Here is a 144,179-nt window from a genome sequence, read left to right on the forward strand (position 1 = left end):
CCCAAATGAGTTCAGGGCTGGCGGGCCTTGGCAGAAAACGACCCTTCCTCTCCCCCGCCATCAGGGGAGTTACTGTTTGCCAGTGCTGGAGTGGGAAGCCCTCCATCAATCAATCAATCAGTGGTATTTATTGAGCGCTTACTGTGTGCAGAGCAGTGGGCTAAGTGTTTGGAAGGGTACAGTAGGGTTAAAGGGCAGGATATCAGGATATAGACTTATTCAGTGCTGCAAGGCTGAGGGAAGGGTAAAATGTCAAAGTTCCAGCAGGGCTTAGTGGATAGAGCTCGGGCCTGGAAGTCAGAAGGAGCTGGGTTCTAATCCTGACTCTGGCACTGAATGCTGTATGACCTTAGGCAAGTCACTTAACCACTCTGGCCCTCAGTTTTCTCATTTGGCAAATGGGAATAAAATACCTGTACTCTCTCCGTCTTAGGCTGTGAGCTCCCCACGGGACAGAGAGGGTATCTGAAAAAGATGATTCATTCATTCAGTGACATTTATTAAGCGCTTACTGTGTGCAGAGCACTGTCCTAAGCACTTGAGAAAATACAATGCAACAATAAACAATGTGACAATCCCTACCCACAGTGAGCTCACAATCGAGATTCTGGCCCCGCCACTTGTCTGCTGTGTGGTCTTGGGCAAGTCACTTTACTTTTCTGGGTCTCAGTTTCCTCAATGGTAAAATGGGGACTGAGATTGGGAGCCCCAGGTGGGACAAGGACTGTGTCCCACCTGATCTACTTCCAGGGCTTAGTACAGTGACTGGCACATAGCTAAGTGCTTAACAAATAGCATAATTATTATTATTATTATTATTAGATCTTGTATCTCAGGGCCTGGCACATATATGTCCTAAATGTCATTATTATGGTAACTGACACAATTCCTGTCCACAAAGAGCAATGGGGCCTAGTAGGAGAAGCAGCGTGGCCTAGTAGAAAGACATGGGCCTGGGAGTCAGTGGGTGTGGGTTCTAATTCCGGCTCCATCATGTACCTGCTGTGCATCCTTGGACAAATCACTTTACTTCCCTGGGCCTCAGAGACCTGCTCTGTAAAATGGGGCTTAAAGCTGTGAGCCCCATCTAAGACAGGAACTGTGTCCAACCTGATTAGCTTGTATCTACCAGCGCCTAGTACAGTGCCTGACAAACAGTAATCACTCAACAAAGTCCATGTGAAAAAAAGAGCTTGCACTCTAAAGGGGAGACTGATAGAATGTCTTTAGTTGTGGATTTCTTTGGAAAAGTCCAAAATGCACCAATTCGCCAATAGAAATGCCAAGCATTAAAGCCTTCCTATCCCCTTTAATAACTGCAGCATTTGTTAAGCACTCACTATGTGCCAGGCACTGTACTAAGTGCTGAGGTGGAAACGAGCAAATTGGGTTGGACACAGACCCTGTCCCACATGGGACTCACACTCTTAACTGCTAACTCTGCTGTAACGTAATGCAGTCCCTGTCCTACATGGAGCTCACAGTCTCAATCTCCATTTTACAGATGAGAGAACTGAGGCCTAGGTAAGTGAAGTGACTTGCCCAGGGTCACACAGGAGACAAGTGGTGGAGGCAGGATTAAAACCCAAGACCTTCTGACTCCCAGGCTAGTGCTCTATCCACTACACCATGCTCTTCTCTTTACTAGAGTGAATGGTCATAAAATGCCCAGCCCCGACTAATGAAATGTTTCTGAGAGTACTGCATCGAGCTGCCCTCTCTTGAAAATGGCCCCGCTAAAGATCATCTGAACCTCCATCGGAAACCTGACAGGTTGGACTCCAGATCCGATGAAGAATATTAATCATGAATATTAATCGGGTTCCATCTGCCAGAGATGAGAAATGCATTTTATTTACCATCGAGAGAGACCATTGATCCGTAACCGTGGTCCGATTTTGGATTTGGATTTGTGACCCGGCTGAAAGATGTGTAAAACCTCTCAAGTAGCCAGACAGTTCTCTATCGACTGAGAAGGCTCTACATTACTGTTTATCCAAGCAACTGTCTGGAATAAATTATGCTCAAGAAACCGACTCCTTGGTTCTCCTGCTTCAAGGAGAGAATACAAAGTATGTGTTTATCGGCTAGGATCCCGCCTGTTTTCATCCTAGTGCTACACAGTTGGCCTTTGTCTTCCAATAAATCAGTGATGTTCACTGAGTGCTTAATACGTGCAGAGCACTGAAGTAAGCGCTTGGAAGAGTACGATACAGCAGAGTTAGCAACCAGCTTACAAGACTGTTGGCGAGGTTTGATCATGGTTGTGTAGTAATAATGGTAATAACAATAGTAATAATAATAGCAGTTATAGTCGTAGAAATAGCACCTAAGCCCCTTGGAGGAGATGTGCCTTCAATTAAAAAGGAGAAGCTCCAGGCCAGAGACAGGATCTGGGCGAGAGGTCGGCGGTGAGGTAGAGGAGATCGAGGTACAGTGAGTTAGGTTGGCATTAGAGGAGCAAAGCGTGCGGGCTGGGTTGTAGTTAGACCGTGAGCCCGTTGTGGGGCAGGGATTGTCTCGGTTTGTTGCCACATTTTCCTTTCCAAACGCTTAATCCGGTGCTCTGCACACTGTAAGCGCTTAATAAATACTATTGAATGAATGAATGAAGACATCAGTGAGATAAGGGTAGACGGGGACTAGCAGATTGAGTGATTTAAAGCCAAAGGTAAGGAGTTTCTGTCTGATGCGGAGTGGGATGGGCAACGACCGGAGGTTCTTGAGGTGCTGGAAAACATGGACTGAACGTTTTTTTTTAGAAATCCGATCCGGGCAGCATTGCGAAGTGGATGGCCCGGAGTGGGGAGAGAAAGGAAGCTGGGAGGTCAGCAAGGAGGCTGATACAGCAATCAAGGCAAGCTAGAATAAATGCTCGGATTAACGTGGAAACAGTTTTGGTGGAGAGGATGGGATTAGAACCCAGGACCTTCTGATTCTCAGGCCTGGGCTTTATCTACTATGCCATAAAATTCTGGGGGGCAATATAACAATATAATTGACACATTCCCTACCTCTAAAGAGCCTACAGTCTAGACGTGACCATGCATTATAAGCACCATCATGTTTTCATTGATGACACCTGTGCAGGGTTTGGTGCGTCTCATACTCACACTCTGCATTCTAATAGACTACACCTGTGTGGGCCACTACACCTGTGTGGGCCACGGTCTGCACATCTGCAAACGATCAGTGGTATTGATTGAGTGTGCAGAACACTGGACTAAGTGCTTGGGAGAGGATAATACAACCGTCGGTAGACACTTCCCTGGCCACGAGGAACTTTCGGTCTAGAAGGGGAGAGAGACAAATATAAAGAAATTACAGGTATGGACTTAGGTGCTGTGGGGCAGAGGGGAGGGTGAATAAGGGTGCAAATCCAAGTGCAAGGGTGACACAGAAGGGCGTGGGAGAAGTGGAAATGTGGGCCTAGTCAGGGAAGGCCTCTTGGAGGAGATGGGCCTACGATAAGGCTTTGAAGGAGAGGAGAGCGCATGTCTGTTGGATAGGAAGTGGGAGGGCGGTCCAGGCCAGAGGCTGGACTTCAGCCCTCTTTGGCCAGAGCGGACCCCTGGACCCCCAGACCCTCGGCCTGCACCCCCTGCCCATGCTCTCCCTCCCCTTCTTCACTCCTCTTCCTCCTCCCCCTTGTCCCCCTCCTTCTTCCCTCCCCCTCTTCCCTTCCCCCTCCTCTCCCCTCCTCCTCTTCCCCTCTTCCCTCCCCCCTCCTCCTCTTCCCCTCTTCCCTCCCCCCTCCTCCTCTTCCCCTCTTTCCTCCCCCCCTCCTCCTCTTCCCCTCTTACCTCCCCCCTCCCTCTTCCCTTCCCTTATTCCCCTTCCCCTCTTCCCTTTCCCTTCCTCCCCATCCCCCTCTTCCCTCCTCCTCTTCCCCTTCTTCCCCCTCCTCCTTCTTCCCTCTCCTCATCTTCCCTTCCCCTCCTCCCCTCTTCTCTTCCAGCGCTTAGAACAGTGCTTTGCACATAGTAAGCACTTAAGAAATACCATTATTATTATTATTCCCCTCCCCTTCTTCCCCCTCTCCTTCTCCTCCTCCCCCTTTTTCCTCCTCCCCCTCTTCCCTCCTCACCCCCAGGGCTTAGCCGGTTTCGGGTCAGCCTGTCCCATCTGTGCAGGGGGGAGCGACCACCCCGGACCCGGGACCCCTGCCCCAGGAGGCGTTCAGCCTTGCAGAAAAACTGGGACGAGCTGGACGCCCCCGGCCGGGGCTCCCGGGGGTCCGCAGGGAAGGGGCAACTGTCCAGCTCGGCCACTACGATTCCATCCACCGCACACCTAAGAAGCGCCTCTCCCTTCTCGGGTACAGTAGCATTACCATTCTTCTTCTTTTTCCTATTACTATTATTATTACTGTCATTATCATTATTACTGTTACGGAACTTGTTAAGCTCTTACCATGTGCCAAGCACTGTTGGAAGCACTGGGGGAGGTGCAAGGTAATCAGGCTGGACACAACATGGATCATAAGAATTATTACTATGGATTTTGTTAAGGACTTACTATGTGCCAAGCACTGTTAGAAGTGCTGGGGGAGGTGCAAGGTAATCAGGTTGGACACAATAATAATAATGATAAGAAGAATTATTATTATGGAACTTGTTAAGCGCTTACTATGTGCCAAGCATTGTTGGAAGCACTGGGGTAGGTGCAAGTAATCAGGTTGGACACAACAATGATAATAAGAATGATTGTTAAGAATTATTACTATGGAACTTGTTAAATGCTTACTATGTGCCAAGCACTGGGGTAGATGCAAGGTAATCAGGTTGGACACACAATGATAATAAGAATTATTATTATTATTATGGAACTTGTTAAGCACTTATTATGTGCCAAGCACTGTTGGAAGAATTGGGGGAGGTGCAAGTAATCAAGTTGGACACAACAATGATAATAATAATAATTATTATTATTATGGAACTTGTTAAGCGCTTACTTTGTGCCAAGCACTGTTGGAAGCACTGGGGGGAGATGCAAGGTAATCAGGTTGGACACAATAATGATAATGATAATAAGAATTATTATTATGGAACTTAAGTGCTTACTATGTGCCAAGCACTGTTGGAAGCACTGGGGTAGGTGCAAGTAATCCGGTTGGGCACAACAATGATAATAAGAATTATTATTAACAATTATTACTATGGAACTTGTTAAGCGCTTACTATGTGCCAAGCACTGGCGTAGATGCAAGGTAATCAGGCTGGACACACAATGATAATAATTATTATTATTATGGAACTTGTTAAGCACTTACTATGTGCCAAGCACTGTTGGAAGCACTGGGGGAGATGCAAGGTAATCAGGCTGGACACAATAATTATAATGATAATAAGAATTATTATTATGGAACTTGTTAAGCTCTTATTATATGCCAACCCCTGTTTGAAGCACTAGACTAGATGCAAGGTAATCAGTGGTAATGATAATGATAAAAAAATTATTATTATGGAACTTGTCAAACACTTACTATGTGCCAAGCACTGTTCTAAGCACTGGGGTAGATGCTTTGTGTCAAGCACTGTTTGAAGCACTGGGGTAGGTACAAGGTAATCAGGTTGGACACAATAATAGTAGTAATAATTATGATGATTATAAAAATTATTTTTATGGAACTTAAGTGCTTACTATGTTCCTAGCACTGTTCTAATCACTGGGGTAGATTCAAGGTAATCGGGTTGCACCCAATAATACTAATAATGATAATAAGAATTTTTAGGGAACTTAAGCCAGCGATTAGAACAGTGCTTGGCACATAGTAAGCACATAAATACCGTCATTATTATTAAGCCCTTACTATGAGCCAAGTACTGTTCTTAGCACTGGGGTACATACAAGGTAATCAGTTGGACTTAAAATAATATTTATGGAACTTGTTAAGCACTTAATATGTGCCAAGTATTATTCTAAGCACTGGTGTAGGTAATCAGGTCGGACACAGTAGTAATAATGATAATAAAAATAATTGTGGAACTTGTTAGGTGCTTACTACATGCCAAACACTGTTCTAAGGACTGGGATAGATACAAGTTAATCAGGTTGGACACGGTCCCTCTCTCACATGGAGCCCTCAGTCTCAACCCCCATTTTACAGATGAGGGAACTGAGACACAGAGAAGTGAAGTGACTTGCCCACCCAGTAGAATCAATCAATTCATCGTATGTATTGAGCACTTAATTTGTGCAGAGCACTGTACTAAGCATCTGGAAGAGTACAATATAACAATAAACAGTTCCATATTGTGCCCACACTGAGCTTACAAGTCTAGAGGGGGAGACAGACACTAATATATTCATTCATTCATTCAATCGTATTTATTGAGAACTTACTGTATGCAGAGCACTGTTCTAAGCACTTGGAATGTACAATTTGGCAATCTCTTCCCTACAATGGGCTCACAATCTAGAAGGGGGAAATAAATGAATAAATTACAGATGTGTACATAAGTGCTATGGAGCTAGAGGGGGTGGTGAATCTAGGGAATAAGTCAGGGTGACAAAGAAGGGAGTGGGAGAAGAGGAAACGAGGGGCTTATACTGGGAAGGCCTCTTGGAGGAGGTGGGCTTTTAAGGAGGTTTTGAAGGTGGGGAGAGTCACTGTCGGATATGAGGAGGGATGGCGTTCCGGGCTAGAGGCAGGACGCGGGTGAGAGGTCGGTGGACAGTGAGTAGGTTGGCAATACGTAGGATGAGGAAAGTCATGCTTTCAGAACATTTAGAATTGAACCTCTCCAGTAGGTCAGAAGGCTAATACTCTCCCCCACTTCAAAGCCCTACCAAAGGCCCACCTCCTCCGAGAGGCCTTCCCAGACTAAGCCCCACTTTTCCTCAGCTCCCCCTCCCGTCCGCATCACCCTGAATTGCTCCCTTTGCTCTTCCCCCCATCCCCGCTCCACAGCACTTATGTATATATAATCTATATACATCTATAATTCTATTTATTTATATTGATGCCTGTTTACTTATACTGATGCCTGTCTCCCCCCCTCAAGACTGGGAGCCCGTTGTGGGCAGGGATTGTCTCTCTTTATTGCTATATTGTACCTTCCAAGCGCTTATTATGGTGCTCTGCACACAGTAAGCGTTCAGTAAATCTGATTGAAAGAATGAATTAATTAATCTTGACTGCACCAAGCCCCAAAACATTGCACAAGTCCATAATACTGGATGGCATTGTGTAACCTAAAAAGAACCATGTTTGTCTTTTTAAGAGCACACAAACACAAGCATGTGCTTTTTAATGACCCACAATCTGGGAATGAGAAATTATAGACTCTGCTCCTCTGAGCCTTCCAAAGGCAGCAAATCCTGAGGGATTTGCTTTTTATTATTCTTATTATTACAAATAATCACTTCCCCTGCCTCAAAGACTTACTGAAGGCCCAGCTCCTCTAAGAGGCCTTCCCAGACTAAGCCCCGCTATTCCTCATCTCCCCCTCCCTTCTTCGTCACCCCGACTTTCTTCCCTTGATCTTCTCCCCTCCCAACCCCACACCACTTACGTCCACATCCGTCATTTTATTATTTGTGTCGATGTCTGTCTCCCCCCTCCAGACTGTAAGCTCGTTGTGGCCAGGGAATGTCACAGTTTATTGTTGTATTGTACTTTCCCAAGCGCACAGTACAATGCTCCGCACACAATGAGTGCTCAATAAATACAATTGAATGAATGAATGAGTGAATAATAAGGATAAAAATAATTGGTGTATTTATGAAGCACTGTGCCAGCACTGTATTATGTGCTGGGGTAGTCAGGTTGGACACAGTCCCTGTACCATATGGAGCTCACAGTCTCAATCCCCATTTTACAGATGAAGTAACTGAGGCCCAGAGAAGTGAAGTGACTCACCCAAGGTCACCCAGAAGGCAAGTGGCAGAGTGAGGATTAGAACTCAGGACAATCTGAGTCTCAGACCCGGGCTCTGTCCACTAGACCACAATGTTGTGACGGTAGAACTGACAGAATTTGTTGGCAGACGGAATCTGTGGGTTGAATGAGAGAGGTGAGTCGGGGATAACGTCAAGATTACGAGCTTGGGAGACAGGGAGGATGATAGTGTTGTCTACAGTGATGGGAAATCAATCTATCAGAGGTGTTTAAGGACTTACTGAGTACAGAGCACTGTATTAAGTGCTTGGGAGAGTACAGTGCAAAATAATTGGTAGACACATCCCGCACCCATAACAAGCTTACAATCTACCTCGAGAAGCAGCGTGGCCTAGTGGATAGAGCCTGGGCCTGGGAGTCGGAAGGTCATGGGTTCTAATCCCGGCTCCGTCACTTGTCTGCTGTGTGACCTTGGGCAAGTCACTTCACTTCCTCTCTGCTTCAGTTCCCTTATCTGAAAACAGAGATTGAGACTGTGAGCCCCTTGTGGGACAGGGACTGTGTCCAACTCAATTATCTTGTATCTACCCCAGCGCTTAGAACAGTGCCTAGCACATCTTAAGGGCTTAACAAATACCATAATAATCTAGAGGAAAGTCAGAGGAAGGGCAGGATTTGAGTGGGAAGATGGGGAATTCTGATTTGGACATGCAAAGTTAGAAGTGTCGGCGGGACATGAAGGTGATGTCCTGAAAGGAGGAAGAAATGGGGATAGATAGAGGCTGGAGAGGGAAATATAGGATTCATCCATTGGGACACTGGGCTTCTCAGGAGGTGTCCTTCCTGACAGATCACAGATAAATAAATATTTATTTCTATTAACATCTGTCTTCCCCACCCTCCAGACTTTAAGCTCGTTGCTGTCAGGGAATATGTCTGTTTATTGTTGACTCTCCCAAGCACTTAGTACAGTATTCTGCACAAAATAAGCACTCAGTAAATATGATTGAATAAATTGAATGAATGAGTGAACCCCATCGAGACGTCAGCCTCAGCAGGGCAAAAAAGGGCCTGTTTTATAGAATTATTTTCAAGGGAGCTGGTCGGAGTCCCTGAAAAAAACAACCTCCGTATTTTCCCTCATAACGATGGCAAATGGCATGTTCTTTTGGAGTATGTGCCCGTGAAATATTCATGAACGAAAATGGGGTGATTTTTTTAAGTTTTCCATTTTATGTGTTTGACCCTTTGTTTTTCGTCCAGCTTGATCCTCTCCTCTGTGGCAGAGGGGGGCCGGGCTGGTGCCAGGAGATGCTGAATCAATGGGTTCGGGGTGGTAGCCAAGATTGGGTGGGTCGGGGGGGGGGGGTGTCTTGAGAGCTTGGTTTTGGTGTTCCCTAAAGGAGACCAAGCTCCCCTGCAGGTTCAAGGCATTCTCCCTCCCACTTTTGGCCCCTTTCCCCCCACCTCCCTTTTTAATGGTTTTTGTTAAGCTGTTATGATGGGCCAGGCACTGTACTAAGCACTGGGTAGATACAAGAGAATCAGGTTGGTCACCGACTGTGTCCCACATGAGGGGCTCAGTCTTGATCTCCATTTTACAGACAAGGGAACTGAGGTACAGAAAAGTTAAGTGACTAGCCTGAGATCACCCAGCAGACAAGTGGTGGAATTAGAACCCAGATCCTCTGACTCCCAGGCCTGGGCTTTTTCCATTCAATCATTCAGTTGTATTTATTAATAATAATAATAATAATAATAATGATGTTGGTATTTGTTAAGCGCTTAAGCACTTACTGTATGCAGAACACTGTACTAGGTGCTTGGAAGAGGACAATATAATAATAGACACATTCCCTGTCCACAACGAGCTTAGAGTCTAGAGGCCACAATCAGGCCTCTAGACCATACTGCTTCCAAGGGTTCTAAACCCATATCCGCCACTTGTCTGCTGTGTGACCTTAGGCAAGTCTTTTCATTCCTCTGTGCCTCAGTTCCCTCATCTGTAAAATGGGGATGAAGGCTGTAAGCCCTATGAGGGACAGGGACTGTGTCCAATCTGAGCACTTAGAACACGGCCTGGGACATAGTAAGCGCTTAACAAATACCATAATTATTATTATAATTGTGCCATATTCCTTCCTTATCTCTACCCTTCCTCCTATATATTCCGTGTGTGTGTGTGTGTGTGTTGGGGGGGGATCTCGCCCCAGGTCCAGTGATCGAGCTTAGTGCCCCAGCTCCTCTCATCCCTCTGCCACAATTCCCCTTTGGGTGGCAATTGTGGTCTGTGTTAAGCCCTTAAGATGCCAACCACTGTCCTAAATGTAGGGATAGACACAATTTATGCAGGTTGATCACCATCCCTGGAGGAAGGAGAACAGATATCTCGTCCCCCATTTACAGATGAGGAGACTGAGGTCCGAAGAAGTGATTAGCCCAAGATCACACAGCAGAAAAGTAGAAGAGTCAGGATTAGAACCCAGGTCCTCTGACTCCCAGCCTTCCTCCCTTACCAATAGTCCACACTGCTCCTCTTGGCATTAGGGTGTGACCGACAGTGATGGATGGCTCTGCCACATCTGCTGTGAGTGACCTCGGGCAAGTCACTTCACTTCTCTGTGCCTCAGTTCCCTCATCTGTAAAATGGGGTTTGAGACCGTAAACCCCATGTGGGACAGGGACTGTGTCCAACCCGATTAACTTGTATCTACCACAGCGCTCAGTACAATGCTTGGCAAATAGTAAGTGCTTAACAAATACCACAATTATTATTATTATTATTAGAGCTTGGTGGTCTGGAAGGCATCCATGGGCTACTGGCAGAAAATGAGCCCGGGCCCTCAGAGTGGCCACCTACTGCTCAAGCCACCTCTGGTTTCCCACTCCGGCCTCCTGTGGATTTTGGGGGGGACGGAGTGGGCGAGTCTGCACCTCCATCTTTGAAAGTGAACCAAATTCAACTCCCCAGAAATGAGTGACCCTAACGTGTTTGGACACACCAGCTTCTCGGAGTAGCAGGGATGCCCATCCTCCTTTAATTTTGTGCCAGACGGTTGTTCTAGCCGGGTGTGTGTGTGTCTTCTTCACAGGTACGAGGCACAGGAGCCTTTTGAAGGTGGCCCTGGCTCCCAGCTCCTCCGGGACAAGGCTGAAGACCCCGTCAACCGAAGAACTCCAGGAGAGAAGTGGCCATCCAGTAAGTAACCCGACTGTCGGTATTATGGAAGACCTCCGGCCCTATAAATTGTAATGCCGTTCTTGTCTCGTTGTCCTCCCGAGCCCCTGGAAACACCTCAGGCAAATTCTCCTTTCGTTTCCTTTCCTGAGGCGTTATAAATGGTCTTTGTCGAGTTTTCCGATATCCCAATGGTGTTGGGTCGATGGCCGTGAGCCTCATTTGGTGACTGTGATAACTGGATCCCGTGTGAGTTGATCTCCGTCATGCAAATGAAACCTTTTCAGGAAAATAATGATGACAGTAATAAAGTATTAAGTGCTTACTATGTGCCAGGCACTGTACTGAGCGCTGGAAAGGGATGGTTAAGATCCCGGTCATTGTGGAGCAGAGCGGTTGATGTCCAGGGTAGGATGCTTTGCCAGTCATCTCTTTCCAGGACCATAGCTAATTGTGTTTTAGGTTCAGCCAGGGTGGATCAAGGGAGCGGGTATGTATTATCACCACACAAAAAAAAAAATAGCTGGGAAAAAAGTAAATTCCAGTAGAGAATGAGAGAGAAGAGGTAGACAAAGTGGTGGAAAAAGATCTGGGGCTCATGGCTGCCCACAAGCTGAATGAGTTAGCAATGCAATCCCAGCATTGTACTGGGTTGGGCTAAGAAAGTCATAAAATGCTTTTTGCCGTCTTCCACTGTAGCCAGACCTTTATAACCCTGCATCCTGTTGGATTATCTGACTGGGATAATAGAATAGTAATAATAATAGCAATAACGGTGGGATTTGTGCCACTAACTTTGTGCCAGGCACTCTACTAAGCGCTGGGGTGAATACAAGCAAATGGGGGTGGATGCAGTCCCTGTCCCACATGGGGCTCACGGTTTAGTAATTAATTCCCAAGTGCTGAGTCCAGTGCTCTGAGCAATGTCAGGCCCCAGTAAATACCCCTGATCGATCGATTGGGATCGGATTGCCGTAATGGCAGGCCGAGAGCCCCGCTGGTAGCCCGGAAGGGAGAGTCCTACTCTGGAAAGCGGGCCAAGATCGCACGAGCACTGAGGGGAGGACGAGAGAGCGCGTGCGCCTCGGCTAAATGCACCACGGTCACTGCTCACGTCCCCTCCCGAGACTGGCCGGCTCGCCGGTCAGCATTTGTCCGTACTAAAGCGATCCAGAGAGCCGGACCACTCGTGACGATGCTGTGTTTCCAGCATGTTGTGGAATGTACGTGGCGCTGATGGGGAAAGATTTTCGTACCGGATGGACACAGGTGATTCTGAAATCACTTCGCCCGTCGTGTACTTTATGGATTTCTTAACTCGCTGTGGCCCGGTGAGTCACGCTAGGAAGCAGAGTGGTCTAGTGGATAGAACCCGGGCCTGGGAGTCCACAAAGACCTGGGTTCTAATCCCGGCTCTGCCACTTGTCTGCTGTGAGACCTTGAGCAAGTCACTTCACTTCTCTGCGCCTCAGTATGCTCATCTGTAAAGTGGGGATGAAGACCGTGAGCCCAGTGTGGAACAGGGACTGGGTCCAACCCGATTATCTTGTACCCACCCCAATGCTTAGAACAGTGCCTGTCACATAATAAGTACTTACAAATACCACTGTTATTATTATTATTTTCAAAGATGTGGGTGGTGTTATCTTTACCACGGAATGCTCCAGCACTCCCCTAAAGCGGATTGAGCCTGGCAAGACACAAGACGATCAATTTTTTTCCTTTTCTTTCTTGTTTTCGTTTTTATTTCCCCCCGCCCTCACATAAACCCTCAGGCAGCTGTGCGGATGGAGAACGTGTGAAACCTCTTCCCTCTCGGAAAAAAAAAAAAGAAAAAAAATCTCGATAGAGTTGTAGCGGAGCTCTTAACAGTCCCAAAACAAACTGCCAATGAAGTTTATTTTCCTTTTCACTGGGTTTTCTGGATCCATTGTTCCTCCTCGGGAACAGTGTTTGTTAGTTTTGGCTTACGACCTCCTCTTCCTTGAGGATCGGCTCTCCTAGGCCCCGGACAAGCATGCATCAAGACAGCAGGCCATTTATTCACAACTTCGGGCCAGGCAGAAATCAACTCGGAGGGGCGGAGGGGGGAGAGACAGCCCCGAACTTAATGTAAATCGCACCCCATGCATTTCTGCGTCGTCTTCGTTGAAAACCGGGACGTTTTCTGGGCCTTCTCAGAAACGACTCCCGTCGAAGGATTTGACTTATTTAAATGAGCCTGTGGCCTCTTCCGCTGTGACTTAGATGCTGATGTGATTTTCTGCTTTCAAAGGCCTGGGTTTTTTTTTTCTTTTCCCCTTTGACCAAAAAAGAAAAAAAGAAAAAAGTAATTCGACATTAACTCCGCTTACAAGGTCCACAGCAGAGCGAAATCACATTACGAACATTGCAGTATTAGATTTTATCGCCATTTATTTCTCCTTGTCTGCCCGGGGATTTCGACATGTTCGGTAGAACTAATTTGCAGGCAGACGCTAGGGTCTTCCAGGAGGCTAGCAGGCTCCACAAATTAATTTATCCAAATAACCAATCCCTCGCTGGCCGGCCGTGGAGAAGCAGGAAAATGGCCTAAGCAGGCAAAGCCCCCTTTTGAAGTCTGGAATGTTTTGACTCACTTGAAACAGGCGGCTTGAATGAAAGGGTAATTTTCAGTGGCCCTAGGGATTTTGGGGGAACGTTTTCAGATATTGGGTCAAACAAAGAGAAATTGCCTGGCCTAATTTAGACAGAGAAACAATCTTGGAGTCAGCACGCGGACAAAAGATCGAGCCTCGAGGAGCGGAGGTGTGTTTACTGGATCAGGCTGTTTCCTACTTTAAAGTGTTAACTTTTGCTTAGTCAAACGTATTTTGGTCGGTGTGGAGGGTGGGGAGGTGGGAGATTCTGTTTGAAAGGTAAATTTTGGTTTGTGGACAGGGTGGTGAGCTTTAGGAATCGCAGAGGGGTGGCGTCTTAGCAACGCAGAAGTGCGTCGTGGGTGTGCAATCCATAGTAGTGATAGGATTTATTGAACGCTTACTGCGTGGAGGGTATTCTTTTTTTAATTTAATGATACTTGTTAAGCACTGCGTAGGTGCCAGGAACTCTACTAAGCGCTGGAGTAGATACGAGCTCATCGGCCTGGACAAAGTCCATTGCCCGCATGGGAGTTCACAGTCTTAATCCCCATTGTAAAGATGACGGAACTGAGGCACAGAGAAGTGAACTGACTTGCCCAAGATCACACAGCAGACAAGTAGTAGAACTGGGATTAGAACCCAGGTCCTTGCGGCTCCGAAGCCCGGGCTCAATCCACTAAGCCATGCTGCTTCTCAAATTTTATTAATATATATGGTATTGGTTAAGCGCTTCCTATGTGCCAGGCACTGTATTAAGCACTGGGGTGGACACAAGCTACAGTTCAATAGATAATCAAATATATATTCCTGAATACTCTACTTGAAGGTGTTTTTCTGACCGTCTTCAGTGTCAGAGCGGAAGGTACTTAAGGCCTAGGGATGTATTGCTTTTTAGGGTTGTACTTACTAAAACTGGTAGCACAATTCACCGGTTGGATTCTCGGCAAATGCTACGACTATTACAGTTCTCTTACTCTCCCCCTCTAGAGTATTTGTTATGGGCAGGGAACGTGTCTGCTTATCAGAGAAGCGGCGTGGCTCAGTGGAAGGAGCCCGGGCTGGGGAGTCAGAGGACATGGGTTCCAATTCCGCATCCTCAGCTCGTCTGCTGTGTGACTTTGGTCAAGCATTTCACTTCTTTAGGAATCAGTTCCCTCATCTGTAAAATGGGGATAAAGACTGTGAGCCCTACCTCGTATCTACCTCAGTGCTTAGAACAGTGCTTGGCACATAGCGCTTCACAAATACCGTCATCATTATCATTATTATCGTATTGTACTCTCCCAAGCTCTTAGTGCTCTGCAAATGTAAGTGCTCAAAACTACCTTTGATTAATTGATTCATTCATTCAACATTCTTACTATGTGCAGAGCACTGTACTAAGCGCTTGGAATGTACAATTCGGCAACAGATAGAGACAATCCCTGCCCAATGACGGGCTTACAGTCTTATTGGGGGAGACAGACGGACAAAAACAAGACAACATTCATTCATTCAATAGTATTTATTGAGCGCTTACTATGTGCAGAGCACTGTACTAAGCGCTTGGAATGAACAAGTCGGCAACAGATAGAGACAGTCTCTGCCGTTTGACGGGCTTACAGTCTAATCGGGGCAGACGGACAGACAAGAACAATGGCAATAAAACATAATCACGATAAATAGAATCAAGGGGATGGACACTCATTAACAAAATAAATAGGGTAATAAAAATATATACAAATGAGCATTGATGGATAGATTGCCTCAGTTTCCTGAAAATCCACCGAGCATTTGTGACTTGACCTCTGCTGCTCTCTTGAAAGGTTCCAGTTGTGGCGAAGGGAGTGGGCGATGGTAAAAGCGGGGTGGCCTAGTGGATAGATGCTGGACCCGGGAGTCAGAAGGTCATGTGTTCTAATCCTGGCTCCCCCACTTGTCTGCTGTGTGACCTTAGGCAAGTCACTTCACTTCTTTGGGCCTCAGTCATCTCATCAGCAAAATGGGGATTAAGACTGTGAGCCTCATGTGGGACAGGGACTGTGACCAACCTGAATAGTTTATATCTACCCCAGTGCTTAGAAAAGTGCCTAGCACAGAGTAGAATTAGTATATTAGTATATATTAGTATTGGTATCCAATATATTAGTATATATTAGAATATAGTAAATTCGAATATATTAGTATTCATAATGCAATATACTAATATGCAGCACTTATGGACATGTCTTAAAATTATCTATTAAAATTATTTATTTTATTCATATTAATCCCTTTCTCCCCCTCTAGACTGTAAGCTCGTTTTGGGCAGGGAACGTTTCTGCTAATTCTATTCTACTGTACTTTCCCTGGTGTTTACTATTGTACACTGTATATAGTAAATGATCAATAAATATGAGTGAGTGATTAGTATATAGAAAATTAGTATATATTAGTATTAATACATTAGCATACAATATCAATCAATCATATTGAGCACTTACTATGTGTAAAGCACTGTACTAAGCACTTGGGAGGGTAATAATAATAATAATAATGATGATGTTGGTATTTGTTAAGCACTTACTATGTGCCAAGCACTGTTAGCGTGGCTCAGTGGAAAGAGCACGGGCTGGGGAGTCAGAGGTCATGGGTTCAAATCCTGGCTCTGCCGCTTGTCAGCTGTGTGACTTTGGGCAAGTCACTTAATAATAATAATGTTGGTATTTGTTAAGCGCTTACTAGGTGCCGAGCACCGTTCTAAGCACTGGAGCACTTAACTTCTCTGTGCCTCAATTACCTCAAATGTAAAATGGGGATTAAGACTGTGAGCCTCACATGGGACAACCTGATTACCCTGTCCCTTCCCCAGCACTTAGAACAGTGCTCTGCACATAGTAAGTGCTTAACAAATGCCATCATTATTATTATTATTACAGAGCTAGATTCAAGGTAATCAGGTTGTCCCATGTGGGGCTAACAAACAGTCTTAATCCCCATTTTACAGATGAGGTAGCTGAGGCACAGAGAATTTAAGTGACTTGCCCAAAGTCACACAGCTGATAGGTGGTGGAGCAGGATTAAAACTCTCGACCTCTGACTCCCAAACCCGTGCTCTTTCCACTAAGCCACGCTGCTTCTCTAGTACAAAATAGAGTAGGTAGACACATTCCCTGCCCACAATAAGCTTACAGTCTAATATAAATATGTACATATATACTATACTGTATAATATATATGTACATAATATACTAATGTGCATAATATACATTTGTATGTAGTGTAACTGTGTATTAGAATTAATGTATAGTATATCAGTATGCAACAGAATTAACAGGTCTGATCCTGGCCTCAAGAAGTTCTTCTCAGGCATTTAATAGAGGACATTGTGCTCAATAAATACCAGTGGATTACCATGATTACTACTGTGAGACCAGCATGGCCTAGTGGATAGACCGGGCCTGGGATTCAGAGGCCCTGAGTTCTAATCCCGGCTCCGCCACTGGTCTGCTGTGTGACCTGAGGCAAGTCACTTCACTTCTCCGGGCCTCAGTTCCCTCCTCTGTAAAATGGGGATTAAAACTGTGAGTCCTATGTGGGAGAGGGACAGTGTCCAACCTGATTAGCTGGGATCTACCCCAGCGCTTAGAACAGTGCTCGACACATAGTAAGCGCTGAACAAATACCATCATCATCATCATTATGAGTACTAACACCATCCCACAGATGGACTTAATGTCCAGTGAACCCCGGTTTTCTTGATGGGGCAGGGAAGAGCACTTCTCAGCCCATGATAAAAAAAAAAGTATTTAACGTCATTCCCTGTGCACAGCCAGGGAGAAAGGGGATGAACCCGGACCACCGGGGTAACGAATCGACCGAGGTGTAGTCCAGCTCGAGCCGAAACGACGACTCTTTGAAATCATTAAATAATTCAGACAATCCTTCCCGCGTCAGGCTTGGGAGGCTGATCCGGGAGAATTAAGCGCTAAGCATCCTAACGCGGTGATTTGCATAGGGTTTGCCAAGAAATATAATTCCAGCCTGACAGCGGGATGAGACTGGCGTGGGAAAACCGGGCCAACACGCGGCAGTTAGAATTCTAAACCCAAGTCTCGGGGCGGGGGGGGGGGGGGGCAGTTCTTGGAGGCAGAAGGTCCTGGGTTCTAATTCCGCTCCGCCACTTGTCTGCTGTGTGAATTTAGGCAACACATGTCACTTCTCTGGGCCTCACTTACCTCATCTGTAAAATGAGGATTGAGGTAGTGAGCCCTAGGTGGGACAGGGACTCTGTCCAACCCGATTACCTTGTATCTACCCTAGCACTTAGTACAGTGCCTGGCACGTAAGCGCTTACCAAATACCATTGGCATTATTATTATTATTATATAGTCTGTACTCATTCATTCTAAGCACTTACTATGTGCGAAGCACTTGAGAGAGTACAACAGAACAATAACAGACACATTCCCTGCCCACAACGAGCTTACAGTCTAGGGGGGGGGAGTGACATTATTATAAATAAATTGATTAATAAATAAATTACAGATATGTACGTAAGTGCTGTGGGACTGGGAGGGGGGATTCAACCTGATTAGTTGGAATCTCTCCCCCGCTTAATACAGTACCCGGCACGTAGTAAGCGCTTAATAAATCCCCGGGTGGACAGGGGGATGGAGTAGGTGTCAGAGGCGAGGGTACCCCTCACCCCTTCAACATACCCAGTGTCATTGTAGTGCACTGGGAAGTAGCAGAACGGCCTAGTAGATAGAGCCTGGGCCTGGGACTCAGAAAGTCATGTGTTCTAATCCCACCTCCACCACTTGTCTGCCGTGCGGGACAGGGACTTTATCCAACCCGATTTGCTTTGTATCCACCCCAGCGCTTATACAGTGCTTGGCATGTAGTAAGCGCTTAATAAATACAACAGTTATTATTATTAACTACTGGTCCGGAAATGATTTCAACCATGAGAAGGATTTCATGCCTGGGGCCAGAGGAGGAGGAAGCAGAAGTCTCATCACTCCCAGTTCCACTGCAGTTATGTCCATATCTGTAATTTATTTATTTCCCCCTCTAGACGGTAAGCTCACTATAGCCAGGGAGGGACTCTAGAAGTGGAGAAGCAGTGTGGCCTAGTGGTTAGAGCCTGGGCCTGGTAGTCAGAAGGAACTGGATTCTAGTCCTGGCTCTACCACTTGTCTTCTATGTGACCTTGAGCAAGTCACTCCACTTCTCTGGGCCTCAGTTCCTTCATCTGTAAAATGGTGATTATGATTTGAGCCCCATGGGGGACATGGATTGCATCCAACCTGAATGTCTTGTATATACCCCAGCTCTTAGAACGATGCCTGGGACATAGTAAAGGCTTAACAAAAACCATTAAAAAAAAATAGACTCGGCCTTGTTCGGAAACCAGCCATTTCCAGTTGTCTCCGTTCTTAGGCAATCAATCGGCCGCAAGAGTTCCTTCCGGAAGGTCGTTGATTTTTACAAGCTTTCAGGGACCGGAGAGCACAGCCATTTCGAAAGCCATCCTCCTCGGACTCTAAAATCGCTCTCAGCTGCCTGCCCCGGTTGCATAACTGGGTCCACCGGAGACCCCGAACTCTGTCTTTGGGGTCTCCTGGGGTCATTGGCTGGGAAGATGTAACAGATCCTCAGACTCCGTGGGGGTCATTGGGAAGACGAGGTCGCTGCCGGTTTATATCGGCGGGGGCCGGCGGGACGAGGATGCTTGAGTGACCGAAACCTTTAGAGAATTGCCTGTTGCTGGGGGGAGAAAGATAATAATAACAATAATGTTGGCATTTGTTACATAGCGCTTACTATGTGCAGTGCACTGTTCTTTGCCCTGGGTTAGATACAGGGTCATCAGGTTGTCCCAGGTGAGGCTCACAGTCTTCATCCCCATTTTATGGGAGGTAACTGAGGCACAGAGAAGTTAAGCGACTTGCCCACAGTCACACAGCTGACAAGTGGTAGAGCCGGAAGGTGGTAAGCAATCGATCGATACTATTTTCTGAAAGGCAGCATGGCTTAACTCAGAAGGACCTGGGTTCTAATCCTGCCTCGCCCACTTGACTGCTGCTTGACCTTGGGCCAGTCACTTCACTTCTCTGGGCCTCAGTTCCCTCATCTGTAAAACAGGGATAGGAGCGTCAGCCCCATATGGGGCAGGGACTATGTCCAACCTGATTAACTTGTATTTACCCCAGGGCTTAGAGCAGTGCTTGGCACATAGTAAATGCTTAGCAAGTACCATAATTATAATTATTATTATTTTCTGAATGCTTGCTCAGAGCACTGGTCTGAGCGCTTGGGAGTGCCCTATTACCCTATTTATTTTGTTAATGAAATGTACATCGCCTTGATTCTATTTAGTTGCCATTGTTTTTACGAGATGTTCTTCCCCTCGACTCTATTTATTGCCATCGTTCTCGTCTGTCTGTCTCCCCCGATTAGACCGTAAGCCCGTCAAACGGCAGGGACTGTCTCTATCTGTTGCCGACTTGTTCATTCCAAGCGCTTAGTACAGTGCTCTGCACATAGTAAGCGCTCAATAAATGCTATTGAATGAATGAATGAATGAGTGGACTGTAGTTAGACATGATCCCTGCCCTCCAGAAGCTTACAGTTTGCTGTGTTCTGAGAGCTTGGGGGAGGATAATAATAATAATACTAATAATGGTATTTGTTAAGTGCTTACTATGTGCTTATTTGTCACCAAGCAGACAAATGGAGCCGGGATTAGAACCCAGTCCCTTCTGACTCCCACACCCAGCTCTAGCCACTAGGCCCTGTTGCTTCCCCTGTGGAAACCTACCTGCTCTCCTGTCCACAAATTCCATGGCCTACCCACTTCCAGTTGGCTCTGAATGCAGTTGGAGTCAGGTGAAAGTTTGAGACCCTAATTTGGTCAATTTGTTATGAGCGGCAGGCAGCTTGGCCTAGTGGAGAGAACACAGGCGGGAGTGTCGGGGGGCCTGGGTTCTAGTCCTGGTTCTCTCACCGGCCTGCTGGGTGACCTTGGACAAATCACTTACCTTCACGTGCCTCCGTTTCCTCATCTGTAAAATGGAGATTAGCTACCTGTCATCCCTCCTTCTTAGCTTGTGAATCATGCGGGCAAGGACTGTGTCTGACAATAATAATAACAACTGTGGAATTTGTTAAGCGTTGCGGTGGATATAGGCAAATCGGGCCTGTCTCACGTAGGGCTCACAGCCTCAATACCTGACTACATTGCACCTTTCCCAGCGCTTAGCGCAGTGCTCGGTACGTAGTAAGGACTTACTACGACCACTCTCTCAAAGGGATACAAGGACACCGAGCGGTAGTGATTGCCTTTCTTTTTCAACTTTAGCCCAGACTCTCAGAGATGGTTCCTCGGGAAATGAAATAAACGACGAGGGGAAGAATTTCCTCAGCCAGTGGGACTCTGTGGGAAAACAAAAAGGTTCATTTGTTTTTACCGGGAAGAAATTCGACTGAATCCGTGGAAACAAAAGACAACGTGAAGGAAAAATCATGTCGTTTCGTGCCGTCCAGATAATGGCGTGTGGTGTGGTTGTGGTGTGTCGGAAGAGTTGTCTCAACTGTAGCTCCCGTGACGTTTCTCGGGGCTTTTTTCTTTCTGCACCAGGCTTAGCCGTCTGTTCTAACTCTCCTAACCAGTTGGTGACCATCATTTTCGATCAGACAGTCTGTGGTATTTGCTGAACGCTCACTGTGGATAGAGCACAGTACTAAGCACTTGGGGGAGTGCGGCTGAGTTGGTAGACACGCTCCCTGCCTTCTAGGAGCTCACGATCTAACGGGGGAGACATGCATTAAAATAAATTCCGGGATAATAAAACCGTGATGATTGTGGTTTCGGTTAAGAACTTACTTTGTGTCAAGCACTGGGAGAGACATGAGGTAATCAGATTGGACGGGGTTCCTTTGGACGGGGTTCCTGTCCCATGTGGGGCTCACAGTTGGATGGGGAGGGAGAAGAGGAATTGATTCTCCATTTGACGGATGAAGAAACCGAGGCCCAGAGAAGTGAAATGGCTTGCCCAAAGTCCCACAGCAGGGAAGTAAAAGTGAAAGAGCTGTGATTAGAACCCAGGTCCTCTGTCTGCTAAATCCAAGCTCTTTCCACTAGTCCATGCTGCTTTTTTGCCTCACAGATTACTGTACCTCAGTCGCATCTATCTCACCGCCGAACCCTCGCCCACATCCTGCCTCAGGCCTGGAACTCTCTCCCGCTTCGTATCCGACAGATGATCCCTCTCCCCACATTCAAAGCCTTATTAAAAACACACCTCCTCCAAGAGGCCTTCCCTGATTAATCCCTCATTTTCTCTTCTCCCACTCCCTTGTGCATCACCTTGTCCTTGGATTTGCACCCTATATTCACCTCCCCCTCATCCCCACGGCTCTTACCTACGGATCCATAACTTATTTTAATGTCTGTCTCCCCCCCGCAGTCGGTGAGTTCCTTGTGGGCAGAGAACATGTCTACCAATTGAGTTTTATTGTACTGTTCCAAGCGCTTAGTACAGTGCTCTGCACACAGTAAACGCTCAACAAATACCATTGATTTATTGACCCAGAGATGTCCTTACTCTTGCTGAAGGCAGTGAGACGATCCAGTTTTAGAAAGGCTCCCCTTCCACCTTTTTTTTTTCTGGGAAATCAGCAGACTTGGATAATCCATCAGGCAATCATGATATTTATTAAGCTCTCACCATGTGCAGAGCACTGTATTAAGCACTTGGGAAAGTACAGTACAGTGAGCATGTTCTCTGCCCACAAGGAGCTTACAGTCTGGAGTGGGGGGACAGATGATAATAGAAATAAATGACAGATATAGACATTAGTGCTGTGGGGCTGAAGGCGGGGGGAATAAAGAATGCAAATCCAAAGTCAAGGGAGATGCAGAGGGAGAGGGAAGGGATGTGATTTTGAATAAGGCTGTATCCAACATGATTACCTCGATCTAACCCAGCGCTTAGAACAGTGTGCTGTCCATCAGTCAGCCCTGCTTCTCACTAGCACATGAGCCTGGGGGTCAGAAGGACCTGGGTTCTAATCCCAGCTCCGCTACATGCCTGCTTGTGTGTCCTTGGATAAGTCGCTTCACTTCTCTATGCCCTGGTTACCTCGTCTGTAAAATGGGGATTAAGACCCAGAGCCCCAGGTGGGGCAGGGACTGTGTCCAACCAGGTTTGCACGTATCCACCCCAGCGCGTAGTACAGTGCCTGGAACATAATAAACACTTAAATTTGAGAAGCAGCATGGCTCAGTGGAAAGAGCACGGGCTTAGGAGTCAGAGGTCATGGGCTCTAATCCCAGCTCTGCCACCTGTCAGCTGTGTGAGTTTGGGCAAGTCACTTAACTTCTCGGTCCCTCAGTTACCTCATCTGTACAATGGGGATGAAGACTGTGAGCCTCACGTGAGACAAACTGATTACCCTGTATCTACCCCAGCGCTTAGAACAGTGCTCAGCACATAGTAAGTGCTTAACAAATACCAACATTATTGTTAACAAATACCCACACATTATTATTTTGTGTCGAGGGGCGATTGGCCAGTTGTCAGAAACTCCGGCCCGACCACGGGGCCGGGGGGAAGAAGAGAGATGATAGGGGAGATTCCTTTTTTAACCAGCAGCCCATCCCTTCCCAGCTGATGGTCTTCTGATTCGGTTCAAACGTTGCCGTAATTTCATCCCGTGAGCCTTCCCTTTCCCAGACCTCGTGGCCAGGGGAGGAAAAAAAGGAGCGGGAGAGGTTAGGGCAGCGCATGCATTCGGGCCACGGATTAGCCGGGAAAATGAATACCCAGTTGCAGTTGGCCATAAATATCTGTACGGGTGAACCAGCCGATAAATATTCAGCTTTGGTTGACCTTTTTCCCCAGGGATTCTCCAGATGTAAACAAGGCTGGGCTCTGTCAAGCCCCAAGGAACCTATAAGGGGGTTTAGAAGCCTTAGAATCATGGAAATCCATGGCAGAATCAAAATCAATCTATAGTATTTATGGAGCACCTAATGTGTGCAGAGCACTGTTAATAATAATAATGTTATTTGTTAAGCACTTACTATGTGCAGAGCACTGTTCTAAGCGCTGGGGGAGGTACGGGATAATCAGGTTGTCCCACGTGAGGCTCACAGTCTTAATCCCCATTTTACAGATGAGGTAACAGGCACAGAGAAGTTAAGTGACTTGCCCACAGTCACACAGCGGACAAGTGGCAGAGCCTGGATTCAAACCCATGACCTCGGACTCCCAAGCCCGGGCTCTTTCCTCTGAGCCACGCTGCTTCTCTTGAAGCCCAAATCGGTACCTAATGTAAGCTCTTCGTGAGCAGGGAACGGGTCTTCTGTTCTGTTATACTGGACCCTGTTATATTGGACTCTCCCTAGAGCTCAGTACAGTGCTCTGCACATAATAAACACTCAATAAATACCATGGGTTGATTGAGTGATAATAATGGTGGCATTTAAATGCTTTCTGTGATGCCAGGCACTGTGCTAAGGGCTGAGAGAGATGCAAGGCAATCAATTTGACCATTTCAATGCCTTCTGTGAAGCGATGGTTTTGGGGTGACTCCTTATTCTTGATCCCACAAAGCCTTGCAAATGAGAAGGTATTCGTTTTAGGTAATTGGAGTCATTTTTTTTTTTAAGGAAAAGAATCTGTCTTAAGGGAAAGGTTGTGTAGTTTTCTGTTGGGTTTTTTTTTTTCCTTTTGGTTTGTCTCCAAACTCCTCTGGCTCTGCATTTCTCTGACGGTTTGCCACTGGCCCCTGGCAAATTGCCAGCCGTGGGGCTTCCGGGCTCTTGGTCAAGGAGCCGCGGGTCAATCCAAAATAGCCTCGAGCTGGTTATTTTTAAGGCAGGGAGAAATTTTTATGGACAGCATCCTGGGCATCTTCAAGGACTCTGGACTCGGCTGGTCTCCGGCCAGTAGGTTCTGAGCCGTTCTCGATTCTAAATGGGAGGAAACTTGGCTGTGTGTGCCGTTGACAACTCAGATGTCGGGAGAAGAGTCCTTTCTCTCCCTCTTCCCCTCAGCCAATCTCCATCCCTGAGCCACCGAGTTGAGTGCTTGCTCGGAAAAAGACCCAAGGATTCAGCCCGTGCGGTTATCTTATTTCGGTCACTTGAGACACGGTCCCACCAAACGCGAGAAGACGTCATCGTGGGCTTTTCTCACATTCCAGTGGTTTCTGCAGGTTTAATAAATAAATGAGGAGCAGCGCAGCCTAGTGGAAAGATCCCGGGCCTGGGAGTCAGAGGATCTGGGTTCTAATCCCGTCTCTGCCATTTGTCCGTTGTGTGATCTGGGGCAGGTCACTTCCCTTCTCTGTGCCTCAGATACCTCATCTGTAAAATGGGGATGAAGACTGTGTGCCTCACGTGGGACAACCTGATTACCTTGTATCTACCCCAGAGCTTAGAACAGTGCTCAGCACATAGTAATAACTTAACAAATACCATCATCATCATTATTATTATTACCTCATCTATAAAATGGGGATTGAGACTGTGAGCCCCACATGAGATAGGGACTGTGTCTAACCGAATTTGCTTGTATATACCCCAGTGCTTAGTAGAAGGTAATCAGGTTGCCCCCGTGAGGATCACAGTCTTCATCCCCATTTTACAGATGAGGTAACTGAGGCACAGAGAAGTTAAGTGGTTTGCCCAAAGTCACACAGCTGACAGGTGGCGGAACCGGGATTAGAACCCATGACCTCCGACTCCCAAGCCCGTGCTCTTTCCACTGAGCCACGCTGCCCAAGACCTTCTGACTCCCAGGCCCGTGCTCTAGCCAGTACGACTTAAGCACTAACCAAATACCATTAAGAAAAAACCCAAAGCTGTTTGCGGAGGTTATATACCTCACCAGGGTGTGCTGAACGACAGTAGTCTCAGGGAAGCTGAGGAAACCAAGAGTGAGATTGGAGGAGGTGAGACCTCTGAAAGTCAGCTATTTAACTGAGTCTGAGGATGTTTGTTGCCTCTCTGGAGGCCCGGTGGAAGTGGTCATTCATTCAATCGTATTTATTGAGTGCTTACTGTGTGTAGATCACTATACTAAGTGCTTTGGAGAGGAGAATACAACAATAAACAGTCACATTCCCTGCCCACAACGAGTTCACGTCTAGAGCAGGGGAGACAGACATCGATACAAATAAATAAAATGAAAGATGGGGACATAAGTGCTGTGGGGTGGGGAGAGGGGACGAGCAAAGGGAGGAAGCCAGGGCCATGCAGAAGAAAGTGGGAGATGAGAAAAGTGGGAATTAGTCTGGGAAGGCCTTTTGGAAGAGATTGCCTTCAATAAGCCTTTGAAGCAGGCGAGAGTCGTTGTCTGGTGGATTTGAGGAGGCATGGCGTTCTAGGCCAGAGGCAGGACGTGGGACAGGGTCGGCAGCGAAACAGGCGAGAAGGTTGGCATTAGAGGAGCGAAGAGTGTGGGCTGAGTTGTAGAAGAAGTGAGGTGAGTCAATGCTTTAAACAATACTGGTCATTTCCAGTGTCGATGGGATCAACGGTGGAGTTCCAAATCTAGTTGAGGAAGGGTCAGATTGGGTTAAAATAATATGAGATTAATTGTAACAGGCTACCTGTTTCCATTCTCCTCTGAAAGGAGGAGCTCTCTACTGGCCGGTGACACTAACAGTGTTCACCCAAGGCAACAGCCCAGACTTCCACCGTGGGCCAGGATGGGCTAGGCCGAGCCACCTCCTGGCAAGCCATCCCCAGGCCTTGCCGTGAGGGCTCTCTCTTGCCGGCTCTCTCTCTTCCTGTCCGGGAAAATCCCAAAGGCTCATGGTTTCTCCGAGGCAGAATTCCCTCTGGGACCTCTCCCCCGCACCCCGGACTGGATCCGGTCACCACAGCTCTCAGAGTTCATAGTATGTCTACCGCTGTCCGTGATGCTTGACACACTCTGTCTCTGAACCAGTCTGTTGGTAATAATAATTGTGGTATTTATTAAGCGCTTATTATGTGGCGGGTACCATACTGAGCTCTGGAACAGAATATGAGCCAGTCAGGCTGGACACAGTCCCTGTTCCACGTGGGGCTCACGGTCTCAATCCCCATTTTCCAGATGAGGTATCGGAGGCTAAAGAGGTGAAGCGACTTGCCCAAAGTCACCCAGCAGACAAGTGGCAGAGCCGGCACGAGAACCCAGGTCTTTCTGACTCCCAGGCCCGGGCTCTAACCATTAGACCATGTGGCTTTTCAGCCTCTCAATCTGTAGTATACTCAGAGCCCAGGCCTTGCACTGTACTGAGCACCCAGTAGCTGTCTGTCCCGCTGGGCCCACTGCAATTCAGACTTCTCCGGGGCTGATGTGCCTGGTGGCTTTATTTGGAAGTGGGACGGACCATCCCGTGAGATAGAATGAGGCGTTGGAATTGCCGCAAGACACGAAACGTACATCGAGCAGGGCGGGAGAGGAAGGGGGGCGACTACTAGGAGAGCCCATCTGGACACCCATCCAAAAGGAATCCTCCATAAAGGACAAGGAGCAGCATGGCTTAGGGGACAGAGCTCAGGCCTGGTAGTCAGAAAGACTGGGTTCTAATCCCGGCTCTGCCAAGTGTCTGCTGTGTGATCTTGGGCAAGTCACTTCACTTCCCTGGGCCTCAGTTCCCTCATCTGTAAAATGGGGATTAAGAGTGTGAGCCCATGTGGGACAGGGACTGTGTCCAATCTGATTGGCTTGTATCAACCCCAGTGCTTAGAACAGTGCTTGGCACCTCCCGGCCCCACATCACTTATGTACATATCTCTAATTTTATTTATTTGTATTGATGTCTGTCTCTAGACTGTTAGCTCACTGTGGGCAGGGATTTGTTTGTAACTACCGCAGCGCTTAGTGCCTGGCACTTAGTAAGTGCTTAACAAATACCATTATTATTATCATTATACTTTCCCAAGTGCTTAGTACAGTGCTCTGCACATAGTAAGTTCTCACTAAATAAGATTGAATGAATTAATGAACATAGTAAACACTTAACAAGTACCATAATAATAATAATTACCATTATTATTATTAAGAACTGTTCCGTCGTTAGCGTGAACTTCCCCTTAGAGGCCTTCCCTGTTTTTCAGCCCCCCTGCTCATTTACATATAATCTGTCAAGAGAAGAAGGCAGAATAATTTTGTTTCAAGAGCTCCCTGTGCTTTAAGAGTCATTAGCCGCTCTGACTAATCGGATTTTCGCAATCTCATCAAGGCGCTCTTAGAGAATCTCGAACTCATCTGGAGAATACGTCGGTTTCCTAAATAGCCTCTATCGCATTACTCCCCAGCCTGACATGCCTCTGGCCTGCTCCAGATGTTGACGTGAAATGCAATTAACACCCTGCCGATTGCGTTTTTATAGGGACGCAATCAATTTTTATCCATTTAAAACCCCGACTGCTTTCTTTGATTGCGTGCCCCTCCTCTGCTGATGACACAGGGCTAAGTCAATTAACCGCTTTGTTTGTTCTAAGTGGCCGGGTCTCAGCGCAAATGGGACCCACATAAATCACGGATTAAATATTTCAGCGCTGGGGGAGGCTCCTCGCAGAAGCCCGATTGTAAAAATAATGTTCTTTCCATTTTATTTATGAACGGAGCCCGCCTTAATAGGACGGTGTGCCTTTGAATTATTCAGCTGGGCCGGGGATGGGAAGCGGATGCTATTTTTAAATCCGCGGCGGGTAACTTTCGGCCCATGTTTTCTTGGGGGGGTATCTACGCCTCCTGATCCAGTCCGGTTGACCTGCTCTGGGAGTGATCCAGCCCACACCCCATCCCGGAGTTGAAATGAGACACAAGTGGCCTAGGGGATAGAGCCCGGGCCTAGGAATCAGAAGGACCTGAGTTCTAATTCCAGCTCCGCCACTTGTCTGCTGTGTGTGACGTTGGACAAGTTGTTTCACTTTATCAGGCCTCAGTTACCTCATCCGTAAAATGGGGATTAAAACGGTGAGACCCATGTGAGACTGTGTTCGACCTTGTATTTACCTCAGCGCTTAGCCCACTGTACAGTGGAGAAGCAACATGGCCTAATGGATAGAGCTCAGGCCTGGGTGTCAGAGGAACTGGGTTCTAATCCCGGTTCTGCCACCTGTCTGTTGAGTGACTTTGGGCAAGTCACTTCACTTTGTTCAAATATGATGGATTGATTGACTGAACCTTGCCTGTGATGGCAAGTGGGGAGAATCCCCTACCGCCTGCACAGTCTGTTCTCACTCTTCTCTTTCTTTGTGGAGAGGGTGATTGTTTAGACTTCCCCTCAGGGTTCCATATTTGAGGAAAGCCACACACAGGTGTTTGAGGATCCAGCTTCTTCTGAGTTGGAAGATGTCTGTGGGAACATCCTTGAAAAACTTTCTAGTGAAAAGAGCCCGGGCCTGGGAGTCAGAGGACCTGGGTTCTATTTCTGATTCTGCCACTTGCCTGCTGTGTGACCTTGGGCCAGTCACTTCACTTCTCTGTGCCTCAGTTCCCTCATCTGTAAAGTGGGGGAACCTTCCCTGACCAAGCCCTCATTTCCTCTTCTCCCACTCCCTTCTGTGTTGCCTTTATATTGGATTTGCTCCCTTTATTTACCCCTCCCTCCGCCCTACGGCATTTATATACCTCCTTGGCAAATGGGGATTAAGACTGTGCCCTTTATGGGGCAGGGACTGAGTCCAACCTGATTACCTTGTATCTACCCCAGTGCTTAGAACAGTGTTTGACACATAGCAGCGTGGCCTAGTGGATAAAGCACAGGCCCGGAAGTCAGAAGGACCTGGTTTCTAATCCCAACTCTGCCACTTGTTTGCTGTGTGACCTTGGGCAAGTCACTTTATTCATTTTGGGCCTCAGTTACCTCATCTGTACAATGGGGATGAAGAGTGTAAGCCCCACATGGGACAGGGACTGTGTCCACTCCGATTTGCTGGCATCCATCCCAGCACTTAGTAGAGTGCCTGGCATATAGTAAGTGCTTAACAAACACCACAATTATTATTAATAATAACAAATATCATCATTATCATTCGAGCCTGCCCCCCAAAATTCCGGTGGTCCATAATTCGCAGCTCAGCAGAGCCCACGGGGAAGGGCCAAGGAGCCCCTGATTTCCCATCCTGCAATTTATTAGTATTCAAGCAGAGCACAGCCGGGGCGAATAATTGCGGAGAGTAAACACCCGAGGAGCCCTAACGCGGCTACCAGGAGCAGCGGCTACCAGCTGGCGACCGCCTGCTTCCTCCGGCTTTTTCAGAGGAAGCGTCACGGAGATTCCGAGGTCATGTAAATCGCGTGCTGAACTTGCAATCTGTGGGCTTACTGTTTGCAGAGCACTGTACTAGGCACTTAGGAGAGTACACTATAACAACAAACAGACATATTCCTGTCCACAACAAGCTCACAGTCTAGAGGGGGAGACAGACATTAATATAAATAAATAGATAGATAAATTCATTCATTCAGTCATACTTATTGAGTGCTTACTACGTTCAGAGTACTGTACTAAGCGCTTGGAATGTACAATTCGGCAATAGTTAGAGACAATCCCTGCCCAACCATGGGCTCACAGTCTAAACGGGGGAGACAGACAATGAAACAAAACAAGCAGACAGGCATCGAACAAGTAGGAAGACTTCTTGGAGGAGATGTGCCTTCAATAAGGTTTTGAATGAGGAGAAAGTCATTGTCTGTGGGATTTGAGGAGGGAGGGTGTTCCAGGACAGAGGGAGGACGCGGGCGAGAGGTTGGCAGAGAGATGGATGAGATGGAGGCACAGTGAGAAGGTTGGCGTTAGAGGAGCGAAGTGTTCGGGCTGGGTTGGAGTAGGAGAGTAGCGAGGTGAGGTAGGAGGGGGCAAGGTAGTGGACGGCTTTAAAGCCGAAGGTGAGGAGATTTTGTTTGTTGCAGAGGCGGATGGGCAACTGCTGGAGATTTTTTGAGGAGTGGGGAGACATGTCTTGAACATTTTTGAAGAAAACTGATCTGGGAAGCAAAGTGAAGCATGGACTGGAGTGGGGAGAGACAGGAGGCTAGGAGGTCAGCAAGGAGTCTGATGCAGTCATCCAGGCAGGATAGGATGTGTAATTGTGTTAACATGGTAAATGCCAGTCACTGTACTAAGCAATGGGGTAGATCCAAGCTAATCCAGTTGGATCCAGTCCCTGCCCCACATGGGGCTCACAGTCTCAATCCCCATTTTATAGATGAGGGAACTGAAGCTCAAAGAAATGAAGTGCCTTCCCCAAGGTCACCCAGCAGACAAGTAGTGGCGCCAGAATTAGAACCCAGGTCCATCTGACTCCCGGGCCCACCTTCTCTCCACTAGGCCACATTGCCTCTCGGGACTAAGTGTGCTTTCAGAGAAGACTCTCCGCCTCTAGACTATGAACCCCCCGTCTAGACTGTAAGCTTGTTGTGGGCAGGAAATGTGTCTGTTTATTGTTGTATTGTAATAATAATAATTATGGTATGTGTTAAATGATTACTATGTGCCAGGCCCTGTACTAAGCACTGGGGTGGATACAAGCAAATCAAGTTGGACACAGTCCCTGTCCCACGTGGGACTCATTGTTTCAATCCCCATTTTACAGACGAAGTAACTGAGTGTCAGAGAAGTGAAGCAACTTGCCCAAGATCACACAGCAGTCAAGTGGCAGAGCCGGGAGTAGAACCCATGACTTTCTGAGTCCCTGGCCTGTGCTCTGTCCCCTACACCATGCTGCTTCTCTGTACTCTCCCAAGCACTTAATATAGTGTTCTGCACAATGTAAATGCTCAATATATCCGATTGAATGAGTAGGCCAGCCCACTGGCTCCACCAGGAAAGATCGCTCAACCTTTCAGAGACGCTTAGACCGTCCCTTCATTCCTGCGTATATTTTGGTTTGCTGCCTGGAAAATTCCTTTTTATAAAAAAAATTTAAAAAAATTCATCTTTATCATTTCAAAACCCAAACAAAGTCAAACTCCAGCGGGGTCACCAAGCAGTAGGGGAGACGCCGAAAGCAGCTAATGAAAACAGCGGAGGGGAAAACTCGGGCCCAGGCATCCCCAGTTCCCCCTCTTTTAAGCCCCGGCACTGTAGCGAGATCAAGGCCCACTGGAGAATCCCAGAAAGAGCCAGGGAAAAACAAAAACAGGCAAGAGGTCCAAGAAGACTGGAAGCCGGGACTTGCCGGCCCGGCTTGGACTCAAGGCCTGGTCCTGCAGGAGGGGAGAAATGCGCCGGGTGTGATCCAATGGAACGACACCGCGAGCCATCCTGCCCGCTTCCGGGGGAGATTCATGCTGTTCCAGGCAAATCCAAGTCTGGTCAGCCCCCATTTCCTTCTGGAACCCTCCCTAAGCGCTGTGTCCCAAGCCCTGGGTTACATGCAAGATAATCAGATCAGACACAGTCCCTGTCCCACGGTGGGCTCTGGATCTCAGTAGGAGGGAGAACAGGTTTGATCCCCATTTGACAGATGAAACTGAGGCCTTCACCAGGCTGAGAGGTTCAGTCATTCATTCATCCATCCATTCAGAGGTATTTGAGCACTTACTGTGTGCAGAGTACTGTACTAAGCTCTGAGGAGAGTAGAACACAACAATAAACAGACATGTTCCCTGCCCACAAGGGGCTTCCAGTCTAGAAGGGGAAACAGACATTAATATGAATAAGTAGTGAAATTATAGCTATGTATAGATATGTTTATTGTTATAGTGTACTCTCCCAAGTGCTTAGTACAGTGCTTTGTACACAGAAAGCACTCAGTAAATATGACTGAATGAATGAATGTCTTCTCCTGAGTGTGATTCTGATTTCAGCGACCCCAGAAGTGACTCAATCCTCCCCATGCCAACCTCTGAGGGTGATGGGCTTCCTTAGCCGGTAGCCACTGGGGCTGGCTCCTCTGCATTATTATTATTTTTTTAGTGGTATTTGTTCAGCACTTACTGTGTATCAAATCTGGTTCTAAGTGCTGGAGTAGGTGTGAATTAATTAGGTTGGACACAGTCTCTGTCCCACATGAGGCTTGCAGTCTAAGTAGGAGGGAGAACGGGTATTTAATCTCCATTTTCCAGTTGACGAAACGGAGGCACACAGAAGTGACGTGACACGCGCAAGGCTCCACAACGAGCAATTGGCAGAGGTAGGATTAGAACCCAGGTCCTCTGACTCACAGGCCACAGGCCTTGGGGTTTCTCCTCTAGACCATGCTGCTTCTCTAGAATTCAGTGGCTACTGGGCCTGGTCCTTTTTTTTTTTGGTGGGGTTTGTTAAGCACGTACTATGTGCCAGACACTGTACTAAGTGCTGAGGTAGACACAAGCTAATCAGTTGTACATAGTCCACGTCCCACATACGGCTCACAGCCTTAATCCCCATTTTACAGATGAGGTCACTGAGGTCCAGAGAAGTGTAGTTACTTGCCCAAGGTCACACAGCGGACAAGTGGTCCTTCTGCCTCTGAGGCCCGAGCTCTCGCCACTGGGCCACGCTGCTTCTCCTTCCCAGAAGGTGATAACTTCGCTTCGTAGGGAGGTGAAATGAATCCTTTCCCTGGCCTCCCCCGATGCCAGAAGGGTTCTGAGCGGGTCACCTGTAACTGAGACCTGTAGCCAGACCCCAGGAATCCTGAGGCAGTGAGATTCGGCCACCAGGAATGGATCCTCCGTGACTCGGCCATCAATCGTCTGGTATCAGGTGGACAGGCCGGAGCCATTTTGGCAGCCATCAGCGGCAGCTGACACCTTGCAGAGCACATAGAACACGGACCTGGGAGTCAGAAGGTCACGGGTTCTCGCCCCGGCTCCGCTACTTGTCCGCTGGTGACCTTGGGCAACTCACTTCACTTCTCTGAAACTGTTGCCTCATCTGGAAAATGGGATTGGGATTGTTAGCCTCTCATGGGACAGGACCTACGTCCAACCCGATTTGCTTGTATCCAACCCAGCGCTTAGTAATAATAATAATAATGTTGGTATTTGTTAAGCACTTACTATGTGCAGAGCACCGTTTTAAGCGCTGGGGTAGATACAGGGTCATCAGGTTGTCCCACGTGAGGCTCACAGTCTTAATCCCCATTTTACAGATGAGGTAACTGAGGCCCAGAGAAGTGAAGTGACTTGCCCACAGTCCCACAGCTGACAAGCGGCAGAGCCGGGATTCGAACTCATGACCTCTGACTCCCAAGCCCGTGCTCTTTTCACTGAGCCACGCTGCTTCTGGTACAGAAGCACTTTAGTACAGTGCCTGGCACATAGTAAGTGCTTAACAAATACCATAATTATTATTACTGTTATTATATGGGACAGGGACTGTGTCCAACCCAATTTGCTTATATCCACCTCAGTGCTTACTACAGTGCCTGGCACATTGTAAGCACTTTACAAATACATTATTATTATTATTTCTAAGCCTTGGGAAGGTGTCATAGAATTAATAGTAATGATTACCACTTGCGTTAAGCGTTTGCTAAGTACGGAGCGCTGGGGTAGATAGGTTGTGAGGTCGGCTACGGCCCGACCCACCCATAGCTGAAGAGGGGGGAAACCGAGGCGAGGCTAAACAGGTCAGGGGCAGAGCTGGGAATCGAACTCAGGACTCCTGACTCCCAAGGCACCCTGCCTCTCCACCACGATGCCTGCCCTTGAGGACCTTAGAAATCTAGCGGGGGAAACCAACCCCAAAATAAAGAGCAGGCAGGAGGAAGAAGGGAAGGGGCTTGTCTCAGGGGAAGCAGTGAGCCTGTCTTTTAGGGGATTGGGGAAGTGTTTCTCAGCCTCCATTTTTAACCGACCTCGGATTGTTTCATTGTGCTGTGTAAGCAGCGGTACAATGACAAGTTATCATCGATTTGCCCTTCCCTCCATCACAGAGGGAGTGATTAAATAATGCATGCCCCTCATGTGAATTCTCCTTGCTCACCAGAGTACCCCCAGACTATTAGCCAAATATAGCCTCTTTCAACCCCCAGACGCCCCCTTGGCTTCCATTTAATTAAATTACCCCATTATGAAAACTCTTATAATGAGATGAAATTGAATTATTTATCAGACGCTTATTTGCACTAGGGAGCTTATCAATTATGCATGGCGGCACTAAGCATTTTTCAATCCATCACCTTTTCCTTTTCAAGGAAAGTGCCAGCCACCAAGTCCGACGGCCACCCTAGTTCCGGACGGGACTTTGGAACAGTGATAATAATAACTGTGACATTTAAGCGCTTACTGTGTGCCAGGCACTTTACTAAGCGCTGAGGGGGATACAAGCTAATCAGGCGGGACATAGTCCCTGTCCCACATGGGGCCCACAATCTTAATGCCCATTTCATAGTTGAGGGAACTGAGGCCCAGAAAAGTTAAGGGAGTTGCCCAAGGCCACACAGAAGACAAGAGAGTCAGTCAATTGGATTTATTGAGTGCTTACAGCATGCAGGGCACTGTCCTAAGCGCTTGGGAGAGGACAATACAACAATATACAGACACATTCCCTGCCCACAGTGAGCTTACAGTATAGAGGGGGAAATAGACATTAATAGGAATCAATAAATGGACTTAAGTGTGGGGCTGGGAAAGGGGATGAATAGAGGGAGCAAGTCGGAGCGGCGCAGAAGGGAGTGGGAGAAGAGGAAAGGAGGGTGCAGTCAGGGAAGGCCTCTTGGAGGAGATGGGAGGAGTAAGGCTTTGAAGGGGGGAGAGTCATTGTCTGGGGGATCGGAGGAGGGAAGGCATTCCAGGCCAGAGGCAGGACATGGGCGAGAGGTCGGCGGCAAGATGGGGAGAGGGAGGGACAGTGAGTAGGTTGAATTAAAAGAGCGAAGTGTGTGGGCCGGGTTGGAGTAGGAGAGCAGTGAGGTGAGGTAGGAAGGGGCTTTAAAAATCCCGGCTCGCTCTCCCTTCTGCATCATCTATGCACTTGCTCTGTGACCTTTGGAAATTGGCTATCCTCCCCTCCCACCCTCAAACCCAACAGCACTCACATAATGTATTTAAACTACGTACTATAAATTACCTATTTCTATTAACGTCTATCTCCCCTTCTAGACTGTAAACTCGTTATGGGCAGGGAACATGTCTGCTAATTCTCCTGTATGTGCACTCCCTTAGTACACATAGTACGCTTAGTACAGTGCTCTGCACATAGTAAGCACTCAGTAAATAGTCGATTGATCGATTTAAAAGGAGCAGCCAGTGAGGTAGGAGTGTCAGTGAAGCGGAACGTGTTTTCAGGAGAAAAGGTGTGGTCCTTAGTACAGTAAGTGTTCAATAAGTAGGATTGACTGACTGACTCCTCACACTCCCTGCCTCCGCCCCCGGGGGGAACAACACCGAAATTTCACTCAAAGTAACCGACAGCCCAGTTAAGAGGGGCGGATGCTGGGTAGGAACGGAAGATGTTACGATTGTTGAAGAATGTTTTATGTGAATAATAATTAATTGTGGTATTTGTTAAGCGCTTACTATGCGGTAGGTACTGTACTAAGTGCTGGGATGGATACAAGCAAATCAGATTGGTCACAGTCACTGTCCCACATGGAGCTCACAATCTTAATCCCAATTCTACAGCTGGGATAACTGAAGGTCAGAGAAATGACTTGCCCAAGATTACCCAGCAGACAAATGGCAGAGCTGGACTACTACTTTTGGCAAGTTAATTCCCAATCTTCCCAGGCAGGATTTTCTATCAACCGAGGTTCATCCCAAAAAAGCTTAAATCACAAACGACTCTCCACCCATCCCTAATTATTAGCCCCAAGGACTAAAAAAGAATTTAAGCTTTATTTACCCTTAAAGCCACAAAGAGGTGCCCCCACCTAAACATTTGGATAAACAAACCGCTTCAGTTGTTTTCATTAGGGTGGGATCCACAATCCGGCTTCCTCTCTTTTCACAGACCACTGAAGTCAAACTCAGGATTCTTAGGCAATTCCATCTTTGGCAAGTTTGATTCTAGATAAATTTTTACATTACTACCCCCCCAAAAAAAAATCCCTCCAGATTGCGTACCTTATTGACATGGCTTAATAAAAACATCTCGAATAATGGTGCTCTCCAGTCATGTTTTCCCTAGTAAAGTGATTGCCGGACACTCGCGGATTAAGTTACCGGCCCTTTGAATTCTGACCTTCTGTCTCAGACAGCTTTAGAGGTTACCCCGGGTTCCGATTTGGGAGATTGGAGGCCAGAAATGTTAATGCCGCTGTTTGGGAGGATTTTGCTCATCCCCTCCCCACGTTTTCTTTGAAAGAGCCACCGGCGTTTCCGGATTGGTAACGTCCCAACCGGGCAAGCCCCTAAGGAATCCGCTGTGGGGTTTGGGGAGCTTTAGGGCCAGTACGACTTCCTCGGTGAGGGGAAGGAGCCATCCTCTAAGACGGAAGATCGAAGTCCACTGGGGACTGGAATTGAATCGTGCTCATGGTGACTTTCAGTGTGGCCAAATGGATAGAGGCCTGGGAGTCAGAAGGACCCGGGTTCTAATTCTGGCTCCACCACTTTTCTTCTGTATGTACTTGGGCAAGTCACTTCACTTCTCTGGGCCTCAGTTCCCTCATCTGGAAAATGGGGATGAAGACTGTGAGCCCCATGTGGGACAGGGACTGTGTCCAACCTGATTTGCTTGTACTGATCTCAGTGCTTAGGACAGTACCTGATACGGAGTAAGCCCTTAACAAATTCTACTATTATCATTATTATAATGATGTTGGGAAGTTTGGGGCCTGAAGAGACACTGTCACTGGAGACTATTCACAATTAGATCGGCTGTTTGGGATGGCTTTTTTTAAAAAATTTCCTGTCCTCCCTTTGTTTTGATTTGAACTTCCAGATGCCTGGTGTTTGGCTTTGTGGGTGACTTAATAACAATAATAATAATTTTGGTATTTGTCAAACGCTTACTATGTGCCAAGCACTGTTCCAAGCGCTGGGGTAGATAACGGTTTAATTCGGTTAAACACAGTCCCTGTCCCACATGGACCTCACATTCTTAATCCCCATTTCAGAGATGAGGTAACCGAGGCCCAGAGAAGTCAAGTGACTTACCCAAGATTAGAACCCAGGCCTTTCTGACTCCCAGACCCTTGCTCTATCCACTAAGCCTTGCTGCTTCTCACTAAACCAGTACGCCTTGATAACCCAGTTACCCCGAACTAGGGAAATGGGTGATTTTCCTTAATGCATTTTGCCCACAGTACTCTAATGAACATTAAAAACCATTCACTTCCAAATTGGCAGTTTCAGGGGGTCAGTTGGGACAGGCACCGTTACGAGAGAATTTTCACAGACCATGAGTTGGACAGTAACTCGACCTCGAAGAATCAACAGAATTTCCCGGCCTAATTACGTTTCTTTTTAATGATATTTATTAAGCACTTACTATGTGTCACAAACTGGGATAGATAGATACGAGTGAATTGGGTTTGGACACGGTCACTGTCCCGAAAGAGATTCCCAGTTTCAGTAGGAGGAAGCAGGAAAACTTAGGAGTGGAGAAGTGAAGTGATTCATTTCTATTAATATCTGCCTCCCCCTCTAGACTGCAAGTTCACTGTGGTTGGGAATGTGTCCGTTTATTGTTGTATTATCCTCTCCCAAGCACTTAGTACAGTGCTCTGCACACAGAAAGCACTCAATAAATACGACTGAATGAATGAATGTCACAAAGTACATCACTAATCCTTAGGGATCTTGCTTGTCGTGGTGCGGCTCCCTGGGGGATTGGCATTCCAGGAAATCGTGCCGTCTCCTGGGTCCAAGTAATCCCACCCTGCTTGAGAGAGGGAAGAAGGAATACCGGTTAATCCATCGGTGGTATTTACTGAGCACCTTACTATGTGCGGACTTTAGCTAGCAAGTGAATATTTACCGTTAACGATGACCAGTGACCAAAGAAATAGTAAAACACCAGTGTTAAGGGGAAGGGATGGTTGTCGCTAAAACAGCAAGACATTTTTTTTTCCTCTTCCGCAACAACAACAAAAAAATCAAAAATAGCCTTGGGAAATGTTGGCTGCCACTCAGAAAAATAATGAGAAAATCCCCTCAGAGCAGAAGTTTCTATTCTGGTGGCCGGTTTCCTAATCCGAGTACCCGAATGGTTATCACTTTTGTAAAATGATTAATGTACCCCCAAGGGCTACAGGAAACCGGCTGTTGCAGAGACATAAAACCATAATAGAATTCATTCAAAGTCATTTTCCCTGGCAGAGGAGTCATTGTCTCTCAACATTTACTGTCAAAAGATGTTGGAGTTAGAGTTCCTGGAAAGCGCGTGCCCAAATATGACTCGACAAACTCTTCGGTCGACCTGATGTAATTAAAAACGAACGGCTGCTTGACACCTTGAACCCGTCCAGGGCTTTGACATCGCTCAGCTCATTTTATCCTCACCAGATCTCTGTGTGGGGCGACTACCCCATTCTGCAGAGGAGGAAACTGAGGCTCAGAGAGGTTTAATGGCTTCAATCAATCAGTGGTATTTATCGAGTGCTGGCTGTGTGCAGAGCACTGTACTAAGTGCTTGGGAGAGTACAATCAATGAATCAATCGATCAGTCGTATTTATTGAGCACTTACTGTGTGCAAAGCACTGTATTAAGCTCTTGGGAGCGCAGCATACAACACTGTTCTAAGCACTGAGGTAGATGCAAGCTAATGAGGTTGGACCAGTCCCTGTCCCACACGGGGCTCACAGTCTTCATCCCCATTTTATGGATTAGGTGACGGAGGCACAAAGAAATGAAGTGATTTGCCCAAGGTCACAAAGCAGACAAGTGGCAGAGCCGGGATTAGAACCCACATCCTCTGACTCCCAAGTCCAGGCTCTTGCACTAGGCCGTGCTGCTTCCCAAAACTTGATATTCACCCCAACCCAATGGCCCTTATGTAGAGATCATTAAATTATATTTTATGAATTATTTATATGCATGTTGTTCTTGCCCTCTAGACTGACAGCTCATTATGGACAGGGAACATGTCTACCAATTCGGTTGTACTGTCCTCTCCCAAGTGCTTAGTACAGTGCTCTGCACACAGTAAGCATTCATTAAATACCACTGATTGATTGGCTTCATTCCCTTGGAGCTGGCATTCCCTAGCAATCCATGTACTATACCTTCCCAAGCACTTAGTGCAGTGCTCTGCACACGGTAAGTGCTTAATGGAAACGAACGACGGAATGAATGAAAAAGGCATCCCCTTTCCCAAATTATCCACTTTCCAGGATCCGGAGGTGGTCTAAAATCGAGGCTGGGGGTGAACCTGACCCCCTGAAAAAAATCTCTCTGCAGGGGATTCATTAACAACGATGGTAAAAATGGGGGGACGTCAGAAGACCCGGCTCCTGTCTCAGCTCTGCACTGTGGCCCTCTGAGTGACCTTGGGCAAGTCACTCGGCCTCTCTCGCCTTCCGTTTCCTCATCGATGTGATGGAGATCAGTTCTCTCTCCCCCTCCGTCTTAGTGAGCCAGAGAAGCAGCACGGCCTGGCAGACGGACCCCGGGCCTGGGAGTCAGAAGGACCTGTGTTCTAATCCCCGCTCCCCTGCTCTCTGTTGTGTGAACTTGGGCAAGTCGCTTTGCTTCTCTGGGCCTCAGTTTCTTCATCTGCAAAATGGGAATGAAGACTGAGCCCCACGTGGGCTAAGCGCTGGGGAGAGGACACTATCAATAAATATTTATAATACAGAATTCACAACAGAATTAGCAGACACATTCCCTGCCCACAAGGAGCCTCCAGTCTAAAGTGGGAGACAGGCATTAAAAAGAATATAAGGGGTGGTCGGGGCAGGGAGGTGTTTCAGTCAGAGGAAATCAAGGCTGAGCCCTGGGGGGGGTCATTATTCATTCACTCGTTTAGTTGTATTTATTGAGCACTTACTGTGTGCAGAGTACTGTACTAAGCGCTTGGGAGAGTAGTATAGCAACAGACACATTCCCTGACCACAGCGAGCTCACAGTCTAGCGGCGGGTCAAGCTGCAGTCTTCCATCATGGATAACCGACGATCCCCTGGGCTGAGGCTTCGGGACAGAGACGAAATTGCACAGAGGAGTTGATAACAGTACCAGTGGCTTCCTCGACATCACTCACAACCCTTTCAGTGCTTCCAAATGTGCTCCCGCCGGGGCCGACAGTGCAGCTTGGATCTATGGGAGTGGGAACGTGTCTGCTAATTCTGTGGCATTGTACTCTCCCAAGTGCTCAGTACTCTATTTTAGGTTGTAACCTCACTGTGGGCAAGGAATGTGTCTATTATTATATTGTACTCTCTCAAGCACTCAGTACAGTGCTTGGCGCACAGTAAGTACTCCATAAATATAATTGGATGAATGCTCTGCACATAATAAGCATTCAATAAATTGATTGTACTTAGTATGTGCCGCCTTTTATCTGCTGTGTGATCTTGGGTGAGTCACTTTGCCTCGCTGGGCCTCAGTTACCTAATCTGTAAAATGGGGATTAAAACTGTGAGCCCCATATGGGACATGGACTGTGTCCAACCTGATTAGTCTGTATCTACCCCAGTGCTTAGAACAGTGTCCAGCACATAGTAAGCGCTTAACAAATGCCATAAAAAATACCATTGATTGATGGACTGATCATAAGCAGAGCACCTTACTAAACGCTTGGGAGCATAAAATGAAGTAGACACGATGACTGACATGAAGGTGCTTACAATCTAGTGGGGGAGATAGACACTATAAGAAGCAGCATGACATAGTGGCTAGAGCCTAGGCCTGGGAGTTAGGTCATGGGTTCTAATACCGGCTCTGCCACTTGCCTGCTGTGTGACCTTGGGCAAGTCACTTCACTTCTTTGGGCCTCAGTTACCTCATCTGGAAATTGGGGATGGAGACTGTGAGCCCCATGTGAGACAGAGACTGTGTCCAACTCCATTTGCTTGTGCCCACCCCAGTGCTTAGTACAGTGACTGGCACATAGTAAGCATTTAAGAAATGATATTAAAAACAATTCATATTGGAGATAATACCAAGCCACTGGAGGGCTTCATGATGGGAGAGAGTCTGAATGATTCATGGCTGACATTTGATGGTTACATGGACACTGGTAATGTAATAATAATAATAATGGTATTTGTTAAGCGCGTACTATGTGCCGAGCACTGGTCTAAGCACTGGGGTAGATAGGAGATAATGAGGTTGCTCCTCGGGGGGCCTCACAGTTTAATCCCCATTTTACAGATGAGGTAACTGAGGCACAGAGAAGTTAAGCAGCTTGTCCAAGATCACACGGCAGACAAGTGGCAGAGCCGGGATTAGAACCCATGTCCTCTGACTCCCAAGCCCAGGCTCCTTCCACTAACCCACGCTGCTGGAAAAAAGATGAAAAAAAAAATGAAGCTTCTTTTTGCAGCTCTGAGTTTCACTTGCTCTGTGGCTCTCGGGGAGGGAGAGCAAGAGCAGAATCTGCCTCCAGAAAACAGATACGAAGTAGACTCCATAACATGATATGGGCTTATCCACAGACCTAAACCATGTGTTTTCCAGGATTGAATCAATTAATGATTTCAACAGACAACAGCAGACGGAGGGTTTGGAGAGGAAAAGTGAAAATGGACGAGGTGCAGGTTCACTTGAGTAAAGACCTTCTTGAATAGGGCAACTGCTGGCGCTAGCCTTGTAAACCTCATTATAATCTGACTGAAAATGGCACTGCATTTTAACCCTTGGATGGCCTGGCGATTCTGCAGTCGCATCCTCAGTCAAGGGGGAAGAAACCAGGTCGCAACGTCTTTTGCCACCGTTCTTCCGTGGAACCGCTTCCCATTTTCAGTTTCCCTTGTCAGCTGGGAGCAGTAAGGGCGCTCGTCGGATTTTGCAAACTCCATCTCCCGCAAAGCTTCCAACTTGGTAACAGCCTTAGGGGGAGGTTGGTAACCTAAAATCGGATCCGAACTGGAGGAACGATTCTGTCTCCTGGAGAACATTCAGGGGGAGCCCTGGGAGACAGGGAATTTGTGTTAGTGTCGGATTCTTTCTTTTACCAGGTTAAACCTCAGAAAACGGAATGACTGCTTTTTCCTATGGCCCTGTACTAACAGTCCTCTCTTAGCTTCTATTTGTACCAAATTCAGCAATTGTGTCTGCAGAGAATCCCACGTTCTTCTCCCTTACCTTTCCTACATGGATGATTTTTGGCAATTTTATCCCTTTCAGAATAAATAGCTGGAGTAAGAGTCCCTCAAGCCTGCTTGGGGTGCCTAGAAATCGGAGAAAGAGCATGTGACTTAGAGAAAGTTCAGAAAGAATACACTCTACCACAAATATGGTAATTGGGTAACCCTTTGTGTGCTGGGGGTAATTAGTAGGAAGAAAAAAATCACAGCTTGTCTCAGAAAAGGTGCCTAGCAAGTGGAAAACCTTTTTCTACTTTCTCATTATGTAATTAGCTCATGTTTCTTTTTCCCATTGCTGTCACATCGCCAAATTGAAGAAGGACGGGGTAATTCTCCCTATAAACACCGAGGGTCCTTAAAAACACAAAGAGAGAGTCATTTTGATTTTAGAACGCATCTTTCAAGCATCGAAAAGACCCCGAACACTAACTGGCGAAAAACTCTCTTTTAAGGCACATCGGGAACCTAAGTGCCAGTTTTCATCCCCACTGGCCAATTCTGGTGTCGGTGGATACGAATTCCTGCCGGAATCCAAACTGAAACGTTTCCTCCCGCTCGGTCCGGTAAAGGATCGTGCGAAGCAGAGTACGAACCCCAGGCCCGTTTCGGAACCGGTACCGCTCCGGCTCGGAGATCCGGGGTGTGGGAAGGGATGACCCCTGGGGGTGGGGGGGAATCCCAGCCTTTTCTCGTTTAAAACAAAATTGCTCATGCATATAGGTAGTGCTCCTCTGTGCTGCTTCTTATTGGTGGTGGTTAGCCTGCTAGTTGGACCATCCCATTTTTACCCAGGGAACCTGGCATTCCCAATTATGGAATGCTGACATCTCCTCCCCCATGACATTGTCTAGCCTGTGAGCTGATGTTTGCAAGGGGGGCTTTTGGGGCTCAATTCCAGGTGAGCGATAGGGGCCTGTGGATTTGGGGGTTGTGGAGAAGAAATGTAAATGTGCTTGTGGTGACCTGGACTGCCATATATGGTAGCTGACTGTCCTCCAATTCCTCCCTCAGCACAAAACAAAATGAACTCCTAGGTGAGTTTTCAGCCTGACACCGGCCTGTAGCTTTGACAAAAGCTTTCTGCTCTCCGAAGACTTCCGCCTCTCAGCAAAAACCATGCCTTGCGGTGCTTGGATTTGGTAACTTGTGGCCCATTCTCTCGTCTGGAAGGACCGACTGACCCTTTCGTCGAGAAAAGGTAAGAAGGATACCTTAATCATCCGCAGCAGCCGGTGGGTGGTGGAAAGTTCAGGATGGTGGGTCGCCTAGAAAGCGAATGAAAAATGATGAATCCCAGAGAGCGTATTAGACTGACAATCTGCCGAATGGTTTTTTGTTCCCCCAAGGGTCAACGGGCTTTTGAGATCTCACTTGGCTTTTTTTGCCGAAAAGGCCCTAGAAAGGGGAAAAATCCTTGCGTGTCAGTGTGCGGAGAGTCAGAAGAGAGAGCAGACAATGCCATTTTTATGACTTTCCGTTTGTTTTTCTCCTAAAAATTGGCCGTTTGAAATGATAGACCCCAAATGCCAAAATGTTTACTTGAACTTTGATCTAGCCCTGGAAGAAGGGGGAGGAAAAAAAAGTGCTTTTAATCGGCCTGCTTTTCATTTGTTCAGGAAAACCTTCCTGAACTATTCGGAATGAACATCTTATTAGAATCACTGACCTTCCACGCGGTTTTTTCGGGTGTTCCATCCTACTTGTCTTTCAAAGCCGGATTCGCGGTTCATTCCAACAGGCCCAGGATTAGGAAAAAAGCAAAAGACAAAGTTTAAATGCAAAGCATGCAAAAGAATCCCCCGTCGCATACGTTGTTGTCCGCGGTCCAAGCGGTGGCTTGCACGTTGCAGATTTTGCATTTTTTCAGCTCAAACGTCTTGGGGTGGAGAGCAAACGGAGAGCGCTTTGGCTTTGCCCGGGGGGCACGTTGCAGTTGCAGAATTTGGGGAGGGGGTCCCCTCTTGGAGAGGGGCAGGGGACAGAGCCGGGGGGGTCCCCGGGAGAGGGAGAATATTTAGGATTTTCACCCGAATTTGAGGAAAGGGGGCAGGCACCCGGGTTTGGACGGGTTTTCAGGACCGGCGCCGAGGTGACCCGGAGGAGCTGACCTTCCCCTGGGGGTCTGGGGGCCTGGGGGTCCAGGGGGTTGGGGGTTCAGGACCCCAGCGCTGGACAGGGGGGCCGAGGGTCGACTCCTGAGGCTTCAGGATGAGCCGGGCGAAGCGGCGAAGTCCCTAACCACGGTGAAATCGGAACCACGGAGAGGTTGGTTTGGTTAGGCCGGGCTGGGGGCGCGAAGGGCGGAGAGGGTGCGTGGCCCGGAGGTCCGTGCAACCTCTCCCGGGCTCCTGCAATTCTTCCCGGGGCTCTATGCAATCTCTCCCGGGCTCGTGCAATCTCTCCCGGGCTCCTACAGCCTCTCTGGGGTTCATGCAACCTCTCTCGGGTTCATGCAACCGTTCCCGGGCTCCTGCAAACTCTCCCGAGCTCCGTCAAGTCCTCCCGGGCTCTGTGCAACCTCTCCCGGGCTCATGCATCCCTTCCCGGACTCCGTGCAACCTCTCCCGGGCTCATGCATCCCTTCCCGGACTCCGTGCAACCTCTCCCGGGCTCATGCATCCCTTTCCGAGCTCATGCAACCTCTCTCGGACTCCTTGCAACCTCTCCCGAGCTCCTGCAACCCCTCCCTTGCTCCGTGCAGCCTCTCCCGAGCTCATGCAACCCCTCCCGGACCCCGTGCAACCTTCCCCGTGCCCCTTCCTGGGCCGAACCCTGCCGGGGGTGGGAAACTGAGGCAGGACGAGGACAGGGAGAGGCTCAAGAGCCCCCAGTCGGCGAGGAGGAGCGGGGGGTCCGCAGTAAGTACAAGCCGGGGCGGGGGAGGGAACCTGGACCCTGACCCTTGACCCCCCAGCTGGGGGACCCCGGCCTGGGTCCCTCCGGTGCCCCATGTCCACACAAAGGGCCGGGGGCGTCTCCCCCAGTGCAGAGTCTCGGGGCAGAGGTGTTCTTCGGCCAGCCGGACATCCCAGGACAGGTTGCTTTGCAGGACAAGGTTGCATTGCAGGACAACGTTGGTTTGCAGGACGAGGTCGCATTGCAGGACGAGGTTGCATGGCAGGATATAAGTTGTATTGCAGGACAAGGTTGCATTGCAGGACAAGGTTGCGTTGTAGGATCACGCTGCGTTGCAGGACAAGTTGCACTGTAGGGTAACTTTGCATTGCGGGACAACGTTGCTTTGCAGGACAGGGTTGCATTGCTGGACAATGTTGCATTGCAGGGCAGCTAAGGGAGGGCTTGTCCTGAAGTATCCCCCCTCCCCCCAAGATTTGGGGATCCAAGCTCGGGGGGCGGTGCAGCAGTACACCGAGCGGGCCTGTGTTAGCCCTTTTCAGAGCCCGCAAAGTTTTGCTCCAATACGGTTCGTTTTTTCCCAAACTCCAGACAAAGATATGGACCCCCTCCTCCCATTTCCCACCGCCCCCCCCCCAAAAAGGGATGCTTTTTCAGCCCCACAACACCTTTGACATTTATTGACATTTTATAGGGCCTGTTTCGAACCCAGACCTTCGAAGCCAGGCGTGCAAGCTTTGTATTTTGAAGCCTCCTTTAAAATCTTGCTGCTTCAAAGTCAAGTCGGGAGTCACCGACAATTCACAAGTTTACTTTTCTTTGAAATCGTTCAGCACAATTCCATAAAATGCCTCAATAACGACCGCAATTAAAAAGGGCCTTCTCCCCCCTGTAAAAAAATAAATAAAAAAGCCAAGCCTTTAAGGGCCTGATAATAGTTTTGGGTTGGGGGGGCTTTGCAGAGGCAAAGCAGTAGTAGAGGAGGGTCAAGTATGTGATAAATCAGACAACATCATGTTCCAGTTTCAGGTAATTTAATATCTTCATTTGGAATCAGTATTTTGAACTTGGTTCTGTTTAATCAGGCTCTATAACTCACGTTTTTCACAGTGGATCTTATTTAATTGATAAAAGCTTTCTGATATTCCTACCTTCAGAGTTTGGACTTTTTTGTTTTTGTTTTGAAGTCCTGTCCAAGCAAAGGGTCCTTACCCCCTCCTGTCTCCTCCCCATGATCAGATATTTATTCATCTATTTATTGGATTCCAGACGGTTTAATTTTTTCCCCCAGACCCCGAGGATTCGACAAGTGAGCAACGGTGGGTTTCTAATTTCAAATTCTTCCCTTTGACAGGCATAAGATGCCTAAATAAGACATACCTAAATAAGACATACCTAAATAAAACATCATTCCGTATTCCGACCGGGCTCAGAGTGCACAACTCCGGAGGGGGAGAGGAAGAAAAAATGATTTGTTCCAAGAAAATTGCCCCTGGAAACCAAAAAACCAAACCAAACAAACAAACAAAAAACCCTAAACCCCACCACCCCCCAGAACTAACCGTGTGTATTTAAAAATTCCACACTCGCCTGGAAATCCATTTGGTACTTGCCATGAGAATGAATCAGTTTCCATTTAGTTAGTTGTCATAAGTATGTCATTCAGCGTTCAACTAAAAGACAATTTGAAAGAGGAAAAAAAAATCAACAAGCCTTTGAAAGCTAAAGATAGCATCAGTGTGGTTGAATTAGTTATTTATTCCTGTTTGGGCAAGAATGGCCTTATTTTCTTTGAACTATATACTGGGGTTGAGAAAAAAAAGATAAAGTTTTCTCCCATGGAGGGAAATCAATAATACCATTAAAAACCATATCAGGCACTGATAGGAAGGGAACTTGGGAAGAGCTGGGCCCGGGGTGGATTTGAGTTTTCATCCTTTCATGGCTTGTTTGGAGCCATGTGGACAATCCAGTTTTGAGCCCGGAGGATCCTACAAGACTTTTGGGGAGCCAGAGGGCCCAGGCCGGGCTTTTTCTGGAAGCAGAGATGGATCCTGATTCGAAAATTGCCATTGTCTTTCAGATTGGAGCTGCTCTGCGGTCTAAGCTAAACTAGCTTGACTTCCTGCTCTATTTATTTGGATAAGCTCAGAACTTTCACTTTGAAAATTTCTTTTCATTTGGACCAAAAAAAAAAATGTTTTCAATTAGAGGCATTTTATAAAAATTGCTCCTAGCAAGCAGAAAAGACCCATAATTTAGACAAGTACCTAAATTTTATTTGCCCCGTGCCGCTGCGATTTAGAATCCCAACCCATTTACAGTTTACTTTTCACCGAACATTATTAACTTTTTGGCTTCGTACATGATCTTCTGTCAGATGCTTTTGATTTGTAATTTAGCAAAGTATAATAAACAGTGCAAAAGTCATGAATTTTGCTCCGATTCCCGAGCACTGTGGTAGGGAAAATGTGATAAAATGTGTACCTTGAGTCTTGTTTGATGATCACTCAAAGCAAGTTTCCCTTCTGGAAGTAATTTTTGGGGTTGAAGAGCATGGTATTAACAGATTTAATGTGGCTATTCAATGGATTGGTGAAGCACTATGTGAGGTTTAACAAAATGAGAGAGACAAATTGAACATCAACAAAGCCTACATCTGTGAAGAATTATAGATTTAATTAGAAAAAAGGCAGCCTGAAAAGATCTCATTAACTAATCAGAATTTGATGTTACCAGTGTAACATTCTGAAATTGGGAATTCCAAGGAACTTGAGCTATCGGTTTTCCTCTTCTTGTGTTCCCAATTGGGAGTCAGGGCACCAGAGTATTTACCACCTAGGCAAAGAGGCAAACATTTAGAAAGGAAGAATCCTTTCAAACTGAGAATCTCTAGCCCTGTCGTCGGATGAGAAATCTGGACTTTCCGTTGACCGCGTAGAACCAGCGGGGGTATTTTCGTTTTTAACCCGTTGCAAGGAGACTCTGGAGGAGATATGTCTTTCAGTCTGAGCTAAAGTGATGGTTTTGAATTTTGGGGATCGGACACTCTCCATTCTGTAGGCTGTCGCGGATTTTACTCCTTTTTTGGGGGGAGAGGGAGAACGAAAATGCTTCTCGGGCTCAGACCTCAGCGTCATTTCAGGTCGTTGATGTCCTAGAGGTGTGTGTGTGTCTGTGTGTCAGGGAGAGGGAAGTGGGGGAGAAGAGCTCCACAAGAGAAAATCAGCTCCAGTGAAAAATAGGTGTTTTCTTAAGCAAATCAACCCTAGAGCATTGTTGCCTTACTGCATTGTAATCTTGTGCTCCTCATAAAAAACCCAAAGCATGCGAAGTGTAGCATTTTGTAAACTGTAACTAATTTTGCTCACATCTGTGTCTAATTGTTGTCTGCATTCGCATTCTTGAGAGTAGATTTATTTTTCCTGGACCACTCTTGTGGATTCAGCTGACCAGCCTAAGTGAGGATTAGTTGTTTTAAAGTTATTTTGATTAAAGAGTCATTTTTAAATAGGGTAAACGCACAACACATGGTTTAAATAATCCCTGAGAGACAAAGGGATCTATCCGAAGTCTCCTTAATGAAATGAAGATTGTGGATGTGAGCTGTCACAAATCAAAGAGTGTAAAAGTACAGTCCAGGCAAAGTTTAAATCTAACCCCAAAGAAACCATCCTTCGCTCTTCACCCCCCATCCCCCCAACTTTTTGGAGATCATAAAACGCCTAGGTTTAAATGAACCTTTGGTTTGTGATTTATTGGGATCACTTTAAATTCCCAAATCAAATAGCTAGGCATATTGAATTTAAGAAACGAAAAGCACACATTGAAGTATGCGGAAATTTTTTTTCTTTAAATCGACCCTCAGAAATAGGCAGTGACCCAAATTGCATTTTAAAAGTCATGGTGTTGAGCAATTATAGAAGTAGAAAGGTGAATAAAAGAACCTTTTTTCCGACATTCACAGAAAACTCATGCCGCATAATCGTCCACAAACGAAGGAAAGGTAGTCTTAAAACAAAGATCTCACCTATAACTTATTCCAGGTGTAGCAAAGTAGCAGAAGATAAATATATCCTTGAGGCATTTCGCTGCATGTTTCTGAAGGAAAAGTGGAAACTTTTTTTCCATTTAAGGTTGAGAGATTGAAAAGGAAAAAATCAATTTTGAGGAACGAGGTGGCGCTCACCCAGCTGTGTTTGAAAGAATTAAACTACCATTTCACATAATTCTTCGAGCACCATTCTCTAAAAGCTAACTGCCCCCCCCACACACACACACCCCTACACACACGCACACACACACATGCACATTTTCCTCCTCCTGCCGGGTTTTTGAAATCACATGTAACATTATACCCAGTCTGTCTGCTCTTAACCAGGGCTTCTCTCTTGCCAAAGAAGTAGTGTTCCTTAATTTCACGATTTGGGACCGAAAGCAAGAGCATTACAGAGAAACCAGCGAGATCCGTGCGGACTTTTTTTTTCCGCGGTCTTCCGGCCGCTTCTTAGCTCTTGCCTCTGTCCCGTCACCAGAGGAAACGTCAGCCCAGGTCGAGCGAAAAAACACATCAGGGTTTTGGAGACATGGGCACAGTGCTCTCTTTCCTGAGGAGCTTCCTTCTTTCACCACCTGGTCTTTTTCTCCTGCTGGCTATTCGAACTTCTGGGGGAAGGACCGACAGACCAGATCCTAGGAACTGTAAAACGGGCTGGGCTTGGTACATATCGAAGTATGTATTGAGCGCCCACGTGGTTCAACGTGCCCAGCAGGGGCTGGAAAAGGTACCCTGTAAATAAGTTACCCGTCCCCAGCCCAGGGTGGATTGGTTAGACATGCAGAAAGATTCTTCCAGGAGTCTTTAAAATAAATGACAGAACCTTGCAAGTGAACGAGCTCCCCCAATCCAAGGAGAAGCCCCATTTATAAGTATTGTCCCCTCCCAAGCGCTCTGTACAGTGTTCTGCACAAAGTAAGCGCTCAGTAGATTCCACCGAATGATCGGGGGCCCCTACTCAATGTATACGCAGCTTTGAAGGTTACTGATTCACCAAAGGCCAGTGCAGGTGTAGAAGCAGAGTGCCTACTGGTTAGAGCATAGGCCTGGGAGTCAGAAGAACCTGGGTTCTAATCCCAACTCTGCCATATGTCTGCTGGGTGACCTCAGGCAAGACACTTCACTTCTCTGGGCTTCAGCGATCTCATCTGGAAAATGGAGATTACGACTATGAGTTCCACGTGGTATATGAACTGATTTGCTTGTCTACCCCAGTGCTCACTGCAGTGCCTGGCACATATTAAGTGCTTAACAAATATCTTAAAAAAAGAAAGGTTGTTGGGGGCAGGGAACATTTCTGCCAACTTTGTTGTATCGTACTCTCCTAAGGGCTTAGCTCTCTGTGGGCAGGAAACGTGTCTATTTATTGTCGTGTTGTACTCTCTTAGGCTCTTGGTACAGGGCTTTGAGTACAGTGCTCAATAAATAGGATTGAATGAATGAATGAATGAGTGCTCTGCACAGAGTAAGCACCCAATCAATAGTATTGACGATGAGCTTCTGAACACCACTCCGCCGTAGCCTAGGGAAACATCACACCGGCTTCAAAGACTTGCTCCGCTATTGAGATCCGTCAAAGATTCACGGTGGCATTTCCTCCCTGGTATTTCCACAACAAGATAAGCACCTTCCCTTTCCCTCTCTGGAAGGATGACGTCTCAGCCTCCCCCACCGGTCTGTAGTCCTCTCCACCACCGCTCGACCCGGAGACCTCGATTCTGGTCCCGAAAGCCCCCTCCTCGCACGAGGAGGTTAAGTGACAAATGGGAGAGGTGGGAGAGAGTCAACAGAGCTGAGAGAAGGAACCGTCGTTGGGGAGGGGAGGAGTGCGTCTAAAGCCACCGAGAGCGGGAGGGATGAAAAGGCTGTCCGAGGAAGCCGGGGGGCCGGTGCTTCTGCTACTTGGGTTGGATGTGTCCGTTTTGGGACACGCTACCTTTCCTCACTCTGTTCTGCCTGTCGCTTGTGGGAGGGGTAATCCAGTTTGCAGGTCTCATAGGCGAATAATGATGGATCGCCAACCCGTCTTTTGGCTGTCTCCTTTCTGAGAGGAGGAGGAGGAGGAGGGGCCTGTAGGAGGAAGCAGGAGGGAGGACTTCAGCTGGTGGACAATATGCCTTTTAGGGAGGCCTAGTCGCCCTTTACCTTTGGTTAAAGGACCGTATTGTCCCTCTGGATGATGGGCTTTCTGTAATTAAGTCCCGACCCTGAAGCAGAATCACTGAGGCTTCTAATTCTTCTTTCCCCCCTGCCCGATTACAGGTGCCAAAATCTCAAACCCACTCAGATGCTGCCGTTTCCTCAAGTCGCAGGTAAGGATGTTGTTGATATTTATACAGTTCCTCGGTCCTGCTCTCCCCCTCCACCCCGCCAAATTGTGTTTTTCTCGGTCTGTCTTAACCACCACTGCTTCTCCTTAGCCGTAGTTTTAGCCGAACATTTGAGTCTCTTTTAAGATTTTTTTTTCACTTCACCATCCGGAGGAGACAAAAGCCGTAATTTGAGAATTATTCGCTGAAGTGAGACGCTAATGGCGAGCTAGATGAGTGCTTAATGACAGCTAAGGGAAGCGTTCCCCCCTCCCCTTCCCCCATCTATCCCATCCCCTCCCCAGCTCCGGGAGGGAACGGGGTGGGGGACCTTTGGGAATTTTTTTGAGTTTGAGTCCAGGAGCCAAAGCCGGGAGAAGGCATCAGGAAAGCTCAGGAGCGATCTCGCAAGGCAAATGACTATAGCGTAGGGAGTTAAAGTTTGACCTTTACCAAGCTGCGGCCTCCACAGCGAAAGCAGCCAGGCTTCGAATGCGTTGAAGGGGAAACAGACGATCTGCCCTCCCCGCCACGCTCGCAGTTGCAGCGTAAGACCAGGAGCGGAAGATTAGGCATGCGAATTTCAGGAGGCCGGGATGATGAAAGCCGTCGAGGGGAGCGTTCGTCTAGTCCGTAAAATGAATTCTGCCTCCCCTTCTCTGGAGGCTCGCGTGAAATCCAAGCCGACGGTTCCGTAATCGGGAACGTGGAGGGTGGCTTCCGTCCCGTTGACTGAAACGAGGAACTGCCCGAGTCCGAGCCCCGTTTTTGTTCGGGACGGGCTGGCCTCTGTCCACTGAGTCATTCCCGAAGTTGCCGCCGGGTGCCCGCCTGGATGTTCTGGGGTGGAAAATGAAGCGGGGAGCTTTATCCCTTTCCAATTGGGCACACTCTCGGTAATCCACTAAGCAAACAAGTGAACAGACAGAATGATGTTTTAATGCTGCAGTTGGATCAGCGGAAACAGAGGAACAATTAAGTAGTTTGCCAGAGTAAACAGACGCATCAGGAATATCTCATTCCCTGTCACTGTTCTTCCCTGCTACATGGGCTTTATTTGCTTTGGAGACCCATCAGATTGGGTTGGGAGCAACTCCCAGGGCTGATTGATTGCTTAACTGGGACATGGCCCCTCCCCCCCCCCATAAAGGGGTGAGTCTGCCCGGCCTCCCCCCCACCCCATTAAAATATATGCATCTTCCTTTGAAAATGGCATTTTGACTGTGGTGTTTCGAAGGGTTCACCGCCTTCCTTGTTTCCATGGGGAAAACGAGTCCGTTGGTCTGGGTTTCGCCCAACTCCCTTCTTGATTAAAAAAGGGGGCCCTTGGGAGAGTCTGGAAGCGGGGAAGTCCAGGACGGTCTTCCAACACCCGTGGGATCGCAGAAGGGTCAGGCCCCCGGAGGCTGGACGTCTCGTCCTTTCGGAAAACGGATGCAAGGAAGCGGAATCCCAAGCGCGGCCGGACGTACCGGGGTCCGCAGGCGGCCAGTGAGATGTGATGCTCGAAAGTCGTCGGGTTTGCCGGTAAAGCGGAACGACCTCTGTCCGCAGGTCTATGGAAATGCAGGATCTAACCGGCCCGCATAGCCGACTCAGTGATACCAGCGAGTCTCCGGGGGGCCCCGAGCTCGGTAACGCTCCAGCTGGCCGTCGTTCCATGACACCCAATGGCACTGAAGGTGAGTGGGCTGCCCGAGCCTCCGGCCATTCTCTCCGCGGGCTTCCGGTCCTTTGGAGCGATTGGGATCACTCCTGGGGTCCTTCCCAGGCAATAGCGCCATCCTCTCCTTGGTTCTGCCCGGAAGGAACCGAGCGAGACTAGAATCGAAGTCCTGGGGTTGAACGGCAGCGGCCGACAATTGGATCGCGTGAACGAGATGTGTGCCGGTTTGGTTTTTTTTAAAGATCGCAGCGACTGTCAGATCGGTTTCATGGGCAGTGCTGGACTCTGCAAACATAAATCCAGCACGACAACATAACAAGGGCCAGCCTTTTTGTCCGTCTAATGTGGCCGGGACTTTTCGGCCACATACAAGCTCCCTCATGACCTCGTAGCCAGCGGTATTTTCTTCGGATACAAAGGACAACTCACAACTGGTTTTAGTTTGTTAGCCAAAAGTTAGCGACATACACAGGCGGGTTTTGTATACTCACTTTGTCTGGATTTTCTCCCCATCCCGCTGTTTTTTCTTGTATTGCAAGTAGACGGAAACAACTTTTATTTTAATGACAATAATTGTGGTATTAAGCTGTTTCTGTTGCCGTGCACTGCTGGGGTAGATACAAGATAATCACGCTGGACACAGTCCCTGTCCACATGAAGTACCCAGCCTGAGAGAGAGAGAGAAGAGGTATCGAATCCCCATTTTCCAGTTGGGAAAGCGAAGGAGTGAAGCAACTTGCCGAAGGCCACCCAGCGGGCGACTGGCGGAGCCGGGATTGAAACCCAGGTCTCCTGACTCTCCATCCCCATGGGCTTTTTGCAAGGCCACAGTTGCTTTTATGGATGGCAAGCATTTTCATCATCCCTGTCGATCGTAAGGCAGCAAGTAAGCTGCTGTTGGATGTCCCGGGAGCTCAGATGACAATACAATAAGACGGTCTGAGAATGGCTCAGAACTCTCAAAAAGTCCAGTTGCTGGGACATGAGGGACTGAGTCCGGATCTGCCTGACAGATTAGTGGAGCTCAGGGGGAAGCAGCTTTTGTTCCACCTGAGAGAGTGCCTTGAGGGAAGAGGGGCCGCCCTGGGCAGATCTAGCCGGCTGTGGATGGGGAGAGAGTGGAAGGGCAGGTCAGCCCCCCCAACCTGTCCGCAGGGAGGGGTGACCTCATGGGGGGGTGCCTGATCTCCCCCACCCACCCCCATACCCACCTTCGGGCCTGTTGCCTTAACATTGGCACCTCGACGCCGTCCACTAAGTCATTCTGTATTTATTGAGTGCAAACTGTGTGCAGAGCATTGAATTAAGCAGTTGGGAAAGTACAGTAGAACAATATAATAGACCCATTCCCTGCCCATAACGAGCTTACAGTCTGGAGGGGGAGACAGACATGGATAAAAAGAAAAGTGACAGATATAGACATAAGTGTCTTGGGGCTGGGAGGGGGGATGAAGAAAGGGAGCAAGTCAGGCGATGCAGAAGGGAGTAGGAGGAGAGGAAAGGAGGGCTTAGGGAAGGCCTCTTGGAGGAGATGTGCCTTCAAAAAGGATTTGAAGCGGGGGAGAGTCATTTTCTGCCGGATTTGAAGTGGGAGGGCATTCCAGGCCTCTGCCCTACCCTATTTTCCCTCATGGAATGCCAATTCATTTGTTCCGGGAAGTCACTTTCTCCGTCTCGACCTCCTCTCTGGGCCCGATATCAACTATGAGCTATCGCAGGCACCACAACCCGGAAATGCTAAACATCAGCCGACAGGCGTGTCTGAGGAGGAGGAGGTGCCGGGAAATGAGTAGAGCCCCTCTAGACTGAGAGCTCTTTGCTGGCAGGGAATGTGTCTGTTCTCGTATTTTACTCTCTCAAGCACGTAGTACAGTGCTTTGTACACAGTAAGTGCTCAATAAATACAATTGAATGAAAGAATGAATGAATGAAAGTCCCCATGTAGACTGGAAGCTGCTTGTGGGCTGGGAGCACATCTACCAACTCTGTTAATAATATTAATAACTGTGGTTCTGGTTAAGCATTTACTGTGTGCCAGGCACTGTACTGAGCGCTGGGGTAGATAAAAACTAATCAAGTTGGAGACAGTCCTTGTCCCACATGGGGCTTGCAGCCTTAATCCCCATTTTACAGGTGAGGTCACTGAGGCACAGAAAAGTGAAGTGATTTGCCCCAGATCTCACAACAGACAAATAGCAGAGCCAGGATTAGAACCGAGGTCCTTCTGACTCCTAACCCGGGCTTTATCCACTAAGCCACGCTGCTTCTCTAACCCTAAGGAGTTAGAGGACTCTCCCACGTGATTAGTACAGTACTCTGCACACGGTAAGGGCTCGATAACTACCATTAGCTGAGAGAGTGAAAGGAACTCATGTCTCTGGCTGTATGAAAATGAGAGCGTTTCACAATTCGGCATACAAAAAGTCTGGCATCGCACCTACCCACCCCCAGACCCCTCCCTTCCATTTGAATCTCACACCCGGTGTTCAGTAAAATCAGTTGGTCTCCGAAATGCCCCCGTTGTGTTCATAAATAATCTGCTCTCTATTCAGAGTGGGAGATTTGCTTACGAAGGAATTTTATCCGGGAGATCAGCCGTCAGTGTAATCTGGAGTGAAACCAAATTTACACCATCAGTGGTATTTGTTGAGGATTTACTAAGTGCAGAGCACTGTATTAAGTGCATGGGAGAGTACAACCTGGCAGAATTGGCCACTTGTCTGCTGTGTGACCTTGGGCAAGTCACTTCTCTGTGCTTCAATGTGACCTCATCTGTAAAATGGAGATTAAGACTGTGAGCCCCACGTGTGTCCAACCTGATTAGCTTGTATCTACCCCAGCACTTAACACAGAGCCTGGCACATAGTAGACTCCTAACAAGTACCATTAAAAAAATTAATCACGTTCCCGTCCGTAATGTGCCGTACAATCTAGGCTCATGACAAATAGGTGAAACTCCCTATCTGTTAGAATTGTTCTGGCCCAGAATAAGTACACACATTTGATCAATCGAATCTAAATAAAGAGGGAAGAAAACATAGAATTAAAATGCATTTGGTGCAGTGTCAGATGAAACCTCAAAATTTCTTCCTTGCTCCATCTTCCCTCTCTTCCCAGGTCTTCCCTCTCCTGCCAACATTCTCCCATTCTTCCTTTCCTCTTCCTCTTCCTCTCTCCCCTACTTTTCCCTCCTCTCAATTTTCCCCCCTCCCTTCCATCTGTCCTCTCTCCCTCTCCTTTCCTCTCCACCTCTCCTTAAATCAGTCAGTAGTGTTTGTTGAACTCTTACCGTGTGCAGAGCCCTTTCCTAAGAGCTTGGGAGAGGTACTAAGCGTTAGTAGACATGTTCAGTTAGAGGTCATGGGTTCTAATCCCTACTCCTCCACTTGCCAGCTGTATAACTTTGGACAAGACACTTAACTTCTCTATGCCTCAGTTACCTCATCTGTAAAATAGGGGTGAAGAGTCTGAGCCCCACATGGGACAACCTGATTACTTTGTATCTACCCCAGTGCTTGGCACATAGTAAATGCTTAACAAATACCATCATCATCATTATTATTATTATTGTTATTATTCAGTGCCCATAAGGAGCATACAGTTTAGAGGGAAAGATGAGACTCTAAAAGAAATGAAGAAGTACATAGGGGCTGTGAGATGGGGTGAATAAAGGGTACAAATCTAAATTAGGGCGACACAGAAGAGAGAGGGAGTAGGGGAAATGAGGACTTAGTCGGGGAAGGCTTCTTGGAGGAGATGGGATTTTTTGGAGCGCTGTGAAGGTGGGGAGAGTGGCCATCTGCCAGATTTGAAGGGGTAGGCCAGAGGCTGGACATGAGAGAGGGGTTAGCGGCGAGAGAGACAAAATTGAGATATAGTGAGAAGGTTGATGTAAGAGGAGCGAAGTGAGCCAGCTGGACTGTAATAGGAAATCAGCGAGGTAAGGTAGAAGGGGATGAGATGACGCAGTGCCTTAAACCCATCAGAAAGGAGTTTCTGTTTGGCAATTTACAGACCACGAGCTCAATCTGGGCAGGAAATGGATCTGCCGATTGTTATACTGTGCTCTCCCAAGCGTTTAGTACAGTGCTCTGTACAAGGTGAGCACTCAGTACATACCATTGTTTGATCGACCCCAGTCTTTCTCCCTTTGTCTCTTTTTCTGACTTTTTCTTTTTTGCCATGTTACCTCAGGTGACCGTATGCCTCTAGACTGTAAATTTGTTTTGGGAGGAACATGTCTGCAAATTCTGTGGTATACTCCCAAGTGTTTTTAGTACAGTGCTCTGCACAGGGATAGAACATGGGCCTGGGAGTCAGAAGGTCATGGGTTCTAATCCCTGCTCCACCACTTGTCTGCTGGGTGACTTTGGGAAATGACTTCACTTCTCTATGCCTCAGTTACCTCATCTCTAAGATGGGGATTGAGACTGTGAGCTCCACAGCGATTGTGTCCATCCGATTTGCTTGGATCTATCTCAGTGCTTATTACAGTGCCTGACACATAGTAAGCGCTTAACAAATGCCACAATTATTATTATGCAATAAGTGCTCCCTAAAGGCCACTGATAGATTGATCGAATGACTCCTTTCACCTCTGCAGACTGGGTGTTCAGTTCTAATAGGACCAAATGCTGTGGCTTTGTTTGAGGTGGCCAGGTAGCATCATTCAAGCCCTTGTACTCACAGAGAGGGAAGGAAAAAAAAGGCAGCACAGTCAATCAATGGTATTTATTGAGTGCTTACTGTGTATAGAGTATTGTACTAAGCACTTGGGGGAAAGTATAATATAGCAAGTTAGGTCTTCAGATCGATCCATTCATCCAGTCTTAGGGAAAGCCGAATTGAAAAACCAGCTTGGCTTCATAACAGGTCTTGGTGACATTAATGGGTAAAAGGGAAGGAATGAAGCCTGCTAAACTCTTTCCCCACCTCTGCCGAAATGCAGTCTTTGGACAAAGCACTACCAGCCCAGTTTGGAATCACACTCTCATGGTGTGACAGGTATTTAATCCCTGTTTTACAGTTGAGGAGGCTGCAGCACAGAGAACTTAGGTGACAGGCCTAAGGTCACACAGCACAGCAAGCGGTTGGCAGAGCCGGGATTAGAACTCAAGTCCTCCTGACTCCCAGGTCCCAATTTATCCACTAGGCCTTGTATCCCAAAGCACTGTCTCACACAGAGGTCTTCTTTTCCTTCTTTCTCCTCTCTGTCATCTTTTTTAGCATCTGTCTCCCCTCTATGAGGAAAGTCCTCTTCTCCAAATTCTGGCAGACTCTCCCAAGCCCTCAGCATAGTGCTCTGCACCCAATAAGCTCTCACTAAGTGCTATGGATTGATTCTAATAACATTAATAACAGTTGTAATAATAATAAAAATGTTGGTATTTGCTAAGTGCTTACTATGTGCAGAGCACTGTTCTAAGCTCTGGGGTATATACAGGGTAATCAGGTTTTCCCTCGTGAGGCTCACAGTCTTAATCCCCATTTTACAGATGAGGTAACTGAGGCACAGAGAAGTTAAGTGACTTGCCTACAGTCACACAGCTGACAAGCAACGGAGCCGGGATTAGAACCCATGACCTCCGACTCCCAAGCCCGGGCTGTTCCACTGAGCCATGCTGTTACTCCGTTGAAGTGCTTACTATGAACCAAGCACCGTACCAAACTTTGGGATAGATACAAGATAATCGGTTAGGACATAATCATATTTAATGAGCACTTACTGTGTCCAGAGTACTGTACTGAGCACTTGGGAGACTACAGTATAACAGACTTGGTAGAAACGTTCCCTGCCCACAGACTAGACTAGACCCTGTTCCTCCCTGGACTCAGAGTCTAGAAAGAGAGAACAGGTATTTAATCCCCATTTCACAGAGGAGGAAACTAAGGCCCTGAAAGGTTAAGTGACTTGTCCAAGGTCACACAGCAGGCCAGTGGCAGAGCCCGGTGTCCTGACTCTGGTCCTGAGCTCTTTCCACCAGGACATACTGCAGTTCAAAGTCTTACTGAAGGAACATCTCCTCCAAGAGGCCTTCCCTGACTAAGCCCTCCTTTCCTCTTCTCCCACTCCCTTCTGCGTCACCCTGACTCGGTCCCTTTATTCACCCCCCTCCCAGCCCCACAGCACTTAATGTCCACATCTTTCATTTCTTTCTTTCTGTTAATGTCTGTCTCCCCCTCTAGACTGTAAGCTCAATGTGGGCAGGGAATGTGTTTATTATTCTGTTGTACTTTCCCAAGCGCTTAATGCAATGCTCTGCACACAGTAAGCGCTCAATAATTATGATTGACTTTGACGACTGAGCTTCCTATGAATAATAATAATTATAGTGTTTGTAAGCACTTACTATGTGCCAACCACTGTTCTAAACATTGGGATAGATACAAGGTTATCAGGTTGTCTCACGTGGGGCTCACAGTCTCAATCTCCATTTTACAGTTGAGGTAACTGAGGCACAGAAAAGTGACTTGCCCAAGGTCAAAACAGCCAAGTGGCGGAGCCAGGATTAGAACCCACAACCTCTTGCCACTTAGGCCATGCTGCTTCTATAAGTGATGTCAGATCTCAAGAGCGAAGTCTCTCCTAGTGGAGCTTCCCAAAAGGGGAGGATATCTTGGCCAAAGAATGTCAACGGGGTGGGGGGAGAGTAGGCCCAGATTGGTCCTTCTGGAGGTGATTCGCTTCGGTGGATAGAAAGTTGGATTCTGATCCAATCTCCTCACCGCCCACCCCCAAGTTCGTTAAGCGGTTGGGGTCTTGGCCCCGTGCTGACGTGACTTGAGTTTCCCTATCCCCGAAGGGTATCTCTGACTGGCTTTCATTGTGTTCTGTCAATGTAGCTGAAAGCCGCTGGAGCTATACCACCGCCAACCGGATGTTTGTGGACTGGGGAGTCCTTTTTGGACTGTCTCGATTGTGATTGACTTGAATCTACCCCAACTCTCAGAACAGTGCTTGGCACGATTGGCTGCCGGCTCCTCTCCTCGTTGCTGGCAAGCTCCCAGGGAAGCGAACTCGGGCATTGGACCTTGCCATGTTCTCAATCAGTCAGTCGATGGTATTCATTGAACGCCTACTATGTGCAGAGTACTGTACTGAGTGCCGACTCCCAGGCCTGGGAGTCAGAGAACCTGGCTTCTAATCCATCCTAGCTCTGCCAGTTGTCTGCAAGGTGACCTTGGCAAGTCACTTCATTTCTGTAGGCCTCAGTTTCCTCATCTCCAAATTGGTGATTCAGTCCCTGTTCTCCTTCCTACTTACACTGGAAGGCCCATGTGAGACCTGATTATCTTGTCTCTACCCAGGGCTTAGTAGAGTGCTGGGCACATCGTAAGCACTTAACCAATACTGTTATTGTTATTTTAATGGTATTTGTTAAGTGCTTACTGTGTGTCAAGCACTGTACTGAGCGCTAGGTTAGGTACAAGGTTATTATTAGAACCAGCTCTCAGGGTCCCAGATGAATGGTTGTCCCTGGGGAAGTGCATTCCCTCAATGTATCGATCAAATCATTGTATTTATTGAGCGCTTACTATGTGCAGAGCACGGTGCTAAGCATTTGGGAGAGAACAATATAATAGACACATTCCCTGCTCACAAGGAGCTTACAGACTAGCAGGGAAGACAGACATGAATAGAAATAAATAAATTACAGATAAGGACACCAGTGCTGTAGGGCTGAATGTTGGGTGAATAAAGGGAGCAAGTCAGGATGATGCATAAGGGAGTGGGAGAAAAGAAAAAGAGGAAAAGATACAGCGAACAGATGTGATCTGAGTGTTTCTGTTTGAACAGAAACTCCCTGAGGGCAGCAATTCCGCCTGTGAGGGTATTGACGCAGTGATTAATGCAGTGTTCTGCACTCGGGAGCACTCAGTCAGTTGAATTGATGATGGATCGATTCTGCGACAGTCGAGATCATGTCCTGTTTCTCGAAGGCTTCTGGGGACCTCAGTCTGTCCCTCTTTTATAAGGATGGTGATTATAATAATAATAGTAATAAGAATAATCATGGTATTTGGCATGCGTTTACGTGTAACAAGCACTCTACTAAGCGCTGGGGTAGATTTTTTTTAATGGTACTTGTTAAGCCCTTACTGTGTGCCAGGCACTGAACTAAGCGCTGGGATAGATACAGTCTTAGGTTGGACACAGTTCCTCTCCCACATAGGACTCAAAGTCTGAGCCGCATGTTCTTGTGGATAGAACCCGGGCCTGGGAGTTAGAAGGATGTGGGTTCTGGTCCCGGCTTCGTCGCTTGTCTGCAGTGTGACCTTGGGCTCTTCATTTCTCCTTGCCTCAGTTATCCCACCTTTTTAATAGGGATAATGACTGTGAGCTCCTTGTCAGACATGGACTCTATCCAACCTGATTACTTTGTATCTATCTCAGATCTTAGGACAGTACCTGGCACATAATAAGGGCATAAAAATTATCATTTAAAAATCCCCATTTTTCAGAGGAGGTAACTGAGACACAGAGAAATGAAGGACTTGCCCAGATAAAAGATGATCTGGTCAGACCTGGCCTCTGTCCCATTTGGGATTTACAGACTTAGAGGAAGAAAGAACAGGAATTTAATCCCCATTTTACAGATGGGGTAATTAAGCATCAGAGAAGTGAAGCAACTTGCCCAAGGTCACACAGCAGGCAGGTGGATGAGCTGGACTTACAATTTAGGTCCTCTGACTCCCAGGCCTGTGCTCTTTCCACCAGGTAATACCACTTCTCAATGCTTGTCACATTGTAAGTGCTTAACAAATACCATAAAAAAGCACTTACTATGTGGCAGGCAGTGTTCTAAGGTGTGTTTGTACATCTCAACCCCCTAATATAATGCACTGCATCCAGAAATAATGATTGTGATATTTATTAAGTGTTACTATGTGCCAGGCACTGTATTAAGCGCTGGGATGAATACAAGCAGATCAGGTTGGAAACAGTCCCTGTCCCACATGGGGTTCACGGTCTTAATCCCCATTTCACAGTTGTGAGAATTGAGGCACAGAGAATTGAAGTGGCTTGTCCAAAGTCAAACAGCCGACAAGTGACAGAGCCGGGGCTAGAACTTAGATCCTCTGACTCCCAGGCCCACACTCTAAAAAGTGCTCAATAAATAGTATCGCTGTTACTGTTTCTGCTGCTGCTCTTGAGGAAGAAGCTTGGACCGTAGTGAGGAAAAGCCTTTTCAGTAAACAAAGGACAGTTCCACCTAATTACTTAAACTCACTGTGGGCAGGGAATGTGTCGATTTATTGCCTCTTCATATCAGACCGATAATTGCTCTCTCCTCCTTCAAAGCTTTATTGAAAACACATCTCCTCCAAGAAGTCTTCCCTGACTAAACCCCCTTCTCCTTTTCTCCCACTCCCTTCTGTGCGGCAATTACTTGCTCCTTCATTCATCCTCCCTCCCATCCCCCCAGCATGTGTATATATCTGTAATTTATTTACTTATTTATATTAATGTCTGTCTCCCCCTCTAGACTTTGAGCTCATTGTGGGCAGGGAGTGTGCCTGTTTGTTGTTATATTGTCCTCCCCCAAGCAGGGAGTACAGTGCTCTGCACACAGTAAGTGCTCAATAATATGATTGAAAGAATGAGCCTTGGAGAAACCAACATCTCAAGATAGAAGCTTGAGGGACATAGTTTTATCTTCTCCGTAAAATCTAGTGGCCAGCAGGAATTCAATCAAGTGGAATTGGAAATCTAGACTATTTATGGGTCTTTCTCCTCTCTGCCTCTCCTCCCTCCCCCTCTTTCTCCCTTTCTCTTCCTTGTCTCTCTCCTCCTTTCTCTCCCTCTCTCCTGTAGACCGTAACCTTATTGTGGTCCGGGACTGTGTCTGTTAAATCGTTCTATTTCACTCTCCCAAGTGTTTAGAACAGTGCTTTGCACACACAAGCTCTCAATAAATATCCTTTCCCACTTTCTGCTTCCTCTCTCCTCTCTACCTCTTCTCCTCCTCTCTGCTTTTCCTGTCCATCTCTCTTTCTCATCTCTCCCTTCCTCCCCTCTTTCTCCTCCTCTCTCCCTAATAATTAAAAATAACTGGTATTTGTTAAGCGCTTACTATGTGCTAAGCACGGTCCTCTGCTCTGGGGTAGATACAAGGTAATCAAGTTGGGCAGTCCCTGTCTTCATCCCCATGTTACAGATGAGGGAACTGAGGCCCAGGGAAGTGAAGGGACTTGCCCAAGATCACACAGCAAACATGGGGTGGAACCAGGATTAGAACCGAGGTCCTTCTGATTCCCAGACCCGAGCTATTTCCGCTAGACCCTGCTGCTTCCCTTCCCCTGTTATCCTGGCTGTCTCTCCTCCTCCTCCTCCGTCCACACTTTCTCTCCTTTCCTCCTCTCTCTTCCCATTTCTCTCCTCTCTCACTCTTTCTCCCTTGGATGTGGAGAGGAGGGAATTACGCTGACAGGGAGATGCCAAAGCTTCTTCTGATTTATTTGTCCTTTACCTTTAAAGTCCTCTTGCCCGTGCAATGAATCAGACTTTGTGTTTTCCGAGCAAAGGCCCAAGGGGCCAGAAACTACCAGGCCATCTGTTGCTATTTGAGTTGGTTGTTTTTCCGAGAGAAAGGGGGAAATAGGGAGAGAAGTCGAGAATGGGAAAAGGGGGAAAAGGGGAGAGAATGAATGGGAAGCGTAAGCCTGAATTTCCTCCATTGTTTCCCCGCAAACGTTGAGCGAAACTTCAAGAGAACACTTACATCTTTCTTAACCGAGATCAATTGGGTTTTTTTTTTTTTATTAGCGGGAAGTCAAACCAGATGTGCCCCTGAAGTCTTCATCTGCTTCTCTGGGGTTGATCTGGATTAGGCCTGGAATCTAGGTCTAATGGTAATTTGGATGGTAATTCTGAGTCAGAATCTCAGATTTCCAAGATTAGAGTCCAGATAGGATCTTGAATGGAGTGGCTGAATTTTCTGCATTTTGAAATGAACTTTAGATGTGAACGCTGCGTATATAAAAGATGAGAGGTTAATCTAATTTCGGTTACATATTTTTCTTAATTATGGGAAATGATAAATTCAAGATGCACACTAAGACTGATTGGTCTGGATCCTTATTGACATTAATCAGGAGTTTCTGGTACAGTGAAGTAATAGAGAGCCATGATGGTATTTATTGATCTCCCACTGGATATGATGCACTGTACTGAAGTGTTTATGTACTTTTTTTTAACGGTACTTGTTAAGCACTTACAATATGACAGGTACAGTACTCAGTGCTGGGGTAGATGAAAGCTAATCAGGTTGGACCCTGTCCCTGACCCACATGGGGGTCACAGTCTTGATTCCCATCTTAGAGATGAGATGACTGAGGCCCAGAGAAGTAAAGTGACTTAGGCAAAGTCACACAGCAGACAAGTGGCGGAGCTGGGATTAAAACCCATGACCTCCTGATTTCCAGGTCTGTGCTCTATCCACTAAGCCGTACTGCTTCTCATAAGGCTCCTATTGTTATGAACTGTTGTATCAGTGCAGAAGGGGCAGTTTTGAAGGTTTGCTGATACCTCCAAATGCCGCATTTTACATTTCCTGTTTACCTTTCCACCAGAGTGCCTCAGAATTCCAAGGCAGCCCAGCGGATCCAAAAAAAAAAAATAATAATAAACCAAACAAAAATACAAATCAACCCAAACCTCCTTGCGCTGTCCAAATGTTAGTTTTCTTCATCCTAACAGAGCAGAAACTAGGTGAGGAGATCGGCTTCCACCGAGTTTCCAACAGACCTGCCTCTCTGCCCATGTCAGAGACCAAATTTCCCGAGCCAAAAGCTCCATTAAAGGAGGCGGCAGATAAAACCTAAATTAGGCCATACTCCCAGGTCACTGAAAGCAGGTGGTGGGTGAATTGTGTGTGATGGCTGTTATTTTTAGGTCGGGGTGACGACCTCTCGCTTCATTGAGGGAGCAGGGATTGCAGGGGCGATGAGGACTTTGAGGAGGAGAAGATGGGATGAAGAGCTCGTGGGCCGGAGAGCCACCATTTTGGAGGGAGAAATGGCCATGTACAGCAGAGTGGCCTCTTCACTTTCAGGTCTCGGCCTTTGCCGGACGTGACTGTAGGTCTCTTTGCGTTTCTATGAGTCTACAGCCTTTAGGGCAGCGAAATAGGATTTGGGGCTACAGGGAGGTCGGGGTCCAGCGTTGGTCTGGCGGCAGATAAAACAGTAGGTTGAGAAGCAGTGTTGCCTAGTGGATAGAGCACAGGCCTGGGAGCCAGAAGGACCTAAATTCTAATCCCAGCTCCGCCACGTCTGCTGTGTGGGCCTGGGCAAGTCACTTCACTTCTCTGGGCCTCAGTTCCCTCCTCTGGAAAATGGAGGTTAAGACTGCAAGCCTTATGTGGGACAGGGACTGTTTCCAACCCGATTACCTTGCATCCACCCTGGAGAAGCAGCGTGGCTTAGTGGAACGAGCATGGGCTTGGGAATCAGAGGACAAAGGTTCTAATCCTGACTCTACTATTTGTCTGCTCTGTGACCTTGGGCAATTCACTTAACTTCTCTGTGCCTCAGTGACCTCATCTGTAAAATGGGGATTAAAAGTATGAGCCCCATGTGGGACAACCTGATTATCTTCTATTTACCACAGTGCTTGGCACACAGTAAGCACTTAAATACCACAATAATTATTATTATTATAAAATAATAATGCCTGGCACATAGTAAGTGCTTAATAAAATATCACAATTATTATTGTTATTATTATTATTGACTTGTGTGACCTCAGACAAGTCTGAGGCCATGAGTTGGGAGCAGCTCATTTTCACATCATCATCATCATCATCATCTATGGTATTTACTGTATGCTGAACTTGGGAGAATACCCTCTAACAGAGTCGTCAGACACATTCCCCGCCCACAACGAGCTTACAGTTTAGAGGGTGGAGGCGGACATTAATATGAATGAAAAATGTATAATAAAAAATGTATAATAAAGAATTCAAATTCTTCAATGTATATATTATATATAGTCTTCAATGTATTATTCAATGTATAATAAAGAATTCAAAGACAAGTGCTGTGGGGTTGGGAGTAGGGTGAGTATCAAATGTCCAAAAGTCACAGGTCCAAGCACGTAGGTGACGCAGAAGGGAGAGAGAGCTGGGGAAAAGAGGGTTTCAATGGGGAAGGTAAAGACGCTGAACGTTGGCAAAGAAGAGAAGCAGCGTGGCTTAGTGGAAAGAGCCCGGGCTTGGGAGTCAAAGGTCATGGGTTCGAATCCCGGCTTTGCCACTTGTCAGCTGTGTGACTGTGGGCAAGTTACTTAATTTCTCTGTGCCTCAGTTCCCTCATCTGTAAAATGGGGATTAAGACTGTGAGCCTCACGTGGGACAACCTGATTACCCTGTATCTACCCCAGCACTTAGAACAGTGCTCTGCACATAGTAAGTGCTTAACAAATACCAACATTATTATTTATGCAGTCTACAGGCTGACCCTCTCTGTGGAGAACATTCTCCAGGGTCTCCCCTCTCCTTTACCCCATCCCCTCGAGGGTCCTGGAATCGAACTGTGCGTCCAGAGTCTCTGCTCAGCCTCTGACCTGGGCAGTCAGCCAGTGGTATTTATTGATCACTTACCATGTGCAGAGCACCTGATTAAGCTCTTGGGAGAGTCCAATAGAGCAGTATAGCAGACACATTCCCTGCCCACAACGAGCATACAGTCTAGAGGGGAAGACAGTTATGAATAGAAATAAATCAATGTCAGATATGGACATCAGTGCTGGTGGGCTGGGAGAGGGGAAGAATGAGGGAGCAAGTCAGGGCGACGCAGAAGGGAGTGGAAGAAGAGGAAAAGGGGGCTTAATCAAGGAAGGCCTCTTGGAGGAGATGGGCTTTCAGCTTTGAGGAGGATTTCCCAACAGGATTGAGCACAGGAGCTCGGACCCCGGACTGTGAGGGCAAAGGAAACAAGAAACGGTGATTTGAACAGGAAAGGGGGTGCTGGAGGTGGGGGATTGAGGGGCCAAAATTCAACTGGGTGATTGGTTGTAGAGAAGCAGCATGGCATAGTGGACAGACCACAGGCCTGGGAGTCAGAAGGTAATGGATTCTAATCCTGGTTCCCCCACTTGTCTGCTGTGTGGCCTTGGGCAAGTCACTTCACTTCTCTGTTCCTCAGTCACCTCGACAGTAAAATGGGGATTGAGACTGTTAGCCCCAAGTAGGACAAGGACTGTGTCCAACCTGATTTGCTTGTATCCACCTCGGTGCTTAGTACAGTGCTAAGCGCTTAACAGATGCCACAGTTTATTATTATTAATCATGAGGAGATTAACACTAGCAGCACCAGTATCGGGTCAGACTGTCTGGCCCCGGGCTCTGTTTCCACCAGTGGCGGCGGGATCTCGAAGAAAGCATGTGCTGGTTCTCCTGTGGACCATCAGGGATCCAGCATGAACCATCTGACACCCTGAGTCTCCCCATTCCATCCCTGACTGTCCCCCAGTAACCCAGCACAGACCATACACCACCTCCCTGACTCTCCCCTTCTCCACCTCTGACTCCTCCATAAAATATCTAGATTTTTTTAATTGGTCGCTGGAGTAAAATTAAGGTGGGAAGTCTTTTTTTTTTTTTCACAAGTAAGGCCGTGAAATGGATTAGGAACTCAGTCTATATTTTAGTATCATTTAGTGTCATTTTAGAGTAGCACTGTGGCCTAGTGGAAAGAGTAAGAGCCTGGAAATCAGAGGACCTGGGTTCTAATCATGGCTCCTCCACTTGTCTGCTGTGTGACCTTGGTCACTTGACTTCACATCTCTGTGCTTCAGTTCCCTCACCTGAGAGTAGGGATTCAATCCCTGTTCTTCCTCTTACCTTGACTCCATGAGTGACCTAATTATCCCATATCTAACCCCACGCTTACTACAGTGCTTGGCACAAAGTAAGCGCTTACCAAATACCACAGTTACTATTTTTCAAGGGTTGTCGCATAGGCTTTTTTCCTCAGGGGCAGGCTTTATTTTGCTTACGCAAAAACACAATAAATAAGAGAAATGCCCTCAAAATAGCATTCAAGGAGTGTGAGTGTGATAGTTTCAAAGACTTGATTGCCATTTTTGTAGGTGGTGCGTGTGTGTATGCAGGAGAAGTTGTGCATGTCAGATCCCTACTTGTTGAAGAGTTTGTGTGTGTGAGAGAGAGAGAGAACCTGTCACACAGAGTTCTTCTCGTTCCAGTTAAAACAGAACCGATGAGCAACAGCGAGGTAACTACACCAGCGGCAGACGGGTCTTTAGACAATTTCTCAGGACCAGGTAAGAAGTCGGCATATTTTCCCAGTTCTCCCGGTTGATCCTTGCTTTGCCTCAGGGATGAGGGAGGTGGGCGGTCGGGGGGACTGTCTGTCATGAGCTCCATCCGTCCTGTCCTTCCTTTCTCTGTGCTGGCCTTCAGCTAGCTCTTGGAAACGGGGAGTGGGTGAGGGGGCGGAGGGCAGCCATGGCTCATGATCCTCTGGGGGAGGCCCTCAAGACTTCCATATTCCATAATACTCAGTAAGGGTAGGAAATGCAGGTTGGACAAACAGAGAAAGGAGCCAGGGCAGATGCCATTCAGTCCGATCGGACACAATCCCTTCTCCGTGTGGGACTCCCATTTGGAGGGCAAGTGAGAACAAGGATATAATCCCCATTTTACTGAAGAGGAAACAGAGGCACAGAGAGGGTAAGTGACTGGCCCTGGGCCACCCAGCGGGTGGGTGGCCGAACCAGGACTAGAATCCCAGGCTCCTGACTCCCAGGCCTGGGCTCTTTCCACCAGGCCAAGCCACAAAGAATTTACAGCCAGAAGAAGAGAAGGGAAAAATGTAAGTCGAGTAAGTCTTTTATAAAGTCGGTTGGAAGGCATTGCAAGCGGAAGTCAGTCAGCCAGTCCATCATACTTACTGAGTGCCTACTCTGTGCAGAGCACTTTACTAAGCATTTGGGAGAGTGCAACATAATAGACACATTCCCTGCCCTCACCAAGCTTACAGTCTAGAGGAAGAGCTACAGAGTGGTGTGAGTGCATGTGTGCAGTTTGACACAGAAGGGCTGGGGTGGTAGTTGGGTGTGAGTATGTACTAAGGAGGAGGAAAAATTAATCAGGGAAGGCTTCCCGGAGTGGAGTAAGGAAGAACGGGGGCTTTGAAGGACACCTTTTTCCCCCAGTCATTTCCTGTGTTTCCTGATCATTTCTGAAGCATCTTTTCCTTTGGCTCAGGTGAAATCTCAGGGGCCCTTCCAGCTTTCGGTGGTTTTGGGGCCATGGTTATTATGTGTGTGTTGGTTTGACACAAGTTCGGTCGGTGTGTTTGTACATGTGTGCTTCACCCTCTCTCTCTAGCCATTGGGAGCAGCGGCTTCACCCCAAGGCAATCCCACCATTTCTCCCCACCACACATCTACCCGTCCAAGTAAGATGTCATTTCTCTTAAAGACCTACGTAATTGTACTAGGCCGACTTCTCGCTCGTTTCAAATCCTAATCGGGCCCAGGTGCCAGCTCCCAGTGTAGACCAAAGCCTGGGCGTCGGAGGGAAGGGAAAAGTGTGGGGAGGGTGTGCGTAGGGAGGGGGAGGGCAGTCCAGAGCAGCTCTTGGAAGACGCCCTTATTAATCATTTTCGAAGTATTGGCCCCGTGTTCGGATTGTAATTCGGGTAGCCGCGGCCCAGATACCTTTGCATGTTTCCATCTAATGCACGGGCTTTCTATTTTCTGTCATTTCTGACAAATAGCAGATCATACCCACATATTCTCCCTAACCCTTCCTCACAAACTATGGCTGCATATGGGCAAACGCAGTTTACCCCAGGGGTGCAACAAGCCACCGCCTACACCCCTTACCCACAGCCGGGACAGTCCTACGGGATCCCCCCCTATGGTGAGTAGGGGTCGTCTTCCGGGGACGTGGGGGTGGGAGCGAGGGGCGGGATTTGGGGCCCGGGTCTTGGTGTCTGCGCTCCTTCCGTGGGCTCGACGGCCGGTGGTGCTCACCCACTGCTGCGTCTCCATTGCCCGTAAGGCATTGCTAGTAGATTCATTCAGTCAATCGTATTTCTTGAGTGCTTATTGCGTGCAGAGCACTGTACTAAGTGCTTGGGGGAGGGCAATACAACCTCTAGGCAAAGCCACCAGTTCCCACAGGCTGCTCCTGCATGATCCCAGATAAGCCGGTGGCATTCCAAGGGTCAAATGTGCTAATTCCGCCCTCCTGCCCTTCCACATCTGTCTCTCTGGAACTACCAGAGCCCAGTTCCCACCCACAGAGGTCCTTGGCGTAATGGATAGAGCCCGGGCCTGGGAGTCAGATGGTCATGGGTTCTAATTCCCTCACCGCCACTTGTGTGCTGCGTGACCTTCTGGGCCTCAGTGACCTTCTCTGTAAAAGGGGATCGACACAGTGAGCCCCACGTGGGACAGGGACTGTGTCCAACTCGATTTGATTATATCCACCCCAGTGCTCAGTACAGTGCCTGTCACGTAGTAAGCCCTAAACAGATACCACAGCTAACTAGTCCCCTTCCAAGCCCCCGTGTCTTCCTGGAGGTGGAGGGGCAGGTGCCAGCCGAGCTTTTCCCTGAAGATTGGACCCCCTGGGTCACTTCCACGTCAGCGGGCACTCCTTGTGCCAAGCGCCTGCCGACATTGCCGGGGATGGGTAGGGAGACGGTGGTGGTCTCAGTGCTGGGCAAGCTCAGAACCTAACCCAGAGGGCAGGGAACTAGTGGGGCATGAGAGTCACGAGTCCCGGGTTCAAATCCCTACCCCGTCACTCACTCGCTATTTGACTTGGGCAATTCGCTTCACTTCTCTGGGCCTCGGTTTCCTCATCCGACAAACGCTTCCTGCTCTCGCTCCTTCTTAGGCTGTGAGCCCCAGTGGGGCAGGGATCGTGTCCGGTCACATGGTTTGGAATTTACTCTCCTGGAAGTAGCATGGCTTAGTGGGTAGAGTCAAAAGGAACTGCGTTCCAATCCCGGCTCTGCCACTTGTCTGTTCTAGTGACCTTGAGCGAGTCACTTCACTTCCCTGGGCCTCAGTTCCCTCAGCTGTAAAATGGGGATGAAGACTGCGAGCCCCATGAGGGACAGGGACTGTGTCCAACGTGATTAAATTGTAACTACCCTAACACTTAGTACAGGGCCTGGCACAAAGTAAACACTTAAATATCACTGTTGTTATGATTACCATTACTCTAGTGTTCAGCACAGTGCCTGGCACATAGTAAGAATTTATCAAATGGCACCACTGTTATTATTATCATAGTGTTCAGCACAGAGCTTGGCACATAGAAAGTGCTCATCAAATACCCAGGTTATTATTTATACTAATAGAAGTTATTATTACGGTATTTGCTAAGCACTCACTATGTTCCAGGCACTGTACGGAGCACTGTGATAGAAAAAAGATAATTAGGTCACACAGTCGCTGTCCCATATGGGGCCCGATCTCGTCAATTCTGAGATAACTGGGTTGTGTTTTGGGGGGAACAGAGGAATCTCTATCAGTTCTCTTCTGAGGGACCCAGAGCCCCCAAATCTCGGGATGTTCCTTCACTTCTGTCATGGGGCCTGCCCAGACCAGTTCCGGCTGAATTTGTGGAGAGGGCTTTCCAGGACATCCCCCTCGCCCCCTGCCTGCTCCCCCCAAGGTTGGCCCAGGAGGGGATTCCCAGCTCCATTCTCCAGGGGAGGAAACCGAGGCCCAGGGTGGGCAGTGACCTCACATCCCCTCATTCCCACTAGGTCTCACCACCTCCGGGACCCCAAATGGAATTGCCTTGGGCGGGGTGGAGCCACATGGTGGGATGGTCAATTGGGGGGCGGTGGGGAGGAGGGGAAGGACCCACCATTGCCGGGGTGGGAGCGGAGAGATGCGGGGGGCTGAGGGGGTTGATTTGTTGCCAGCCTTGGGTTCCCAGACAGAGCCATAAGCTGTCACTAACTGATTTAGGTGCATTGTGGGCAGGCATCAAGACAGAAGGTGGACTGTCCCAGCCGCAAGGACCCGGCCAAGCAGGCTTCCTCAACTACGGGTCCGGATTCAGCACGCCCCAGCCTGGACAGACGCCCTACAGCTACCAGATGCAAGGTCAGTAGAGAGAGCGGCGCCAGAGGGGCCAGTTTGGGTGAGGGGTGACCACCGGCAGCCCCAGGAGGGCTGGGGACTGTGTCGAACCCGATTAGCTTGAATCTCCCCCAGCGCTTAGAACAGTGCTCAGCACACAGTGTTTAACAAATTCCATCATTGTTACCATTACCACTATCACTACTATTACTATGTGTAGGGGATAGAACATGGGTCTGGGAGTCAGAAGGTCATGGGTTCTAATCCCGGCTCCGCCACTTGTCTGCTGTGTGACCTTAGGCCACTCACTTCACTTCTCTCTGCCTCAGTTACCTCACCTGCAAAATGAGAATTAAGACTCTGAGCTCCATGTGGGACCTGGACTGTGTCCCACCTGATTAGCTTGTGTCTACCCCAGCCCTTAGTATGGTTCCCGGCACATAGTAGGTGCTTAATAAATACCATAAAGCAAAACCTAAAAAAAAACCCCAAAGCTCCCGAGCAGAAGAATAGGAGTGACACCCTAGGAAAACAGTTATTAGACTCTGAGCTCACTGTGGGCAGGGAATGCCACTGTTTATTGTTGTATTGTACTTTCCCAAGCGCTTAGTACAGTGCTCTGAACACAGTAGAGTGCTCAGTAAATACTCTGCACATAGTATAGTGCTCAATAAAGGGGCCTGGGGAGCCCCCTTAGAAAGACAGTCAGGACTCTGAGAGAGTTTCATTCTGAGCAGGACAAATTTATTCATATTAAAATCTGTCTCCCCCTCTAGACTGTAAGCTCATTATGGTTAGGGAATGTGTTCGTTAATTGTTCTCTTGTCCTCTCCCAAGCACTTAGTACAGTGCTCTGCACACAGTGTTTATTCATTCAGTCTCACTTATCGCACACTTACTGTGTGCAAAGCCCTGGACTAAACACCTGGGAGAGTAAAATCGAACAGTAAACAGGCACATTCTGTACCCAAACCGAGTTTAGTAAGCACTCGGTAAATACGATGGATCGACCGACCTGCTGACTGTGGGCCAGTACGAAGGATGGGATTGACCAAAGGGTAAAGACGTCAGGTTCGCCAAGCCCATATGGCCTTCAGCGGCCTCTCCCCATCCCTCAGAAGCCCCCTCTCCCTGCTCGGACGCCCCCAACCTCTCCCAGACCCACACACAGACCCCTGCCACGTACACTGGGCTCCGCTGACAGACACGGCCTGTGGCAAGGAGGCCTGTGAAGGACAGCAAACAGACCTCTGTCTAAACTACCCAGGGGAGGGGGCGGGCCGGAGGGGAAGGAAGCTGGCGGGGAGGGGAGTAGTGGGGGGGCAAATTCTACAGTTGGGGCAGCCGGCTCACCCCAGCGGGGCCGGCATTCCTCAAATGCTCCCTGACATTCCAGCCTTTCATGTGGCCCCTTGTTCTTTGCCAAGTCGACCTCTGACCCCCCCCCAACTTGCCACTTTCATCCCGTTGAAAGCGCTCGGCGGCCAGGGAGTTGCGGGAAGATTAAGTGACCCGAGCCTCCCCAATACTGATGAATCCGACTTGATTGGGTTTTTATTCTTCTTCCGTTCCCCCAACGTCGGTCCACCACGCCCTCAGTGGGGTCGAGCGGGTCGAGCGGCTCTGGTGCCCCAACTGATTGAAAGTGTGGGGAAGCCCGAGGTTTGCTGTCTTTCCGTATTTTCCCCGGCAGTCCCAAGTTCTGGATGACCCTTGGAGCAGGAGCTGCCAGCCTGTTTTGCATTTGTTCCGGTCCCTGGGACCACCCCCTCCTTGCAGAACCCTCTGGGCTTTGGGTAGGCCTAGAAGTGCTTGCAGAGGCAGGAAACGTGTCAGTAATATTGTTCCATTGTCCTCTCCCAAGCATTTAGTACAATGCTCTGCATACAGCAAGCGCTCAATAAATATGATGGATTGAGAGAGATCTGACGCTGGGGAGACATAGCGGCGATCGAAAATCTGCTCGGGTGCAGGATCTGGCTCTGCTACCCTGATACCTCTTCTTGGCACATGGCATAATAATAATAATAATAATTTTTGTTACGCACTTACCATGTGTCAAGCACTACTGTAAACGCTGGGGTAGATACAAGCTAATCAGGTTGGAGCCAATCCCTCTCCCACATGGGGCTCACGCTCTTATTCCCCATTGTACGGATGAGGTAACTGAGGCACCAAGAAGTGAAGTGACTTGCCCGAAGTCATGTAGCAGTCAAGCGGTGGAACCAGGCTTAGAACCTAGGTCCTTCTGACTCTTGGGTCCAGGTTCTATCCACTAGGTCATGCTAATTTCCTGGCTTAAACCTGTTCCCTTGATTTAGTAAGCCAGTGATAATAGTCAGTGATAACTAATAATAATAATAGTCGTGCTATTTATTCAGTGCTGGGCAAGATACAGTACAGTTGGATTAGTCACTGTCCCTCTTCCACACCGGCTTCCCGGTTGGCGGGGAGGGAGTACGAGTATCTTATCCCCATTTGACAGATGAAACTGTGGCTCAGAGAAGGGAAGTGACTTGCCTGAGGTCACACAGCAGGCAAGTGGAGGAGCCGGGGATACAACCTGGGTCTACTGACTCCCAGGCCTGCGCTCTGTCCCCTAGGCTTCACTGTGCTATCCAGATTTAGTCAGTCAGTCGTATTTATTGAGTGCTTACTGGGTGCAGAGCACTGTACTAAGAGTTTGGGAGAGGATAGTATAACAAAAGAACAGATACATTCCTTGTTCTCAACAAGCTTACAGTCTAGTGGATGACAGACATGAATAGAAATAAATAAAATGACAGATATGGACACAAGTGCGGTGGGGCTGGGAGGGAGATGAATCAAGGGAGCAAGTCAGGGCAATGCAGAAGGCCGTGGGAGAATAGGAAAGGAGGGTTTAGGGAAGGCCTCTTGGAGGAGATGGGCATTTGATATGACTTTGAAGGCGGGGAGAGTCATTGTTTGTAGGATATGAGGAGGGAGGGTGTTGCGGGCCAGAGGCAGCATGTGGGCTAGAGGCAGTGGCAAGATAGACAAGATACCAAGATAGCCTCCTCACCATTCCCCAAATCCCGGGGCATTGCCCTAATCCACCCGGATCAGGACCCCCAAGGGGTCACTCTCTCTTCCCCGAAATTGTGTTGCGGAACCGACGGCCCACAGAGCAAACGACGAAGCTCGGCAAGAATCTCTCGGCCCTCCTCTCCCACCCCCATCCTCCTGAGGTTGCCTCTCCACCTCCATATCAAACAAAGGCTCCTCACCGTTGGCTTTAAAGCCCTCAATCCCCTCGCCCCTTCCTACCTCACCTTGCTGCTCTCCTTCTACAACCCAGCCTACATTCTTCATTCTCTAATGCCAGCCTTCTCACTCTACCTCCCTCTCATCTATCTTGTCACCAACCTCTCGCCCACATCCTGCCTCTAGCCAGGAACGCTGACCTCAAATACAACAGGCAATGACTCGCCCCCTCTTCAAAGCCTTATTGAAGGCCCGTCTCCTCCAAAAGGCCTTCCCTGACTAAACTCCTCTTTCCTCTTCTCCCATTTCCTTCTACGTCATCCTGACTTGCTTCCTTTATTCATCCCCCCTCCTAGCCCCACAGCACTTAGGTCTATAACTGTAATTTATTTATTTATGTTAATGTCTGTCTCCCCCTCTATGGCAGGGAATGTGTCTGTTTATTGTTATACTGTACTTTCCCAGTGCTTAGTACAGTGCTCTGCACACAGTAAGGGCTCAGTAAATAAGAGGGAATAAATGAATGAGGTTACACCATGCGACCGGCAGGAGCCGGGGGCCTGGCGGGGAGGGGGCACCTCTCCAAAATGGGGGAAGCGACCCCCAAAGCTCATTCCTCTCGTTTCAGGTAGCAGCTTCACGACATCTTCCGGACTGTACACTGGAAATAATTCGCTCACCAACTCGTCGGGATTTAACAGCTCCCAGCAGGTAAGTTGGGCCAAGTCCCGGGGCCGACTCCTAAACTTTTGGGGAACAGAAGCGCCGGGGGCCCTTCCAAAATGGGGTGGGGGTGGGGGGAGGGCAGCCTCCTGGCATTTGGGTAGGGAGGTCCCACAGAGAAAGCAACAGACCGGCCCCATGGGTTTTTTTGGGCCAAAAACTAAAATGGTCAGGGTGGGGAATGATTTCAGAAGGGACCGTGTTGTCAATCAATCAGTGGTATTTAGTGAGCGCTTACTATATACAGAGCACTGTACTAAGCTCTTGGCACCTTTGCCACATTTGGCGGAACAGTGGGCCTTAATGAACGCCAATCTCTCAGGGCTAGGGCGCATCATTTTTCTACAGAAACATTCAGGACATGCTTCCCCACTCCTCAAGAACCTCCAGTGGTTGTCCATCCACCTCCTCATCAAACAAAATCTCCTCACCATCGACTTTAAAACACTCAATCCCCTTACCCCTCTAGCTCACCTCTCCTACTGCAACCCAGCCCGCACACTTCGCTCCTCTAATGCCAACCTTCTCACTGGGCCTCCATCTCCTCTCTCTCACCACCGACCCCTCACCCACTTCCCGCCTCTGCCCTGGAACACTCTCCCTCCCCAAATCCCACAGACAGTGACTCTCCCTCACTTCAAAGCCTTATCGAAGGCCCGTCTCCTCCAAGAGGCCTTCCCTGACTCAGCCCACCTTTCCTCTTCTCCCACTCCCTTCTGCATCGCCCCGACTCACTCTCTTTATTCACTCCCCTCCCAATCCCACATCACTTATGTCCATACCTGTCATTTATTTATTTCTGTTCATATCTGTCTCCCTCTCTGTACCGTAAGCTCGTTTGGGGCAGGGAATGTGTCTATTGTTATACTGCTCTCTCCCAAGTGCTTAGTACAATGCTCTGCACACAGTAAGCGCTTAATCAACACGATTGAATGAAGGCATGAATCGGTTATATTGTTCTGTTGTCCTCTCCCAAGTGCGTAGCACAGTGCTCTGCATGCAGTAAGCGCTCAGTAAGTACGATTGAATGAGTGAAATGAATGAAAGGGCCCCGAAAGGCTGCCCGTGTTGGGTCCTGGAGACGGGCGGTGACCGAGCGCTCTGCTGTGGCGTTGGGGCAGGACTACTCGCCCTATCCCGGCTTCATCCAGGGCCAGTACGCGCAGTATTACAACAGCTCGCCCTACCCGACGACTCACTACATGGCGGCCGGAAGCAACTCCAGCCCCACGGCCCCCTCCTCCAACGCCACCTACCAGCTGCAGGAGCCCCCCTCCGCCATCGCCAACCAAGCCGCCATCGACCCCTCCGCAGGTAGCCCAGCGGGCCGGATCCCGGGGAGGGGGCACGTTTGGCTTCTCGGAACGTCAAGGGGTTGTCCCGCCGCTAGCCCCCCGAGCTTGGGGTGGGGGAGGATAGGGAAAACAGCCCCGAGGGGCGACTGAAGTTTTTGGGCCGTTCTCTAGGCAGTTCTTTTATTCTTTGGGGTATCCGTTAAGTGCTTTCTGTGGGCTGAGCACTGGGGGGATTTGAGGTGGCACAGGTGGGACACAGTCCCTGTCCCACTTGGGACTCACTATCTGATGGTGGGCAGAAAGGAGATTGGAGCCCCCTTTGACAGATGGGAAAACCGAGTGCCAGAGATGCACAGTGACTTGCCTGTGGTCACACAGCAATAAAGTGGTGGAGGTGGGATTATTATTAGTAATGATAATTATTACTATTATTATGGTATTTGTTAAGTACTTATTATCTGCCAGGCACTGTACTAACCTCGGAGTGGACACAAGTAAATTGGGTTGGACACAGTCCCTGTCCCATGTGGGGCTCACAGTCTCAATCCCCCTTTTATGGATGAGGTAACTGAGGCGCACAGAAGTGAAGTGACTTGCTCAGGGTCACAGAGCAGACAAGTGGCAGAGTTGAGATTAGAACCCATGACTTTCTGACTCTCAGGTCCATGCTCTATCCACTGCACAATTCAATAACAATTAATATTTGTGGTATTTGCTAAGCAGTTATTATTCGCCAGATGCTACACTCTGCACTGGGGTAGATTTAAGCTAATCAAGTTGGGCACAGTCCACGTCCCACGTGCGGATCACAGTCTTACTCCCCATTCTCTAGACAAAGGAACTGAGGCCCAGAGAAGTGAAGTGACTTGTCCAAGGCCACACAGCAGACAAGTGGTGGAGCCAGAATTAGAACCCATGACCTTCTGACTCCCAGGCCTGTGCTCTAGCCACTACTCCATGCTGCTTCTCAGAACCCAGGTCTTCGGGCTCCCGGGCCCGGACTCTTTCCACTAAGTCTCACTGGAAACTGTTTAATGTTTTTGTTACGTGTCCACTCTGTCCTAAGCCCTGGTAGTAATAATAATAATAATGATTTTGTTACTTGTTAACTGCTTGCTATGTGCCAGGCATTGTGCTTAGCATCGGTGTACATTATAGGATAGAGAAGCAGTGGAACCCAGTGGAAAGAGAACTTGGGTGAGGACAAGAGAAGAAACAGATCCAAAGGGTAGAAATCCCTGCCCTCAGGAAGAATCCAGAGTAGCACACAGAGGCCAGTAGCGATTAGTCTGGGGGTGGAGGGACCCAGGCGTCCCGGTAGTCAGGGACTAAAGTGGCCAATACAGTTTGGATCCAGAGCATCTCCTCAGCATCCGCCCATCTCATTAGAGTGGGGTGGATGTTCAGAGCCACCCATCTTGGGACTCAGTCCGGCCTCAGGAAGCCAAGCAGGAGCGAACGGAAACCTCGCTGTGTGAACGGAAGCCTTATTTCTGTCATCGCATTCTCCTGGCCCCGGCCAACAGGGTCCCTTCCTCCATTCATCCAACTAGCCAGAGAGCCTGAAGCTGCAGTCGGGCTTCTACAAAATCATCCAGGCCACGTTTCTCCACTCCTCAAGAACCTCCAGTGGTTGCCCATCCACCTCTGCATCCAACAGAAACTCCTCACCATCGGCTTTAAACCCCTCAATCCCCTTGCCTCCTCCTACCTCACCTTGCTACTCGCCTGCTACAACCTGGTTTGCACACTTTGCTTTTCTAATTCATTCAATTGGTCGTATTTATTGAGTGCTGTGTGCAGAGCACTGTACTAAGCGCTTGGAACATACAATTCGGTTGCCAGCCTTCTCATTGGACCTCTATCTTGCCACCGACCTCTTACCTCTGACCTCTAGTCTGGAATGCTCCCTCCTTATATCCCACAGACCATCACTCTCTCCCGTTTCAAAGCCTCATTGAAGGCCCATCTCCTCCAAGAGGCCTTCCCAGACTAAGCCCTCCTTTCCCCTTCTCCCACTCCCTTCTGCGTCGCCCTGACTTGCTCCCTTTATTCATTCCCCCCTTCCCAGCCCCAGAACACTTAAGTCCATAGCTGACATTTATTTATTTATATTCATGTCTGTCTCCCCCTCTAGACTTTAAGCTCGTCATGGTCAGGGAATGTGCCTGTCGTATTTTATCCTCCCCAGCGCTTAGTTCAGTGCTCTGCACACAGAAAGCACTCAGTAAATACAATTGACTGACTGACTGGACACAATCAGAGAGGCCCTTTTATCCAGACAACTGAGATCTTCCGGCCTCTCCTTTCTGCCACTCTTGAGAACCGTTTCCACCCGCAAAGCGATCGGTCGCAGCTCACTAAACTTCACGGATAAAGGGGGTTGGAAGAATTCCAGACTCCCCGCGTCTTCCTCGGGACATTCCCGCGGAAAACAGCACGGGCACTTCAGACTGGGGAATGCCGGACAAAGATCCCAACACCCGGGTTGCATGGGACTGGGAGAACAGAATGGATTGCCATGACTGCCAAGTCACACTGGGAAAACTACATGTCAGGAGTGAGGGTCGCCTACCTGGGATATATTTGGAAGCACTCCCTCCTTTGGGAGCTCCAAGGAACATAGCCCAACTGGAAAAACCATCTCTTCTCTCCTCCACCAACTAAGAGAAGTTGAGCAATGATCATCATTCAACCAGTACTCTTTGGGGTTTTTTTTAAACTTACTTTCACTCTCTGATAAAAATCCCACTCGTCTTTACAAGAACAAGGATTTCTTTTTATCGCCAAGAAGGACGTGCCGATGAGTAAATGAGAATGACGGATTTGAAGACATTTTGGTTCTATGGCTGCTGTAGAGACAGATCCCTTAGCCACTGTGATGTAAGCAGCTTGGAGAGGCCGTATGCCAATCCCAGAAACCTTTTAGACCTAACATAACCGAAGAAACCCGATGATGGATCACAAAGTAATCCAGGCCGGTTTGGCCACCTGAAGAAACGACAGTGCTTAGTACAGTGCCCTGCACCCAGTAGGTGCTCAGTTAGTACTAATGTTTGATCCATGGATTGGTAAGAGAATAAGAAGCGGGAAAATTGGGAATCACCATGGCCTAGTGGAAAGCCTTGGGAGCCAGAGGATCTGGGCTTATTCATTCATTCATTCAGTCATATTGATCAAGCATTTACTGTGTGCAAAGCACTGAACAAAGTGCTTGGGAGAGTACAGTATGGCAACAGACAGACACATTCCTGCCACAGTGAGCTCACAGTCTAGAGATAAATGCTGTGGGGATGAAGGATGTAGTGGCTATCAGGCGCTTAAAGGGTACAGATCTAAATGCGTAGGTGACGCTGAAGGGAAGGGGAATAAGGGAAGGAAGGACTTAATCGGGAAAGGCTACTTGGAGGAGATGTGATTTCAATAAGGCTTTGAAAGAGGAGAGAGTGAAGGTCCATTGGATATAAATGAGGAAGGAGTTCCAAGGCAGAGGGAGGATGTGGGAGAGGGGTCAATGGTGAGATAGATGAGATCGAAGTCCAGTGGATAAGTTGGGGCTAGAGGAGTGAAGTGTGCAGTCTGGGTCGTAGTAGGAAATCAGAGATGTAAGGGTCCAGGTGATTGAGTGCCATAAGGCCAAAAGTAGGAAGATTCTGTTTGATGTGGAGGTGGTTGGGAAACCACTGGAGGTTCTTGAGGAGTGGGGAGATGGGAACTGAATGTTTTTCAGAAAAATGTTCCGGGCAGCAGAGAGCAGAATGGGCTGGAGTGGGGAGAGACAGGGAGGTCAGTGAGGAGGCTGATGCAGTAGCCAAGTGCTTGGATTAGTATAGGAAGAATTTGGATGGAAAGGATAAGGTGGATTTTCATAATGTCATAGCTGTGGAAACGACAGGATTTAGGGACAGATTGACTATGTGGCATGAAAGAGAGAGATGAATGACAGGCTTATGAGACAAGGAGGGTAATGGTGGTGTTTACTGTGATGGAAAAGACAAAGGCAAGGCAGGGTTTGGGTGGGAAGATGAGGAGTTCTGGTTTGGCCATATTTAGTTTGAAGGGTCCGCAGGATATGCAAGTAGAGATGTCTTGAAGGCAGGAGGAAATACGAGACTGCCGAGAAGGAGAGTTCAGGGCTGGAGATAGAGTCGGGGGAATCTTCTTGGTAGAGATTGTAGTTGAAGCTTTGGGAGAGAATGAATTCTCCAAGGGAGATGGAGAATAGAAGGGGACCAAGAACGGAACCTTGAGGGACCCCCCCCCACAGGGGTTGGGAGGCAGAGGAGGAGCCCATGAAAGAGACTGAGAAGGAGTGACCGGAGAAGAGGAGAACCAGGAGAGGACAGCGTCAGCGAACCCCAGGTTAGACCACGTCATCGGAACAGGTCAGTCTGCTCCGTCTCCGGTGTTGTAGCAGACCGGAAGTGTGGACCAGGAATGTGTCCGTTTATTGTTCTTTGTCCGCTCCCAAGTGTTAGTACAGTGCTCTGCACACAGTAAGCGCTCAGTAAATACAATTGAACGGATGAAGGAACGAAAGCAGCAGAGAGCAAAGGCGATCTGGGATTGAGGATCAGCGACGTGGATGAGGAAGGCTGGGTGTGAACAGTGGACATTGCCCAAGTTCCCACTTTGGCAAGGAAAGCACGTTGCAGTGGACTGTATTCAAGGGCCGGTAGAATAGTTGCAGGAAGACTGTTAGCCAAGTGGTGTCTGGTGGCGTCCATCGATATTGAATTTCAAACCCCGGGGAAGAAAACTCCATGGGCTGAGGAACTCAACCTGCATGGGAAACCCTGGACTCTCGCAGAGCTTTTGATCCTTTCCTGAGATCCAGGAAGTCCACTGTACAATAATAATAATAATAATAGCAATGGTCGTACTTGTAAGTGCTGGGGGGGGATACAAACAAACCAGGTTGGACACAGTCCCCGTCCCACAATGGAGCTCCCAGTCTTAATCCCCATTTTACAGATATGGAAACTGAGGCACAGAGAAGTGAAGTGACTTGGCCCAGGTCACGCAGCAGACAGATGGCGGAGCTGGGACTAGAACCCAGGACCTTCTGACACCCAGGCCCGGGCTCTATCCAGTAGGCTACGCTGCTTCTGTGAGTGGGGGTCGGGATGTGTGGTGGAAGGAGCATGGGATGACAAGAAGCCGGGCCCCAATCCCAGCCCTGCCCCAGCTCTGCTGTGTGACCTTGGGCAAGTCACTTAACTTCTCTGTGCCTCGGCTTCCTCCTTTGTAAAATGGGGATAATAAGATATCCGTTCTCCCTCCCTCTTGGGCTGTGAGTCCTCTTAGACAAGGACTGTGTCCTTCAGTCTGATCGCCTGGTGTCTACCCAGGTGCTTAGCACAAGGCTTGACACATAGTATGTGCCCGAGAAGTCCCCACAGAGCCGGATGTTGTGTCGCTTAGCAACCGGTGCTCATAACCACGGTGCCGGACCCACGCCAGACAGCGTTTAGGTGGGATTACTGGTAGTTCAGGTGACCTTCATCGCTCCCAAGTGCCGCCATATTGATGAGGGCCATTCGCTGGTTTATCAGTGATGAGGACAAGTTTTCACCCTTTTCTTACTGCTGGCTTTGTGTTGGTGCGGTCAGAACAGTGCCTAGCACATAGTAAGTGCTAAACAGATACCGTAATTGTCGTGCCAAGGATTGTGGCCCTAGAGAGTGGGAGTCAGAAGGACCTAGACTGTAAGCTCGTTGTGGGCAGGGAATGTGTCTGTTATATTGTTGCATTGGACTCTCCCAAGTGCTTCGTACAGTGCTCTGTACACAGTAAGCACTAAGTAAATCAGTTGACTGACTGACACCTGGGTTCTAATCCTGGCTCTGCCACTTATCTGCTGTGTGACCTTGGGTAAGTCACTTCACTTCCCTGGGCTTCAGTTCCCTCATCTGGAAAATGGAGATTAAGGCCTTGAGCCCTATGTAGGACAGGGACTGTGTCCAACCAGATTAGCTTCCGTCTACCCCAGCCTGGCACATAGTAAGCGCTTAACAAGTACCATCATCATCGTCATTATTATTATCAAATACCATAGAAAGAAAAAGCCTGGGCCAGAGGCAGATATTCGTGTAGGCCTTGAATATTTAAGCGTGTCTGTACGGATCCCTCAGCGAAATGGAAGAACGTTACGGGGAGCGGAGTTTAGTAATAAAGGTGAGGAGAGTCTAATGTTGTTGAACCTGGGAAGGCTTCTTGGAGGAGGGGAGATTTCATTCTGGTACCAAAGGATGAGAGGGGTTTAGGGGAAAGTAGCAGGCAGCCACCCGCGATCCCCATGGTCAAGTTGTCTGCTTCCTGAAGGAGATCAGGCTGCAGAGGAGAAAGAGAATATAAAAATGAACGATGAGTCTGTCGTTTCTGGCATTTGGGTCAGCGTGGATTCCTCTGAAGGGACAAGAAAAGGCCTGGGCCTCTCAATCCCCAGCAGCCTTTATGGTTAGCTCTCCGGGCCTTTGCGCTTGACTCTTTGGCGCGTGATCATTTATCATCTGGGGACGAAAGGGAGACATTTGTTACAGATGATGGGTCACTTATAAAAACCACATGGGGTCTTTGACGGTGGGGGGACTCTGGGGATTTCCCCCCTCCCTCTCCCCCCCACAACTTGAGTTCTCAGGATTTGAGTCCGAGACTATTTATTGACCGTGACCCAAGTGGAGAGACAGATTGGAAGGTGTGGAAAGAAGAGAGGCCTGGGCCGGCGGAAATGATTTAGGAGGAAGAAAATCCTGGGTTGTGGAGCTCAGTCTGGGTCTTGGATATTTGCGAGGCAGAAGCCGGGGATGAGGAGCAGCGTGATGTAGCGGCTAGAGCCCAGGCCTGGGAGGTGGAAGGTCGTGGGTTCTAATCCCAGCTCTGCCACTTGTCTGCCGTGGGACCTTGGGCAAGTCACTTCATTTCTCTGGGCCTCAGTTTCCTCATCTGTAAAAAGGGGTGAAGAGTGTGAGCCCCCTGTGGGACAGGGACTGTGCCCAACCTGATTAACTTGTATCTAGAGCACCATGTGGGACAGGGACTGTGTCCACCCTGATTTGCTTGTATCTACCCCAGCACTTAGTACAGTGCCTGGCACATAGTACCTGTTTAACAAATACCACCATTATTAATTGTCATTATTATCTCCCCCTGTGCTTAGAATGGTGCTTGGCACATAGTAAACGCTTAACAAATACTATTATCATTATTACTATGGATTGAGCGATGTGCTCACACGCAAGAAATTGTGATAGAATAAGAAGACAGGATCCCTGCTGTCAAGAAGCTTCCAATCTCTAGTGGCCTGTATTCTCCCAGGGTTCTTTTCTGGCTCCCGTTCGGGGCTGTATCCGACACAGACGGACAGGGCCATCTCTCCCGCTGCCTCGTTGCCGCGGCCAGACCCAAGCCACCACCCCCAGCCCCCGCACTGCCCCGCGGGGGTGGCCGGCCGGCCTCGAAGGTGATAGCCGCCGCCCCTGTGTTGCAGCCGAATACGGAACCATCCACAGCCCGTCGACGACCATCAAGGAATCCGACTCGGATCGGCTGCGCCGCGCTCCGGATGGGAAGTCCCGGGGCCGGGGCCGAAGGAACAACAACCCGTCACCGCCGCCGGACTCCGACCTGGAGGTAGGTCGTCGGCTGGAGGCGGGGCTACCAGATTCGTGTCCCCTGGTCAACGCTGGGCCGTGTCCCGGCCGCTCTGGTGGCAGGATGGGGAGGAAGGGATCGGGGGAGGAGGAGAGGGAGTGACTTTTTTTTTTGGTATTTGTTAAGTGCTTACTATATGCCAGGCACTGTACTAAGCGCTGGGGTAGATACAAAGTTGACAGGTCAGACGCAGTCTCTGTCCCACATGGGGCTCACAGTCCGGAAAAACCGCGTGGCTTATTGGAAAGACCATAAGCCTGGGAGTCCAAAAGAGCTGGGTTCTAAGCCCAGATCCACCACTTGTCTGCTGTGCGACCTTGGGCCAGTCACTTCATTCTCTAGGCCTCAGTTCCCTCATCTGTAAAATGGGACTGTTGATTATTATTATCGATAATAACAATAGTGGTACTTGTTAAGAGCTTATTATGTACCAAGCACTGACCTAAGTGCTGGAGTAGATAGAAGGTAATCAGGTTGGACACAGTCCCTGTCCCAGGGGGCTCATGGTTGTAGTCGCCATTTTGCAGTGAGGTAACTAGGCCCTGAGAAGTGAAGTGACTTGCCCAAGGTCACACAGCAGGCATGTGGCGAGCCGGGATCAGACCCAGGACCTCTGACTCCAGGTGGACTGGTTGTTGTTTGTGGCATCCTCCTGTCAAAGATCTGTCGTGGAAATGAGGCCGTAGCAGTCTCGATAACAAGCGGCTCTAATGTTTTAGCAAAGCTCTGAGCTGGCGGGGAGCTTGAAAAATCTGCAGGATGTGGTAGCTGGCTACCCCAGTCACATTTTTCGTTCCTTAATTAATTCAATCGTATTTGTTAAATGCTTACTGTGTGCAGAGCACTGTTCTAAGCGCTTGGGAAAGTCCAACTTGATTTGCTTGTATCCATCCCAGCGGTTAATACAGTGCCCGACACATAGTAAGCGCTTCATAAATACCATCATTATTATTATTACAGTATAACAATAAGCAGGGTCATTCCCTGCCCACAACGAACTCACAGTCTAGATGCGGGGAGACAGACATCAATATAAATAAATAAAATGACAGATATATACATAAGCGCTGTGGGCCTGGGAGGCAGGGGAAGAGTAAAGAGAGCCAGTCAGGGCGATGCAGAAGGGAGGGGGAGATGAGGAAAAGGGAGGCTTAGTCTGGGAAGGCCTCTCGGAAGAGATGGGCCTTCAGTAAGGCTTTGAAGCCGGGGGTCAGTGGTTGTCTGGGGGATTTGAGGAGGGGGAGGGCCTTCCAGGCCGGAGGCGGGACGTGGGCCAGGGGTCGGTGGAGAGACAGGCGAGATGGAGGCCTAGAGAGAATTTTAGTGGTACTAGAGGAGTGGAACGTGCGGGCTGGGATGGAGAAGGAGAGAAAGGAGGTGAGGTAGGAGGGGGCAAGGTGATGTAGACCTTTAAAGCCAGTGGTGAGGAGTTTTATTTGTTAAGGGCTTACTAGGTGTTAAATCCTGCTCTAAGCAATGGGGGTAGGTACAAGCTAATGGGGCTGGATACAGTCCCTGTGCCACATGGGGCTCACAGAGCAGGATGGATTAGTGGATGGAGCCCAGGCCTGGTAGTCAGAAGAACCTGGGTTCTAATCCCGGCTCCGCCACGTCTGCCGTGTGACTGGGTGAATCACTTCAATTTTCTGGGCCCGTCTCCTCATCTGTAAAGTAGGGATTAAGAGAGTGAGTCCCATGTGGGACAGGGACTGTGTCCAACCTTATTAATTTCTATTTATCCCAGCCCTTAGAACAGTGCTTGGCCCATACTAAGCGCTTAACAAGTACTGTAATTGTTATTAATTATTAAGTAGAACAGGTATTGAGTTCCCATTTGACTTCATCAAAATCACCCAGCGCATCCGCCATTCTTACCCCCAAATTGGTCATATCAGATGAGGAATAGCTTGGTTTCCAAGGCGGGAACCTCTCCTGGAAATGGAGGGGCCCTGGGTGACTCCCCACTTACCTTTCAGACCAGAATTCACCAGAAACGGGTGCGGGATCAGGAGGGAGGAGAAGACAGAGTGGGTGGGTGAGGAGGAGGAGGAGGGAGGGAGAGAGACAGCCTACCGATCAACAGATCTCTCTCCCGTGTCGAGTCGCTATCTTGTTTGGGCTGTGGGTTCAAAGTCGATCGTATTCATTGAGCGCTTACTGTGTGGAGAGCACTGTACTAAGCGCTTGGGAGAGGACAATAGAACAGAGTCGGTAAATACGTTCCCTGCCCTCAAGGAGCTTAGAGTTTAGAGGAGGAGACAGACATGAATAGAAATAAATGACAGATCTGGACATAAGTGCTGTGGGGCTGGGAGGGGGGATGAAGAAAGGCAGTAAGGCAAGGTGACGCAAAAGGGGGTGGGAGAAGAGGAAAGTGTGGCTTAGGGAAGGCCTCTTGAAAGAGATGTGCCTTCTATAAGGTTTTGAAGCGAGGAAGAGTCATTGTCTGTGGGATTTGAGGAGGGAGGGCATTCGGGACTAGAGGCAGGACGTGGGCGAGAGGTCGGCAACGAGATAGACGAGACGGAGGCCCAGGGAGAAGGTTGGTATTACAGGAGCGAAGTGTGCAAGCCGGGTTGGAGCAGGAGAGCAGCGAAGTCAGGTAAAAGGGGGCGAGGGGATTGAGCTCTCCCGGAGTTGAAACTGAACTTCCTCTGACGGGAAGGACACGAGGGGTGCTCGCTGGCAGACCAGAGCAGACGTGGGTCGGGAAGGGCGGGGCCCTGGGGGAGCCAGATGGGGTAACGCCACCATCCTCGGAAAGAGCGAGACGGCTCGTCGGCCACCTAAAGGCGGTGGTTCCCGGGTCCGTGAGGGAGCCGGGGTTCCCCGAGCCTCGCTGACCGGTTCCATCCCTGCCCAGTGCTTAGTACACTGCCTGGCACATAGTAAGCGCTTAACAAATACCATCATCATCAGAGGGTGTTCATCTGGGACCTGGACGAGACCATCATCGTCTTTCACTCCCTCCTGACCGGCTCCTACGCCAACAGATATGGCCGGGTGAGTCCTCTCATTTATTTATTTCTATTCATGCCGGTCTCCTCCTCTAGACTGGAAGCTCAATTTGGGCAGGGAATGTGTCCATTATATCATTCTGTTGTCCTCTCCGAAGCACTTAATACAGTGCTCGGCACACAGCGCCCGATAAATGCAAGTGACTGAATGACTGATATCTGTAATTTACTTATTTCTGTTAATGTCTGCCTCCCCGCTAGACTATCAGCTTGTGGTGGGCAGAGAATGTGTCTATTATATTGTTCTGTTGTCCTTTCCAAATCACGTAGAACAGTGCTCTGCACACAGTAAGCACTCAATAGATGAGTGACTGACTGATATCTCTAATTTATTTATTTCCGTTAACTTTCTCCCTTCTAGTGTGTAAGCTCATTGTGGGAAGGGAATATGTCTGTTTTCTTGTTATAATGTCCTCTGCCAAGCGCTTAGTACAGTGCTCAGCACGCAGTAAAAGCTCAATAAATACTGTTGAGTAACTGAAGCAACATGGTGTAGTGGATAGAGCAAGAGCCTGGGAGTCAGAAGATCTTGGGTTCTAATCCCAGAGCCACCACTTGTCTGCTGTGTCACCTTGGGCAAGTCACTTCATTTCTCTGGGCCTCAGTTACCTCATCTGGAAAATGGGGATTGACACTGTGAGCCCCACATAGGACAGGGACTGTGTCCAACTCAATTGGCTTGTATCCACCCCAGCGCTCGGTGCACATAGTAAGTGCTTAACAAATACCATCATTATTATTATCATTATTTATGTCTGTCTCCCTTTTAGACTGTAAGCTCGTTGTGGGAAGGAAATGTGTCAGTTTATTGTTGGAATGTACTCTCCCAAGAGCTTAGTACAGTGCTCTGCACCCAGTAAGGGCTCAATAAATAGGATTGAATGAATGAATGAATGAAAGTAGCGGACCTCCCTCTGACTGCTTCCTTCAAAAAGGCCACGATCCGGAATCAGTCGCATCTTGCCGGTGCCCGTCGATCAGGGAAATGGCATCAGACGCGGTCTGGAGGGAGGGTCTCCTTTGGCCTCTGGTTGAGGAACGAGGTCAGGAGATGCGAGCGATATCCCTGGAAAACCAATCAATCGATCATCGCTATTTGATGAACATTTGCTACGTTCTGTGTACCGCACTGGGCACATGGGAGAGGACATTGCAGCATTTCATTTGTCCATTCAGTCATATTTATGGAACGTTTACTATGTGCAAAGCACAGTACTAAACGTTTGGGAGAGTACAGAATAAGAACAGAGAGACACAGCGGAGTTGGAAGACACGTTTTCTGGCCATAGCGAGCTTCCTGTCTACAGAAGCTGAAAAACTGGGGCACTTGGATGACCTCGGAATAATAATAATAAAAATAACTGTGGTACTCGTTAAGCGCTTACTGTGTGCCAGGCACTGAACTTAGCACTATGGTAGATATAAGGTAATCAGGTTGGACACAGTCCCCGTCCCACATGGAGCTCACACTCTTCATCCCCATTTTGCCGATGAGGTAACTGAGGCCCAGAGAAGTGAAGTGACTTGCCCAAGGTCACACAGCAGACGTGCTGGAGCCACGATTAGAACCCAGGTCCTTCTGATTCCCAGGCCCGGGCTCTAGCCCCTAAACCCACTGCTTCCCCGTGAAACCAACATGGCTAGCCCGGACCATTTCTCCACCGATGTGCACAGAGGCGATGTTTGATTTTATTCCGTGCCCTGGCGGGAACAAGAACAACACACACAAGCCACTGGCTCTATCATCAACTCCTCCGCGCCCAGCCCTGAGGCCTCCAGCCTCCGTGAGATCAGTCAGAAAAACAGGAAGTGGCCCGATCTCAGAAGACGGTAACCAGATTCCCTAGATCCACTGAGAAAATAGGATTATATGGCCACAGGAGGGATTAAAGTCCAATTTAGGAAAGAGCATTTTGGAAGGAAAGCCGGGATGGGTGGCCGTGAAACCGGGGGAAAGGAGGACGTAGCCTTGAGCCCTCCCACAACTTGGAATCAGAAGTTCTCTTTCCTGAGGAGTGAGTTTGGCTATTGGTACTAAAGGGAGTGATGGTTTTTTGGTTGTTGTGGTTTCGATAGTATTTCTATGTGTCAGGCACTCTACTAAGCACCGAGTTACTATGGGCTAGTCAGGATGGAAGCTCCTCGAGGGCAGGGATCACGTCTGCTGACTCTGTTGTCCTCTCCCGAGCGCTCAGCACAACAGTAAGTGCTCAGTAAACACTGTGCTTGGTCTTTGATCCACCTTTTCCTCAAAAAGCAGTTTCCAGTTCTCCAGCCTGCCTGCAGCAGGGCTAGGAGGGTGGTAGAATTCGTGGTGCTTAAGGAGAAGAAATCTTTTGCGGAGTAGTAGTGACTACTTACTGAAAGCACCCTGCGCTGTGCTAAGCGCTTGGGAGGTATAACACAAAGTGACGCGTTCCCTGTGCACAGGAAGCTTCCAGTCTGTTGGGTGGGATGAGGAGTCCCAAGGTGGGTGTGAGTAAAGGACTCCTGAATTAGGGGACGAAGGAGCCGGCGACAAATGATGTGATCGTAGTTCTCTCGACGTAGTACTTGGGAAGCGCTTTCCCGGTTGGACACATCATCGGGAAGACAGATTCCCTGGAGAAGACGCCAGTGCTGGGAAAAGCCCAAGGAAAACACGGAAGACTGGCAGCAAGATGGATTAAAAACTATAACGATTATGGAAGAACCGTTAGCCAGGTTACGGATTATGGCAGAAGACAGGACGTTCTGGAGCAAATACGTCCATAAAGTCTCTCTTAATGGGAAGTGACTTGACGGCATTGGAAAAATGTGCTTACTGTGTGCCAAGCACTTCAGGGCCAGGGTGGATGCAAGACGATCAGATCGGCCCAGGCCCTGTCCCACCTGGATTTTGCGGTCCCACCTACTTTGTGAAGAGCATTATGCTCTTGGGAGAGCCCAATAGGGTAGGTAGATGTGATTCCTGTCTTCGGGGAACTTGTGGTCTAAGGAGTTGGGGTTTCAAACGTTTTAGAAGCCACAAGTGATTTCTTTATAACGTTCATTTTAGGACACCTTACTTAGGTCTCCTGGAAATCAACCCTTTACCGTTGCAGGAGAGCTTGGATTCGCTCATGAAGCTTAGAGCTCTGCCGTTGAGAGATATTCTCTCGCCCCGGTCACCCAGAATGGAAAGGTCTAAGCCGAAGCATCAGAGTCGATTGATCCGGGCCGGGAAAGAGTCAAAGGAGGCTGATCAAGTGATCAAAATGTTGATCAAAGACAATGGCAGAGACTCGCATTTTCACTGCACAGAAAAGCAGCAATGGGAAACCACTTCGGTATTTTCCCTCAAGAAAACGCTAAGGAAAAAGAACCATAGAGTCGCTCTGAATCGGAAAGGATCCGTCGGCATCTAAGAAGTAGGGTCTGAAAGCAAGAGACGGCGATCGCAGCCATTTCATTTTATCTGGGACATCAGCCGGTGCCGGCAACATATTCTGATGAACCTTTAGCTGGACGAGGCAGTGCTCGAAACCTCCCAGTTTCTGCCGCCTGCAAGTTTTTTTGGATTCTTCTTTTGCTCCCCTGGAACTGCCCGTGTTGACTCTTGACCGTTTGACCCACTCGGGGCTATGGATCGATCAGTCATCTTGAACGCCTGTCGTGTGCAGAGCTCTGTGCTAAGCGCTTGGGAGGCCGGAGGCTCGTGATGGGCCGGGAAGGTGTCCTCTAGTTTCGTTCTACCGTGCTCTCCTGAACGTCTAATACAGTGCTGTGCCCATAGGAAGTGCTCAGAGAAGCAGCGTGGCTCAGTGGAGAGATCCCAGGCTTGGGAATCAGAGGTCATGGGTTCAAATCCCGGCTCCGCCACTTGTCAGCTGGGTGACTTTGGGCAAGTCACTTCACTTCTCTGTACCTCAGTGACCTCATCTGTAAAACGGGGATGAAGACTGTGAGCCCCACGTGGGACAACCTGATCACCTTGTATCCCCCCCAGCGCTTAGAACAGAGCTTTGCACGTAGTAAGCGCTTAACAAATACCAACATTATCATTATTATTCTTCTTCCAGGACCCACCCACGTCGGTCTCACTCGGGCTGCGCATGGAGGAGATGATTTTCAACTTGGCAGACACACACCTGTTCTTCAATGACCTGGAAGTAAGCTCTCCTCCCCCAGAACCCCACATCCCGCGCCTCACCCGCCACGCACGTACGCGACGTTTGCTTGCGGAGCCTACTGGGGGTGCCGGGAGTAGACAACCCGGAGCCGGGTGGGACTGGCGGACCCTCGAATGCCCTCTGTGTCCCACCGACGGTGGAAGGGGACGCTCCGTCGGGCGGCAGTGGGCGACCGTCGCGACGGTGGTTATGTATTGCGACGGGTGGCCTGTCTCGATCGCCTGTGATGTAATGGCAGCGGTTGCCCGTGGCAGCTGTGGGAGTCCGTCGTGACAGATCCGGTGATTTGCTGGTCTGATGGGATGGCAGTAAGGCCCGTCCTCACAATTGGAATGGTCGGCTCAAAATGTTGACAGACGTAATTGCGTGTGGTGTTTATATGTGCATATGTCTGTGGAGCACTTACCGTCCTCAGCATCATCAGTGGTACTTTTTTTTAAAGAAAAATTGGTATTTGTTAAGTGTCTACTATGTGCCCAGCACTGTACTTAAGCTCTGGGGAAGATACCAGCTAATCAGGTTGGACCCAGTCCTTGTCCAACATGGGGCTCGCAGTCTTCATCCCCATTTTGCATATGAGGGAACTGAAGCCCAGAGAAGCGACTTGCCCAAGGTCACCCAGGAGACCAGTGGCGGAGCCAGAATTAGAACTCAGATCCTTCAGACTCACAGGCCCGGGATCTCTCCATGAGTCCCGCTTCTTCTAGCCCACCGCCCCAGGGGGCTTCTCCTCATGACCCCGGGGAAGCCGCCGAGGGAAGGGGCGAGGGGGGCTTGCATGCCAGACGTCACTTCTGCCTCTGCCGCAGGAGAGCGGAGAGTGGCAGGTCCCCGGGTGGTTTCTGGCCTCTGAGAAAAGATTAGCCATTATCCTTATTTTGAAAAGCTGGTTCTAATTTGGGGCTACGTTTCACGCTATTAGCTCAGCCGAAGGAGGATCCAAATTTTAAATGGAATGCGCGATTCCTCTCACGGGTTTCAATTTGTTCCCCGGGCGGGGTTGACATCAAGCGGCCGATCAGCCGGCGGTATTTATTGAGCGCTTACTGTGTGCAGAGCCCTGCACGGAGCACGTGGGAGATTACGATACGAGAGAATAGGCAGGCACGATCCCTGCCCACAAGGAATTTATGGATTAGAAGGGAGACGGACATTAAAATAAAGTACTGGGTCACTTCTCTGGGCCTTGGTTCCCTCATCTGTAAAATGGGGATTGAGACTGTGAGCCTCATGTGGGACAGGAACTGTGTCCAACCCGATGACCTTGTATCTACCCCCGCGCTTAGTACAGTGTCTGGCACATAGTAAGAGCTTAACAAAAACCATAAAAAAAAAAATGGATGTGTATATAAGTGCTGAGGGGATGGAGGTGGGGTGACTATCAAGTGCTTAAGGGGAACAGAGCAAAGTGGTAATAATGGCAGTAATAATAATTGTGATATTTGTTAAGCACTTACTATGGGCCAGGCACTGTACTTAGCTCTGGGGTGGGCACAAGTAAATCTGATTGATCACAGTCCCTATGCCACATTCATTCATTCATTCAGTTCTATTTATGGAGCGCTTACTGTGTGCAAAGCACTGTACTAAGCGCTTGGAAGAGTACTGTATAACAACAGATACATTCCCTGCCCAAAGTGAGCTCACAGTCTCAATACCCATTTTACAGATGAGGTAACTAAGGCCCAGAGAATAATAATAATAATAATGTTTGCTAAGCGCTTACTATGTGCCGAGCACTGTTCTAAGCGCTGGGGGAGACATAGGGGAATCAGGTTGTCCCACGTGAGGCTCACAGTTAATCTCCATTTTACAGATGAGGTCACTGAGGTACAGAGAAGTTAAGTGACTTGCCCACAGTCACACAGCTGACAAATGGCAGAGCCGGGAGTCGAACCCATGACCTCTGACTCCGAAGCCCAGGCTCTTTCCACTGTGAAGTGATGTGCTCTAGGTCACACAGCAGACACGTGGCAGAGGCGGGATTAGAACCCATGACCGTCTGACTCCCAGGCCTGGCCTCTGTCCACTGCTCTCAAGGGCGGCATAGGCGATGCAGAAGGGAGAGGGAGTAGGGGAAATTAGGGCTTTTCTGGGAAGGCCTCTTGGAGGAGATGGGATTTTAGGAAGATTTTGAAGATGGGGAGAGCGTTGGTCTGCCGGATATGAAGAGGGGCGGAGCTCCAGGACAGAAGCGGGACGTGGGTGCGAGGTCGGCTTCAAGATAGACGAGATGGAGGCACGGTGAGTAGGTTGGCATTAGAGGAGAGAAGCGTGCGGGCTGGGTTGGAGTAGGTCTGTGAGGTAAAGCGTGAGCGAGAGGGGGAGAGCGAATTGAGTGATAGAAATGCCGTGCCTGGTGTCCCGCCCGCCAAGGTCAACGGGTGCCTGGGCTTCCCGGTCGGAGGCCACGCTACCGTGCCCACTGCTGCCCCGGCTTTTGCTCCAGGCTCGGACCCCAAAACCGTGACACAATCCTTACAAAAAAGCACATAGGAAACCTTTCGATTTGGGCCCGGATTTCCCATTCAAAGAGCCCCATAACAATGTAATAATAATAATTGTAGTATTTGTTAAGTGCTTACTAATAATAATGTTGGTATTTGTTAAGCACTTACTATGTGCAGAGCACTGTTCTAAGCGCTGGGGTAGACACAGGGGAATCGGGTTGTCCCACGTGGGGCTCACAGTCTTAAACCCCATTTTACAGATGAGGGAACTGAGGCCCAGAGAAGTGAAGTGACTTGCCCACAGTCACACAGCTGACAAGTGGCAGAGCTGGGATTCTAACTCATGACCTCTGACTCCAAAGCCCGTGCTCTTTCCACTGAGCCACACTACTACACGTCAGGGACTGTACTAAGCCCTGAGGGGAGATATAAGCAAATCGGGTTGGACACGGTCCCTGTCCCACGTGGGGCTCGTAGTCTTCATCCCCTTTTTACAGATGAGGGAGCTGCGGCCCGGAGCGAGGAAGTGACTTACCCAAGGTCACACAGCAGACATGCGGCAGAGCTGGGATTAGAACCCACGTCCTTCTGACTTCCAGGCCAGGGCTCAATCCACTAGGCCAAGCTGCTTCTGTATCTGGTGGCTTCGGGTCTCATTTTGACTCCGGGGTTTTGGATACATGGTGGACACCGTAAATTCCTTGAGGGCAGGTTTCATATCTCCCAACTCTACCATACTCTCCCAAGTGCTCAATTCCGTGCTCTGTGCGCTGTAGACTGGAAACTCCTGGAATAGTTAAAATAGAAGCAGCTTGGCATAGTGGATAGAACCCGGGCCTGAGAGTCAAAAGGACCTGGATTCTTTCCCTCGCTCTGCCACTTGTCTGCTGTGTGACCTTGGGCAAGTCGCTTACTTTCTCTCTGCCTCAGTTATCCATAAAATGGGGAGTAAGACAGTGAGCCCCATGTGAGACCTGAACTGTATCCCACCTGATTAGCTCGTATCTATCCCGGGGCTTAGTACAGTTCCCAGCACATAGAAGGCACTTAACAAATACCATTAAAAGTGTGTGCCTGGCACATAGTAAGCACTTAACAGATACCATTAGAAAAAGTAAAAACAGTTGTAATCGTATTTATTAAGTTCTAAGCATGGGGAAAGAATAGACTGTTGGGAATTAGACACGGTGCCTGTCCCTCTGAGAGCTCACGAGCTAAAATTAAAAACGGGGGGAGGAATTGGTGACAGGTACGTAAGGAGAGAGCAGAGATTGTGTTTTCCAACTTTGTTGTACTCCACAAGTGCTCAGAACAGTGCTCCGCACACAGTAAACAGAGAAGCAGTGTGGCGTAGTGGGTAGAGCGTGGGCCGGGGAAACAGGACGTGGGATTAGAATCCTGCTCCTCCGCTTGTCTGCTCTGTGACCTTGGGCAAGTCACCTCACTTCTCTGTCCCTCAGTTTTCTCATCTGTACAGTGGGAATTTTATCCTACTCCCTCCTACTTAGGGTGTGAGCCCCATGTGGGACAAGAGACTGTGTCCAACCCGATTATCTTGGATCTGCCAGTGCTTAGAATAGTGCCCAACACATAGTAAGCGCCTAACAAATACCACTAGCATCACCAGCAAGTGCTCAGTAAATACCACCAATAGATGTGGAGTTGTGAGAAGGAGGCAAGACCCCCATTTCCACAGAAGTCCTCGGAGAATGGCGTGGGTTCAGTTCGAATCGCAAGCAACGAACCCGCACGACGGAAGACCGGGGTTTATCTCCGTTTCCCTCCAGATCCTCGGGGGCACTTGGGGCCTCGTTCTCCTTTCCATCTCGGATTTCATCCCGGTGTCTCTGGCTCCAGGGAGAATCCGTCACATAGCGGGGACCTCGGTCTCTTTAAGGACGGCCTGGCTGTGTTCTCGGCCGCGGTCGGGGCCGAGGAACGGTGTGGCAGTGGCTTCATTTCACAGCCCGATCAGTGACGCATCGCGGTGGGAGAGGCAGAAATGGTCCATTTTTTGAAAGGACGTGTTTCTAGGTCTGAGGCCCGCGTAATTCCAGGATGATGAAGAATTCGGTGGTTGGGCGGAAGTGGGTGTTCTGAAGTTCGTCGCTTTTGACCCAGAGCCTCATGCCCTGATTAACCCGAGGCGATCTTAATTATGCTTAACCGATCCCCCCCACGCTAGACCATGACCTCACCGTGGGCCGGGAACGTGTCGGTCGGTCAGCCGGTCAGAAGGGCTGATTGAATGCTCACTGTGTGCAGAGCACCGTACTGAGCGCTTGGGAGAGCAAACTAATACAATAAACACATTCCCCTCCCACAACGAGCTGGCAGTTCTGTTGTATTGGGCTCTCCCAAATGCTTAGTACAGTGTTCTGCCCATGGGGGGTCGTTTAGTAGATATCATTGATTGATTATGGTGGGCTCTCCATCAGTCACTGGACTAGTTGTATTTACTGAGCACTTCCTATGGGCAGAGCACTGTATTATGCACTCTCTATGCTGCCCCCCATCTGGCTCTGTGGTCTCTAGTATGTGCTTAGCGCCTGCCGGGTGTACAGTGCTGTACAAAACGCTGGGGAAGAGTACATACGGGCAAAGGCTGGACCTGCTCCCTGGCCAAATGGGGGTCCCTGCCTAGAAGTTGGGAGCCTGGGTTCTGCTCATTTCACCTGTAATAATAATAATAATGATGATATTTGTTAAGCACTTCCTATGTGCCAGGCACTGTAGTAAGCACTAGGGTGGATACAGGTAAATTGGATTGGACACAGATCCTGTCCCACATGGGCTCACTGTCTCAATCCCCATTTGACAGATGAGGGAGTCAGAAGGCCCTGGCTTCTAATCCTGGCTCCGCCACTTGCCTGCTGTGGGACCTTGGGCAAGTCAGTTCTGGGCCTCAGTTCCCGCATCTGTAAAATGGGGATAAAGATGGTGGGACCCAAGTGAGACAGGGACTGTGTCCAACCCGATTATCTTGCATCTCCCTGGTGCTTAGTACAGTACCTGGCACATTATAAGCACTTAATAAATATCACAATTATTATTGTTATTGTTAGGGAGCGAGTGCACCCCCTCAGACAACGAAGAAGGTCCCAGAGAGCCCGCCTGCTCTGCCGGAGGGCCAGGGAATGGGAAGGAGGCTCGAGGCGGGAGGCGGCCCTCCCCCAAATGGAGCGAGCCCAGGGGAAAACAAACACACACAGGATGTTTCCGGAGAAGGGGCACAATGGCTTCATTAACGGTGGGTTCAGAGATAATTAGGTCCTGACCCTCTGAGAGGTCTAGGGTTAAATTAGTTGGGGAAGAGAGCCCCATCGGCCCCTCCCCAAGACCTGTCACCATCACACACACACACACACACACACCCCACCCCTCACTGCCTAGTTTCAGGCCCGGCTTGGGGCTTAACAGCAGTTTCTTCTAAGTGAGCAGGTAGAGCCCTGCATTACATGGATTTTTTTCTCTCCCCCTCACTCTTCACCCTCTCTTCCTCCACTCTCTCCCCTCCCACCCTCTCTCCCTCACTCCTTCTCTTCTTTTACCATCCTCTCTCTCCTTCGCTCCGTCCCGCCCTCTTTCCCACCCTCTCTTTCCCAAACCATCAGTTCCTTTCTCTCTCTCCATTTTCGCTCTCTCCCCCACCTGCCCTTCAGAGTTCGGTTCAATACTGTGCGACGGGCTTTGGCGATTCGGAGGAGATAGGCTGGGCAGTCGTCGATTTCCTCTGATCTCAACGTCTATCCGAGTGGCCCTTCCCAGCCGGCACAGGGGAACGTCAGGAGTGGGGGGAGGACCGGCTCCCCAGCGCGGCCCAGAACGACGGCGTCTGTAAGACGCCCGGCTCGCCGCCTCCCCGGGAGGCCTGCGGCCCCGACTCCGTCCGTCTCTGAGCCCGTAGGCCCCGGGAGAGGAGAGCGGGGTTACGAGGGTCCGAGTCTTTTCCTCGTTGGAGCCCAGGGCTCCCCGAGAGGGGGGTTGGCTGCACAAGAGGCCCTTGAGAGCAGAGGTCGGAGGTCAGGGGTTTAATTCTGTTAGGGAACAGCTGGTTTGAGTTTCTTTCCGTCTCTATCCCGCCGCCTCCCTCAGAAATCCAGACAGAGAAAACATCGGTCAGGAGGGAACCAGCACCGTAGAAGCACCCGACCCCAGCGCCGGAGGTCTTTAAACCCCGGCCCGTGACGGGGGGGAGGGCGTCAAAACTGTCATGTCCGAGAAGCCGGGGCTGGGCCTCCGGTCCGCTTCAGTGTCCGGCTCTTTTAGGTTTGGGTTCTTCTTCCTCCTCCTCCCTTATCGCCCCCCTTTATTGTGTGGTGTTGGTGATTGTTGTTGTTCTAAACCCCCCGCCCAGGCCTCGGCTTGGGAGGATCAGGCCCTGGAGTGGGAAGGGAGGCGACTGTTGGCCAGTGTGAGGGAATCGTCCCCCTGACCAGACCCCGTGTCTTGGGGGGAAGGAAGAGCCTGGAGGCCTGTGGGTGTGTCGGTCTCTTCAGCTTGTGTGTCTGTGTGTGTCTGTCTATATGGGGGAGGTCTGCCCTATCCCCTGACATCCCGGCTGCCCCACTGCCCCTGGGCCTGCGACTGATCAGGGAGAGGTTTGGGAACTAGAGAAGCAGCGTGGCTTAGTGGGAAGAGCATGGGCTGGGGAGTCAGGGGATGTGGGTTCTAATCCCGGCTCCGCCGCTTGTCTGCTGGGTGACCTTGGGCAAGCCGCTTCACTTCTCTGGGCCTCAGTGACCTCATCTGCAAAATGGGGATGAAGATTGTGACCCCCACGTGGGACAACCTGATGACCTTGTATCTACCTCAGGGCTTCGAACAGTGCTTGGCACATAGGAAGCGCTTAACAAATGCCATCATTATTATTCATTATTATTCTTTCGGTCCTGAGCTGTGGCATGCCAGCTGGGGCTTCCGGGGGAGAAGGATGAGGGAGGAGGAGGAAGGGTGAGGGGGACCGTGGAAACGTCAGCTTTTTCTGAGCCTTTTGCTGTATATTTTTCCCACGTACAGACACTTTTACAGAACATCCCTTCGTAGTCACTCACGTGTATACACATATGCACACTCAACTCTCACACACCCCCTCTAGACCGTAAGCTCGTCCTTTAGACCGTCAGCTCTTTGTGGACAGATAATGTGTCTGTTTAATGTTCTTTCGGACTCTCTCAAGAGCTTAGTACCGTGCTCTGCACACAATAAGCACTCAGTGACTACGCCTGGCTCAGTGAATGAATGAACACGCCTGCAGAAACACACACATATGTAAACACGCACACACAATATCACAGAGCCCCAGCAGTGGAATCACACAAGGACACTGTGCTGGACAACAAACATAGACCTGACGTGGGTGTGGGCTCCACCCGCAGCCCTCCCGGAGCCCTGTGAGTTTGTGGCTCCGACAGCAACCAGGGGCCGTCGTTTCGCTGGCGGTAATTCTCTGAGCCTATCATCCATTCGTTCATTCAGTCGCGTTCATTGAGCCCTTACTGTGTGCCAAGCACTGGACTAAGCACGTGGGGAAAGTACAATATGCTGCTCACGTGAAGCGGCGTGGTGTAGCGGATAGAGTTCGGGCCTGAGAGGCAAAAGGACCTGGGTTCTGATCCCTGCTCTGCCATTTGTCTCCTGGGTGACCTTGGGCAAGTCACTTCACTTCTCTGAGCCTCAGTTACCTCAGCTGGAAAACGGGGATCAAGACCCACATGGGGCAGAGACTGTGCCCAACCCTGTCTCAGTGCTTAGTACACTGCCTGGCACATAGTAAGCACTTAATAATAATAATGATAATGGTGGTATTTGTTAAGTGCTTACTCTGTGCCAAGCACTGTTCTAAATACTGGGTTAGTTACAAGGTGATCAGGTTGTCCCATGTGGGGCTCACAGTTTAAATCCCCATTTTACAGATGAGGTAACTGAGGCCCAGAGTAGTGAAGTGACTTGCCCAAAGTCACACAACTGGCAAGTGGTGGAGCTGGAATTAGAACCCATGACCTCTGACTCCCAAGTCCGGGCTCTTTCCATTGAGCCACGCTGCTTCTCAGCAAATGTAACAAATACAGTAATTATTAGTGTCATTATTATTATCATCATCCTGAGGCGGTCACCCGTGGCTAGGCTGAGCGGGGTTGGAAATGTGCCTTATTGAAGGGACATCTCCTCCAAGAGGCCTTCCCTGACCTCCTTTCCTCTTCTCCCACTCCCTTCTGCGTCGCCCTGACTTTCTCCCTTTGAACAGTAGGTTCAAAGCTCCCGGAAGGCGGGGATCTTTTCTACTAACTCCACTGTCCTCTCCCAAGCGCTCAGTAAAATACTCTACATACTGTAGACTGGAAGCTCCTTGAGGGCAGGGATAATGTCTGCTAAGCGTTCTCTTCCAAGCACTAGCCGAGTGTTCTCCTTCCCGGCCGACAGCGCTTACGTCCATATCTGTAATTTATTTATTTCTATTAATGTCTGTCTCCCCCTCTAGACTATAAACTCATTCCGGGCAGGGAATATGTCTGTCTTATTGGACTCTCCCAAGCGCTTAGTACAGTGCTCTGCACCCGGTAAGTGCTCAGTAAATGTGACTGACTTACCGCTTGGAGAGTCAGGCCAGCAAGATGGGGAAGACACGAGCCGGGGGCCGGTGTGCAGGGAGGAGTTCTGAACCGCCACTCTGGACTTGGGTTGTTGAGTTGCGTTGTCGTCCACGGCCGAGGGAAAAGCCACAGGACATTAGCCCCCATTAGGTGTCCAGCAAATACCTTCCCTGTGACTGCTGGGAAAGATGAGTCTCGCCCCAACCAATCAGCGGCATTGAGTGAGCGTTTACTCCACGCGGAACACTGTACTGAGTGTTTGGGAGGGTATAATGGAGTTAGAAGACACAATCCCTGCCCTCAAGGAATTTTCAATCTATTGTCTGCAGTGTACTCTTTGAGCGCTTGGAAAAGCGTGGCTCAGTGGAAAGAGCCCGGGCTTGGGAGTCAGAGATCACGGGTTCTAATCTCAGCTCTGCTGCTTGTCAGCTGTGTGACTTTGAGCAAGTTACTTCACTTCTCTGTGCTTCAGTTGCCTCATCTGTAAAATGGGGATTAAGACTCTGAGCCCCACGTGGGACAACCTGATTACCTTGTATCTCCCCCAGCGCTTAGAACAGTGCTGGGCACATAATAAGGGCTTAACAAATACCATAAAATAAAGAGGACAGTTGAGTTAGTAGATGTGAACCGTGCCCTTAAAGAGCTTCCAGTCTACTGTGTGCAGAGCCCTGTCCTGAGCGCTTGGGAGAGGACAGCAGAGTTGGTGGACATATTCCCTGCCCTCCAAGAGCTTTGAGCCTATTGTGTGTAGAGCACTGAACTGAGCGCTTGGGAGAGGACAGCACAGTGTTTAGACACCACCCCAGTTGGCTTCTCTTCCTCCAGGAGTGCGACCAGGTTCACATAGACGACGTCTCCTCTGACGACAACGGCCAAGACCTGAGGTAATTTCTGGCTCGAGATGGGCGGGCGGGTGGACGTGGAGTGGGGCGGGCTATCCGGGACCCTCCCGGGATTCCGGGGCCGGGGTGGGACTGATTCCCGGTGTCCCCCCCACCTCCCGCCAGCACCTACAACTTCGGCAGCGACGGCTTCCCGGCGGCGGCCACCAGCGCCAACCTCTGCCTGGCGACGGGCGTGCGAGGAGGCGTGGACTGGATGAGGAAGCTGGCCTTCCGCTACCGCCGCGTGAAGGAGATCTACAACACCTACAAGAACAACGTCGGAGGCGAGTGTCTGCCCCCGTGACCCTGGGCCGGTCATTCCCCTCTTCCGGGTCTCGGTTCCCTCGGCGGTAAAACGGGGATTAGGATGGCGAACCCCGGGTGGGACAAGGGACTTTGTCCGACATGATGGCTTAGTATCTTAGAGGAGGAGCGGGGTGTGGTGGATAGAGCGCGGGCCTGGGAGTCAGAGAGTCATGGGTTCTGATCCCAGCTCTGCCACTTGGCTGCTGCGGGACCTCGGGCAAGTCACTTAACTTCCCTGTGCCTCCGTTCCCTCATCGGGAAGATGGGGATTGAGACGGGGGGGGGTTCGGAGACCAGAGGAGTGAGAAGCGGCATGGCGTAGCCGGTCAGAGACCGGGCCTGGGAAGTGGACGGAGCCCCCCCGCCCATCCCGCCCCCGGGGGGCTGACCCACCGACCATCCCACAGGTCTCCTCGGCCCGGCCAAGAGAGAAGCTTGGCTGCAGCTGAGGGCCGAGATCGAGGCGTTGACGGACTCTTGGCTGACCCTGGCCCTGAAGGCCTTGACGCTCATCCACTCCAGGTGAGGTGAGGGGACACCCGCCCAGTCCGTCCAGGGAACGAGCCTGCTGTGGGGGGCCGGGGGAGACCGGCGGGGGTCCCACGGGGCCTGGTGACCAGTTGTGGGGCAGAGGGGCTGGCGGGGGCGTAGTGACAGTAGCCGGGGGGAGGGTCGGCGGGGGTGGCATTCCACCGGGAAAGCAGGGACTCCAGGCTGCCCACCAACCGCCAGTCATATTTATTGAGCGCTTATTGTGTGCAGAGCACCGGACTAAGAACCGGGGAGAGGAACAGACATTTCCTGCCCACAACGAGCTTCTAAAGGGCCAGGCCTACACTTGGGGGGGCAGCAGCAAAGGGCGCAGATGGGGGTCCTGTTCCCCCTCACTAGACTGTCAGCTCGCTGTGGGCTGGGAATGTGTTGGTTTATTGTTGTACTGTCCTCTCCCAAGCACTTAGTCCAGGGCTCTGCACACAGTAAGCGCTCAATAAATACGGTTGAACAAATGAATGAATGCTCGAGGCCCTTCCTAATACTACAGGCTGTAACAGCTCATTCGGGTTGCGGGGCCGGGCGGCTCACCGAGACCCTAATGCTTCCTTCCGGCCTCCCAAGGACCAACTGCGTGAATATCCTCGTCACGACGACTCAGCTGATCCCCGCGCTGGCCAAGGTCTTGCTGTACGGCCTAGGGGTCGCCTTCCCGATCGAAAACATTTACAGCGCAACCAAAATAGGTGGGTCGTCGGTACGCCCCCCCGCCCCAACCTGGTGTCTGAGGCCCAGCCGGACCCTCCTCCTCTCCCTCAGACCGGGGATTGAGAGACCAGGGAAGTGAGAAGAAGCGGGGCCTAGTGGACGGAGCCCGGGCCCGGGGGTCAGAAGGTCCTGGGTTCTAATGCTGGTTCCGCCGCTTCTCTGCTGTGCGACCTTGGGTGAGTCGCTTCACTTCTCTGGCCCTCGGTGACCTCGTCTGTAAAATGGGGGTTAAGACAGTGAGCCCTATGGGGGATGGGGACTGTGTCCAACTCGATTTGCCTGTATTCACTCCAGCACTTAGTACAGTGCCTTGCACATAGTAAATGCTTAATACCATACTTATTATTATCCCAGCTCCTCCACTTGTGTGCTGTGTGAACCTGGTCACTTCTCTGCATCTCAGTGACCTCATCTTTAAAATGGAGATGACTGAGAGACCCTTGTGGGACAGGGACCGTTTCCAACCTTATTAGCTGGGATCTACCCCAGCGCTTAGTACAGTGCCTAGCACATGGTAATGCTTAACAAATACCATTAAGAAGAAAAGGTGGACTCTGTGGCCCCCGGCAGGTGGAAGGGTTGGTGGGGAGGGGAAATGAGCTTAAGCCAGAAGGGCAGGTGTCCAGAAGAGTGACCGGCCCAAGGTTCTCCAAGCAGCCCGAGGCTCCTGTGGGAGCCAGAGTCGAGGGCTGGGCCGGACGGGAGGCTGAACCAGGACCAGCTGGCGAGTGGCCTTGTGGTCGGGCTATGAAATGCCTGGAAAATCTTGTAGCTGATCGGACAGATTTTGTTTTGTTTTGTTTTTCCCTATGGTATTTGTTAAGTGCTTTATATGTGACAGATACATTCCACGCGCTGGGGTAAATACGAGTGAATTAGGTTGGGCACACTCCCTGTCCCGCATGGGGCCCAGAGTCTGAGTAGGAGGGAGAACAGGACAACCGAGGCACAGAGAAGTTAGGCGAGTTGCCCAAGGTCTCACAGCAAACACTTGACAGAGCCGAGATTAGAACCCAGGTCCTCTGACTCCCAGGCGCTTTCCACTAGGGTTGTGCGGCTTTGTCCACCTTTGCGGTGCAGGATGGAAGCTATGCCTTGTGTCTCACCTCGGCGCTCTAAGACCAGCCCTCCGGGTGGTGGCCAAAGACCCCCTAGAGAGGCACTGTACTTTCCAAGCGCTTAGTACAGTGCCTTGCACAAAGCACTCAATAAATACGACTGAATGAATAGTAGCTAGCGCAATATAGCACAATTAGCGGACTCGTTCCCTGCCCATAACAAGCTTACTATCTAGAGGGGGAGACAGACGTTAATATGAAACAATAAGTGCAGCGTGTTGCACACAGTAAGCACTCGGTAAGTAAGACTGAATGAATTGAATGAAAGGCATTTATAATATGGAATTTAAAGTGAATCAAACACGGCCCGATTAGCTTATATCTACCCCAGCATTTAGCTCACTGCCTGGAACATAGTAAGCACTTAAATACCATTTTTAAAAAAAAAAGATATGTATGTAAGTAATAAAAATAATAACAGTGGTGTTTGTTAAGCACTTACTAGATGCCAGGCACCGTACTAAGCAATGGGGTGTATACGAGCTAATCAGGTTGGACACAGTCCCTGTCCCGCGTGGGGCTCACAGTCTTCATCCCCATTTTACAAATGAGGTAACTGAGGCAAAGAGAAAGGAAGCGACTTGCCCGAGGCCACCTAGCAGACAAGTGGCAGAGGCAGGATTGAGTGCTGTGAGGCCGGAGGTGGGGTGAAAATCAAATGTCCAAAGGCCCCAAGATCCAGGGGATGATCCAGGAGGGATGGCGTCCCACTGGTCAGCGCTGCTGGGGTCCGGGCCAGCGGTGGCCTTCTCGGCCAGCCTGCTCGGGCTCCCGCTCCGTGGCCGTCTCCGAGGCCGCGGGCCGACCCGGGCAGGTGGCGTCGTACTCACAGGAATGCCCTCACCGCCGCTCACTGCCCCGTAGGGAAGGAGAGCTGCTTCGAGCGGATAATCCAGAGGTTCGGGAGGAAGGTGGTGTACGTGGTGGTCGGCGACGGCGTGGAAGAGGAGCAGGGGGCCAAAAAGGTAACGCTGCCCCGGGGGATGGCGGGCTGACCGGGGCAGGGGCCGGCCCTCTGGTTTCCAGGTTCCTCAGGCAGGGATGGGAAGATCGGCAAGGGCCGGAAGGCCTGGGCCGTGGTCAGCGTAGCAGCAGAAGTGTGGTTCCGGTGGACGGGGCGGCCACGCTGCGCTCCTGTGCTCCCGGGGGCCGTGCTGGTGGAGAGGGATGCTGGGAATCCCTGGACCAGGGGAACTGGGTGTCCCTGGGTCTCGTTCAGTTTCTCTGTTTTCCTTGAGACCCATCATCCCCCCAGCCTGGTCTGCCCTCCTTGCTTGCTGCTTCAACTTCCTTGGATTTCAGGCCTGAAAGAAAACGGGCGGGCAGCGGAGGCAGGGGGGGGACACCTCTCACAGAGAAGAAGTGGAGGAAAGGGCCGAAACTCACCCTCACCTTCCCCCGGCCTTTCCTTCCTCTCCCTGAGAGAAGCAGCATGGTGTAGCGGATAGAGCACGGGCCCGGGAGCAGAAGGTTGTGGGTTCTAATCCCAGCTCCGTCACTCGTCTGCTGGGGTCAGGGCCCTTAACTGGCTGCCAGTCCTGCTCTCCCTTCCAAACCAGATACCCACTGCCAGTGGGAGTGCCCCCAGTGTGCCCTCTCTTTCCACCTCCTCTGGCCATAAGATTGTGGAGTTGGGCATTTGGCAGGACCCGCCACCCTCCCTCCCAGAACCTCTTCCCTTTTCTCCTCCCCTCAGCCATCTCCATGGGTGTTTGGGCAGCTCAGAATCCTCTGCCCAGACAGGTGTTGGCAGCATCTCGTATCTACCCCAGCGCTTAATACAGTGCCCGCCACATAGTGTTCAATCGTATTTTTCATTCCATCGTATTTATTGAGTGCTTACCAAGTGCAGAACACTGTAATAGGCACTTAACAAATACAGTTAGTTATTCATATTACTATTATTACTCGGGCCTCTACCTGTGCCGTCACGTGAGCCCCCATTTGTTTGCCAGAAGCTGCAGAGGTTGCCGGGACACCTCTCATCCTTCGTCCTCCCATTTCGGCCACATTTCTTTTTCCTTCGCGTCTCCGGTTCCGTCGAGGGAATCTCGCAGCCGTGATTTCTGACCTCTGATTTTCTAACTGCGTGAAGAGAATTGTCCCGTCAGGGGTAGCCTCCAGGACAGAAACCACCCCGTCCTCTGCCTTTGGCTGCCGTGATATCTTGAAGTCAGCACAGAGTCCAGTCTTTACACTTCTGTCCAAGTTGTAGTTTAATCTGAAAAACAAACTGCCTCTCATTCATTCTTTCATGAGTATTTATTGAACGCTCACTGTGTGCCGAGCACTGTACCGGGAGTGGACAATAGAACAATAAGCAGACACATTCCTTGCCCACAGGGAGTTTACAGTCTAGATGGGGAGACAGATGTGACTAGAAATAAATGAGAGGTATATACGTAAGTGCTGTGGGGCTGGGAATAGGGTGAATAAAGGGAGCAGGTCAGGGTGACGTAGAAGGGAGTGGGAGCAGAGGAAAGGAGGGCGTAGACGGGGAAGGCCTCTTGAAAGAGATGGGCCTTCAATAAGATTTGAAAAGCGGGGCGAGTCATTGTCAGATATGAAGAGGGAGGGGTGGGTTGTCCTTTTCTGCAGTTTTGTTCCCAGCTCGTGGGTGACCCGGTCACGGGAGGGAGAGAAAGACAGAGAGAAGAAAGAAAGAGTGTGTGTGTCTGTGTGTGTTGGAGGAGGCGGTCGCCTTGACCCAGGAGGGGCTGGGCTCTGTCCCTCTGGACCCTGTGGGTGCCCCGGCCCCAGCCAAAGCCTCCTTCGTGGCCTCGCCCCCGAGGTCGGGAGAGCAGAGTGGGAGATCCCAGGGTTGCCCGACTGGCAGTGCCCGGCCCTTTTCCTCAAACCCGTGCCCGACCGCCCACAGCACGCGATGCCGTTCTGGAGGATCTCCAGCCACTCGGACCTGATGGCCCTCTACCACGCCCTGGAGCTCGACTACTTGTAGCAGCGCCGAGAGACCCCGGGACCACCCGCCTTCCCCCACTTACCCCATCCCCGGACACCGCGCAGGGGACGGACAGATGGACGGACCGAAGCCCGCCCTCGCTCTCCGTCTTGGAGGCCCTTCGGGGGCGGTTCCTGCAGCTAGGCCTCGTCCCGGGCACCAGCGGCCCATGCCCGGCCCCTCCACCCCGAGGGGCTTCGACAGGACCGCCTGTCCCGAGGAGAAGACCACCCCTCACAACGGCCGCAGCCGAGTCGACGTCCGGACCCTTTCCGGTGTCTCACCCCCAGCGCTCAGACTTCAGACCTCCGCCTTATTTATGAACAGGTTGGGTCCCGGACTTGGCCTCAGCCAGGAGACCCGGGATCGGGAGGGAGAAGGAGAGAAGGCTCCGTCGCAGCCCTCCGGCCCTCCGCCACCGCAAGGACTTTGTATTTGAGCACAATGCAGAGTAGTTTAAACTATGTCTAATTTAAAGAAACGTGTACATCCCCGAGACAATCATGTACAGGAAGATTTTGTGTGTGTGAGTGTGTGCGCGTGCGTGTATGTAAATTTGTAATAACAGATGATTCTTTTCCATATTGTTTAGGGAAAGGCTCTGGAAAGGTAGAAATGCCTGTTGGTCGTGAAGTATGAAATAGAGGCCACAGAGGCACAATCTTTTGTGTCGGACAGGGTCTTAATCCAGGTGTGGGCTATAAATATGTAGATAATAATGGATTTTTTTTTAGATGAATACACCAAGATCTAAAAGCATGGATGTCTAATATCAGTGAGGATTTGGTTTTTCCAACCGTCCCTCTCTTCCTGTGCCCTCTGAGTCTAAGGAAAGACCGGGCAAGTGGGCCAGGGGTGCTATCGATCTTTCAAATCAGCTAGGAAAAGGAGGAACCCACCCGTCTCGCTCTGACAGATTTACCTGGTCGGGTCCTTTAGAGCCAGTTGGAGCAACAGGGTGTTGGTTAATCCATGTCCCCTTCCCCTAAGGAGGAGGACGTGAGGACAGACAGATCCGACAGAAAAACCAGTTCAGGTCTGGACATCGCGACTTCCAGTGAGCCGGGAAGACCGACGGAGTCGGCTAGTCTGTCCTATGCGGTCAAGTCGGGGAAGAGGACTGGCCTTCCCGAGAAATTGAGCCAAAGTTTGAGGTCAAACCGGGCCCAATCAGGGCCTCTGGTTCTTGCCCGAGAGTCCAAGACCGAGTGTTGCCCGCGGCCTCAGCGGCACCCCCCAAATTCACCGGTTCAGGGGGCCCTGCCTGGTGGGAGACGAGGGCGATAATCTCTGCTTGCTAGAGATCTCTCTGTCTCCCTTCCAAGGATCAGTTCTCTTCAAACCTCCATTCTTAGCCTCCCCCCCCCCCCCCCCCCCCGACCCCTGCCAATAGCCCCAGGACCCCAGGAAAAAAGACTCCTCCATCCTCTCCTCGGGGAATAGACTGCTGCTAGAATCAGCACGGGGGAGATCTCCAAATCACTTACATCCCAAGGGGTTCAGACCAGAGGGCTTTTTGGCCGGAAGCCACGACAGGCGGGCAGACTTCTCCTTTGCTTTTCTCTTTCCAAGTCTCGATACGCAGTATGCAGACTGAAATAAAAGAAAATAATTGATCTGGGCCTTATTGTGTAAAAAAAAAAAAAAAACCCAAAAAACCAAACAGCGTGTTGTGTCCTTGGTTGTGTACAGAATTTTTTCTTCAGTTTGTGTTTAAATTAATAAAATTAAATCTGTGAACGGTTCTCGGCCTGCCTTGTCGTTCTAGCGCAGAGACCACAACGGCGAGAGATGATCAAGAAGGTGGGTGGTCTGAGGAGGTCTCTAAAGTGGCTGAAAACAGGGAGGGAGGGAGACCCAGAAGATAGAGCATAGACCTGGGAGTCAGAAGGACCTGGGTTCTAATCCCCGCTCTGCCACTTGTCTGCTGTGTGACCTTGGGCAAGTCACTTTACTTCTCAGTTACCTCAACTCTAAAATGGGGATTAAGACTGTGAGCTCCATGTGGGACAGGGACTATGTCCAACCCCACTTGAGTGGATCTACCCCAGTGCTCAGTACAGTGCCTGAGTTAGTAAGCGCTTAACAAATACAGTTATTATGAGAGAGAGAGAGAGCGCAAACTACTCTTGTTGCAGAGAATGAGCAGGAAGATCGGGGCAGGGGAAGCTTTCTTAAATGAAATCTGGTGCAAGCATCAATGTAATAACTGACTTCACAGCCCTTTCACTCACTCACACTCACGCTCCTCCCCTCACCGCTCCCAGCCAATGTCAGAAAACCAATTTTCTCCTTCATGGAGTGACCAAATTAGATTCTGCAGTAGTTTTCAGTAATATTGGTACTTCTCAAGTGTTTACTATGTGCCAAACTCTGTACTAAGCACTGGGGTAGATATAAGATAATCAGGTCAGACACTACCCACACCCCATATGCCTGTGTGGAAGGAAGAAGGATTGAATACCCATTTTACAGTTGGGGAAACGGGCCCAGAGAAATGAAGTGACCTCTCCAAAGTTACACAGCAGGCAAACGGTGGAGCTGAGATTAGAACCCAGGAGCTCTTTCCACTAGGCCACGCTGCTTCTGATGAGGTAACTGAGGCACAGAGAAGAAGAATAATAATTGTGGCACTTGTTAAGCACTTACTTGGAGCCAGGCACTATATTAAGCACTGGGGTGGATACAAGCAAATTGGGTTAGACACAGTCCTTGTCTACAGATGAGAGAACTGAAGCACAGATGAAGTGAAGTGACTTGCCCATGATCACACAGCCGACATGGCAGAACCGGGATTAGAACCCAGGTCCTCTGTCTCCTAGACCCAAGCTCTTTCTCCTAGCCTCCACTGGATATAGAGAGGAGAGTGTCGGGTAGAGCGGCCTAGAAGTGAAGATGGAGGTGGGAGGAACAGGACTCCGGAAGGTGAGAATTTGGGGCGGGAATGCAAGTTGGTCTGTGAGTCTTTTAAGACCATGTGGCCTTGATCAGCAGGGCACTGTGGATGCCCAGAGTGAATAATTTCCATTCTCACCACAACCCTAAAACTTGCGGTTTTTCGAGACTTGCTTTATTAACCTGAATTGCGGAGTGATTAAATGATGAAAAAATTGAAGTCAGACCCAGGAAAATGGGCCACCTTAATTTATGGCAATTGGGGATCAAAGGCACAAGTTCAGTTCCCATTCCCCTGCACCTGTTTTTAATCTGTCCACCACCCACCGAAGGTGGTTTTAAGGGGAGGTTGTAGGGGGGGGGGGCGGGGGGGCTGCAAAGTTCTGTTCCCGACACGAGCTGAAAACGGCGACTGCAGATGTTCAGTGGGGGTAGGCTAACAGCCGACCCTCCGTAACCCAAAACCAGGCACACGATGACCATGAAAGACCACCCTACGGCCTGTCCAGCCCCAGACCCCGTCTCCGACGGACACCAGGGCGCTTGGAGAAACCATGTGCTGGTTGCCCTCCTGGCCACCCACCACGTGGCTAGGGATGGTCAGTGCCAAACCCCTGACTCTCCCCTCTCCATCCCTGACTCTCCCCCACTGACCCAGCCCAGACCACCCACTTATACATCTATCCAAACCCCTCTTGAATCTTCTGATGTTTCCTCCCAACCAGCCATCCAAGGCACTGCATCAAGTGAACATTTGTATTTGTTGAGTGCTTACTGTGTAATAATAATAATGGTATTTGTTAAGCACTCACTATGTGCCAAGCACTGTACTAAATGCTAGGGTGGATACGAGCAAATCGGGTTGGACATAGTCCCTGTCCCACATAGGGCTCACAGTCTCAATCCCTATTTTACAGATGAGGTAACTGAGGCTCAGATAAGTGACGTGATTTACCCAAGGCCACACAGCTGACCAGGGCGGAGCCAGGATTAGAACTCATAACCTTCTGACTCCTAGGTCCGTGGTCTATCCACTATGCCATGCTGCTTCTCTTGTACAGAGAACTGTACTAAGCAATCAATCATTCCATCATATTTATTCAGTGCTCACTGTGTGCAGAGCACTGTACTAAATGCTTGGGGGAGTCCAATATAACAGAGTTGGTAGACATGCTCCCTTCCCACAACCACCTTGAGGGGGAGACTGGCATTAATAGAAATTAATAAAGAACCTATAGGATTATAAGTGGTGTGGGGCTGAGGGAGGGATGAGAAAAGGGTCCCTTCTGCAAATACTGGCATAGGGAGAGACTTCCCCTCTCACAGCTCTTAGGACAATCCCAAGTGCTTAGTACAGTGCTCTGCACACAGTAGGCACTCAATATATACTACTGTTTGATAATAGCAATGATGGTATTAATTAAGAGCTGGGGTAGATACAAGCTAATCAGGTTGGACACAGTCCCTGTCCCACATGGGGCTCTCAGTCTTAATCCCCATTTTACAGATGAGGGAACTGAGGCACCCTATCCCTTGGAGAACTCATTGCTCACCTGGAGTTCGAATCCCAGCTCTGCCACTTGTCAGCTGTGTGACTGTGGGCGAGTCACTTAACTTCTCTGTGCCTCAGTTCCCTCATCTGTAAAATGGGGATTAAGACTGTGATCCCCACGTGGGACAACCTGATTCCCCTGTGACTCCCCCAGCGCTTAGAACAGTGCTCTGCACATAGTAAGCGCTTAACAAATACCAACATTATTATTAACTACCACCTCTATGCAGATGATCCGCAAATCTCCATCTCCAGCCCTGAGCTCCCTCCCTCTCTGCTATCTCATATTTCCTCCTGCCTTCAAGACATCTCTTCTTGGGTGTCCTCCCATCACCTCAAACTTAATATGTCTAAAGCAAAGCTTCTTATGTTCCCACCCAAACTCTGTCCTCCCTCTGACTTTCCCATCGCTGTAGATGGCACCGCCATCCTTCCTGTCTCACAAGCCCGAAACCGTGGTGTTATCCTTGACTCTTCGTTCTCATTCAACCCAGATATTCAGTCCATCACTAAATCCTGTCATTTCCACCTTCACATCGCTAAAATCCACTCTTTCCTCTCCATCCCAACTTTTACCACGTTAATCCAAGCATTTAACCCATCCCACCTTGATTACCGTTATCACCCTCTTTGCCTCCTGTCTCTCCCCACTCCAGTCCACACTTCACTCTGCTGCCCGGCTCATTTTTCAGGCCATTTTTCCCCACTCCTCGGAAACTCCAGGGTTACCCATCCACCTCCTCATCAAACAGAAACACCGAAACTCCTCACCATTGGCTTTAAAGCCGTCAATCCCCTGGCTCCCTCCTGCCTCCCCTCCCTGCTCTCCTAATCCAACCCAGCCCCCTCGCTTTGCTCCTCTAATGCCAAACGTCTCACTGTACCTCGATCTCATCTACCTCGCCACAGATCCTGCCTCTGGTCTGGACCACCCTCCCTCCTCATATCCAACAATGACTCTGCCCCCGTTCAAAGCCTTATCGAAGACCCATCTCTTCCAAGAGGCCTTCCCTGACTAAGCCCGCCTTTCCTCTTCTCCCACTCCTTTCTGCATCGCCCTGACTTGATCCCTTTCTTCATCCCCCCCTCACAGCACCACAGAACATATACCTATATCTATCATTTATTTATTTTTATTCTGTCAGCCCGTCTAGATGGTAAGCTCGTTGTGGACAGAAAATGTGTCTGCTTTATTGTTGGATTGTACTCTCTCAAGTGCTTAGTCTAGTGTTCTGCACAAAGTAAACGCTCAATAAATATGACTGGATTGCCTGACTGCCTAGGGGGAGAGACTGACATTAATATGAATAAATAATTTATAATACGCAGTAGGGGAACCATCTCTCCTGCCTCCCCCAGAACCCAGAGAAGCTCAATCCGAATCAGTGACCAACCGAGATATGACCATCCGGTCAGGACAGATGCACCCTCGGAGGGAGAAGGATTGAAGTTTTCAGAATCACAACAGGCGTGAACAAGGAATTCATAGTCCCCGAACTCTGCCACAGCAGGGCTGGTAGATGGGGGCGGGAACCCCACTGGAGCTCGGAAGTGATAGGTTCAAAATAGGCGAGAGGAAACACTTCTTCACCCAGCGGGGGCTGAGCATATGGAATTAGTTTCCCCAGGAAGCGGTTCAGACGGAAAATATCAGCAGGTCCGAGAGGGCTTTGGATGGAACATGGATGAGTGGTTCATAACAGGTCAAATGGGGGAAACAGGATGGAGGGCGAGAATCGGGGGTTCATACATTCATCCAGTTGTAATTATCGAGCGCTTACCTCGAGCAGAACAGTGTACTAAGAGCTTGGGAGAGGAAAATACAACAGTAAGCAGATGCATTCCCTGCCCACAAAGAGTTTACGGTCTAGAGGGGGAGGCAGACATTAATGTAAATGAGCAATGGTCCATGCTGGGTCACGGGGGGAGAGTCAGAGATGGAGAGGAGAGAATGTGGGGTGGTGAATGGCTCATGCTGGGTTCCTGGGGGAGAGTCAGGGATGGAGACGGGAGAGTCACAGGCTTTGAAAGTTCTGTGCTGGGTCACGGGGGAGAGTCGGGGTATTGAATGGTCTGTTCTGGGTCACTTGGGGAGAATCAGGGGTGGAGGGAGAGAGTCAGGGGTGTTGGATGGTCTCTGCTGGGTCGCTGAGGGAGAGTCAAGGGTGGTAAGGGGAGAATTGGGGATGTTGGATGATACCCTCCCTAACTCCAAGGGTGGTGCCCAGGAGGGCAAATCCATAATGGATACTTGAGCTCTGTTTGGAAAGAGAATGGATCTGGTGCCTCTGCTGACCTTTGCCAAGTACTCAATAATAATCGTGATAATAAATTTGTCAAGCGCTTACTATGTGCCAGGCTCTGTTTTAAGTACCGGGATAGATACAAGCTAATCGGGTGGACAGAGTCCCTGTCCCACATGGGCCTCACAATCTTAATCCCCCATTTTTAGAGATGAGGGAACTGAGGCCCAGAGAAGTGACTTGCCCAGGGTCACAATGCAGACAAGTGGCAGAACCAGGTTTAGAACTTAGATCCTTCTGACTCCCAGGCCCAGACTCTAGCCACTAGACAACACTGCTTCTCTGCAGGTGCATGCCATTCCTTCTACTTCTACCACCGCCTCCACTTCATACCCTAATAATAACAATAATAATAATAATAATAACCACTACTAACCCCAGCCTACCGGTAGTAGCGAGAGACCAGACCAGAGCTATTTGAACTGTGGCAGGCCCGGCGGCCCACACACCGGTTTTTCCCATCATGCTCCATCCCTGGATCTGGCAGAAGGGCGATTTAAGGCCCAGAGGAGGAAATATCAGGGAATTAGAGATTTTTCCAGCACGTTTCAAGCGTTCGCCTGCTCTCCGGAACAGTAGGAAACAGGCCGCCGGCTGTTCCGATAGCACTCGGCGACCGTGGTCTCGTATGTCGGTTTTACACTCCGGTGAGGGGGAGACCTTTCGGGATATGGATCGGGACACCGAAATCAGAGGGAAATCCAAAATGGCCATAGGACGGGAGCTCTCCTCGGAGCTTGCAGATGGGCCCAGCAGGAAAAGGAAGTGGAGTCAAATCAGGATTTCAATCGAGTCCCACCCGCTGGCTCAATGGACATGAGACAAAATGATCCCCGCCCTTCCTCAGCTTCCACTTTCAGGCGACAGCTACCCAAAATGCAGTGTGACCGGAATACGGGTGTAGAGCACCAGAAATTCCTCGTTAGGGAACTCCAGTCAAGGGAGACAAACTCTGGTCTCTGTCTCCAAATGAAATCCTTCCCCCGAATGAGACTGTGCTCCCAGTAGGCGAACCTCAAGTGGACATGCCTGACCATGAAGCAGGAGAAGGAAGTGGAAAGGATTGCCTCAGGATGGACATTCTCCAAGTCAGGCCCCTCTCCCCTACCCAAATTCCTAATAATTCCCCACAGCAGGGTTTCTGGTCGCCATCGTCGAGCCCGAAAAAATCCGGGGCACTGGGGAAAGAAGATAATCATTGTCCTCAGTGGATAGGTAATAATAATAGTGGTATTTGTTAGGTGCTTACTATGTGCCAGGCACTGTACTAAACACAGGAATAGATACAGGTTTATCAGGTTGGACACAGTCCCTGTCCCACAGGAAGCTCCTGGTCTAAATCCCCATTTAACAGATGAAGTAACTGAGGCACAGAGAAGTTAGATGCCTTGCCCAAGATCATGCAGCAAAGTGGCTGAGTGGGTTTAGAACCAGATCCTTCTTACACCTAGGCCCACGTTCCACCCACTAGGCCATGCTGCTTCAGACCTACACAGAGAGGTTCTTTGCAGAAGTTCTCAGAGCCTGAGAGGACCTGAGTTCTAATCCTGCCTCCACCACTTGTCTGCAGTGTAACCTCAAGCAAGTCACTTCACTTCTCTGCGCCTCAGTTCCCTCATCTGCAAAAACGGGATTCAACCCGTTTTCTCTTTCTTAGACCACGAGCCCCATGTGGGACCTGATGATCTTGTATCCACCCCAGCACTTAGCGCAGTGCTTGACACATAGTAAGCACTTAACAAATATCACAATTATTATTATTTGTCATTATTACTATTATTATTATTGACCTCTGCCACCCTCTCTTGATCCAGAGCTTCTACATTCCCCTCCTGGTTTTCCATGAACAAAGGGGCCACTTCTGAGAGTCAGGAAATGACAGCAGAGGGGAGACTGGACGTTGGAAGTAAAAACAGTGGACCCAGAATCTGAGGCCGTAGCAAAAAACTGGACTCATGGCCAAGTGGAGAGAGCGCAGACCTGAGATTCAGAAGGACCTGGGTTCTAATCCCGGCTCTGCCACTTGTCTGTTATGTGATTCTGAGCAAGTCATTTCACTTCTCTGTGCCTCAGTGACCTCATCTGTAAAATAGGGATGAACACTGTGAGCCCCATGTGGGACAGGGACTGTGTCCAACTCAATTTGCTTGTCTCCATCCCAGGCCTTAGTACGGTGCCAGACACATAGTAAGCGCTTAACAAATACCATCGTTATTATTAGTATTGACTCGGAAGTTCATGCCAAACAGCATGAAAACGGGGTTCCCCATCTAACTCCTCGGGCCCCTACGGCTTCAGCTGATAGAGAGCTAGTCTCCCATGTTCTCATTCTCTGTGCGTAAGGTGTATCACATATCCCTGACTCAAGCTTGTGGGTTGGGATCTTGGAGGGGTATATCGTCATTATGTTTATTATTATTACAATTAATAATATTAATATTATCATTATTGATTTTGTTAACTGCTTAACAAATTGGGGTGGGATCTTGAAAGGGATGTATCAGTATTATTATCACTGCTAGGTGCTATTGTTAAGTACTTATTATTTGTCAAGCACTGTTCTAAGCACTGTTCTAAGCCCTCTGATATTCGAATCCCGGCTTGGCCACTTGTCAGCTATGTGACTGTGGGCAAGTCACTGAACTTCTCTCTGCCTCAGTTACCTCATCTGTAAAATGGGGATTAACTGTGAGCCTCACGTGGGACAAACTGATTACCCTGTATCCACCCCAGCGCTTAGAACAGTGCTCTGCACATAGTAAGCGCTTAACAAATGCCAACATTATTATATAAGGTCATCAGGTTGGACACAGTCCCTGTCCCTCGTGGCTCACAGTCTAGTAGGAAGGAGTAGAATTGAATCCCCATTTTCCAGTTAAGGAAATGGAGGCACAGAAAATTTACGTGACTTGCCCAAGGTCACACAGCAGTCACGTGGCAGAGCCGGGATTATAACCCAGGTCCGCTGATTTCCAGGCCCGGGCTCTTTCCACTAGGCCACGCTACTTCAACATCAGTAGTGGGTATTAAACCGTCACGTTGCCATTGTGGGAATCGGGTGAGCGTTTACAGATGTGGAGAGGAATTAAGAGCTGCTGGTTGAAATGACTTGGTAAAGTTTGCATCTGTTAAAGAGCCAATTGCGGTGGGTTAAATTGGTCACAACGAGCTTACGTGGTTTGGCCATTAACTGGCTTTGTATGGGAATCATTAGATGGTTTGACATTCCCTGAAGATGAGACTTTTACTCGACTACGTCAAAGAGAGTTCTCCATTGGCTTTTGGGCTCGGGGTTCTCGACTCCTCGTCGGGAACCCGGATGCCAATGGGGCACTGGATACTCCCAGCCCTCACCACTCTGGGGGTATCCGGAAGGGCCAGGGGCCTACACGGGACAATGTCCACCGTGTTGATAGTGGCTTTTTTAGCTTCATTCTTTGTCACCCTTACGCTTAGTTATGCACCTTCTATTCACCTCCCTCTATGTCCATATCCCTAATTTGTGTATTTATGTTATTGTTTGTCACCCCCTCTAGAATATCAGCTCGCTGTGGGCAGGGAACATATCTCCCAACTCTATTATCTATATTCTCATTCATTCATTCATTTAATCGTATTTATTGAGCACTTACTGTGTGCAGAGCTCTGTACTAAGCGCTTGGGAAGTACACTTCAGCAACAAATAGAGACAATCCCTGCCCACAACGGGCTCACAGTCTAGAAGATAGTACAACAATAAACAGTCACGTTCCCTGCTCAAAACAAGCTTACAGTCTGGGGGGACGGAGGGAGACAGACACTGATACAAATAAATTAAATTAAATGACATATGTACATAAGTGCTGTGGGGCTGGAACGCGGGAAGAGCAATGGGAGCAAGTCAAGGTGACGCGGGAGGGTGGGAGATGAGGAAAAGTGGAAGACCTCTTGGAGGAGAGAAGCAACGTGGCTCACTGGAAAGAGCACGGGCTTTGGAGTCAGAGGTCATGGGTTCGAATCCCGGCTCTGCCACTTGTCAGCTGTGTGACTGTGGGCAAGTCACTTCACTTCTGTGGGCCTCAGTTCCCTCCTCTGTAAAATGGGGATTAAGACTGTGAGCCCAATGTGGGACAACCTGATTCCCTGTGCCTACCCCAGCGCTTAGAACAGTGTTCTGCACATAGCAATCGCTTAACAAATACCAACATTACTATGTGTCTTCGAGAAGGCTTTTAAGGCAGGCGGAGTCATTGTGTGTGGGATTTGAGGAGGGAGGGCCTTCCAGGTCAGAGGCAGGGTGGGGGCTAGGGATTGGCAGTGGGGTACCCCCACCCCAAGTGCTTAGTGTGGTGTCCCATCTAGCTTGTATCTATCTAAGCAGTGCTTAGTACAGTGCCTGGCTCAAAGTAAAGTGCTTAACCAGTACCATTGAAAAAAATTAGTTCAATCAATCCATGCTATTTATTGAGCTCTTACTATGTGCAGAGTGCTGTACTAAGTGCTTACGTCAACCAGTTGTATTTATTGACTGCTTACAGTGTGCAGAACTTGCTTACTAAGACTTCACATCTTTTAATGCTCTTCTGTTTTGGCTCTTCTTTCTACTCTCTTGTTCTCCCGTCGGGAATTGATTTTGTTTCTATCTCTCCCATTAGATCATAAGCTCGGACTCCCCCAAGCGCTTAGCACAGTGCTCTGCACATAGTAAGCGCTCAATCAATACGATTGATTGATTGGTGGGAAGGATCCCAGGCCATGCCTGCCCTGTCACCCCTCCACAAGGAGAGTGCTCCCAACCCAATATCAAGAACCCCCAATTCCCATTTCCACAGCCCCGGGCCAATCTGCGTATCCGTTTGTCTCTCTCTCTCCCCTGTGGCGGATTCTTTTTTGGAAGAGGACGTGTAAATCTGGCAACGTCGGCTGGCCCCGTGTTCTTTTTCATCTGCAAAAAGCGGGAGAATCTGTGGTCCGGTAGTGATCCGACCGGGACTCGTGGGGGAAAATAGGCTCCTACCTCCGCTACTGGTTTAGAAACGGGTTAGCGATACACAAAGGATTTTTAAAAATAAGAGCACGGGGCCTCGGGGAGGACAGCCAGGTTAAATAACACATGAAAAGTATTTATGGGCGCTTTTTTATGAGGCTTAGTCGAAGTAAAGACCATCCAGCATGTAACATAAGACTGGCCGAAGAAGAAAGAACTTTCAAAACCGCGCTGGAGAGTGAAGCACGAATGGAATTTGATTTCCGTCTCGATTGCCGATTGAAATTAATGATGTTTTCAGATGGGTCCTGAGTGATACTGCAGAACGAAGTGAGGCCTGCCAAGAGCGGAGCTCGCCGCTCTATTATTCGGGGAATGTTGGTGAGTAATGGGGAAATACGACCCCAGCTCAATGATGTGATGGGGGGTGATGTCCGGCGGAAGGGATATCTGGGTTCCAAAAAAGGCGGGGGAATAAATAGACAAGGAGGTAGACCGGAAGCTCTTTGTGGACAGGGATTGTAACTTCAAACTCTCTCGCCCTCTCCCAGCTGCTCAGTAGAACCCTAAGCATTATGGAAAGGGAACATGTCTGCTAATTCTGTTGTATTGTCCTCTCCCAAGCGTTTACTACAGTGCTGTGCACATAGTCAGCTCTCAGTAAACACCATGGATTGATGGATCTGAGATTTTTCCTTAATTCTTACTAGCTCTGCAGCCTGAGGCCATGGAGAATTAAGAATCGGTTGGATTTATATCTCCATATCTCCACTTGCCGGAGGCTAAGAAGCCAAACAAAGCCCGGGATATTTGAAACCCTGCTGGCTAAGAAATGGCAAACTCTCCTCCTGCCTTTGAGGAAGGCCAATGACATGACAATGACATTTGTCATTGTTAGTACAATCACTCATCCTATCCCGACTGGATGACTGCATCAGCCTCCTTCCTGACCTCCCAACCTCCTGTCTCCCCATTTCAGTCTATACTTCACTCTGCTGCCTGGATTATCTTTCTACAGAAACGCTCTGGGCCTGTCACGGCACTCCTCAAAAATCTCCAGTGGTCGCCCATCGACCTCCATATCAAGCAAAAACTCACACTTGGCTTCGAAGCTGTCCATCGCCTTGCCCCCTCCTACCTCACCTCCCTTCTCTCCTTCTACAGCCCAACCCGCACACTCGGCTCCTCTGGTGCCGCTAACCTTCTCACCGGGCCTCATTCTCACCTGTCCCGCCGTCGACCCCTGGCCTACGTCCTACCTCTGGCCTGGAACACCCTCCCTACTCAAATCCACCAATCACACTTCCCCCCCTTCAAAGCCGTACTGAAGACTCACCTCCTCCAAGAGGCCTTCCTAGACTAAGCCCCCCTTTTCCTCAGCTCCCCCTCCCCTCCGTATCCCCCTGACTGGTTTCCTTAGCTCTACCCCTCCGACCCATAACACTATAATTCTATTTATATTAATACCAGTGTACTTGTTTGGTTGTGTATATATCTATACTTTTTTTTATTTATATTGAAGCCCAATTACTTGTTTTGATGTCTGTCTCCTCCCTTTCTAGATTGTATGCCCATTGTGGGCAGGGATTGGCTCTCTTTATTGTTGAATTGCACTTTCCAAGCACACAGTACAGTGCTCTGCACTCAGTAAGTGCTCAATAAATACGATTGAATGAATGAATGAATTGTCATCACTCATTCCTGGCAGCGATAGGGAAAATGTGCAGACAACAGCCCAGTGGTTGTGACACTTCTGGAAAGGAAAGCAGTGTGGTCTAGTGGCTAGAGCCTGGGAGTCAGAAGGACCTGGGTTCTAATCCTGGTTCCGCGACTTGCCTGTTGGGTGACCTTGGGCAGATCATTTCCTTCATTCAATAGTATTTATTGAGCACTTACTATGTGCAGAGCCCTGTACTAAGCACTTGGAATGTACAATTCGGCAACAGATAGCGACAATCCCTGACCAATGACGGGCTCACAGTCTAAACAATTTGGTATTTGTTAAGCATTTACTCTGTGCCAAGCACTGTTCTAAAAGCTGGGTAGATACAAGGTAATTCGGTTGTCCCACGTGGGGCTCACAATCTTTAATCCCCATTTTCCAGATGAGGTAACTGAGGCACAGAAAAGTTAAATGACTTGCCCAAACTCACACAGCTGATAGGTGGCAGAACCGGGATTAGAACCCACGACCTCTGACTCCCAAGCCCGTGCTCTTTCCACTGAACCACACTGCTTCCTTGGCACCTCAGTTACCTCATCTGTAAAATGGAGATTAAGAATTTGAGCCCCACGTGGGATAGGGACTGTGTCCTACCCAGTTTGCCTGTATCCACCCCGGGCCTTAGTACAGTGCCTGGCACACAGTAAGCACTTAACGAATGCCATAATTATTATTATATAAGCCTCTTGAGGGCAGGGATTGTGTCTACCAACTCTGTTGTACTGTATTCCCCCAAGTGCTCGGCACAGTGGTCTGCAAAGAGTAAGCGCTCAATAAATTCGATTGCTGGCTGATGTCCAGGACCCAGGGACATCAGGTCTCAGGTCTGAAATGTTGAAATATTCAGCGAGGGCAAACTAAGGCCTCATTCGGTGGAGAGGAGTTTCACAGGGTAGATCAGTTAGCCTCCAGTGGAAACATCTCATCTCTCCACTGGCTTCAGGCAAGGTAAGTAGTAATTAGGGGATTTAATGCGCTTGTAAAAGCTGGGATAGGTGCAAGATAATCAGATCAGACACAGTCCCTATCCCACATGGCAAAGCCGGAGGGAGAATGGGTATTTAATTCACATTTTACAGGGGAAGAAACTGAGATCTAGAGAAGTTAAACCAAAGCTCGCACAGCAGTCAGGTGGCAGAGCCGGGAGTAGAACTCAGGTCTTCTGGCTCCTCCTCAGAGAGCACTAAAGTATCTGTAAAAGGGGGATTTACTAACTGTCCTCTAGCATCCCTTAGGCTCACAGCCTCGTGTGGGACAGGGACTGTGTCCAATCTGATTATCCTGTATCTAACCCAGTGTTTAGCACATGGTAAATGCATAGCAAAATCCCCGTTTTTTTCCAGTTCCAGGGTAGCCTTGCTCATTTCTTTAAATGATACGGGGGGTGGGGGGGGAGGGAAGAGGGAGGGGAAAAAGGAGAAAGAAAGAGGGGGAAAGGAGGAGGGAGAGAGGAAAGGGGAAGAGATAGACAGAAAGGAGGAGGGAGAAAGGGAGGGGGAAAGAAAGAGGGGGAAGAGAAAAGGGAGAGGGAGAAAAGGAGAGAGGAAGGAGAGGGAAAGGGGGGGAGGAGGGGAAAGAGAGGGAGGACGAAAGAGAGAGGAAGTGGGGAAAGAGAGAGAAGGATTATTCTTATTAATTAATGATGGTATTTGTTAACCGCTTACTATGTGCTAAACACTGTTCTAAGGACTGGGGGAGATACAGGTAATCAGGTTGTCCCACTTGGGGCTCACTGTCTTCATGCCCATTTGACAGATGAGGTAACTGAGGCACAGAGAAGTGAAGTGACTTGCCCACAGTCACACAGTTGACAAGCGGCAGAACCGGGATTAGAACTCATGACCTCTGACTCCCAAGCCCCTGTTCTTTCCACTGAGCCACGCTGCTTCTCAAGGAGAGAGAGGGGAAGGGGGAAGGGAGAGAGAGAGAGAGAGAGAGAGAGAGAGAGAGAGAGAGAGAGAGAGAGAAGGGGGTAAAGGGAAAGAGAGGAAGGGGGGAGAGAATGAGGGAGAAAGGAAGGGAGAGAGGAAGAGAGGGATGGAGAAGGATAGAGGGGGGTGGAGAGGGAAGGGGAGGGGACTTTCCTTAATTCCAGGGAGTTAGCCCGACTAATTTAATTTCCAGGGGCTGGGTGACGATCCTGAGCAAGGTGAGGTGAGCCACAGAGTCCTTCTTGATTGTTTCTGACCCAGTAATTCGAGTCCCCCCTTCTCCAGCCCCACCCCCCACCTCCTCTCTTCAGAAAGGAGGCCTTTGACACTCTCCCCGCCCTTCCAAGTCCCACCTGAAAATCTCAGCCTTACAACGGCTTGTTTGTCTTCTCGCCCTCCCTCTCCCTCCTCCTTTTTGGTGATCTGTGAAAATAAAACGGTCCCTGCTAATTCTTTTCTCTGAAAGAAGGCTTGGCTGTCCTCCTTTGGAAGTGGCATGCTAATTATTAAGGACGCCGCCCCCTCTGAAACCCAAATCCCGAGGATATTCACCTCTTTACATCCTGCTTTTTCTACTCCAGACGAAACGGATCGTTGGAAAAAAATGGGAATCTTTTTCTCACGGTGCTAAGGGCTTAGTACAGGGCTAAGCGCTTAGTACAGTGCTCTGAAGTCAGTGGATCGTATTTATTGAGCGTTTACTATGTGCAGAGAACTGTACTAAGTGCTTGGGGGAGTAGGCACTTAATAAATACCATTGATAGATGTGACCCCATTGGATGGTCTGTGAGACTCCTGGTGCCCTGAAATGAACCGTCTCCATTATTATTATTGCTCATAATAATTATATATTAAGCAGATCCAGAGTTCTTCCTCAGCTGGATAATTTTCCATCAGTCACAACACAGCATTGTCCGACAGGTACCGCCTGCCCGCCCGAGCTTAAACGGGAAAAACATCCCCATAGGAAATCATCACATTCTTGCAGGGGGGGGAAGTTGGCAGGGGGATGAAAGTGGGGAAGGAAAAAGGGGGAAGGAAGAGGAAAGAGAGGGAAAAGAAGGAAGGAGGGCTTAGTCGGGGAAGGCCTCTTAGAGGAGGTGTACCTTCAATGAGAAGAAGCGTGGCTCTGTGGAAAGAGCCCGGGCTTGGGAGTCCGAGATCATGGGTTCTATTCCCGAATCCGCTACTTCTCTGCTGTGTGACTTTGGGTAAGTCACCTAACTTCTCTGTGCCTCAGTTACCTCATCTGTAAAATGGGGATGGAGACTGTGAGCCCCACATGGGACAACCTGATTACCTTGTATTTACCCCAGTGCTTAGAACAGTGCTTGCCACATAGCACTTAAATACCAAAAAAAAGAAAAGATAAGGCTCTGAAGTTGGGGAGAGTAATTGTCTGATATGAGGAGGCAGGGCATTCCAGGGCAGAGGCAGGACACGGGCAAGTGGTTGGCACTGAGATAGACGAAATAGAGGCACAATGAGAAGGTTGGCATTAGAGGGGCAAAGCGTGTGGGCTGGGTTGTAGAAGGAGAGTAGTGAGGTGAGGTACGAGGGGGCGAGGAGATAGACTGTTTTAAAGTTCAAAGGGGAATGTGAGTTTTTGTTTGACGCTGAGGTGGATGGGCAACCACTGGAGGTTCTTGAAGAGTAGGGAACATGGACTGAACATTTTTGTAGAGAAGAGATCCGAGCACCAGAGTGAAGTATGGACTGAAGTGGGGAGAGAAAGGAGGCAGAAAGGTCAGCAAGGAGGCTGATACAGTAATCGAAGCAGAATGGGATAAGTGTTTGGAATAACACGGTAGCAGTTTGGATGGAGCAGAAGGGGTGATTCTTTGCGATGTTGTGGAACTGACAAGATTTAGTGATGAATTCATAGTAATAACAATAATAATGGTATTTGTTAAGCGCTTACTATGTGCCGAGCACTGTTCTAAGCATCGGGATAGATACAAGGTCATCAGGTTGTCCCACATGGAGCTCACAGTCTTAATCCCCATTTTACAGATGAAGTAACCGAGGCATAGAGAAATCAAGTGACCTGCCCAAAGTCACACAGCTGACAAGTGACAGACCTGGGATTAGAACCCACAACCTCTGACTCCCAAGCCCACACCCTTTGCACTAAGCCAGGCTATTTCTGAATACGTGGGCTGAACGAGAGAGATGCCTCAAGGATAACGCCAAGGTTTCACACTTGTGAGACGGGAAGGACGGCGGTGCCGTCTACAGCAGTGGGAAAGTCAGGGTGAAGAAAATCGGCACGGAGCTCTGCAGCCAACGCTTATCACAGCGCTCTGCACACAGCTGGCCTCCAGTAAACACCGCTGATCGAGCGAGCGAGAGCCATAGCCAGAGCACTCCACTGGACCCCGCCTAAAAGCATGCTTTCCTGGAGCTCTCATTTCCCTATACAAATCCCTGCAATCTTCATGCAAACCCACACATAAACTCATATCACACATGAAAGGCAACAGTCATAGGATCCCCACGGGGGGTTGTTGTTTTAAGAAAATCCATGAAGTTACTCACGAGCCCCAGATTTATTTAAAAAAAGAAAATAAAATGACAACGTAAACTAGTGGCTCGCAACCAAATCAACCCCGCGGAGCTTCATCGGAGACAATGTGATTTTCATAAAGTCAGCCCTGCGTTAAAGTTCCGCAGCCTAGCAACGCAGAGCACACAGACGTCAAAATATCCCCCTAGGGGGTCCAGGGATCAATCGATCAATCAGTTATATTTATTGAGCACTTACTGTGTGCAGAGCAGTGTACTAAGTGCTTTGGGGAGGATAACATAGAAGAGTTCATAGATACATTCCATGCACGCACATATCCCTTCCACCAAATTGAAGGAAATCATTAAGGGAGATCGGGTTTTGGAGGGGAGGGCAGTCAGCCTTTGTCAATCCTATCCAGTGACAATGTATGGATCCAAAAGCTGGACAGTGAAAAAACAGGATAGAAAGAGCGTCGATTCTTTTGAAATGTTGTGTTGGAGAAGGCTTTTGAAAATACCACGGACCGCCGGAAAAGCAAACAAATGGATTTGGAAACAAATTAAACCAAAGAGGTTTAATGGAAGGCCAAATGACTCGACTTAGATGAGCATCCTTTAGATACATCATCAGGAGGACTCATTCTCTGGAGCAGACGCTATTGCTAGGAAAAGTCCAGGGAAAACGTGGAAGAGGCAGACCGGCAGCTAGATGGCTGGGAACCATAACAACGAGAACTGAAGAACCGTTAACAAGGTTACGGATTATGGCAGAAGACAGGACGTACTGGAGAAAACATATACATGGAGCCGCTGTGAATCAGAAATGATGCGACGGCACTTGATGATAACAATAATAATGTCAGCCTTAACTCCCTCTGGCCCTGACACCCTTGGAATATCAAGAGGGTGGTTTGGAGAGGCCTGACAAGGTGGCGGATCCCTGTCTCCTGGGAGAGTTAAGGAGGCCAGCGAGGAGGCAGATACCGTAGATGAGGCAGGATAGGAGATGAACTTAGATCAGCATGGTAGCAATTTGAAGAGAAAAAGGCAGATTTTAGCAATGTAGTGAGGGTAGAACCGGCAGGATTTAATAATGTTGGTATTTGTTAAGCGCTGACTATGTGCAGAGCACTGTTCTAAGCGCTGGGGTAGACACAGGGGAATCAGGTTGTCCCACGTGGGGCTCACAGTCTTCATCCTCATTTTACAGATGAGGGAACTGAGGCACAGAGAAGTTAAGTGACTTGCCCACAGTCACACAGCTGAGAAGTGGCAGAGCTGGGATTCGAACCCATGACCTCTGACTCCAAAGCCCGTGCTCTTTCCACTGAGCCACGCCGCTTCTCAATGACAGAGTAGATACGAGGGTGGAGTGAGAGGGAAGGACGACGCCCGGGTGACGGGCTTGTAAAATAGGGAGGGTAGTGGTGGTGTCTACAGCGATGGGAAGGGGTAAGGGCAGAATTTGGGTGGGAAAATAGGGAGCTCCATTTTGGACATTTAGTTCATCGGGGAAGGCTCATTTGGAGGAGGGGGGATTTCAGGAGGGCTTGGATTTTGACTGTCCACATGGAAAACTGGCTCTGCATTGAATGGCTCATTAAGAAGAGCATTGGCCTGTCGGGCTGTGAAGTGACTCTCAGCGGGCAATGATGGTGTGGGAATGCCAGGTTGTGCCCGTTCAGCGGCTTATAACAGCCTCTCAGCTGTTACAGGGCCAGAAATTTTTTTTCTTATGGTATTTGTTAAGCGTTTACTACATGTGCCAGGCACTGTACTCAGCACTGAGGTAGATACAAGGTAATCGGGTTGAACCCAGTCCCTGTCCCACATAGGGCTCACAGTCTTCATCCTCGTTTTATAGACGAGGGAGTTGAGGTCCTGAGAAGTGAAGTGACTTGCTCAAGGTCAACACAGCAGACACTTGGAGGAGCCAGGATTAGAACCCAGGTCCTTCTGACTCTCAGGCCCATGTTTTATGCACTAGGCCACACTGCTTCTCAGCTGGGAATTGTATTTGTGTATGTGTATGTACACCCATGACTCTGGGCTGAGGAAATTGTCCAAAAGACATTTTCTCTCCCCTGTCTTAAAGCCTTATCAAAGGCCCATCTCCTCCAAGAGGCCTTCCCTGATTAAGCCCTCCTTTCCTCTTCTCCCTCTCCCTTCTACTTTGCCTTGACTTGCTCCCTTTATTCATCCCCCCTCCCATGTCCGTATCTACTATTTATTGATTTATGTTAATGTCAGTGTCTCCCTTTAAGCTAGATGTGGGCAGGGAATGTGCCTGCTTATTGTTCTATTGCACTCTCCCAAGTGCTTAGTATAGTGCTTTGCACACAGTAAGCGCTCGATAAATACGACTGACTGAATGACTGTCTGACCTGATTGTCTTGTATCAACCCCAGGGCTTAGTACAGTCCTTGGAACAAGGTAAACTCTTAACAGATGGCAGTTATTTTTATTAATTATTATTGGCAGGTAATCTCACCTATCTCGCCACCGACCCCTCACCCACATCCTGCCTCTGGAGTGGAACACCCCCTCTTCATATCCAACAGACGTTCGCTCTCTCCCGCTTCGGGGCCTTATTGAAGGCCCATCTCCTCCAAAAGGCTTTCTCTGACTAGGCCCTCATTTCCTCTTTTCCCTCTCCCTCTGCGTCACCGTTGCATTTGTAACCTTTACTCACCCCTCCGTTAGCCACACGGCACTTACGTACGAATCCATAATTTCTTTACGTGCGCTTGTCTACCCTGCTATACTATATGCTTGTTGTGGGCAGGGAAAGTGTCCACCAACTCTTTCATCTGTACTCTCCCAAGTACTTAGTACAGTGTTCTGTTCACAGTGAGCGCTCAGTAAATACAACTGATCGAAGTGCAGAAAACCAAAATGGATGTTGTCCCATCGGGCATTTAATTCCGTCCTCTGCAGCCGAGACCCGGAAGAGGGTCCCGTCTTCACAGGGTCCTGGGCGGGGTCATGACAGCTTCGGGGCGAGTGGGGTGAGGGGCAGCAGGACGCCCAGAGAGACGCCCTAAGTTTGCCCGACTTCAGCCGGAATCTGGCGGCCTTCCGCAAAATGACATCCATGTGAGGTCATTGGGCCCCTCTGAGAGCTGGCGTTTACAGGGGTGACGTCACAGTCTCGGGGTCCATTTTTCCACCCCTAGAACCAGCATCTGCCCCGGAGGCAACCGTCCAATGATGGCGTGGCAGTGGAGCCGCTGAATTAATCATAGAAGGCCAGGGATTCGGTCTCCGCCCTGACCCTCGGAGTTATTAGAAATGAATACGTCATTGATGAATCACTGATGGGCTAAGTCTCTCGCCTGGGTCTTATTAATGCTTGATTCGGGGCCCGTTGGGGAGGTCACCGGGGGCACGGCCTTCTCTGAGGCGCATTTAAATTCTCACATCACCACCCCCTGGCTGTCTTCACCGCCCCAAGTTTTGGCACTTAAATCGGTTTTGTTCCCTAAGATAACGGGAAGGAGGAGGAAGAGCATTCCACAGATGAATAAATATGATTGAATGAACCTCAGGAAGTGGGCAAAAGCAGGTTTGAGGGAGAGGGGCCCGGTCCTCGGAGCGAGGCTCTCCGATTGCTGCTCCGGTGGCTCCAGGTGGAATCCTACCCGAGTGACAGCGTGGGTGAGAGGGGACACCTGGTTAATGGTGCGATGACAGTCACCCTGAGATCATCTTTCCCGCCCCTGCTTCCTTCAGCATCCTTCTCTCCTGCTTCCCTTCCCCATCCGGTGCGCTTTAGACTGGAAGCTGGTTGCTGGCAGGGAATGTGACAGTTCTATGTTTACTGGATTTTCCCATTGGGAAGGAGCATGGCCTATAACAATAATAATAATTATGGTATTTGCTTACTATGTGTTAAGGACTGTTCTAAGCCCTGGGGTAGATACAAGGTGATCATGTTGTCCCATTTGGGGGTCACAGTCTTAATCCCCATTTTACAAATGAGGTAACAGAGGCCCAGAGAAATGAAGTGGCTTGCCCAAGGTCACACAGCAGACAAGTGGCGGAGCCGAGATTAGAACCTACATCCCCTGATGCCCAAAACCGTGCTCTTTCCACTAAGCCACAAGAGTATTCCACAAATGAACAAATATGACTGATTGAATGAATGAGGCACAGGAAGAGGGCAGAAGCATGATTAATTGATAGAGTCCGAAAGAAAGACCTGAGTTCTAATTCTGGCTCGGCCACTTGATTGCAGGGTGACCTTGGGCAAGTCACTTCATTTCTCTGGGCCTCAGTTACCTCATTTGTAAAATGGGGATGACGTCTGTGAGCTCTGACCGGGACAGGGATTTATCTAACTCAATTGGCTTGTATCCAACCAGTACTTAGGACAGTACTGGGCACAGAGTGAGCACTTACATACCAACATTATTATTAAATACCATTATTATTATCTATGCCTCAGTTACCTCCTCTGTAAAATGGGGATTAAGACTGTGAGCCCCATGTGGGGCAGGCACTGCTTCTAATCTACCCTAGTGCTTAGATTAGTGCTAGGCACAGAGTAAGCACTTAAATACCATGGAGCCACCCATGGTTTCGAGCGAGGGGAGAGGTGGGGGTTGGACACTGAGGGGGTGGAATCCTGGGGGCAGGGGGAGGCGGGACCCCCACCTCAGACTGTGGAAAGGCGGATAGGATGGAGAAGGGTCCTGCCGTGACCCTGCAGAGACTCAAGACCCTTAACTCTCCCAGGAGGCAGGGATCCGCCATCTTGTCAGGCCTCTCCAAACCACCCTCTTGATATTCCAATGGGTGGCAGGTTCAGAGGGAGCTAAGGCTGACATTATTCATTCATTCAGTAGTATTTATTGAGTGCTTACTATGTGCAGAGCACTGTACTAAGCGCTTGGAATGTACACCTCGGGTACAGATAGAGACCATCCCTGCCCAATGAGGGGCTCACACTCTAAACAGGGAAGACAGACGGCAAAGCAAAACAGAACAAAAACATCATCGTCAAGATAAATAGAATCAAGGAGATATACACCTTATTACCGAAATAAATAGGGTAATAAATAATATATACAAATGAGCACAGTGCTGAGGGGAGGGGAAGGGGGAAGAGCAGAGGGTGGGGGGCTCAGTCTGGGAAGGCCTCCTGGAAGAGGTGAGCTCTCAGTAGGGCTTTGAAGAGGGGAAGAGAGTTGGTTTGGCAGATGTGAGGAGGGACGGCATTCCAGGTCAGCGGTAGGACGTGGACCAGGGGTCGACGGCGGGACAGGCGTGAACGGGGGACGGTGAGGAGGTGAGCGGCGGAGGAGCGGAGTGTACAGGGTGGGCAGTACAAAGAGAGAAGGGAGGTGAGGTAGGAGGGGGCAAGGTGATGGACAGCTTTGAAGCCAAGAGTGAGGAGTTTTTGTTTCGTGCGGAGGTTGATAGGCAATCACTGGAGGTTTTTGAGGAGGGGAGTGACGTGCCTAAAGCGTTTCTGTAGGAAGATGATCCGGGCAGCGGAATGAAGAATAGACTGGATCGGGGAGAGACGGGAGGAAGGGAGATCAGAGAGGAGGCTGACACAATAATCCAGCCGGGATATTATGAGAGCTTGTACCAGCACGATAGCCGTTTGGACGGAGAGGAATGGGCAGATCTTGGCGATATTGTAAAGGTGAGACCGTCAGGTGTTGGTGACAGATCAGATGTGTGAGGTGAATGAGAGAGGTGACTCAAGGGTGACACCAAGGTTGCGGGCTTGAGAGACGGGAAGGATGGTCGTACCATCCACGGCGATAGGGAAGTCAGGGAGAGGACGGGGCTTGGGAGGGAAGATGAGGAGCTCAGTTTCGGACATGTTGAGTTTCAGGTGGCGGGCAGACATCCCGGTAGAGACGTCCTGGAGGCGGGAGGAGATACGAGCCTGAAGGGAAGGGGAGAGGACAGGGGAGGAGATGTAGATTTGTGTGTCATCTGCATAGAGATGATAGTTGAAGTCGTGGGAGCGAATGAGTTCATCGAGGGAGGGAATATAGATGGAGAACAGAAGAGGACCAAGAATTGACCCTATTATCAAGTGCCGTCGAGTCATTTCTGATTCATAGCGGCTCCATGGACTGGCCCCCAACACTTCTCGTTCCAGTTTGGGTCCCTCAGCTTTTGCCATCCAGGCTCTCTGCACTCCACTCCATACTTCACTCTACTGCATGATAAGATTTTATCAATAAAAACGTTCAGTCCATGTTTCCCTACTCCTCAAGAAGTTCCAGTGGTTGCCCAAGCTCCGGTGGTTACCTCCTCATCAAACAGAAACTCCTTACCATCGACTTTAAAGCCCCCAACCAGCTTGCTCCACCCTAATTCACCTCACTCCTCTCCAACTCCAACCCAACCAGCACACTACGCTTCTCTAGCACCAGCTTCCGCACTGTGCTCCGGTCTCATCTCTCTTGCCACCAACCCCTTTCCCACATTCTCCCCCTCCCCTGTCACCCCGTCCCCCTCTATATACACCAGACCACTACTCTCCACTAAAAGATTACTCTTTTGTATAGATTATAAAATGTACCGCATTAAGGGAAACTGACCTCCAGCTCCCTAAAAAATGTCAGCCACCACAAAGGTAGTGACTGAGTGCTTACTATGATAATAATAATTTGGGTATTTGTTAAGTGTTTACTATGTGCCAAGCACTGTCTAAGCACTGGGGTAGATATGAGGCAATCAGGTTGTCCCACATGGGGCTCACAATCTTAGCCCCCATTTTACAGATAGGGTAACTCGGGCACAGAGAAGTTAAGTGCCTTGCCCAAGGTCACACAGCAGACAAGTGGCGGCCCTGGGATTAGAACCCACGTCCTCTGACTCCCGAGCCCGTGCTCTCTGAACCAAGCCGAACTACTTGTCTGTGCAGAACACTGTACTAAGCACTTAGGAAAGGATAATATAACAGAATTAGCAGAAAGATTTGCTGCCCATACTGAGTTTACGGTACAGAGGGGGAGAGAGGCATCGATTTCAATAATTTATAATATAGAATTTAAATCTCTAGCGGTCACAAACTCATCTAGAGCCATCCTCAAGCACTTTCTCTTATGGCATTTGTTAAGCACTTATTATGTGCCAGACACTGTACTAAGCACTGAGGTAGATATAAACTAATCAGGTAGGACACAGTTCCTATCGCTCATGGATCTCACAATCTCCTCATTTTCCAGAGGCAACTGAGGTCCAGAGAAGTGAAGTGACTTACCCAAGGTCACACAACGGACATATGGCAGAGCTGGAATTAGAACTCAGTCTCCTCTAGGCCATGCTGCTTCTCTTCTAGATGTTAATTGTAAATTTAATTATCCAGCTTGAGGACTCTATTTGTAAATACTGTTGTGTATGCTTTCCTCTTTTATATGCTATTTGTTAAACGCTTGATATGTGACAAGCACTGTGCTAAGTGCTGGGGTAGTTACGAGTTTATCAGGTGGGACATAGCCCCTGTCCCACCTGGGGTTCACAACCCAAATTGGAAGGAGGAGCATTTAATCCCCATTTCACAGATGAGGCAACTGACAAACAGAGAAGTTAAGCGATTTGCCCAAACTCATACGGCAAGCAATTAGCAGGGCGGGATTAGAGCCCAGGCAAGTTACCATGTGATCTCTTTGATCTCTCTTTCACTGCTCTGTGCCTCAGTTTCCTCAACTGTAAAATGAGGATTAAGTCTGTGACCAATCCTATTTGCTTGTATCCACCCAGCGCTGACACACAGTAAGCGCTTAACAAATTCCACCGTTATTATTATTATTTGAGGACAAGGCATGTGTCACTCTGTGATTTCGCACTTCCTAAGCGTTTAGTACAGAGCATTGCGTTCCATAAATATTATTCCCACTACCTGTATGATTCTGAAAAGTAGAAGTCTTTTACATCTCACCGGTTTTGCGCACATTTGAAGAGCCCGTATCAACCAGAGTTCTACCTCACCTCCCTCTTCGTCCCTTCTCCCCACCCCAGTTTGGCTTGGAAGATGGGAAAGTGAATTCAACTAGACAAATGTCATTAAACACAAACAGCAGTTGATTAGTGCGACTCTCTGTTTTGCTGTGCCGGTAGCTTAGCAACAAGTAACTCCCTCTTAATTTAAAACATTAGAATAGAAAGTTCCATAAGGAAACATTTAAAGTAAAGACTCTGCTGCAAACGTATCTTTTTTAGACTGTGCAATCTCTGGGCAGTAATAAAGGCTGAGGACAAAAAATTGGGACATCCAATCCTCTCAAGCCGATGTCCGCAGGGAAGGTCAAGATATTTGTTCATTCAGTCGGATTCGTTGAGCGCTTACTGTGTTCGGAGCACTGTACTAAGCGCTTGGGAGAGTACAAGACAACAATAAACAGATACATTCGCTACCCACAACAAACTATATAATGTAAAGCCCCGAGATAGAGTTACAAGATGTAAACTGTTCTTCGCAGCCCTTTAATGGAGACAGAAATCAATCTATCATATTTATTGAGCATTTAGAGTGTGCAGAGCACTGTACTAAGCGCTTGGGAGAGTACGATGTACCAATATAATAGAGTTGGTAGACAAGTTCCCTGCCCACAAAGATTCTAGAGGGACGGTGAAAATGAAGAGAATTTCATACACAGGTTACCTTGGTACCAACTACCAGGTGTCAATCCAACAGTTAAGCAGTGGTATTTGTTAAGCGCTTCCTGTGTGCAGAGCACTGTACTAAGCACTTGGGAGAGTGGGCAGACAAACTGTGGCAAGGTTTACTTACAGCTGCCTCGGCAGTCCATCAGCGGTACTTACTGAGCACCGACCGTGTACAGAACACTGCGCCACCAACTCCATTGCAATGTACTCACCGAAGCGCTCAGTACAGTAAATGCTCAGTAAATACCCCTGATTGAATGAGTGGCTTCAGAGTTGTAGCGATTATTATCGATGAGGGACAATGTTCACCGAAGCGATGTTTGAGTTGCTAACGCAGTGGGGGAGGAAAAGGGGGATTCATTCATTTATTCAATCGTATTTATTGAGCGCTTACTGTGTTCAGAGCACCGTACTAAGCCCCGGGGAAAGTATGATACAACAATAAACGGACATATTCACTGCCCACAGTGAGTTTAGAGTCTAGAAGGGAGGATTCAGACATCAATACAAATAAATAAATGGCAGATATGTACCTAAGTGCTGTGGGGCCCGGCGGGGGGATGAATAAAGGCAGCATGGTATAGTGGATAGAGCCCGGGCCTGGGAGTCAGAAGGTCCTGGGTTCCAATCCCGGCTCCACCACTTGTCTGCTGTGTGACTTGAGCAAGTCGCTTCACCTCTCTGGGCCTCAGTTAACTCATCTATAAAATGGGGGTTAAGCCTGTGAGCCTCATGTGGGACAGAGCCTGTGTCCAACCTGATTTGCTTGTATCCACCCCAGAGCTAAGTACAGTGTCTGGCACATAGTAAGCGCTTAACAAATACCACAATTATTAGTATTATCACTCTGGGGCTTCAGCTTAACATGCCCAGAACAGAACTCCTTATCTTCCCATCCAAACCCTGTCCTCCCTATGGTTTGCCCGGCTAGACTACTGTGTCAGCCTTCTCTCTGACCTCCCTTCCTCCTCTCTCGCCCCGCTCCGGTCTATTCTTCACTCCGCTGCCCGGCTCATCTTCCGGCAGAAACGATCTGGGCATGTCACTCCCCTTCTTAAACAACTCCAGTGGTTGCCTATCGACCGCCGCTCCAAACAAAAACTCCTCACTCTAGGCTTCGAGGCTCTCCATCACCTTGCCCCTTCCTACCTCTCCTCCCTTCTCTCTTTCTACCGCCCACCCCGCACGCTCAGCTCCTCCGCCGCCCACCTCCTCACCGTCCCTCGGTCTCACCTATCCCACCGTCGACCCCCGGGTCACGTCCTCCCGCGGTCCCGGAACGCCCTCCCTCCTCACCTCCGCCAAACTGATTCTCTTTCCCTCTTCAAAACCCTACTTAAAACTCACCTCCTCCGAGAGGCCTTCCCAGACTGAGCTCCTCTTCTCCCTCTACTCCCTCTGCCATCCGCCCTTTACCTCTCCGCAGCTTAACCCTCTTCTTCCCCTTTTTCCTCTGCTCCTCCACCTCTCCCTTCCCACCCCCACAGCACTGTACTCGTCCGCTCAACTGTATATATTTTCGTTACCCTATTTATTTTGTTAATGAATTGTACATCGCCTCGATTCTATTTAGTTGCCATTGTTTTTACGAGATGTTCTTCCCCTTGACTCTATTTATCGCCATCGTTCTTGTCTGTCCGTCTCCCCCGATTAGACCGTAAGCCCGTCAAACGGCAGGGACCGTCTCTATCTGTTGCCGACTTGTTCATCCCAAGCGCTTAGTACAGTGCTCTGCACATAGTAAGCGCTCAATAAACACTATTGAATGAATGAATTTGCCCATCACGGTAGACAGCACCACCATCTTTCCTGCCTCAGAAGCCCGTAACCTTGGCCTCAGCCTTGACTCCTCTCTCTCATTCAACCCACGTATTCAATCCTTCACTAAATCCTGTCGGTTCCATTCATTCAGTCAATCGTATTTATTGAGTGCTTATCATCGCAACATCGCAATGTCACAACCGTTAAAATCCAGCCTCACCTCTCCGTCCAGTCTGCTACCGTGGTAATATAATCACTTATCCTGTCCTACCTTGATTACTGTATAAGTCTCTTTGCTGACCTCTCAGCCTCCTGTCTCTCCCCACTCCAGTCATTACTTCACTCTGCTTTCCGGATCATTTTTCTTGAAAAACGTTCAGGCGTGTTTCCCCACTCCTCGAGAAACTCCAGAGGTTGCCCAACCACCGCCACATCAAAACAAAAACTCCTCCCCATTGGCTTGAAAGCACTGCAATCATCTTACCCCCTCCTACCTCACCTTGGCACCCTCCTACCACAACCCAGCTCGCAAACTTCGCTCCTCTAAGGCCAACTTTTTCACTGTCTCTCGATCTTGTTTTTGTCACCTCCAATCCCTTTCCCAAATCCTGCCTCTGCCCTGGAATGCCCTCTTTTTTCATATCCTACAGACAATGACTCTCCCTGCTTCCAAGCCCTATTGAAGGCACACCTCCTCCAAGAGGCCTTCCCTAACTAAACCTCCCCTTTCCTCTTCTCCCACTCCCTTCTGCATCTTCAGAATCAGGATATATCATAATAAATATATAATAAATCAGGAGATGATTTATTTCTCCTGTAGGCGGAGGCAAAAAGGAAAGGCCCCAGTTTGACCTCTGACCTGCCTATACTCAGCCCCCTGCCACTTCTAAAACAATCACACCTGCTGACACCTCAGCAAGAGAGAGAGATTATTTATGCCAGGGTGATTCATCCCTGCTCCCTGAAAGCTTTCAGAATTCTTTTCTTCTTGGATGTGGACTGTGGGCGGGTCACTTCACTTCTCTGGGCCTCAGTGACCTCATCTGTAAAATGGAGATTAACTGTGAGCCTCACGTAGGACAACCTGATTACCCTCTGTCTCCCCCAGTGCTTAGAACAGTGCTCTGCACATAGTAAGCGCTTAACAAATACCAACATTATTATTATTATCTTCCTGACTCTCTCTTTTCATCCCTCTCCCTGCCCTATAGCACTTATGTCCATATCCTTCATTTATTTATTTCTGTTAACGTCTGTCTCCCTCTCTGGACTGTAAGCTCATTGTGGGCAGAGAATACATCTGTTTATTGCTATGTTGTACTCTCCCAAGCACTTAGTAAAGTGCTCTGACACAGTAAGCTCTCAATAAATACGACAATGAATGATTGAGTTCTCTCATCTGTAAAATGGGGAGTTAGACTGTGAGCCCCAGCGCGGGGACTGCATCCAAACTGATTGGATCGTATCACCCCAGTGCTTTTAGAACAGTGCCTAGCACCTAGTAAGTGCTTGACAAAAACTAATAGAAACAAAACAAAAAATGGGGGATCAACGGGGAGAAAGTAATACGGTAGAAATCAGGGAAACTCTCTGGCCCAGAAACAGATGAACGATGACTCCATCCGGAGATCCAGGAACGGACTTGGGAACTCTTAGGGGGTGGGGCGCCCGGTCTAGCAGGGCCGCGGGAGAAGAGGGGAGGGAAATTCCACAGATGGAATTTCTGCAAAGAGGAAAGCGAAATCGACCCCGGGTGGCTGCGATCGGTCAGATGGCTTCCTGGTGACGGGGCTTAAAACCGAGGTGCGGGTTGAAAAGGAAGTCACGTGAGGAGGAGGTTATGGGGTGTTGACTGCCATGGGTTGAGGAGGGGGAAACTGTCTGACCAGGGGGAGAGAGTTCCCTCTAATTTCCCTCCCAGATCCAAGCAACCGGTCCAGGGAAGGACCGAGGACGGTAACTGTCAGGCGGCCTGTCCTCCGAAGACTAGATGGGCAAAGACCCAGAACTCCATTGGATCTAAAAAGCCTCATGAGGGGTGAGGATCGTGGCGGGGAGGGGAGAGAATTACATCCTCGGGGGCGGGGTGAGAGCGGTGTAGGTGATGAGACGAGATCCGCTTTATCCTCGGGAATTATCGGCAATTTATGGGGGATGATTTATTTCTCCCGTAGGTGGAGGAGAGGCCTAGGCAAAAAGAAAAGGCCCCAGTTTGACCGCTGACCTGCCTATGCTCAGCCGCCTGTCACTTCTGAAACAATCACACCTGCTGACACCTCAGCAAGAGAGAGAGATTATTTATGCCAGGGTGATTAGTCCCTGCTCCCTGAAAGCTTTCAAAATTCTTTTCTTCTTGGATGCGTACTCTTCCTCTCTCTTTTTTTAAATGACATTTATTAAGCACCTACCATGCATCAGGCTCTCTACTAAGCGCTGGAATAGATAGAAGCTAATCAGGTTGGACACAGTTCCTGTTCCACATAAAGTCCCCATTTTACAGAGGAAGGAACTGAGGCGCAAAGAAGTGAAGTGCAGACAAGTAGCAGAGCCAATATTAGAACCCAGGCCCGGGTTCTTTTCACAAGGCCACGCTGAAATAAAACAGAATCAAGGGGCACACACCCTGCCTACTATGAGTTTACAGTCTAATGGAGGTGGTTATTCATTCACTCATTATTGAGCGCTTCCTATGTGGCAGAACACTGTACTAAGTGCTCGGGAGAGAACAAAATAAAAATAAACAGAGAGATTCCCTGCCCAAAATGAGCTTACCATACCAGGGTCCAAAGAACAGCTAAACATGGAGTTCTGTGTAATGTCATGTGCATCTCATTCATTCAATAGTATTTATTGAGCGCTTACTATATGCAGAGCACTGTACTAAGCGCTTGGAATGTACAAATCGGTAACAGATAGAGATAGCCCCTGCCCTTTGACGGGCTTACGGTCTAATCGGGGGAGACGGACAGACAAGAACAATGGCAATAAATAGAATCAAGGGGATGAACATCTCATTAAAACAATAGCAAATAAATAGAATCAAGGCGATGTACATCTCATTAACAAAATAAATAGGGTAATGAAAATATATACAGTTGAGCGGACGATTACAGAGCTGAGGGGATGGGAAGGGAGAGGGGGAGGAGCAGAGGGAAATGGGGGGAAAAGAGGGTTTAGCTGGGGTAGAGGGAGTAGAAGGAAAAGGGGAGCTCAGTCTGGGAAGGCCCCTTGGAGGAGGTGATCTTGAGATTAGAACCCATGACCTTCAGACTCCCAATCCAGTTATCTATCCACTATGCCATCAGGCACGTCATGGAGCAAAATGGCATCACGAGTGCCATTTTGTTAGGCAAGCATTCTTTAGATACCCTATGGCCTTCTAGCCAACGCGGGTAATGAACACACTTGTGGTGCAAGTGTATATACGCGACTTTTTTTTTTTAATGGTTTTGTTAAATGCATAATATATGCCAGGCACTGCGCTGGGGTAGATACAACTTAATCAGGTTGGACGCAGTCCACATCCCACACAAGGCTCACTATCTTACTCCCTACTTTACGGATAAGGTAAGTGAGGCCCAGAGAAGTAAAGCAACTTGCCCAAGATCACATAGCAGATTAGTGGCGGAGCAGGGATTCATAATAATAACAATAATAATGGTATTTGTTAAGCGTTTACTATGTGCCAAGCACTGTTCTAAATGCTGGGTTAGTTACAAGGTAATCAGGTTGTCCCACGTGGGGCTAACAGTCTTAATCCCCATTTTACAGATGAGGTCACTGAAGCCCAGAGAAGGAAAATGACTTGCCCGAGGTCACGCAGCAGACAGGTGGAGGAGCGGGGATTTGAACCCAGGTCCTTCTGACTCCCAGGTCTGTGCTCTATCCACTAGACTGCTTACCTAGTCTCCAGACATATAAAGTCCGGAGACTGATGTTCCAAAAAATCAGCATGAGAAACAACTCAAATAGTCAGATAGGTTGCCTAAATGGAAAGTACCACTAATGTACTCTTGAGGTGATAAGAGAGCAAAGAGAAGAGGTCTCCTGTCAATGCTCTCTCCCCTTGCATCTCTCACACTGCCCCAGACAAGCCCCCACTGCCTCTTCCCCCACCCCATATGCTTGACCTTTCCATTTCTGTTCTGGGTCCTGGCCTCTCTGGACAAACCCCTGGCAAGACAACAAACTAGATCGCTTTTATCAATCAGAGGCATTTACTGAGTGCTTTCTGTGTGCAGAGCACTGTACTGAGCGCGTGGGGGAGGACAATATACCAGAGTTGGTAGACATGTTCCCTGCCCACGAAGAGCTCACAGTCTAGAGGGGGAGACAGAAATTAATATAAATTACGGATAAGGTCGTAAGTGCTGTGGGGCTGAAGGAGGGGTGAATAAAAGGACCAAACTAGATCCTTCTATCAATCAATTGTATGTATCGAGCACATACTGTATGCAGAGCACTGTTCTAAGCACTATAAAAATATAAAAATATACACAATATAAAAATGTTGGTAGACACATTCCCTGCCCGCAAGGAGCTTACAGTCTTGAGCCCTTAGAACATTGCTTGACCCTAGTAAGCGTTCAACAAATACCATCATCATTATGTTTAGAGGGGAGAAAGATGTGAATACAAATAAATAAATAACAGATATGGACATTAGTGCTGTGGGGCTGAAGGAGGGGTGAATCAAAGAACTAAACTAGATGGTCTTTCTCCCCAAATTCCAATTTTAGCCCTTCTGGCTTCCTTTCATTTGGAGGGTGGGAAGGAATCAGGAAGAAAGAGTGGAAAAGAGGGAGGAAGAGAAAGAGAAAACCAGCACACCACCAACCCTGTGTCCCCAGAAAATCCTTGCTAATGATGTTGATGAAAAATGAGCTAAATATCGAGGACTAATTTCCCAAATCTCAGAGGTCAAAGTGCTTAGTAAAGTGCTTTGCACACAGGAGGTGCTCAATAAATATAATTGGATGAACCAACGAAGAGGTTGTCAAGGGGTGACAGACAGGACTCATTCATTCATTCAATCGTATTTACTGAATGCTTTCTGTGTACAGGGTACTGTACTAAGCGCTTGGGAGAGTCCAAAACAACAATAACTTGAGAGGTGGCCAAGAGATCTGATGGCTTCTCAGAGTGCCATCAGAATTTAATCGAAATTAGCCTTTCCCGAGGTCTTCCTTCAAGACCGGACAACATCCCATCTCCAGTTACAGAGACCGCTGCCCTCCCTGCTTTCCATCGTCTCTGCCCTCAACCACTATCTCTGTGCTTCTCCAAGGGGCGGGGGAAACCGGTGCTTTCAGTGTGAACGGGCTAGAGTCCTGGGGCTGTGAGTTCAAATCCCTCCCTGCCCACCCTGGGCTTACACCACCCCCAGTTTTGGCGGCCTCTGGTGAAAAACAGATTTCAGGCTTGCCTGCCTTGAACCCAGGAATCAAAACACATCCAAAACAAGCCCAGGGTCTGAAACTCAGACTTTCCCAAAGAGCTCCCAGAGTCCTTCTCCAGTCACACCTCAGTGCAGCCCATTCTTCCCCCACCAAATAGGTTTCCAGTTGATTAACTCTGGATTAACTCCTTTCATTCTAAAATGAGCTCATTTTTTTTTCTTCCCCCGCTCCTCTAATTTTCCCTTCAGCAAGTGCTCCATCTCTCGCCCACCAAACTCGTTCTACCTGTTGCCCTTATTTTTCACTTGGTCTTTTCCCGCATTCTCGGGCTGTTCTTTGTCTAAACCCTCAAGGGGCCCCTCGGGGAAGGGTTCGAAAGGCGCCCGGGAAACGGGAATCGGATCCGGGGCATTCTTGTGTCGGTGCAGAGATTTCATTGTACACCCCTCAACTCCCTCTCGGATCACCTGCGCTCATCCTTGTCTTCAGAGAAGCAGTGTGGCCTAGTGGCAAGAGCCCGGGCCTGGGAAACAGAGGACCTGGGTTCTAATCCCAGGTCCGCCACTTGTCTGCTGTGCGACCTTGGGCAAGTCACTTCAGTGTCTGGCACATAGAAAGCACTTAAATACCATAATTATTAATTGTTATTACTCTCTGTGCATCAGTTACCGCATTGGTAAAATGGAGATTAAATCATCCTCCCTCCAATTTAGACTCTGAGCTCTACTTGGGTCAGGGACTGTGTCTAACTTTATCTTTTATCCAGCGCTTAGAACAGTGTTTGACACATCGTGCTTAAAATTCATTTAAAAAAAAACATTAGGCACAGTCCCCATCCCTCCTGAGGCTCACAGTCTAGGGGGGAGGGAGAAAAGGTGTTTAATCCCAGTTGACAGATGAGGGAAAGGAGACACAGAGAAATGAAGTGACTTGCCCACAGTCTCTCCGCAGGCAAGTGGCAGAGCCGGGATTAGAACCCAGGTCTTCTGACTCTCAGACCCGAGCTCTTTCCACCAGACCACACTGCTTCTCCGAAGACACGGACGGCCACACGGCAGGCAAGAGGGAGAGCTAGGATTAGAACCCAGGTCTCCTGACCACCCCCATTCTTGTGCTCCGGACTGAAACGATAAATGACGGGCACAAAAAAGACGGTGATCTGATAAACCGAATGAGAATAATAATAATTATATTTGTTAAGCTCTTATTATGTGCCAAACACCGTTCTAAGCACTGGGGTAGATACGAAGTAATCAGGTTCTCCCATGTGGGGTTCATGGTCTTAATCCCCATTTTACAGATGAGGTAACCGAGGCATGGAGAAGTGAAGTGACTTGCCTAAGGTCACATAGCAGGCAAGTGGCGGAGTCGAAATTAGAACCCAAGACCTCCTGACTCTCAGACCCGGACTCTATCCAGTAAACCATGCTGCTTCTCTATCTGAGGGCTCTGGCTTCGGCTTCCAGTCACCCTGGGCCAGCAGATCCATCCTTTCCCCTGCTGGGCCCCTTCACCACCTCTGCGTCACTGCCTACAATGTGGCTTAAGGGAAAGAAGCAACCCATTCACACCTAAGTGAGTATTGATAAATCTAATTACCCTAGCTAGGGGCATCAAAGCAGGGTGGGCTAGTGGAAAAAACCCGGCAAATTAAACCGAAGTGGGCTTTGGAAGGCCAAATGACTCGATTTAGTATATTCTGGGCACATCAACAGGAGGACTGATTCTCCGGAGCAGACGCTAATGCTAGGAAAAGTCCAGGGAAAACGTGGAAGAGGCAGACCGGCAGCTAGATGGCTAGGAACCGTAACAAGGAGAACGGAAGAACCTTTAGAGAGATTGCGGATTATGGCAGAGGACAGGACGTTCGGGAAAAAGCCGATCCATGGAGTCGCTATGAATCAGAAATGACCCGGCGGCACTTAATAATAATTATAATAATAATTATAATAATGTTGGTATTTGTTAAGCGCTTACTATGTGCAGAGCACTGTTCTAAGCGCTGGGGTAGACCCAAGGGAATCAGGTTGTCCCACGTGGGGCTCACCGTCTTAATCCCCATTTTACAGATGAAGTAACTGAGGCCCAGAGAAGTGAAGTGACTTGCCCACAGTCACACAGCTGACAAGTGGCAGAGCTGGGATTCGAACCCATGACCT

The 144,179-nt window shown here is 49.1% G+C and overlaps 1 protein-coding gene across 1 annotated transcript; it reads left to right on the forward strand.

Annotated features, from left to right (window-relative positions):
• Nucleotides 1-10,937: 10,937 nt before the first annotated feature.
• Nucleotides 10,938-108,843, forward strand: EYA1 (EYA transcriptional coactivator and phosphatase 1). The gene is made up of 19 exons (XM_029068283.2): nucleotides 10,938-11,042; nucleotides 43,754-43,940; nucleotides 51,918-51,967; nucleotides 53,519-53,646; nucleotides 68,839-68,916; nucleotides 69,986-70,055; nucleotides 70,377-70,522; nucleotides 72,610-72,732; nucleotides 76,562-76,644; nucleotides 77,778-77,970; nucleotides 85,441-85,583; nucleotides 88,524-88,607; nucleotides 92,662-92,751; nucleotides 102,644-102,702; nucleotides 102,826-102,986; nucleotides 103,416-103,530; nucleotides 104,125-104,246; nucleotides 106,251-106,351; nucleotides 108,265-108,843. The coding sequence occupies exons 4-19, from the start codon at nucleotides 53,523-53,525 to the stop codon at nucleotides 108,343-108,345; spliced, it is 1,773 nt and encodes a 590-aa protein (XP_028924116.1). The 5' UTR covers nucleotides 10,938-11,042; nucleotides 43,754-43,940; nucleotides 51,918-51,967; nucleotides 53,519-53,522; the 3' UTR covers nucleotides 108,346-108,843.
• Nucleotides 108,844-144,179: the final 35,336 nt, after the last annotated feature.

This window comes from Ornithorhynchus anatinus, chromosome 7, assembly GCF_004115215.2.
Source record: "Ornithorhynchus anatinus isolate Pmale09 chromosome 7, mOrnAna1.pri.v4, whole genome shotgun sequence".
In the NCBI taxonomy this organism is placed as follows: Eukaryota; Metazoa; Chordata; class Mammalia; order Monotremata; family Ornithorhynchidae; genus Ornithorhynchus; species Ornithorhynchus anatinus.

Bases quoted from the DNA above. Each gene is read 5' to 3' on its own strand.
- EYA1 (XM_029068283.2), top strand. From the start codon at position 53,523: ATGGAAATGCAGGATCTAACCGGCCCGCATAGCCGACTCAGTGATACC. The intron at 76,645-77,777 runs GTAAGTTGGGCC...GCGTTGGGGCAG, and splicing joins GATTTAACAGCTCCCAGCAG to GACTACTCGCCCTATCCCGG. The intron at 102,987-103,415 runs GCGAGTGTCTGC...ACCATCCCACAG, and splicing joins CTACAAGAACAACGTCGGAG to GTCTCCTCGGCCCGGCCAAG.